This window comes from Pinus tabuliformis, chromosome J (assembly GCF_031772625.1).
Source record: "Pinus tabuliformis cultivar Carrire ecotype Pingquan chromosome J, CPIR1, whole genome shotgun sequence".
NCBI classification, from domain to species: Eukaryota; Viridiplantae; Streptophyta; class Pinopsida; order Pinales; family Pinaceae; genus Pinus; species Pinus tabuliformis.
The window spans coordinates 503989334-504133512 of NC_142295.1; the positions used below are offsets into that span (position 1 = coordinate 503989334).

The following is a 144179-nucleotide window of genomic DNA, read 5'->3' on the forward strand; positions in this document are numbered from 1 at the left end:
TTGGAAATGAATTAGAGAAGACCCAGGAATAGCTCAACCAAAATCTTAAGTTTATTAAATGATATAACCATTAGATGAGATACTAAGTGTTCAGAGATCTCCCCTTATCAAAATTGGTCTTGGCTACGGAGGAAAACCGAGCTCCAAGAGACTTGAAGACAAAGCACCAATCTGCTTTAGTGAAGCCCTAAAAAGACATAACAACAATGGAATCCAAGAAACTAGTAACTAACAACAATAAAGAAAATTGAATTATAGTAAGGCAATTAAGAACAATGATGGTCATTTCCAGTAGCAACCACGAGAAGAACACGATAGCGAGGCAAAAAGGGACATCAATGAAACTCAACGACAGCAAAGGAGTGTAAACTATAGGAACTCAAACAGACAAAAAGTTCAAATGAGAAATCAATTGAAGCCTTATTCCCATAAAAGAGAAAACTAACAAAGAATCAACATATCATGTCCTCAAAGGAAAATCGCCACGATGTACCAAACAAATTTTTGACATCTGGTTGTAAATTGTAGAGCCTATAATAGAAATAATCAAATCAAAAATGAAATGAATGAATCTTATCAATGAAAAAAATAGAAAACAGATTTGTAAACACACATAGGAATGATCCCAGAGACAACAAACGTTTTGGTCCTTTATTTGTTTATATTGAATATTATCATTGTCATAACTATGGACATAAAGCAATTGAGTGTAGAACTAGTGAATTCAGATTAGCTTCGCAAATCAAAAAAGCATAAGAAGAACCCAAGACGTGAAAGAAGAAAAAGGAAGAAAATAAAGAAGAATGTGGCATTGTCGTATATGCCCGAAACCAAGGTAGTCATGGGTATGTGGATAGTGGATGTTCCAAATATATGCCTGGTGATAGGAGTAAATTCTTGTCTTTAGAAGAACATGAGGCACAACCTATTGAGTGTGAGTCAAATGTGTGACCAAGGGTATGATGTTATCTTTCACTCTAAAGGATGTGAAATAAAAACATCAAACACGAGGAAAGTAGTGGAAAAGGCTATGAGAACACCAAGTAATGCATACATACTAAATAAAGAAAATGAAAAATGTTGTTTGGAGATGTTGGATGAGAGTTGGTTATGGCATTGAAGGTTGGGACACTTAAACCTTGACCATATTGTGAAGCTCGGCAAGTTTTAAGGGACTTTCCACATATTTCAAAGCCAAGCAACACAATCTACAAAGCATTCCAATTTGGTAAACAAGTTCGAGTACCCTTCAGGACCAAGGAAAACACATCAACCAGACCTCTATAGTTAGTTCATTCAAAATTGTGTGGACTCTCAAGATCTGAGACTTTGAATGGTGAACAATATTTTATGTTGATCATTGATGATTGTACCAGACTAACAAGGGTTGCATTTTTAAGGGAGCTTTTAAAGAATTTGGTACCTAGCTGAAAACCAAACTAATTGTAAATTAAAATGTCTAAGGTTTAAATGAATTTGATGACTTTTGTAAAAAACATAGAATAAGAAGGAAATTTTCAATTGCAAACACCCTGCAGCGAAATGATTTGGTGGAGAGGAAAAATAGTTCATTGTAGCAAAAGGCCACAGTTATGTTGAATGAAAGAAATCTTCCAAACACCTTTTGGGCTAAATTCATTCATACAATAGTCCATACTTTAAACAAAGCATATCTCAAGCCAAATAATGAAAAAACTCCCTACAAATTTTCATATGGAAAACCAACCTCGATAGAGCACTTCAAAGTCTTGGATAGTAATTGTCACGTCAAAATTAACAATGAAAATCTTAGTAATTTTGATGCTAAAGTTGATAAAGGGATATTCTTAAGATATTCAACTAGAATCAAAGGTTATAGATGTTATAATAAACGATTATGTCAATTTTTTGACAAAATTGACGTGAAAGTGGATGAGGATTTACCTCACAAAAGGAAGCATCCAATATATATCAGCCTACTTGATCAAACCAATAGTGAATATGAAGATGAACCAAATGAAAAATCAAGAAAAGAAGAAGAGGTAGTGTGCTCTCACCCCAAAAGCCCCTTAAGGTATGTACGAAAGCATTACCCTACATATCAAATTGTTGGTAATAGGGAAGTTGGAGTTCAAACAAAAAGGAAATCTAATAAATACCTCTAGTTAAGCACATATTTATATGTTGTCTATGGTTGAGCCCAAAGAAATTCTCAAACAAGCCAAAATAAACATTGGATAAATGTCATGAATGAGGAATTATATCACATTGAGAAAAAACAATCTTGGGAATTAGTTCCAAGGCCAATAAATAAAAATTTCATTGACACGAAATGGATTTTTAAGGACAAAATAAAGGAATATGTACAAGTTGTTAGAATGGGAACATATTAGTGTGTAAAGTTAATGCTCAGGTTGAAGGAATAGATTTTGAAGAAAATTTTGTTCATGTAGCAAGATTAGAGGCATAAGAATGTTTTTAACATTTGTTTATCACGAAAATTTCAGATGGATGTAAAATCAACGTTCTTGAATGGGGTACTTAAAAAAGAGGCTTATATAGAACAACTTGAAGGTTTTCGGTGGTCAGAAAACCCTGAGGATGTGTACAAGATGAAAAAGGCATTGTATGGACTAAAGCAAGCACTTAGGGAACGATATTCCAGATTAGACAAACACCTACAGCAACAAGGCTTCAAAAGAGGTGTAAGTGATAGTAACTTGTATATCAAATCTAGAAATGAAAGTATAATTATTATTGTTATGTGCATGACATAATTTTTGGTAGTGACGCAGATTTATTAAGCCAAAAGTTTGCAGTTCAAATGCAATTTGAATTTGAGATGTCTATGCTTGGAGAACTTTCATTTTTCTTTGGGTTACAAATTACAAAATCAGCGAAAGGCATGTTCATTTCTCAAGGCAAGTACCTCAAAGAAACGTTATAGTTTGCAATGGAAGAGTGTTCACTTGTTAGTAGTCCCATGGTCACTGGATGTAAACTAAGCAAAGATGATGAGTCACTAGAGGCAAATCAGACAATGGTCAAATCAATGATTGGCAGTGTCTTGCACCTAATAGCCTCAAGGCCAGACATAATGCAAGTTGTTAGTGTGGTTGCAAGGTATCAATCAGCCCACAAAGAAAGTCATCTATTAACAACCAAAAAAAAGTTAGATATCTAAAGGCCACAATCGACCTCTGCCTATGATATTGAAAGGGTCAAAACTTCTAATTAACTACATACATAGATGTTGATTGGGTTGGAAACGTAGATGATAGGAAAAGCACAAGTGGTGGTGCTTTCTACCTTGGAAATTGTTTGGTGGCTTGGTGGAGCAAAAAGTAAACTTTTATCTCACTTTTTAATGTTGAAGCCGGGTACATAGCAGTTGCCTCATGTTGCACTCAGGTCTTGTGCATGAAGTAAACCTTTCAAGACATGAAGGTAACTTATGATGAACCTATTTCATTATATGTGATAACGCAAGTGTCATAAGTATAACCAAGAATCATGTTCTTCATTCTAAAACCAAGCATATACCCATAAAGTACGATTTTCTTAGAAAATAGGTGGTTGATCAAACCGCGAAGTTGGAGTCTATATCAACAAAGGAAAAAAAAATTGATATATTCACCAAGTCTCTTGCCGGATAACGCTTTGACTACTTGAGGCAAAAGTTGGGAGTGATGTTTCACTCATCTCTTCACTAGTTTTTCTTCATAAGCAAAGAGGACAATTGTCCAAATATGTCAAGGATAGTTGTATGCCATGACATTAGAGAGAAGAAAAGAAACTAAGCTCAAGGGGACCTTTAAGATCAGCAGGAATGGTACATGTTTAGGGGAAACAAAGTGCACTACAAGAACGATGAAATGGAAAGTTTGAATGTGTCATAATTTTTTTGTCTTCCTTCCAATAGTATCAATTGGTTTACCTAACAACCACCATTATGTTTAGCAGTAATTAAAATCAACAACATGATATATTCAATCAAGGGGAGTAGCTAAAGCTTTTACCATTGAAGTCAAAGGGGAAGAATTATCAATTGGTTTACCTAACAACCACCATTATGTTTAGCAGTAATTAAAATCAACATGATGATGTATTCAATCAAGGGGAGTAGCTAAAGCTTTTACCATTGAAATCAAAGGGGAAGAATGATCAAAAATTGGCACCTCAAAGCAAAGAGGAGAATGTGAAAACATTGGCAATTCAAAGCAAGGGGGGAAGTGAGCAAATTTATCAGAATTAGTGGGAGCTTCAACAGCTTGGTAGGCGGGGTCAAACCCAAAGCCATTAATGACCAGCAATGTCTAGTGGTGTTGCCATCAATGCCAAAGGAGGAGATTGTTAAGTGTGTTGGAAGTTGTTGTCATTGATATCAATACACATTAATAGATGTCAAGTGATTACAATTCAAGGAGATCTTGTTGAGTCTATTACCATTGTGTTAAGCTTATGATGTTATTGTGTCTTACTAGTTTGTTGAGTCTCTTAGCAGTGTGCTAAGCTTATTATGTCATTGATGTTTTTTTTGTTTGTTGAGTAGTCTATCTTTGAAGGCATTTTGTCTATAGGTACCTTGTTCAAAAGAGCTTGTAAAGTGCTTGGTCATAGAGCTTTCCAGTGAGATATGGCAATTAGTCTAACTCCCCAAGAATGAAGAAAATTTTGAGTTTGAAGTGATGCAGTCGAGGCATGGTTTCGATTGGTCATAGTTCTGAATGGTCACTAGATATGCAACCATCCAAGGGGTCACGTTGGATGGATGTTGTTTGATAGGTTGAATGGGCAGATAACCAAATTGATCCGAGCTCTAAGTTCTTATCCAGGCATCTAGGGTGCGGAAGGCGCCACAAGTAACACACACTGAATGAAATCAGATACTAGATTTCCCAATGCCAAATCAAAGGTGGACCCCAGAGGATATGGCAACACATGTGGCACCAGATGGCAAAGAGACGTGGCAGGATGATGATGTTGCACCATCTAGTCATGACATGTGGTAAGAGGATTTGGCATTTTTGGGTGGCCAAATTGACCCTTTTTGTTGCAGTTACATGGCATGACGTGGTAGAGTGGCATCGTAGTGACCTAGCAAATGATGAGGTAGGGCCTTGAGATTCGCACTAGGAGTCTGTTTTGCAAAGGTTCGCAATGTTAATGAAAATCGGCATTTTTCTTGATCCAGTATCTAGAAGTTGGGCCTAGCAAGAGATTGGGAGATCTAGAAGACGTTGGACCTAGGACCCAGCGCAAGGGCCATCCAACCATCTGAGCTAACGGAGGTGCTCTCACCATAAAAAAGGAATGGTGAACGAATCCTTGAATTCTTGAATGTGTCCAAATTAATGGAAGACTAGATAATCGAATCAATGGGAAATACTCCATAATGGGAAAAAGCTAATCTAAGCAGTGCATGGCTAAGCACTCTTAGTGCACTGGCTAAGCACTCTTAGGGCATTAAGCCCTCGGTTCTGGCTCGCAAACACATGCGCAAAGGAGCTTAAACCCAGGGGCTACGAGATGGAAATTTGGTGGCATCAGGTGCCAAATTTCAACTAAAAAGATTGAATGTATTAAAGACTGGGGGGGGAGCAAAATCAAAGGAGTTGTGTCTATAAAAGGTAGGAAAATAACATGAGAGTGGAATTTTTCCCATGAAAATCAAAGAGTTGTAGTCGTTGTTGGCATGCATAAGCCCAAGCAACTTGAATAGAACAAAGAGAAAAAGAGGGAGTTGAGCAGCAAAGAGGACAAGCAAACCTGAGACAGAGTTGAAGATTAAGTGTTGGTTAAAAGCTAAATGTGAAGACTCGTTGAAATCTAGAGTCACTATGAGTTTGAGTATAGTGTTGAGAATTGAACTATTGAAAAGAAATACTATCAAAAGGCAAATCAATGAGAGAAAAGCATGTAATGGTGAGGAACTTTAATTGAATGAGAGATTCAGAGAGAACGAGGTTGTTGCAAAACAAAGAACAAATAAGTGAAGTAGATCTGAGATTTAACAATTGTGTCAATATGATATTTTGATAAAAGAGCCTCGGATTTGAGTCTAGAAATGAATGAAGAGAGCATTTGATAAGTTGATCAAGTAGGTGCTTGAAAATCAAGGGATTGGAGTCCCCTTCAAGTTGGTGCATGTAAAGTTCAAGAAGTCGGTGCCTCTAACAAGTGGGTGCTTGCAAAGAAAAGGGGGTTGGAGCCTCCAAAAGGTTGGTGCCTACATAATTTGATGTAATTTGAAGTTGGTGTTTGCATTTACATCATAATAAAAAAGAATTTGTGATTTTCTCCAAACTTGGTTTCCTCATAAACCTCGTGTTCAAACTTTATGTGATTGTTGCATTATTGCATTATTGAATGTGTTTAATTGGCTAAATAATTGTTAAAAGTTTTAAAACATTGATTCAACCCCTCAATATTTTCTTAGTTTGCAACAAGTATGTCAATCAATACACCCCAATAGTGCCCTTCCTAAACCCTAAGGCTTCAAAGGAGGCCCCACTGGACTAGGGTAAAAGACTAACCTCCCAAGGGGAATGTGAGAATGAGGATACAATCAATATCAATCAATCATCTAGTTTTCCCTGCCATCCATATTAATATGTCAGTAACATTAAATTGAAGCACATGATTGTTAGCATGGTTAGAGCTTCCTTCAAGAAGAATGTCAAATGAGTGAGAGCATCGAGCGAAGAAATAGGTACAAAATTGTGGCATAATGTTGTATGTTGACCATCATAGGGTTGTTGGTTGGTTGTCAAATAGGAAGAAATATTTTTCCTTTGTGTTACCCACTTTTGGTGGATAACAAGATAATAAGAAAACCATAATGGAGATGAACTCCAAATATTGATAAGAAAATTTCCATTAGTTAACGAAATGGAACAAGATTTCCTTTGATAGTTTCTTAAAAGAAAACATGAACTTTGAGATCAAACCGAAAATAGAAGGACCATTTTCATTTTGTATTGACTCTTATGATTGATCAAGTTTGTCGATATTATCATTTTTAATTACGTAATTAAATTTTGACATCATCGTATAGATTTTATTGATTTATTATTCATTACAAATATCTAACTTTCTTTTTAATATTTTTCAAACACTATTCTTCCCCTAATGATGTGAGTTCACTTGAAATATTATGTTTTAGAACTTTAACACAAGTTACTCCAAAAGATTCTATACAATGATCATTGTCAGAGAAGAAAAGAAAATGGAGGAAAACATAATGTAAGAATGAACAAAGCTCATGGGACTTTGGATTGACGATGAATGGGTACACTATTAAAGCACTCCTTGTGATAGGTCACCATGGGTCTAGCCTACCAAAATACAAAAATTTAAGATTGAACGAAATATATTTAAAATTTATCTTGGTCATATAAGACAATTAACAACTAGATACTCGACCCTGTAATATTGGTTTGTTTTTTAAGTCTCAAAAAACTGTGATCAAAATAAGTCCAAGGAGGGGAAAAAAATAATGTATAAGCAAAAAGAATTACATAGTTGATGGAACAAAGTTGATCCCAAAATCGATATCGTACACCATGGTTGATAAAAACCAATGAAAACAGTGCATTTGTGTGATCTTTTGTTCTACCTGAAAAGTGGAGGAAAAATGTATACAAGCAAAAATTGCAAAATTTATATATACTTTTCTATTAATTTTCTGGAAAAACTAAAAACAAAGGTTATCCCAAAATATATATCATACATCAAGGTTGATAAAATTAATAAATTATAAAAATATTGCATTTGTAGGATCTCATGTTCCACATCAAAAGTGAAAAGCCATGTCGGCGATGGTGAAGTATGAACTGAAAAGCCACTGGTTTTTGGAGAATTTAGTTCAATGGTTTTGGTTTTGATATCCATGATGTTAGAGTGGAGTCAATACATAATTTTTGCAAATTCCTTTCCAACGTCATTTATTTAAATATTTAAAGAATGGCTAGAAAGTTGATTTGTTAAGGAAAGAAATATTAGTGCAAATACTTACATTGAGGATATTCGAGGCCATTTACAGAATTAAATATCGACGAGGCTTACAGCATAGTGTTTTACTAATTTACAACTTACAGAAGCCACAACCTCGATTATAAACGCATCAACATAAGTGGTCAAATGACGTCGTTTACAGAATTGGATATTGACAAGGCTTACAGCATAGTGTTGTATTCATTTACAACTTACAGAAGCCGCGATCCTGATGACAAATGTTAAAAGGATTTTATTTTTTTAATTATATTTCCCTCCATGCATCTCAGTAAATTTCATATTGACAAGGCTTACAACGTAGTGCTTTACTCATTTACAAGTGAAGCCACAATCTTGACAAAAAATATATATATATATATACAAATGTCAACAGGATTTAAAAAAAAATTGATATTTCCCTCCATGTATCTGAGTAATTTATATCTTTCCAATCTTGATAACAAATGATAATTAGTGCGTTGACATAATTGGTAAAAGGATTTAATTTTATTTTTTTTAATTTCGCTCCATGCATCTGAGTAATCTATATTTTACATTGGAAATTAAAAAATTATGAATTTTCAAATTTAACTTTAATGAATGTAATGAATTTTTTGCGAAGCTGAAAACCACGTTTTGGAAATTAAATCATAAATGCTTTCTGGCTCTAGCTAATCATGATTTATTTATTATAATGCACAGAAATTCAATGCAGGCAACAATGAACAGTTTTTGGCAGTTTTGGCAGTTTTGTACAGTAGCACAGCACATCATAGCGTAGGGTAAAAATCATAAAAGCGAAGAAGCCAATAGGGAAGGTTATTAGGACATCATATCCAGAAAAATCTCAATTGATAAGGTAATTTTACTAGTGAATCCAACTTTTGATATGGAATATTAAAATCTAAAGGCTCAGATCAGGGCCCCTACATTTTGGGGAATGATGAATCCCCAAGAAACCAGCTTGTCGAATGACTCGTGGAATCAACTTTATCTTCTAGGCTACTGTCAATGGAGAAATTGAGAAATTCAATTTGGACTATCGTGGAAGATTTGTATCGTAAAATACGGGGAGGCTAGGAAATATTGATGGCCTCAATTAGTCTCAAAGCATTAGTTTTTCCTTGCACAACCGCAAGCTTTTTATTCAGAGCAAGAAAACACCAGTCTTGGTGAGGCCATGGAGAATCACAAAATTATTCAATGAAGGAATAGAAGCAGTAAAATTTCAATAAGAGAATTTTGAAAAAAATATGGGTTCTACATCTTCGCAAAAATAAACAATTTTTTGTAACATGCCGACCAGAGAAGAATTTCAACTTAGTATTAGTTGTAGAAAGGAGGCTTAGATGATACTTCTATATGTTTGTATCAAGAAAAAGCTATAGGAAATTTAAGTCATCTTATTCTTACTTATTACCATCCTAGGAATGGATGAACAATTTTATTCTAACTTTTACTAGGAATGCTTGCAACCCTAGATAAGGTTTTTGCCAAAAAAGGTTCCGAAGCTGCACACTGAATAAGAGTAACTTGATGGTCCAAATTTCATTTTTTAATTGATACAAATTTTGTTGGGCATTAGTTCAGGATGTTGAAAAAGTAATAACCACAAACGAGTTGAAAATTAGGGAACAAACTAGCGTAAAACCGTAAGCAAACCTAATGAGACTATTGCTTTGATCTCAGGAAAAAAATTACCAACTAGAGCTTGCCGTGTGAAAAGGGAGATTTTTCAGCAATAGAGTGCTGGTAAATATGTTGAAATGTCCTTCCATTAAACGAACAGAGTTACTGTCTAGGTGCCCAAATGACTCGGTAACCGCTAGGGTGAGCTAATGGGAACTAGATACTATAGGAACTTTAGAAATGACTTTGGGGAATGATGACCAAGGGTGTAATCAAAGATCATTAAGGATTAATGAAGCTAATTCTGTATGAATATACTCAGGTTATGCTACAAGCGATGAAGCTAAATTCAACAAATTCAGAAAACATAAATTCCTTGCGAGATAAGTTTAATTACAGATGTGTAATTTTGCCCTGTTGGAAAAAAAGAACACTTGAAAAGGTGTTATATTCAACTAATATCCCTATAAACACCATCATAGCTACATACTAAATTCAACAAATTCAGAAAACATAAATTCCTTGCGAGATCAGTTTAATTACAGATGTGTAATTTTGCCCTGTTGGAAAAAAAGAACACTTGAAAAGGTGTTATATTCAACTAATATCCCTATAAACACCATCATAGCTACATATTTCATGTCAGTCGTACAGTGTCCTTTACATTTAGATAGGACATTACCAAATTTCTTGCTACAATCCTTTCCACATTCTTTCATACTTTGAGCTGAGATGAATGGCAGTTTTATTTGACAGAAAACAATATATCGTCCATGTGCAAATGAAAATTTTCCAATCAATATTTGTTATATTTCTGCTTAATAAATGTAAAGCTACCCTTTTCATAAGTGGTGGTTTTAGGATTTGTCATTTGTGGTGTTGTAGCGTTTTCTATCTCTTGTCACACAAGTGCTTCAGAAGATATAAAAGTCTCCTAGAGACAACCCCCGGGTTGAAAGAAAAGGGTCAATGCCTAGGGCATCCGAGAGGAGTGCTTTTGAAGGGTCAGTGCGTAGGGCATCCGAGAGGAGTGCAATTGAAGATTATCTGAAGGCTTTCTGCTGCACTCCATATGTCACGTAGTTTGGAAAGGGATAATTCAGAGCTTGGTTCAATAGCCCTTCGCCAAGGTAAACTCAAGTGAACACATAGGTCGAAATACATACTGGTATATATGGCTAATCTCAAAGAGAAATGTGTTGGTTCTGGTGGCCGACACACAACAATACACAGCTGAACATTATTGTTGTAGTATAGATGAATAGGAGGAAGGAAAAGAGGGAAATCGATGCAAAGGGTTGGACATAGCACAGAATCCTAAGCAACAATCCCCAGCAAAAATATGGAAGAGTGAGGAGGTGAAAATGCAGAAAAGGTGGAGCGCAAATTAAGGTCTCAAGCTCTATGCCTCATGAATACATTTGTCACCAATTAGCATAAGTAAATCTGTGCTTGCATAGGTACTGCAGCCTACCAAATAACACTAGTAAATCTTTGTTTACACAGGTACTTCTAGTTCTCACTACTTAGCAAAATACATACAACCATGAGAGAGTGAAACTGGCAGCTTCATTACACAATTTCAGAAGAGGAAAGGCATACATGAAATGATATACAAATGGAAGAACATATTGTGCATTGCTCCGATTGAAATCAACAAAATTGCTTCATTAATCTTTGAAGATGGAGTCCAAATCACCAGTCCATTACATTTAACAATTGTATGTGCCCGAGCACCTTATGAACAAGAAAATTGAACCAAAGTGGAACCACTCTCTCTGCAAACAGAGCTCAGAGCTTGCAGAATTTGGGCCTCTAGAATGCAGAAATTGGGAACCACATTTAAGTGTTTCTTCCCTCTATTTATGAGAGGGGGAGCTTTGAACAACAGTTACAAAATATCACAGCCAAGCTCCAGCTGTCTAATCGACTAGCTGTCTCAGCGTGTGAAGGTTCTACTACCCAAAATGATTACAATCGAATTTGATTCCGTTCTTGAAAATGCAAAAATTACAGAATAATAGACATAAAGAAAATTGAATGATGGTTGAGGAAAATATCTCCCTACCATTCCTATGATGGCCTCTGATCAAGCCACGTCTTTGCCATGATGTTCCTCTTTAGTTGTTCAGTCGGTTCACCTGTCGCTTTCACCTTAACTGCTTGAATTCCCCACTCTCTGGAGTTGGGAGCGATCAACTGTCGGTTGCTTGCCACAATGTAGAAACAGAGATTGACCTAGCAGTCTTTCATTGCCTGACTGTGTGGAGCTCCATGCTGAGAAATTAATTCTCACGTGACCTGCACATTGCTTCTTGAATCCCATACCTCCATTTATCTCAACAAAGACGTGCCTCGAAGCACAAAGATAGCTTGTATCACTTCAAGGCAGACCCAACACTCTTTCATGTGGATCGTGGTCCTTGTTGCCTTGACCCAGTGATTTTTGACAGTCGCTATTACTCCTAAGACCAACTCCTCTATTCCTGCATTCAATCTTGCAATTGTCGACCCGTACGCCTTTAACTCTTTGTACCATGTTTATTGAAGAAACTCCATATCGCAATCTTCACAGTGGTGCAGTATTCTAATCTTTCAATTGCTGACCTCCGATATGACGAGCTCCTTCCACTTAGTTGTTCCTACATTTCTCTCCATAGGACCGAGGGTTGTGACCTGCTGCTTAGCCTTGAGTTGCTAGAGCGTTTTGATTCCTTCCAGGGGGGTATTTTTCCTTTGTTAAGTGCATAGCACCCTTGGTTCTTTGAGTCTTTGCGACCGTGGTGCCAGCCCAATATCGGAACCCCCTTATCGAAACTTTTTCAAGTATCAAGTGTTACAAAGTGCCGACATCCTCAACCTCTAATATGACGTCATCGCTCCACATGGCACCTCATGAGTGGTGACACGTGTCACCCAAATTTGTCCCCTTAGGCCCCCTCAAAACGCAAAAATTGTTTGCCATGTGTCCTTCTGTACTGCCACATCATGTTGACGTCAAACGCCACTGTATCTTATCAGGACCAATCATATGCTACTACGTCTCCTACTAGAGGAGAGAGAAAAGGGCCCGCTCACCTTTGGTTTTGCAATGAAATCCTTTGTTAATCCTTTATCAGCGTTCCCGGCAGTTTTTTAACACTATCGGCGCTTTACCCATATCGCAACTTTTTAAAAGGTTGTCGTGTTCAAAAGTTCTGATTCTCCGATCGTTGATATGCCTGACTAGGATGTTGCGATGCACCGATATCTCTAGACCTCCGATATGCAATCGCCGATATCTCTGGACCTCCGATATGCGATGCGTTGATATGTCTGATGCTTTGATTTTTTCCACATATCCGTTGGAAAGCTTGTTCAGAGCACTTTCCAATGGAGAGGGTCTAATTTACGCTTTGAGTCCTTCTACTACTTGGAAAATGGCTGCAAAATTCTTTGCTCATTTATTCTTTGAACAGTTGGAAACACATTTTGCAGTAAGTGACAACATTGGCTCCAATTGGGGACAGTGTCTTGCTAGCAAGGTGCTGAGAACTTGCAAACTAGTAGCCTTCACTATTGGGCATGGAGTCAAAAATATATCGAACTTATAAAACCAAAAAATCTCCATGGAACTTTATTTGTTGGGAGTCCTTTCGTCATAAAACTGAAATGCAAAACTACAAACTCTAAAAATTGGAAATTAAACACTCACATAGTGAGCTTACTTATATACAACTCCTGCTTAGACATAGGGCTCAATTCACCCAACTAAGGTCAACCTTCTAATGATACCAGCATCTAAGTACTAGACCTTCTACCATTGTTCTCTTGGAAGTCAACAACTAAAACAGGCATGCACCACTGCCCCCAAACTAATATTTGATGCTTAACTCGTTTAATCTCCTCCATGAACCTTCTAGTTGGGCTTGGAATTGATATATACTATTGCGGGTCAAAAAAAGATGTGTACAATAAGATTCAAACATTGGAGTCGCCAAGGTGAGAGATCTTCAACCCACACTTCCCTTGCTCACCCCACAGAGGGAATGTAAAAATTGTCGTACCCAAGGAAAAATATTATGATTCGTTCCGAGGCAACAGCACCAAAAAGATGTTGTAGCTTTTTCTATCTCCTGTCACACAAGTGCTTCAGAAGATATAGAAGCCTCCAAGAGACAACCCCCGGGTTGAAAGAAAAGGGTCAATGCCTAGGGCATCCGAGAGGAGTGCTTTTGAAGATTATCTAAAGGCTTTCTGCTACACTCCATATGTCACATAATTTGGAAAGGGATAATTAAGAGCTTTGGTTCAATAGCCCTTCGCCAAGGTAAACTCAAGTAAACACATAGATCAAAGTACACACTAGTACATATGGCTAATCTCAAAGAGAAATGTGTTGGTTCTGGTGGCTGACACACAACAATACACAGCTCAACATTGTTGTTGTAGTATAGATGAACAGGAGGAAGCAAAGGAGGGAAATCGATGTAGAGGGCTGGACATAGCATAGAATCCTAAGCAACAATCCCCAGCAAAAATATGGAAGAGTGAGGAGGTGAAAATGCAGAAAAAGTGGAGCGCAAATTAAGATCTCAAGCTCTATGCCTCATGAATACATTTGTCACCAATTTGCACAAGTAAATTTGTGCTTACATAGGTACTGCAGGTTGTCAAATAACACAAGTAAATCTGTGTTTACATAGGTACTTCTCACTACTTAGCAACATACATAAAACCATGAGAGAGTGAAACTGGCAGCTTCATTACATAATTTCAGAAGAGGAAATACATATATGAAATGCTAAGTCACAGGACACGTTCCTCAAGGTCTCGTGTCCCGTATTTCACGTGTCGGACACGAAAACCTCCCTAAAACGTGTCGAAAACGTTTTTCTTTGTGTCCTCCAATCGAGACACGTGTTTTGGATGTGTCGAAAACGTGCCCTAACGTTTTTTGTTCTTAGGACACATGTCCCATGAAAAGTGACATTTAAAACCCACAACATGGTTTATTTTTGGGTTTTTTTGTCATTGTTCGCCACTGAAGTTGAGTTTTCTCATCGCTAGAATCCAATTTGTTGTGCAATGTGAGTAATTCCATCAGATTCTAGTGCAATTCTCACAACTTCACATCGACCTGGACATGGAGATGTAGGAGACGAGTGTTCGCATGCTTTGCTGAGAGTTTGGAGCACTTAAATTTCTTGTAAGTTGTGTTATAGCCTACGAAACTTAACTTAATTATACACGAGTGACCACGTATAGATCGTGTGTTGAAATAAAAATCCCAGCTCCCCGTCATGTGCTCATTGCTCACTACACCTTCGAGGTCTAAAGGGAGGGAAAGCTCGATTAACGCTCTGGTCAACAATGAAGTTTGAACACATATAAATTTATAGTTCATAAACTACCTTATGTGAAGTTTGAACATGATCAAACTTGTTTGAAGTTAATAACAAAAATTATAACATGAACAATGGACTTTGAACTGTGAACATCATTGATGTAGTAAATTAATAAACTAACTAGTAAATTATAAATACAAAATAATAAATGGTGTATACTAAGTACTAAATAAATATCATCATGATTCATATCTGTATATATATATAAAACGTGTCCCTTGTGTCATGTTTCCAGGGTCGCTGCGTTTCGTGTCGAATACTCGTATTTACGTGTCCTCCGTGTCTCGTGTCCTTCTGTCATGTGACTTAGATGAAATGATATACAAAGGGGACAATATACTGTGCATTGCTTCGATTGGAATCAACAAAACTACTTCATTAATCTTTGAGGATGGAATTCAACTCACCAGTCCATTACATTTAACAATTGTATGTGCCCGAGCACCTTATGAACAAGCAAATTGAAACAACGTGGAACCACTCTCTCTGCAAACAAAGCTCAGAACTTGCAAAAACAGAATTCGGGCCTATAGAATGCAAAATTGGGAACCACGTTTAAGTGTTTCTTCCCTCTATTTATAAGGAGAGGGGGAGCTTTGAACAACAGTTATAGAATATCACAGTCGAGCTCCAGCATTCTTAATCGACTAGTTGTGTCGGCATGTAAAGGTTCTACTGCGCAAAATGATTACAATTGAATTTGATTCCGTTCTTGAAAATGCAAAAATTACAAAACAATAGACATAAAGAAAATTGAAAGATGGTTGAGGAAAATATCTCCCTACCATTCCTGTGATCGCCTCCGATCAAGCCATGTCTTTGCCATGATGTTCCTCTTTAGTTGTTCGGTCGGTTCACCTGTCTCTTTAGTCTTAGCTGCTTGAATTCCCCACTCTCTAGAGTTGGAAGCGATCAACTGTCAGTTGCTTGCCACAGTGCAGAAACATAGATTGACCTAGTAGTCTTATATTGCCTGACTGTGTGGAGCTCCATGCTGAGAAATTAATTCTCAGGTGACTTGTACACTGCTTCCCGAGTCCCATACCTCCATTTATCTCACTGAAGACATGCATCGGAGCACAAAGATAGCTTGTATCACTTCAAGGTAGACCCAACACTCTTTCTTGCAAATCGTGGTCCTTGCTGCCTTGACCCAGCGATCTTTAACAGTCGCCATTACTGCTGAGACCAACTCCTCTATTCTCGCTTCAATCTTGCAGTTGCCGACCCATATGCCTTTAACTCTTTGTATCGTGCTTATCGGAGAAATTCCATATCGCAATCTTCATAGTGGTGCAGTGTTCTAATCTTCCGATTGCCGACCTCCGATATGCCAACCTTTGATATGACATCATCGCTCCACATGGCACCTCATAAGTGGTGACACGTGTCACCCAGATTTGTCCCCTTAGGCCCCTTCAAAACACCAAAATTCCGTACCATGTGTCCTTTCGTACCGCCAAGTCATGCTGACATCAAAAGCCATTGTAGTTTATCAGGACCAATCATATGCCACCACGTGTCCTGCTAGACGAGATAGAAAAGGACTCGCCCACCTTTTGGTTTTCTAATGAAATCCTTTGTTAATCCCTTATTGGCGTTCCCGGCGGTTTTTTATCACTATTGGCACTTTACCCATGTTGCAACTTTTTAGAAGGTTCTCATGTTCAAACGTTTCAATTCTTTGATCGCCGCTATGGCTGACTATGATGTTGCCATGCACCGATATCTCTGGACCTTTGATATGCGATCGCTGATATCTCTGGACCTCCAATATGCGATGCGCTAATATGCCTGATGCTTTGATGTTGCAATCGTCAATATCTCTGCACCTCCAATATGCGACCTCTGATATAACAGACCTCCGATATTCTTTCCTAAGGCTTCAATCCTTGAATTCAGCAGACCATATCTTTTGATCCAAGAGTCCATTGTTGGACTTCCACATATCATTGGAAAGTTTGTTCATAGCACTTTCCAATGGAAAGGGTCCGATTTAGGCTTTGAGTCCTTCTGTTGCTTGGAAAATGATTGCAAACTCCTGTGTTCATTTACTCTTTGGACAGCTAGCTGGAAACACATTTTGCAGTAAGTGACAACATGTGGCACGCGTGAAACTTCCTGAGTTAATATCATAATACTTGAAAATTTGAGGAATCAAGAAGGAAGTTTTTCATTTTTATAAATGTTCAACTGCGCTGGCCAACTATTTGGACAAAGCCTTCAATGTTATCAAAATGGGTATGGTTGTGGATAATGCCATTTTTCAGCCAATGGGGCCTTCATTCACTAGTGCAGCTAATGGACAATTACACCATACACCACGGTTCTATTTTTGACATGAATTGCTCTGACTCAAATGCATATAAAAAGGGATGAGACCAGGTGCAAGTCCTGGGAGAATTTCACAGAATAGATACCCATCAAACCTGGCACCTAAAAATCAAAAATGTCTCTATTATGTGATGCAGCCCATAACATTGGCACATGGTTCTCAAAGCAACTAAATATAAATAAATAATGCCCTCTTTTAAAACAAACTTCATCTCTATATGGTAAGAATTTCATTATTCTATCGCTATGCCCTTGCAAGACTCGACTAGAATATATGTTATATCTTATATATAAGTTCACAAACAAGATAAGTGAGACAACGCAGAGTTTCTGCCCAAAAGTAACCCCCAACCACCACCCCAACAAGCAGTTACAACATTAATTATATACCATTATAGAATAAAATTTAACTCAATGAATCACCAGTATACCATTCCACGTTATTGAGAAATAACGATAGTACAAAGTAATAGGTTATGAGATTTCAATGAACAAGCCACAAGTACTTCACCAAAAATCATTCAGTAGAATAAGTACAATAGAGAGAACAAGGTCATTCAATTCTTGGTTTATTCGTTCGACTGCACTTTGAAGATGCAATAAATCAGATTTAAGCAAAGCACTTTTACCATGTAAAAAGCACATGCATGCCAAGGTTATCTTTCAAAACCTGTCACAAAACTTGCAGACAATGAAATTCCCTACATGAGACACTTGAAAACCTTCTTGCCAATCGACTTTGCAATAACCAATCCACTTCAATGACGAAGTACAGGATTTGGCATAAGCCAGGTGAATTTGAGTAACAATGGGGCTTCTTCTGCAAGGAATGCTAAGAAGTCAGCAACACAGAAGCAATCAGATTAATTATAGAATATTCGCATTGGGCATACTAAAGGTAACTTATTAGTTACGAGTGCCATGGCAAATTTTGCCTAACAATAACAACAAATCAAAAAATCAGCTTGGTACTTTTACGGCAAACCTTCAGCTATGGCCGCGGTTCTTTGACATAGAGTGCCTGCCCAACAGCTTGTGTACTGAAGCGAGTTGATCATCCTGCAGGAACAAGATTACACATTAGTATCTCTGAAGATACATATACCCATGGTTGTAGATGTGCAACAAACCCCATGTAAAACTATGGCCCCTATGCCTTAGAAGAGTAAACACCACATATGTAACCCATACCAACTAAACATTCATCAGATTTCTCAATTACAATTACCACTCTATAATCTTGGATACATTAACATTTAATATTTTGAATTAGCAATCCAAACTTGAAACTATTCTCCTAAAGTTTTTCGCTCAATTCAAGTTACAGCATCCAATGAAGCTAAAGGAACATTTTATAAAAGCCTGTACTTAAAGAAAATCTCAAATCTAAGGGAGTAGATGTGTCCACTTGAAATTGTGCTTCCATCATACAAAATTACCTCAAAGGAAAAGCAACAAGTAAATTTGATAATGTACAAGAAGCACTACGAAAATGTTCACAGACTTGGTCGTACAACTATCACACAATAATAAATACAGCAGAACATCAACATGAATTCATCAAGGATTGCAAACATCATATTCCATTTTTTACTGCTATTTTTTTTCTCAAAACGTGAAAATAATGCAGGGAAATGCAATTGAACTGACTTATTCATAAACTGATATCTACCTTGCAAGAAAATATCTCGTGTTTGAAATTCCTCTAGAAATATACAAGGATGCTTTGAATAGAGACTTGAATATGGAAGACAAGGAATACAATAACACTCATGATGAAATAAAGGATTCTTATTTCACTAATAATTGCATCCCAATGAATTTTGTTGAAGAATATGCCAAAAATCAATCTGAAATTAAGAAATAAATACTAATGAGAAATAAACCCTTACATAAGCCATAACAGAACCACAAGCGTGTTTACAATAATATCTATGGCCATGCATAAGATAATTGCCAACACACAGCTTGCTTAGAACAATATCTATGGCCATGCATAAGATAATTGCCAACACACAGCTTGCTTAGAATAATATCTATGGCCATGCATGGAATTAATGTGAATAGAATGAAACAACATTCTCTTTGTCAAATCCTATAGATAATTTGATTCCAGGCTGGCCTTTAATTTGTTCACAGAAGAAGATACTAACTTGCATTGCTAGTAAGTTTCTGTTCTTTAATTTCACATCCTGTGATTGTGCTATGACATTGGCCATAGTGTATAGAAATTTAAGAATATTTCCATGAATTGTATTAGTCGATAAATAGAAATTTGCTTGAAGACTACGTTGAATGAATCAGGAAATACAGGAACTGTTTCTGAAATGAGTACAGCTTCAGTAATGGCATTTTGAATATTTCAGGAAACAGGCAAAATGACAATCAAATAAAAAAAATAAAAAACATGTATATATAGAGGAAAAAAATTAGACAAATATAGGAAAATATAGAATATTATAGAAGTCAATATTCATGTATTTCATCATTAGCCGCGAGAGATAACCAGGTGGTGAAAGAAGGGTATGTCTTAGCCACCACAAGGGTTCAAATCTCAAAAAGTGACCTGCTAACCCTGCAAAGATGGCTGAAAGTCTGTAGAAACCACCATGGCCGTTATAAATTAAAAAACCGCAAATGGTATCCCACCCTTGGGTGATGGCTGTAGGTTTCCAGAATTAAGGATCTCAAATGGATTCTTTAAAAGCATTCTCAATCCATGTATTTCATCATTCAAGCACAATGGCGATTGAAATACAGAAAACAATGATTGCAAGAACCAAAATATCTTTATATATTAAATAAATGACAGTCATTAGCAGAATTATGTATACGATAGAATAGAACAAGGCCTCGCCCATAAGACAGAGTAAGACATAAAGTGCCAATATCAAGATGCACATCATAATACATCTAATGGCCAGTAGTCCCATAAGTTTAACTTTGAGATATCCCTTACACTTTTGCAGAATTTGACAAGGATAGTTCAAGCATGTGACTTTTGAAGACACATCAAGACTGTCAAAAGTTGCTTCCACATCATTGTCCCTGAGATTTACATCCGAATGCAAGGCCCTAAGAAGTACTTTTCTTTCTTCTAAGAGGTAAGTCAAAGACTTGAGTGAATGAAGAACAAATCTTCAACCTTCCCCAAACCCAGCCTGCTATACTTTACTGAATAGATAAAGCTATAGGTGTTCCAATTGTTTTCAGCTACAAATGAACTAGCCAATTGTGAAAGCACACTAGTGTCTAGGATTGTTAACTCTTCTAATCCAACACCATACATTGTCCACAAATGCACTTGGTCAATTGTGGACAAGTCTCCAATGGAAAGAATATCTGAGAGCTCATGCACTGCAGCCAAGGCCATTGGAAACAGGGATAGGGAACAGGAAGTGCAATTTTCAAAAAGCTTCCAGGAGCAAAACGTTTCAGGAAAGTTTTTAATATTTTTTGATACATATATATATTCAAAAAAAAGAATGCACAATGCCAAATCAGCAGCAAAAAACATGAAGGCATAGCTTTAACTAATGCGTTAATGATGGTCATGAAAGCATCAACCACTTAGTACATATATAACATCAACCACAAAATGAAACAGAGTATCATATGCATTACCAAAGAGTCGTAAGATGCAATCAACAGTTTGAAGGTAGGTTAAAAGTTCAAATCTCAAACTTAAATTGTCATATAAAGTTTAGTAATATGAAGCAATGTTTTAAAACTCCGACCCGGCCGAGGGTCAACTCCGACTCTGAGTCAGTATCTACTCGGCCGGTTTGATTTCAATGACTAGGTCGTTGTAAAAAATACATTAAATATTAATTTTTTTTATAAAATAAAACATAATTTTAAAGATTTTCATTCATGTTCCAAACACAAAGCTTTAGAATATAGATAGCAGACAACATATGATCAAAGTAGGCTCATGAATATATCCATTATATCAAAATGGCACCCAATGCACTGTCCAATACATACATGATGATGATATAGAGATCAAAACAAAAACACACAACCAAGGAGGCTAGAAATGGGCTCTACAACAAAAGTAAATTGTGAAACATCAATAGTCACCACTGACCAATACCACTTGCTACTGCTAGAGGAGCCAACATTATCTGGCTCAACCTCTGAATCAAAGTCGGACAAGGAAACCCATGGCTCCTCATCATCATCATCTCCAACTGCAACTGTAGAAGTGGTAGCACTAGCAGGCTGTGCAGCAGTTGCACGCTGAGATAGACGAGATATGCGCTTCCGTCGTGGCTAAGCAGAGGAAGCGCCTGCAACTAGAGGACTTGGGGCTGGGCCTAAGGCTGGTACAAGTGGATCTGCATTCAACTAAACATTTTCTTCAAGTGATGCCACCATCCGTAAATCCAAATCAAGTTCCTCATCAAAATCAAACTCTATCGGATGACTCTCCACTACCCAATCTGACGTTGGATCAATATCTTCCAACACGATAGGATCTGAATCAGGTCTTTTGTTCAGCAATTGGTTGTGTTTGAGTCAGAGGTTGTATTGGACATAGACTAGATCATTTAACCGTTTTTTATCCAAACGGTTTCTCTTCTTCGTGTGAATCCTCTCAAAGACAAACCAATTGCGCTCACACCCAGTAGCACTGCAAGTTTGACTCAAAATACGAATTGCAAACTTCTGCAATTGAGGACAATGGCTACCAAAAGCCTCCCACCATTGTGCTACAAAAAACATAGTAGCGTAATGAGTTAGCTCAACAAAATTACAAATTATATCCAACTTTCAAATTATAAACAATTTAACAACCTAAGTATCAAGAATTTGAAAATTGAAATTTTTGTTTACCTGGCTCATCTGCTTCCTTTGCAATCTTTGCTAGGTTCTTCCCAAAGGTACCTGTGGCTTTGTTGAAGGTTGAGATCTGTCAGTGTATCTCCAACTGATCACACTCCAATGGGATCATGCGATCAATGCAATCAATCAATCCATCTCTAACCTCCCCACTCAAAGCTCTTGCCGCCTGAGCTTTATAATGATATCGTGGGTTCAAAAAATACCCAGTTGCATGTATAAGACAATGGAGTTGATTGTTCCATCATTCATCAATGATTGCCCAAATGGGCCCATACTTGGCCACTTTATCCTTGTATGCCCTCTTTATTTGCTCCTTTGCTTGATCCATAGCCTCATAAATGAAGCCCATAGCCAATCTTTCCCCATCCACCAACCGCAACACCTTAACCAGTGGCTCAGCAACCTTCACAATCTCTGACGCCTTTCTCCAAAATATTTCTTCATTAACTTTTTTTTTCAATTCTTTGCCTTCTGTTTGACAGACCACTGGCTTTGATTCCATTCATCACTAGAAAATATATTTTGCAAGTTTCTATGTTGTGAAAGCATAGATTGCAATGTAAAAAAATGAGTAGCAAATCTAGTGATGGCAGGCTTAATAATATCCCTACCCCCTGTGTGTCTCCTCATAAGGCTCAAAATCCATGAATGGTTGTAGATAAATTTTGTTATGCTTTTGGCATGATCTACAATGTTTTTGACCCAATCTAATTTGCCAATATCCTCAAGCATGAGGTCTATGCAATGTGCAACACATGGGGTCCAAAAGATGGTTGTGTTTTTCCTCTAATAGTTTACCCGCAAGAACATAGTTAGAGGCATTATCTATGATGACTTGAACAACATTAGCCACCCCCACCTCCTCAACAACCTCATCAAAAAGTTGAAACAAAAATTGTCCATTTTTCACCCTATCAGATGCATCAACTGATTTTAGAAACATGGTTCCCTGTGGAAAGAAGATAAGAAAGTTTATGATGGTACGGTTCCCTTGATCAGTCCATCCCTCTGACATGATGGTACATCTTGTTCTTGCCCATGAGTCTTTGAAATCTTTCAAATACTCATTAATGGAGGAAATTTCTTTCTACAAATGATACCCCCTTATCTCATGCATAGTAGGGCCTTTGAAGCCTTTTCCAGCAGCAAATATGGCATCAAACATAGGCTCATAATATGGTGAACGGGAAGCATTGAAGGGGATATCAGCATCATACCACCATCTAGATATGTAATCACAAGCAGTCTCCCTCAATTCTTTCTTCCAATGGTCATCTAAAGTGGGCTGCAAAGTTCTACTAGCTTCAGGACCATGTGCATTTGATGGAGGAGGGTGTGACAATGAAATAACTTTTGATATTCATATCACCCTTCTTTTTCATTTTACCCTTACCCTTTTCTTGAATAGACTCCAAAGAGGGAGGAACATATCGGAAGGGGTTGGATGCATTAGTACAAGGGATAGAAGAAGAACCCTCAAAATCAAAATGGGGGTTGGTAGCCATCATTTTTGTATACTCCTCTTCCTCCCAATTTCAGCCTCTATTTCTTTTTGCCTAGCCTTTTTTTCTTTAAACTTCTCAAAGCTATTTAACAACTCCTTCCTAATCTCCCCAATTTGTGGCGATTCACATGGAGTAATTTGGCCTCTAATCCATGCCAAGTGTTGTTTTAGCCTATTAATGCCCTCAGGACCATCCTTAATTTTTCTATGGCAAAATTTGCAATGCATTTGACTATCAACCATTTCAACATATGCCCAAGCAGCATCTTTCACACTAGGTGCCATTTTTTGACTTGGAAATGAAAGGAAAAAAATCTGAAAATGAAAACAAAAAAAATAGCATTGCCTCAATGTTCATTTCTTTCACAAAAAACACTCTTTTCAATTTCCAGATTTGCACAAAAAAATAAATAAGCAAAAACAAATTTTTAGAAGCGAAAAAAAATACCTCTAGGCACAAACTACCTCCTCAAAGTTGCTCCAACAAACCAACTCCTCAATGTTGCTCCAATGGTTGCCCAAGAAGCTCCTCACTCCTACTCCAATGCTTGCCCAAGACTCATAGTTGCTGCTCCAAAAACAAACTCCACAACTCTTCACAAACTCCTCACAAATTCTCACTCAAATGCAATGAGATGGCTGTGAGAAAATGAGAGCGGTTGGGTAGGTTTTATGGGGTTTGGGAGAGGAAATGGACCCCAAAGAACCAAAAGGCACATTAAAATGGGCTTTGGGGGCCCCAAAAACCCAAGCTGAAAAAAAAAGATGCTTTACGGCCGCTCCCACCGAGCCGCTCAGGTTGTTACCGGGTCGGCCGACTCGGCCGGCTCGGTAACAACCCGGTCGGTCGAACCAAGTTGGTCGACTCGACCCAGTCATGCAATGATTCGGTCTAACTTAGCCGTTTTGGAGTCGATTCGGCCGATTTTTAAAATAGTGATATGAAGAAGAGGAGTACAAGTGAGTAGTATCTACTAGCCTTTCCTCTTGCTACAAGAAACTTATAGTTTATTTTCCCATGACTAAGAAAAAGAGGGGTAGGAGTAAGTGGAAGTGTTCTTGGAACACAACCAATAGCTACATGGCTCCCACGCAATGTTGCACGTATGAAACTAATGGCCAAGCTCGAGCATTTGGAAACCTACTAGTGGATGGGGTGGCATTTCTACTCCATGAATATGATCACTATCATGATCACCTACTAGTTCAGCTTCCAAGCACTTTAAAAATATGGCTCCATCCTCCAAATTAGCCACCTCTAGATTTTTGTCCCAAGTTACATATGTTCTATCATTCTTTAGCACCTCATACATTTAGGTTGTTTCTCCTCACATTGTGGATGAAGCCTTGGGTGCTCCAACATCTCTCTGCAAAAGAAGTGTTCACAACTTGTGAGTGCACCCTCACCATGAATTTATGCAAATATGTGATAGAGGAGCCATACATGTGCCACCATTCAATGGGATTCAACCTATCTTGATCTTTAGTTGCATGTAGGTTAGCAAAGACTCCATGTTCACTAATACATTGGCCCAATTAGCTTTGTACTCGAGCAAACTCCTTCTAATCAGGGACCAACTTGTCTAATGCAAGCATATACCATTTTGTACCTCTGGACCTGTGTGCCATTTTCTCCTAACCCCACATGCCAAGGTGTTGATTGGGCCAACCAAGATGGAGAATAATATTTGTATGGACAGACATATACTAGGGCATACAGCATTCAAGCATCCATCATAGTAAATATTCTAGTTTACAACACAGAAAAACATGTAAAACAAACAAGAGTGAGCTTTATAGCATACCTCTTCAACTATCCAATGGTGGTTGAATGTAACTATGGCAACATTCAATTTCCCTTCCAAGCTCCCACAAATGGCAATCTTCAGTCTCCATTCAAGATTCTCACAAATCTACTCCTCAACAGCTAGCAAGGAGTCCACTCAAAACCCTAGTATAGATGAGTGAAAGGAGTCAAATGAGAAATAGAGAGAGAAAATGGAGATAGTGAGTGTTTAATCCACCAAGGAACTCTAACCATGCCTACACCAAGATTTTGGAACCTTGACTTGGTTTCCAAAAGAAAAACTAAATCCAATTTCACCATCTTGCGTAGGAGTGCTTGGGGAGCATTTTTTTAGCTATCAAGAGCATCTTGTGAGTGCCTACAAGCACTTCCAATTTCACCTACTCACATGGGAGCACTCAAGGAGCATTTTCGTCTCTCGAGAACATCTTATGAGCATCATGGCAATGCTCCCTAAATGAGCATGGAACATTTTTTTTTCTTTTATAAGGAAGCATCCATTGGAATTGAAGGATTGTGTGGCATGGCACAAATCCCCACAACATAAATTGTTGCTTCAAACTTCATGAATTTGGCCCAACCAATTACAACCACTGCAATATTTGAAAGTAGTTTTTGATGACTATTTTTCATTCAGATACTTGCTCCATGTCTTTGTGCAGGGCCTCCTGCTTTTGTATTCAGATACTTCTCTCCATGTCCTTGTCTGGGGCATCCCTCTTGTTGCCAACTCAATGAACTCCTCATCATAGTATGTAATATAAAGGGCATGTGCCAAAGCATGCAAAGGCGTTTTGAATTTGTCTGATCTATGAATAAGAACAATCTTGACATCTACAATGAAACCTACACCTACAAAATTGCTATTTGAGTTCCCAATCATGAGAAATGTCTCGTAACCACAATGTAACTGCATCTGCTTTTGAATCAAAAGTGACAACAAGCTCAATGAAAGAATTTAAAAGCTTAAAATACTTATACCATTTATTATCAACAATATAATACAAGCGCTAGCCACCATTGCCTTCTGTTACACCATATATTGTATGGGGTGTCCGACAACTATTTGATGACACCTTGCAAGATAACACTAATGGACTTATCATCTATCAATTACATATCAACGACATTATCATGTTGTACATGTTATTTTGGTTCTACCCTCATGATTACCACAACATTGCCAACCAAGGGGAAAGCGGCAATCTTACAGGGTGACTTGGCACTATCATTTGCCATGCCCTTTTTACTCATGTCATCATATCATATTGATTGGTCATATTTCTACTATTTTTGGAGGTCACTGCAACAGCGTATCATTTACCTTCATTTTGTTACCAATGTTATCAGAACCAAACTAGAACCAATCGATTTGACTAGTTTGGAGGAAAAATCGGTCCATTCGGTTATGTTATCGCTCAAACTAGCAGGGGACCTAAAGGGGACCCGAAAGGGCAAATGCTAGACTTAGCCCATTGCCACCTCAACTAAGGCTCCCTACTATTTACGGACTTTCACCGATGGTAGTAGACCCAGTATATTATGGAGTCACCAATGAAGGATAAATCAATGAGTGGATGTGGAGTGACCCAAATGATCCCTTTCCAGAAGAGGTTGAAGGATAGAGCTCGCTTGCTTTCTAAGCAAGGTTCAATGTCTTCTAGGAGAGGAATGGAAGGATTTGAGGGTTAGGTTTAGGGAATATGATTTGTGAAAGGGTTTTCCTAATCCCTAAAATCATTTATTGAAATTCGTATCTCGGAAGGTTCTTGAAGAATTGTCTTTTCAAGGGAACGGGACCACACGAGACCAAATGGACCCAGCCTAGGTTAGGAGGTAAGAGTTCAACAACCAAAGATGTTCTTAACCTAGACAAGGTGGGGGAAAGGATCAAAGAAAGAATATTCACTCAAAGGTGTTGAATTGATCCTATGAGGCACTAGCCTTGGGGATACTAGGGCAAAGTTTGATCTCAAAGCCAGGCCTTGGCTTTTCTCACAACTCCACCGTCGGAATGGCTTCAAAATTTGAGACCTTGAGGAGACACCAGTGTAGGAGGGGCTAGGAGATCGAACTTTTTGGAGGGCTATCTTGTCAGGAAAATGATGCCCTAGCTGACCCAACTTGTATAGACCTAGGAAAAGGTGAAAAAGAGTTGATTTTAAGTGACCACCTCTTCGTAGATCAGTGTCTTAGACTTGGGAGAATGGAGTCTATGATAAATATGAATGAGGACCTTTGGTTATTGGTTAAGGAGGCCTCAAGACCACTTCGCTAGCCTTCTAGGTCAGAGAGAAGGAATCTCGTAGCTTTTATACTTTGATGTGCAAAAGGTGATGGCTTATCAAGTTAAATTCGTTGATAGAATTACACCTAGGAGATTTAATTCAAGTTACATGGCCCATACATTGAAAGATGTTATATAGAGACTAAATTCCACCATTAAGCAATAAATGCATGCAACAATTGGCCCTAAAAATAGCGAAAATCCCAATACAATGTATATGGCAAAATAAAACAAGAATAGCATTAAAAGCATCTACTTACATCTAATAGAGTATATCCAACCATCCACAATTTGACAATAGAGAAGCTCCAAGACAAGATAAACCAAATCCACACATCAAAATTCATCCATAAAGTTCCAATTCATCCTCCAAGAAAAAGTGTGAAATTCTCAAGAGAGAGAAGAGATACAATCCAAAGTGATGATGAGAAAATGAACTCATCTCACTTGTATTTATACACTAATGAGGAGTTCGAAATAGTTTCCATGGCCTACATAAGCCCAAAAATAAATTAATGTGATAATAATCTAACTTTTGGCGACAAGCCCACCAAACTAATTCGCAAATGAAAGAATAACACTCTCAAGGGGTCAAATAATAATTTGTGCATGTCATAGGACCCTCTAAGAGGCCTGATGACGTCCATGGATGCCATAATGAAGAGTAGGACCCTCACAAGTGATGGATAAGGGGTTGGCCCCTTATTCTCCAAACAATAAACCTATGGTACTCCCAATGGGTGTGGGGGCACAATAATAACCTCACAGGTCTCCAAATGAGTCGAAGATGCTTGTAGATCGTCTGCAAGGGCTCTAATGATGGTGTCGTCCTACAAGTCTTCGGCCAGCTGCCAAGTGCATGGTACATCTGTGGAGTCGGTTGGGCATATAGGTGAACCAGGTGCATCTTCCTCGTCAAATGGGAGTATCTTGAGCATCTCTGACCATCCTCAGAGATCCATGGATGTTGTTTATTGTTGTGGAGGCCCATGGCTCTCCAACACACACCCTACATGTCCCAATGTATCCCTCTAGAGGATTAGGACCCAATTATAGGGAAACCAAACCCAAGATGGAAACCACCTGCAATCTTGCATAAGATCTAATGTGTCCCCTTGCCTTCGAGTACAACAAGTCATTAGGGAAATCAAGTAAATGAACTTACCAACCATGGACCACAGGTGGGGACTTCATAATGGCCTGCCCTTCCATAATGGGCTTCGGAATGTGCCAATGTCTCCTAAACTCCAAATGAGGTTAACCTGGTATCCTATTAGGTGGTTTCTACTTCTAAATGGGATAATATGTTTAAGGTACATCTTTCAAAAGGTGGTGGCATGCGAGAGATAGGTGAATGAAGTAGGGGATGAGAAGGGACAGCCCTGGGCCACATGCTGGGGTATAAGGGTAGCTAATAAAAGGTAAGCCCGCACTTGAGTTTATAATGTATAGGAAGGCGCAATCGTGATACATGAGGTGCCCCGACCTTGATTTTTCCACCCTTCTTTATATGCCTTTTGTCTTTTTATGATTTTCTTTGATTAATTGCTCGGGGATCAAGAGGTAAGAGCATGATGCATTAGATATAGCAGTGAATGTCCCCTTTTAAGGTAGGGCAGTTCATTGCCCACTGGGGGTTGGGACAATCATGGGTTCCTATATGATGTAGGAGGCTCATAGATGGGAACCAAGGTGATGGCCATGATGATGGGGTAGAGCTCATGTATTGGCTTTTGCCCATGTGTTAAATTTGTTTGTCCCAGCCATCTTTTGCATTTTGTAGTACATTTTCCTATTGAATGTGGCCAAATATGCTTGTCTTTTTTTTTAGTTACATCAACATCTAGGGCATCATTCTAGGCCTGAACCAAGGTGTGGGCAAGGGGAAGGGGTGAGTTAACCCTGTGTGGACCTAGTGGAGGAATGTGGACCCAGGTGGGAGAAATGATGAATGGGGTAATAATGAGTGGAATGAGGGTAATATACGCTGATAAGGGAGTGGGACCACGCAACCAAAATCGGGGTTTTTCGTGACATACCATTCCTAAAGCCAAACAGTGAGTAAAAGAGATCCCATGGGACTAGAAATGCAAGGTTAATATCCAAAAGGGGTCTAGAGGACAAGGGCACAGACCTAACAAATTCTTTCCGCCAAATTCCCCCATTAATCCATGCCCAAAAGTGTCCATGATAAGCAAACTACAATACTCAATTACCAAATGGCAAGGCATACCTTTACGTTCGAGAGGCCCACCTTCAAACATACGATCATGGCAGATGGGCGAGGGACCACATGGTTGGCTCAAGTGGTGGAGAAATGGCACAATGAGCTAGCTAGTGGTTGTAAGGGGCTATTCGCTGCCGATTGAGGAGCATCTTGGAGGAAAAAAAAAAATCTCCTAGGGATATCACCCACAAAATGTGTTATGCAACCAGCTCACAGAATAGAAGAAGAGATAGATCAGCGACTTGAAAATAAGCCTCTTCGAGAGGGAAACCTCCTTTACATTACACAAATGAACAATTCTTGGATGATACAAATGACAAAACCTCTTTTCTATATATAAGAGTCTAAGGTGTCACAATATAATCAAAACCTACATAACAATAATATTGTAAGGGCACAACAATAACAATAATGGGGACTACATGGGCATAACAATAACAATAATGGGGACTACATGGGCACAACAATATCAATATGGGGAACTACAATAACAATATGGGGCACAACAATAACAATATGGGGACTACATGGGCACAACAATACAATAAGGGGGTTGCACTAATAACAATAAGGGGCTACATTAGTAGTATAGGGACCTAACATGCCCCTCCTTCAAAAAGTGTTAGCCCTCAACACTTGAGTAGTTTTGGATGCTTTTGTATAAAATTTTCATCCTCCCATGTGAAATATTCAACAGTTAAGTTCTTCCACTTGATGAGATACTTTGAAATTGATTGATTTCATAGTTGTTGGGTTCTTGTTTCCGTGACAGCTTCAAGTTCCACTATGATTTTTGCTTCCTCGTCAAGCTCCGGCAATATTGTTTGAACTAGGAGCTTGTCACCTATAACCTTCTTTAAGCATGAAACATGGAAAACTAGGAGCACTCGGGAAGATGCAAGAACCTCCAATTTGTATGCCATAGTACCAATCTTTTGCAACACCTTGTAAGGACCATAGTACTTTGGTGATAATTTATTATCTTTCTTAGCTTGCTTGAGGAACATTTGTTTGTATGGTTGTAGCCGTTAAAATACCCAGCGCCCTACATCAAAACTTATTTTGCTGCGATGTTGATCTACCTATTGTTTCATTCAATTCTGCGCCAAAGTGGGTTTATCCTTTAAAAGTTGGAGAACTTGTTGTTGATGCTCGATGTGATCTTTCACTACTTGAACCTTTTTCTTCTCGATATGTCCTTCTATCTTGAGAGTTTGAAGAGTGGTAATTCCTCCCAATGCATTACAAAATATGGTTGGATTCATTTCTCCTTTCTCTGGGGTTGGTTCCCGATGTATATCCTCTTCTTTTGACATTTCTTGATCCTTTTCTTCCTCCTCTTCACAATCTATGGAAAATAATTTCCTCAGCCCACTTATGACCTTTAGTGTATTTTTTATCACACAACTATAACAAATCCCTTTTGCTCTTTTTTCTTCCAATTGTTGTGGTGTCAACCTTGTAAGTTGTGGGAGGCTAGGAGCAACAACACTTCCATCTTTATAGTTATGAGTGGTCGACTTCTTTGTTGCCATAATTTTGCTTTCAATTTTTCTTGCCAACCTAAATGCCTTCTCCAATGAATCAGGTTCCCAAAGGTGAACCTCATGTTGGATTTTATCCTTTAAAGTCCCTATGAAGGCTTCAATCATATGCTTCTCTAGAATATCATTTACCCTTATATTCAATTTTTAGAAGTCCTCAATGTGCTCTACACCATTGAACCCTTTTGTTTGAGATTTATCAATCGACTAAAGAAGGTGTTGCTCTTTGTATCCTCATAATGTGTTATCATTTCCTCCATGAAAATTGACCAGCTCACAAGTGGTTTACGAGAACAAAGCCCTCTATACCATATAAACTGATTCGGTTCTAAATATAAATATGCAATACGTACCTTTTGTAGTGGTTGCACATCATGTAGATCAAAATATTGCTCCATCTGTAATATCCAAGTTATTGGATCCTTGCCATCAAACTTCCTCATTTCTAACTTTGTAAAATGGTGGGCCTTCAATCGAACATTAGATTCTATGAAATCATGATTAACATTTCTTTTGTTCTCATCATGAGTTTTCTCTATTACCTTTTCGTCATTAGGAAGTCTTTCTTGTAGCAACTTTGTCCAACCTTCCTTTAAACCTTCCCTATCTTTCTTCAAAGCTTCCGTGTTACCTTTCAATTTCACTTCTATACGATCGATATTAGCTTCCATTCTACAGATAAAACCATTTATCTTATAGCTTCGATCGCATTCTTCAAATCATCCATCCAATTTTTCTTACTAGGTGTTTCTATTTTCTTGATTTGACTCATTCTTTTTCTTGCTTTTAAGAGCTTGATCTTGAAACTATTGTAACTCTCTAATTTCAGATCTCCAAGTTTTGAAATTTTGTCCTCTGGTATCCCTTTGAGTCCTCTTTCCAACCCCACAAGTCTGATCGAGATTGGATTCTCCAAGAAAGAGTTATGTCCAATCTCCCACAATGACCTGATTATAGACTGGTTCAGTAGAGCAAACTTGTACGAAGTTCCATGTGTCACTGTTTCAATCTTCGGCCCTGAAAAACGACACGCAACAAACTACAGTCTATCCTCTTTCTGTCACTTTTACGAAATTTGAATATGATGCTCAGAGAGAGTTATGACAATTTTCCCAAGGTCACCTGTTTGAGATCGAATTTTGGACCCTGCAAAAACCCTAACTTCCTCTGATCATATCTCCGAAAATATAGTGAGACAAGAATTTGTACACGAGGTTTACCAAGATATTGGCTCAAATTGGTTTTGATTTCAGATTCTGAAGCTTCATAGAAAAAAAAGTTATAACGAAAATGTCACGATGACCTGTTTGAAGCGACGAAACCCTAGAATCCAAAGCTATGATACCAAATGTTATATAACCAGCTCACAAAATAGAAGAAATAGATCAACGACTTCAAAAAAAGCCTCTTCGAGGGGGAAACTTCATTTACATTACACAAATGAACAATTCTTGGATGATACAAATGACAAGACCTCCTTTCTATATATAGGAGTCTAAGGGGTCACAATATAATCATAGCCTACATAACAATGATATTGTAAGGGCACAACAATAACAATAGTGGGCTTCTATTGGGCACAATAACAACAATAAGGGGACTACATGGTCACAACAATACAATAAGGAGGTTGCACTAATAACAATAAGGGGCTACACTAGTAGTATATGGACCTCACAAAATGGTTGGTAACACGTTACTCGAGAGGAAAAGGCCAATTTGGTGTTGAACCAACCCAATTGAAAAAGGTCGATTTAGTACAACTTCATATCGAAGCCAACAAAATTCCATTTCCTTTTTTTAAAAGTCAATTTTAGTTGAGTGGCTTACCTACAACTCAACTCTAGGCACCCCTGAAAAGCTATTTAAATGGACACCCCTCCCCACTCCCCCAAACCCCACATTTTACTCACACTATTCATTTGAGCTTCTTGAAATCCTGAGATGTGTTTCTTCAATTGTTGTGGAGAAATAGGTGCAAGGTTGTTTTAAAGAAGTTTTTGGGCAGATTTTCAGCGATAGTTGAAGAGTTAAGTTGGAAAGCTTTCGAGATGAGTTTCTTAGGGAGATTTGGATATACTTCAACGGATTTTATTTTTCCAAAGCTAAGTTGGAAAGCTTTCAAGATGAGTTCCTTATGGAGATTTGGTTATACTTCAAGGGAAACCATTTTTTAATTGTTTGGGGAGGTGATGTTCAAGTGTTGTTAGTGTTATAGGCAATCACCAAGTTCGGCAGACATTATTCGGGATTTCTTATTTCCAAATATATTAAGCCATTTTTGTGTTGTTTTGGAAGGTGATTAAAGGATTCAATTCTATATGCTCAAGTGTTGTTATTGTTATAGCCAGTCACCAGGTTCGGCGGACATTATCCTCGACGTCCAAAACTCCTCAAAACCTGATCTGAATTTGGACAAATTTGTTGAGGTTTGATCCATAGTTTTAAAAATCAATCAGCATGAATTGGAAACCGGTCAAACCGCATTCGGCAACCAAGTCGAACCAGGAAAAAAACACGGTTTAAGAGTTGACTTTGCCAAAAAATCACAAAAATCGAACCAAACCGACCGGTTTATGATGAAACCGGTTGGTTTATGGTCAAACTGTCTGATTTATTGCCAGGCCAGCTACGGACCCCACAGAATGCGGTTTTGTGAGTTTTGAAGTTGTTTTGAGGGAAATTTGGGGTTGTTTTCCTCCAAAAACAACCCCTCAAGAAAAGCATGCCTACCCTCTCATTTGCATGACACATCTCAACCCTATCAATGTTGGATATTAATGGTAATGTTAAATTCTTAAAGTAAACCTGGCATTTCCTTTATTTCTTGTTTTCATCCTTTTACTTAAATTTTTAACATTACCATGGAATGACTCAGGATGTTTGAGAGTGGTTTCGACTTCATTGGATTTCGTATGGAGAAACTAGAATTTTAGATTTCATTCAAAATTCAACAAACTTAATGGTTTTCAGGATTTCATGGTTTGAGGGTTTGCAATGTTTCCAACTGATTCTATCATGCGTGAGGGTGTGAGATTGGCATTTGATCAAGAGCATGAAGCCCTTTAAGAACCTTGATGTTGGTGGCATTGATTGTTGAACTTTGTTGATGTTGGTGGTATTGACTGTTGAACTCCTCTACCATGGCCTTAACAAAAATGTACCCTTCACTCAAAGGAAAACAACTAGTTAGCCATGCTAATCTTTTTCTACCACATTATAAGGTTGAGGAGATTAACCCTTCACTCAAACCAAAATCGTTGGTTAGGCATGTTAAACTTTTTATATTTCTATCATGTTATAAGGTTGAGCAATCCAAGTCTGAAGATCTCTTGTTGCCATAAGACCTAGGTTGCCTAGTGAGACTTTTCAGTAGGCTTGCTAGATTTTTTGGTAACAAGGCACACGGCTAGTGCCCACTACTTAGGGTAATAAACACATGGGGCGTCAAAAGGAATGAGAAGCAGAGAGAGTAATTGTCTCTCTTTTTTCATTGCTTTATTTGCATAGACTTTAGCATAATTCAGCGTTTCAATCTTCAAACTTCAATAACATTAGAACTTATGTTTATGGCCTATTTTGTAAATATAACTTTTCATAATCTATTTTATACATGAAATCATTATCTACTTCCTACTATATGTTTAAAACTTGTAAGTTCGTAATTGTTAGATTTTTGATGCTCAAATGATTACTCAATAATACTTCATATTCTAATTTATACATAAAATCATTATCTACTTCCTACTATATGGTTTAAAACTTGTAATTTTGTAATTGCTAGATGGTTGATGCTCAAATGATTACTCAATAATATACTATGGATGACATTTCTTAATAAATAATAACGAAGTATTCATCTCCACGTAGCACAACCATGTAGCTGAAGGGATTAGGTCAACCAATTGTTGACGATGTTGTTGGGCATTTGGCTAGTTTTGTGTTGACAAGTGCCCAATCCCCAGGGGTAAAGCACAATATTATATGATGTGTTTACTAGAGTTTCCATCCACGAATGTGGGGAAGCTTCCCTTGGGTTTCCCTACAAAGTTTCCATTGAAAAAAATGGTAGCACAACCATGTAGCTGAAGGGATTAGGTCAACCAATTGTTGACAATGTTGTTGGGCATTTGGCTAGTTTTGTGTTGAGAAGTGCCCAATCCCCAGGGGTAAAGCACAATATTATATGATGTGTTTACTAGAGTTTCCATCCACGAATGTGGGGAAGCTTCCCTTGGGTTTCCCTATAAAGTTCCCATTGAAAAAAATGGTAGCACAAATATACATTTTTTCATATTTTCTACAATTAATTTAGCATTTTGCATGTTTTTTAGAATGTTCATGTATTATAATAAAAATGTAAAAATTATATTAAAAAATGTACCCACTCTTGACTTTTCTTGGGAAATGCCCCTCCCAATCCCACTTCGCTCCATGCTCTAGCAACCTTGATCCTATGGGAAATCCTTCTATGATAAAAGGCCAAGACCATTATGCTAAGACTTGCCCAAAATTCTGTTGCAAATAAGCTTAATACAAGGTGGATTATCCAAGATCATGAAACCTAATTAATTTGAAGATTGCTAGTTAAAAGGCATGTGTTCTTCAAAGTTAGAGTTCTCAAATGTTTGCATCTTGAATAATAGCATAGAAGTTAAGCACATACTTCCTTGCACAATATCTATAGATGGAAATTGCATGATATATCGCAAGGCATAAATAGTCATGTACTTTTTGTGAGTTGTAAGGTAGTCCAATCTTTCAAGGTTTGGATAGCAACGGAATTACATGCAATATAAGTTGCCCTTAATAGTGGGGATCGTTTTTGGGTACAAATGAATTATTATGTAGGCATGAATATGTAAGTAGAAACTACTAAGATTGACAGTTGTTACTTTCTTATCGAAAAGACATCACTGTGCCACTTTCAAAGTAGAAGCTACACCTCTTCATTTATATTTGGCTTACTAATTTAGTTTGTGCCTAAGATAAGAATTTTTCAAAAATATATTAACATTTGAAATTGGAGCCAGAGAAAGTACTCCCACCCTTATTTCGTACATAGCAATGGGAGATGCAAATGCCTCTACATTGGAAAGTATGTAGGAATGTATAATGTGTTTTCCATTGTGCATTAACTCAATCATAACATGCATTTTGTTTTAAACAAAATATTGAGGTTAAGTGTAACGTTCAACTCATGATCATGTCCTCTTTCTCACTCACTTTGAATGCATGTCTTACTTTATGTAAAGTAATGTTACATTTATCGTTATCGGCAATTCATCACCAGGAGTCCAAAATTTTAATTATCGGCAATATCGGGGAAATTATCGAGAAACTTAAAAAAAAAAAAAAAACTCATTTTTTTTCAATTTTTTAAACTTCTGAAGCAACATCAAATAAACACATTGTCACATAAATATGAAGGATAAAACTATTGTATAAAATGTATAAGATGTCAAGTGGTACAACAAACATCAACACTAAAATATGACATCTATCCCGACTCTCTTGAGTCAGGAGTCTTAATAAGATCAAAGAAAATTGCATCAAAACAAAAAGTTGTATCTCATGAGATGATCATCATGAGTCATCTAGATACTACAAGCCTACAAGGCTAATCATGATGCACGAAAATGTCAAGTTTCAATGATTCCCTCTACCCCTTTTACGGGCAAGGTGATTGGTGACATTCTTCCTCTAGAAGCAGTAGGTGGATGTGCTAAGTCTGACCCTAAAGTGGAAGGTGAAACTCTTGGGAAAATGTGGAAGACAAAGTGGGATGTCTTCCGCCTCTTCCCTTAATTAGCAGTCTCTGTGCAGGTGGTTGTGGTTGCAATGGTTGTATCTCTGGCACACTCTCAAATTCAATATCCTCCCCCTGCTCTATATTTGTCTCTCCTACAAGTGGAGCATCCTCCTCCTCCTCCTCCTCCTCCTCCCCCTCATCCTCGCTCCAATCACTCAAGTGCCTCCTCCATGATAGGCCTCTCGGTCTCCACCCTCCACAGACTCGTGGTGTCAAGTGCCTCCAATGAAATGGCATTTGTATTAGGTACTTTGTTTATCTGCCTGACCCATAACCTGAGATTGTAGTAGACATATACCATGTCATTGAGGCGATGGACATCTAACCTGCATGAGGAACATTTTGTGATTAATCATTAGAGGAATCATTTAATCAAGATTCAAGACGATGTCCCACATATGCCATAAATTAAATTAATGAACTTATATAAAAAATTAAATTTAAATTTGAAAATTTCTAAGTTTCTAACCTGTTGTGCTTCTTGGAGTGTATCTTTTCAAAGACACTCTAATTGCGCTCACACCCTAAAGAGCTGCAAGTTTGACTTAACACTCGAATGGAAAGTTTTTGCAACTCTGGGACTCTTCTACCATAGTTTGCCCACCAAACATCTACAACAAATAAATGGAAAGGATTCAAATTTCCAAGGAAAGACAATGACTTATATTTCAATTTTCCATTAAGTAACAAATGTCAAAATTCAAATAGAATCATAGATAGTCATAGAAACTTAGAAAGGAAACACATTGAAATTTGAAATTGAAATAAATTTTACTTGTAGCTTACTTGGCATCCTTGCAGTCTTGTCTTGGATAGCCATATCATACCCAAATGTCCTAGAACCCAACTTATATACCTCAAGTTGTTTGGAAATCTCATTGTGTTCAGTGGAAGTCAACACCATCCTCTGAATACATTGGTAAAATCCATCCATAACCTTTGCATCAAACCTGAATCCACATGCATAAGAGAATGTAGGGTTGAGGTAGAGCCCTGCTGCATGAATCAAACGATGGAGAGTGTTGTTCCATCGCTCATCAATCACACCCCATATCTCATCTCGTTTAGTGAATCCATCTTCCCCCTTGTCCTCATAGTATTGATGGATAGCTTCCTTGGCCCTATCCATGGCCTCATACAAGTAGCCCATTGCGGGCTTCTCACCATCAACCAAGCGAAGAACCTTTACTAAAGGTTCACTGATAGCACACAACTCCTCCACTCCCATCCAAAAACTTTGGTTGTGTCTCACAAGTTGGGTTATGACTTGCCCATCCACTTTTGTGTTATAGACACAAGCATTCCACTCATCTGAGAGAAACATCCTTTGCAACTCCAACATCGAATTGTGAAGAGATTGAAGAGAAATGAAGCTAGTTGCAAAATGTGTGATAGCAAGACGAACCAACTCCTTTCCCCCTGTGAATTGTCTCATGAGTGTTAGAACAAATGTATGATTGTAAATATATTTTGTAACACTCCTAGCCGACTCAACAATTTCCTTAATCCAAGGAATTTTTCCCATGTCCTCTAGCATCAAATCAATGCAATAGGCGGCAAAAGGAATCCACTATAAGGTTTGATACCTCTCCATGAGCAACTTGCTAGTAGCATTCTCTGTAATGACTTGGACAACATATTGCAAACCTATCTCCTGAATGAAGTTATCCAATAACTCACATAATAATTGTGCATCTTTAACATATGCAGATGCATCAATAGATTTGATAAACATTGTCCCCCTGGGACAATTAACCAAGAAATTCAGAATGGACTGCCCTTCCCATCTGTCCAACCATCTGACATAACAGTGCATCCTGTGATCTCCCATGATTCTTTCAACTCAGCCAATCTCCTTGTGCAATCAGCCTTTTCCCCTTGAAGGAGATGCCCTCTCAAGTCATTATAAGAAGGGCCCTTGTAGCCCGGACCAACAATGGCAGCAACTTCAAACATGGAATGGTAGAATGGGTTGTTCTTGGCAATGTTGAATGGTATGTCACTCCATAGAAAGCATTTCGCCACAATTTTGTTAGCCTCTTCCTTCTCCTTTGATTTCACCATTGACCGAATAGAAGGTTGCCCCCCAGGCACAGATCTTGGCACAAAGAAAGGTGAGGACGCTGAAGGGCCAGGCATTGTAGAAGGTGTGCCCAAGGATTGGCTTTCCCCCACTGCTGAGAAGCTTGTGGATCTATTTTCCATCTCAAGCCTTGCTTCTTCCTTTTGATCTCTCTTCTTATGCATTTGAAAAATGGATTGGTTTGCAATATGGATAAATTTTGGGGCATTGCTATGCAAATCTTCACTTCATTCCCTGGTATTCTAGCAAGGTGGTATTTCAAACAGTTAATTCCACCAAACATTTCCATACCACATAGCTTGCAATCCAACCTCATTCTATTATGACCCTCATAAGGTAGACCACACCCCCAGATTGGATCTAATGGCTTTGGGATTTTGATTCTTGGAATGTGTAGAGTTTGTAGACTCTAGAGTCTAGAGCACTAATTCAATGTGTAAACCTATGGGACAAAGAAATGAGCAGAACTTAAAATTACAAATTCTGAAATAGAATACAAATTCACAAAATTGAAAAAACATGAGAAATGCTCCAATTAAAATACCCTAGCTATATAAGTATTAAATACTCCAATCAAAGAGAGGAAACAAAGGTATATCTAATGCACATTGCATACCTTATACTAGATCTTGAAAAACGAAGAAAATGAAGGAGAAATTATTTTTACATACCTGGAAATGTGGAAATGGTATATTAGAGTAGATATCCACTCCACAAATACTCAACTAATGGCAAAAAAAATCTATGGAAATCCATTTGTACACTAGTTATAGTCAGGTCATCAGGTCGCTATGCCTCTCAAAGCTCAATCTTGGCAAGCAAAAAAACCAAAATGACTAAAATAAATCAGACCAGACTAGACCTCCATAAAAGTATGCTTTGTTTGTACTTGTAGTAATGAATCTCACTCAATACAAAGTCAAACAAGAATTTTCTATCAACTTCATCATAGTCTACATCACTTTTTTGCGAATTAATGTTTAACTCAGTGTTGCGAACATCACGATTATTTCGTTGCGCTGATTTTTTTGACACTTTTTATTTTCAAAAAATCACAAAATATTCACAATCCAATCGTTAAAAATAGTGATCACTGAAAACGACGACTTACAAATGCGATTTTGAGGGTTTTTTTGTCATTTTTTCCAGACAGAGGGCAAGAGTGAGAGTTAAGGAGGCGGAGAAGTCATCTTAAAGGGCAAGAGAGGAGAAAAGTGAAGGAATTTAGCATCCCAAGCAAGCAAAAATCAAGTTTGGACCAAGTTTCTTCAACAAAGCGTGGTTTTCAAGTATGGGCATCAAATTTGGCCCTTTTTTTGTTTTTTTCTTGTTTTCCCTTAGGTTTCTATCAACCATTTATTTTCAATGATTTTTTATTGGATTCAGATTGTGTTTTCTTTTCATTTTTGTTGCATATAGTGGAGAGGGTTTACTTTGGTCAAAAATGCAAAAACTTGATTGCTAGATTTATTAATTTAATTTCTTCTTGTGCCTTAGTTTTTTTCCATCATTTTTGCTTGGGTTTGAATGTGTATTTTTTCCATTATTGTTGCATTGAGTTGAGTTTTTTTGGGTCAAAAATTCAATATGTTGTATGTAAATTTTATTTTATTTTTTTTAACTTGCAATTCTTCTTGTGCCTTAGGTTCAACTTCAAACTTCAAACTTCATCTTACATTAAAACTCAAGAGTTGAACAAAGTTACAAACATGCCAAGGAAATTGGACCCTCTGTGGGAATTTGGTGAACTTGATGGAGGGTTTGACCAATCAAACTTGACTTGCAAGTTATGTGGCCATCATATGATAAGGGGGGTATACAGATTGACGTATCGCCTTACACAAATTCCTGGACATGAGATAGGACCTTGCACAAATACAAATCCAGAAATCATCCGAAGAGCCCTCAGATCATTGGAAGAAATAGAGCAAACCAAATTGTCTAAGGCAGCTCTGAAGATTCAACTAGTAGGGACTAGGAGTAGAGTGTCTGGATTGGGATGTGAACATGAGAGTGGCACTGCTTGTACTTCAACATCAGTATCTACAAAGAACCTTGTAGTTGCCTCATCATTTTTTGTTCCCAGAACCACACCTGGTTCACAACCATCTATCTCTTCAATTATTAGAAAAAGGGAGAAAGAGGAAGTCAACAAGTTGTTAGGCAAGTTTCTTCTTTGGAGTGATATTCCTTTCAGCGTTGTAAGAAAAAATCCATTTTTCCAACCCGCGGTTGATGCTATTGTTGTTGTTGGCCCAGGGTACAAAGTCCCTTCTTATGATGACTTTAGAGGGCGCATTCTTCAAAATGAAAAGGTTGACTGCACCAAGAGATTGGAGGAGTTTAGGGCATCATGGGCACACACAGGATGCACTGTGATGTCAGATGGTTGGACCAATAAAAAGGGCAGAAGCCTTATAAACTTCTTCGTTAATTGTCCCAAGGGGACAATGCTTATGAAATCTGTTGATGCATCTGCACATATCAAAGATGCATGGTTATTATGTGATTTGTTGGATGTGTTCATTCTGGAGGTGGGTCCAAAACATGTTGTCCAAGTCATAACGGACAATGTTGCAAATTATGTTGTTGCTGGCAAGATGCTTATGGAGAGGCATCCTACCTTATTTTGGACACCTTGTGTTGCACACTGCATTGATTTGAGGTTGGAGGACATAGGAAAAATTCCTTTTGTCAAGGATATTGTTGAGTCATCAAAAATCATTACAAAATTTGTATATAATCATGCATTTGTGCTTCATTTGATGAGAACATTCACCAACAACAAGGATTTGGTGCGCCCTGCCATTACACGGTTTGCCACCAATTTCATATCTCTTCAATCCCTCTTGAATTCTATGTGGGATGTGAAGAGAATGTTTCTTTCAGATCAGTGGTGTGCTTTGGCATTTAGCCGCAAACCAGAGAGAGAGGCCATATGCATATTAGTTTCATACCATGAAATCTTTTGGGCAGGAGTGCAAGAGGTGTGCAGCATCACTGAACCTTTGGTAAAGGTCCTTCGATTAATTGATGGAGACAAGCCTGCAATGGGCTACTTGTATGAGGCCATGGATAGGGCGAAAGAATCCATTCGGACCTACTATAATGATAAGGGGGATGAGGGGTTTCAGAAACAACTCCTCCTATGGGAAGTGATTGATGAGCAATGGAAATACACTCCATCATCCCATTCATGCTGCAAGGATCTACCTAAACCCCGCATTTGCTTACTCCTGTGGTTTCTTACTTGATGCTGAAGTCATGGATGGATTCTTCACTTATGTTTAGAGGATGGTGCCATCTCTAGCAAAACGTGCAGAAATCTCCAAAGAAATGGAGATATACAGGATGGCAGGTGGCACATTTAGCATTGACATGGTTGTGGTTGATAGGAAGACTAAAATGCCAGGTATGTTTTAGTTTGTTTCAAATTTCATTGTCTCTTCAAGTTCATAACTTCATACTTTGCTTCAACTTTCAAATTTCATTTTTTTGTTATGTTTATCTTATTTGTTGTAGATGCATCATGGAAAAGCTATCGTGGCAGAGTACCCAATCTCTGAAAGCTTGTCATTCAAGTGCTCTGCCAAACATGTAACTCCTCAGGATGTGAGTACAACTAGAGTGTATTTGAAAAAATACACACCAAGAAGCACAACAGGTTAAAACTTAAATATTCCAAATTTCCAATTAATTTTTTGAATTTATTAAATAATACTTTTTTATAATTATTATTTTATTATTTATAATTTATTAATTTATGACCCTTGTACAAGTTGGAGTCCCAGCGACTTAATGACATGGTCTATGTCTACTACAATCTTCGATTGTGGGTGAGGCAACTTGAGAGGACACCTGATTTAGAGGCCATCTCATTGGATGTGATTGACTCCACTGTTGCATGGAGGGTTGAGGCCGAGAGGCCTCTCATGGAGTCAATCGTTGATTGGTTAAAGCGGGAGGTAGTGGAGGGGGGTAGAGAAGGAGGAGGAGGAGGTGACACCACCTACTCAGGCTACCCCTGTCACCAGTAGAGGACGTGGTCTACCTCCTATAGACCCTAGTTCTTCAGCTTCTAGAGCACAGCAGAGTCCACTGCCAACTCCACCACCATCTACATCTAGAGGGAAATCTATTTCATTTTGTCACAAGAGGGGACGAGGAAACCAGTGGTATTAGTTATTTGGTTCATTTCATTGTATATGACATTATGACTCACGATATAAGATACATTATTATATTTTTTTGTTGATATTTTGACGTTGAGTTGGGACTCAAGACTTAGTATTCAGGACATGATTCATTGTTATGTGTGATGTAGCACTAGAAAAGATATTACACATCTTATATATTAGTTCTTTTATCATATTTATGTGTCAATGCATTTATTTTATGTTGAAGATGCTTTAGATATTAAAAAAAAATGAATATTTTTGTATTTGCCGATTTTTTCCCCATTTTTACCAATTTTTTCCCGATTTTTCCAATCTTTTTTCCAATTTCAGACCCTCACTGATTTAATCCCGATCGCGATGTTCGCAACACTGGTTTATCTAGTGACAATGTCCACACATGCCATTATTATACTAAACAAAATTTAGCAAACCACCAACTCTACCTAAATAATTGGTCAATCATCTCTATTATACCATAAGTTATGTTGATTGTTAAGTCTATCACTCCAAATGTTGCACTAATTGCTCCCTCCATCGAAAAAGAAATCTAAGACTCAAAGACCACTCTTATGTAAGTCCAACATGTATACAAAGCAAAGCAAACTTGTATGAGTGGTCCACTTTGAATCAAGGTCATGCTTTGTAAGAGTAGAGCTATGCCCAAGTTTGATATGCTTTAGTGCTTGAAGCAACACCCAAGTCTACCTCGCTCTACTAGATGTCTAACTTGTGCTACCCGCACTAATATATTCACTCTTCTTTACAATTTACAGTGAGTCAATTATGCCAATCAATCTAGTGAAACTCACATGTTTTGCTTAACAACAAAACCTTCCTTAGTAATCCTCTTTGTCCTAAGTCCATTCCTTTATGTTGTGAATACATCTTAGAAAATCCACCATCCTTGTATAACACATTTGTAGATTGAGGCTTTGCTTTGTGGAATAAAGTCAAATGAGAATTCAACCATCCATGCTACTTAGCAAAAATTCCAAGGCCTAAATTACTTTAGCCAAGTTGCTTAGTCTCCAAGGTTTATCTAGAGTTATTTTACAAAATTTGTGTCTGTCTCCAAAATGGACTCATTTGTATAGGCCAATTATTGCTTTTTGAAGAACATTTGTTGTTCAAACTTACAATACATTTTCGATAGTGAGGAAACCCTATCATGGCAGCGGTTTCTACAGGTGGCCACATATTCTCCATTACAGCAATGGGGGAGGCTCGAGATAAGATGGTCATTTCAGGGGACGCAATTGCTTCCAAAATTAGGTCTAACACTTGGAATGGGGAGGACACTCGAAAAATTTCGAAGTATTAAATTTTGGGTTCCTTGGGCTCAGTATGGGGTTCGGGACCCTCTAGGCCTATCTCCCTTTCAGACTTCCTTCTCAGTAGTCCTCTTCCGATTGGCCCCAGTAAGTCGATGGCCTTGGATTTTCCGAATGGTTTTGATATCACAAAGGCTTTCATTCCAACAAGTGACTTTCAATCTACAGTCACGATTCTTGACTTTAATACATTCCAATTTATAAACCCTCATGGTTTCAGCTTTAGTAATCAAGTTGGATCTCAAGGGCAGGCCCCTTCAGTAAGCCGGTGAACTCCCAGGGTTTTTCGGCGAAGACTTGCACAAGGGGGCAACTTAGTAAAAATTCAAATCGTGTCAAGGTTAGCTCCCTTAAGAAATTGTTGAAAAAAAAAGGTACCAAGGAGGTGTTTCCTAGTGCTTTTTGCCTTTCTCCTAGGAAAACAAATGAGACATGACTTTATGAGACCCACTTTTTAGTATGAGACTCTTCACTCACGCATCATGGATATTATTGTATAGATGGCATAACCACCTTATAGTTTACATATTTTTAACTTATCCCTAGGGTTTTTAAATAGATAAATGTGTTTCTATAGAATAAAAGCTAGAAAAATATTATTATTATAATCAGAGGGCTAGTTAGAGTGGCTCCCTGAAGAGATTGTTTTGTGGATGGATTTACTTCTTTGGGGATGCTCATTTGCTAAAGTTTTGAAGGTTGAAAAAAATCTTGAGTAAGTGGTCTCACATTGTCTTGTGGTTTTGTTTAGAGATTAATATAACTGTAATCTACTTCTCTAGTGGTAGTGGCACATTCTCATGGTTTCTTCTTTATCAAACCCTTATATTCAAAACTTTTGGAAGGTTGCTAGTGGAGTATCATTCCTTGAACCATCTTTAAGTGTTTTGGAAGATACTAGGTGGATTTTCTAGGGTTTTTAGTGGATGACCCTACATATCACCCTAGATTTACTTACATCTCTTCAAGGGACTGCTTAATTGACCTCATATGCCCAAAAAGTATAGTAAGCACTAGTCTTATCCCTTTTAGTCGATCACATTTTGTAAAATCAAAGTTTATTATGGTTTAGGGTAATTTAAGGTTTTGTTTAGTTTACCCTAGACCTCTAGTCATGCATATTTGACCTAAAGTCTAGGGTTTTCTTTCATATTCTTTGATCTAAAATCCTAGGGTTTTTTGCATCTTCGACCTACAATCATTTTATTTCATAAAATTTGCATTGTTGATTTATATTGTTGTATAACTAGGGCTAGACATTATGTTTTGGTTGGATGCTATATGACTTGTAAATTTCTTAGTATAAAAGTTAATCAAACCATAAGATTTATTCATTACTTCAGCCTATTTTCTACAAGTCCATAACTCATTTTGGGGGTTGAACTGTACTATTGTTGTAACTTCTTTTATTGTTGTAATTTCCTATCTTTATGCAAGTTTACAACCACCATTGGTAATTTCAGGTTTGCGTGGTCTGGGCATTGCTTTACATATGATTGTAACTTGATAAATCCCCTAAATTAGTCTTAGAACACTTAAATCAAATCTAGAATTTACTTGGAGTGACCACCTTATCTTTGACTTGCTTGATATATCTTTTTAGTGGCAAATTTGGTATACTTAGGATGGTATATCTTAGGAGTCCTATGTTCTACAAGGAAAGCCTCCCTTGTGTTGGATTTCCTTCACTAAAACAAGTGAAGTTATTGCCAAGGTGACAGTGTTAACACTTCTAATGTTCCACTAAGTCTTGACACCTTAGGAAGGCTTTGCATAAAGGTGCAAGATTTTGTGATAGCACTTCTCACACAATAACATCGACCTTGACACTTCAAATCTTTTTAGCGTTTTCCCTCTCACATACCCTGTTGACTTCCTATCACACATCAAACCAAGAATAAAAACTCAAGACATGTTCATAAACAAGATACAATGATCTAATGAACTCCCTTCTACCATGCTTGGTATCCATCCTAGGGTTTACATGCCAAAAACCCTAGGTATTCTTCTCTTGCATCACACTATCACTAAGACCTCTAAACAACATTACAATGGAAACACAAGAGTACATTTACATAACCTCCAAGCCTTCATTAAGCTAAGCATCACACCAAGCTCTAAGACTCCTCTAGCTCTATATGTTCTTGCTCTAGGGTTTACATCACACAAACCCTGGGTCTTCTACTCTTTTAGCACACAAGACAATCCCTAGTGCTAGCATTCATCTTCATGTGTCCTTTGGGGTTTACATCATAAAAACTAGGTCTTGGTCCCGGCGACCCACCATCCTGTGGGTAACCCCCAGGGAATTTTCCCTCCATTTGATCTAGTTTGCCAGCTAGTAGCCTCAATTTTATCCAAAGATAGTGAATCTCAATTGCCTCTCAACCACTCTTCGATCAATGATTTATGCCATCTTAATAGGTCACCTGATGAGAGTGGTTCTTCAAATATGAGGTATGCTAACCATTTTTGTATCAAGTGAGTTCTTTTAATGATGTAAGGCATTCTAGTATGGAGCACAAATTTAATTGGATGATTAACCATTTAATTGTATCCTTGTTCCCTTGCTTCACCTTGGTGGTTATTTCCCGCCCCAAGTCCAATGTGACCCTCCCTGAGGCCTCTTTTTTCCATTGTCTAGGACAAGCACGAATAGGAGGCCTTGATTGACGATGTATCTCCATGTATTGACCCCCAATTGCCACTTTTTTCCCTTCCCCTTGTCCCATTTCCCCTCTTCGAATTGATTGCTTATTGCTCACATTCGTTGGTTTCCCCTGTGTGCCACGTCTTTGAGTAAGGGCCTAGAACCTTGACCCTAGAGGTCGATGCAACTAAAAAAAAGTTAAAAGCTTTTGTAGCCATATTGGAAGGAAAATGTTAAAGGCAAAAGATCTGGGATAAGAGAAAGTGCATGGACAAAAGCCTAATCTGAGCCCTACCCCCTCATTAACCCTCACCTAGTTCTTGGCATATCATGATCTATCTGGATTAAAGAATTTTTTAATGTCCCAACCCCGACCAGCAATGAAATGCTACATCTTATGGAGTATTTGATGCGTCTATTGAACCTTGTAAACCAACCCATCCATGCAAAGAAGAAGAATGTTATTGAAAGAAAAAGGCAAACTCAACGGGTGGTAAAAATAAGTCAAGGAAAGGGGTAACTTAAGTCCCTCTTCACATCATATTACTCAAGGACACTGGTTGCATAGATGGTACACCACAATGACATCTTCCATGAAGATAAACACAATCCATTATCACCTTTCACTAACACCTTATGATTGATGGGTTAGCCTAGCAATTGGTCTTCACCTTGAGCTTGGAAGCCCCTACTAGGGCCCATTGATAACCCTCCCATACCTCAGTGGGGTAACTTGCTTACAAGTCTTAAGTCAAAAAGACATTTGAAGATGAGGCTTGTGTGATGTACTTTGATGCATTGTTCCATTAAATATGGCCCACTCTAATACACTTATGGTTTGAGGTACCTTTTATGATGATCACACTTGATTCCATGAGCTATATTAGGTGCTTGCACCAGGTTTCAATGGCCATCCCCTAAGGGATCTCAGTGTACTTCTTCAACACTTTAGAAAGAATGTCCAACCCATGTTTTGACTCCACCAAAGCACTTCCACGTAAGTCACTGCACACTTTTTTTAGGGACGTTCATGTGATGATTTAATAGTAGTGATGATGTCTTCCTCATCCTCCAGTACTTTGGACGTTGAGCATTGGAGTTGGGACGTTGCCTCCTTAGTTGATGTACCCCGATATCTTGCAGGACAAACCCAGGTTAGCTTTGTACCCTTCTTGATGGATGTTGCGATGTGATGTTGGACCCCTTTGGAGTGGCTTGTGCACCTTCTGGATTTAGGAGGTTGTTTCTTTTCCCTATTACGTCAGCATACTTGAGCTTGGAGATGTGACATGTGTCCCATTAGCATGACCTCTTGGAGATGATGGACCACTTTATGTTGTTAATGGTTTCTTAATGATGATGGAGCACCTTCCTTTGACTATGGAGATAGCTTGTTGATGTTGATCACCGTTGGACGTCTCCCTTTGCACCTTTTCATGAGAGAGAGGCTTATTTGGGGCATAACATCACACTTGTTTGTCTTATTACTCTCACATGTGGGTTAATTTAAGGCTTTTGTTATGTTTTTGACTTGAGATGGCTATTTTATTGGTCGACCTATGACCTGAGCATCTTGTTCTGTGGATTATGTTTATTGTGGGGTTCCTTTTAGCCTTTTTGGAGTGAATCGACCCAAGCTAGGCTTCTAAAAATAGGTAAGTTGAATTCATTTTTGGATCATCTTAGCACATTGAATTATATCATTTATTGACTTCTCTCTTTACTAGTGTGTAATGGAGGCCTAGTTGAGCGATTAGGCCTAGTTTTTTTTCCTTGGGGGATTGAGCTCTTCTCAAGTATTTTCATTGTAAATCATGGATTATGCATGTGAAGTGAGATGGTTTATTTATTTTTTTGGCTAATGTTCATGGGAGTTGTTGCTATTATTGTTAAGTAGGTTAATTTGGCAATTTTGTGCATGTCCCTTGTTGAGACTGTCCTCATTTTCTAAAGTTTAGAGGAGAAAAGGTTAACTCTTCTCCCTTGAATTTCATGGGAATTGAGAACCCTAATTTAAACCCTAGGGCAAGTAGGTTAATTTTCCCTAGAATTTTAGAATTAGGTTTTCCCCTTTTAGATGCCCTACGTTTAGGTTTCTATCCTAGACGGCAATGGCGTAGGTGGAGAAGGCACCAATCTTCATCCATCTTGTGGCCTCAATATTTTTTTCTTTTAATTTTACAAAACCTTAGTTTAAATAAAAACTCCTTTTATCATATTCCCCTGATATTGGGGATAAATTTTGCTACAATGTGTTTAATTAGTCTAATGTTCCTCATTCATGAATCTCCTAACCATTGGAATTGGTTTAAAGTGCATTTGAAAGGCATTAAATTAGACTTTCTTGAAATTTTTCTGCAACTATTTAGGGCTGACGTCATTGTTTCAATTTCAATTATTACCTAACCACACTGTGAAAAATTGTTGATTTTTACTTCCTAAGTTGCTAATTTTCTAACCATTCATTACGTATAATTTTCAGGCATATTGAATGGTTAGTGTTGTTGTAATAAAATATTGCTTGTTTTCATAAACTGCAGATTTTTTTCCCTAGTTACAGAAGCCTTGTGTTTTGCATGCTTAGGGTGTGTTTCAAAACCATACTTGATATCTCAATGTCGAAGAAACCTTAGGATTGACCTATAGACACTGTGAACCCCTTTGCTTGCATGGAACTCCATCTTCACCTAGCCTTATCCTTTACAAGCATAGGAATTGGTGGGTTAGTTTGTAGGATCCTTGGGGGGCACTTAGATTTAGTCTCTCCAGGGTTATTTGATCGCTTAATCATATCAAGAATCTTGTTGAGCACACCCTTATACTGAGAGGGGTTGAAGGGGGGCCGTGGTGAGGTGAATCAGTATAAGACAATTTTTACTTATTCAAACATTCATGAATCATAAGAAAACAATCACATATGAGATCAATCAGTTGCAAAACGTGGAACCCTTTCAGGAGAAAACAAAAAACTTCTTTTTATAACTCTTTATGGGCACCAACCTACTCGAGACACCAATCCCCACTGCTAGAAATATTCATAGGCACCAACCCACTAGAGACACTAATCCCCACTGTTGCACAACTTCATAGGAACCAACCTATTGGAGGCACCAATCCCCATTGTTTCAGATATTCATAAGGACCAACCTACTTCATTGAATTCGCTTATTATTTCTGCCTTCACTAGGCCTACTCACTACTTCTTCTTTTGCCTTCACTAGGTTTGCTTTATGCTTCTCCTTCCAGGTATGCCTCTGCCAAAACTTGTTTTTATCTGGCCTCTCCCCTAGAACGAACTTGTACAATATGCCACATCCAATTTTGGAAATCTCATTCTCAAATTTTGACTGAAGGCACTTATGTATGTCTCCTCGAATCTCTGAAAATTTCATAATCTAAAGTCCCAGAAAAGAAGTTACAATAAAAATTCTAAGATAACATGTTTGAAACTAATTTCAAGACCAATCAAAAACCCTAACTTCCACGAGGCATATCTCTGAAAGTACAAAAAACCAAAGTCTGAAATTTTTACCACAAGTACCTAGACATCTCACATATCTCTCTCAAGATTTCACAATTTGAAACATCTCAAAAAATAAGTTATAGCGAAATTATCAACTAACCTATTTGAAGTTGAGTTCAGACTATTCAAAAACAAAAACTTCCACAGGGCATATCTTCAAAATTATAGTGAAACAAAGTCTGAAATTTTTGCCACAGGTACATATAGATCTTGTGTCTCTCTCCTTAAGATTTCACAGTATGAAAAATCTCAAAATTATAGCGTAAATGTCAAAGCAACTTGTTTGAAGCAAATTTCAGGGGCACTCATGAACCCTAACTTCCTCAAAGCATATCTCTAAAAGTATAGGGAACCAATGACTAAATTTTTTACTAGATGAACTAATGCCTGAAATTTTTACCACATGTACATAAATATCTCACCTCTATCCAATCAATTTCACGGTCTGACACATCCTAGAAAAAAGTTATAGCGAAAATGCCAATGTGACTCATTCACTCCACAAATCACATTTTTGCTCCACCTTTAAAACCCCTAAAGCATTCCCCAGCTTCTCTTATGCACCTCAGATCTCTTCTTGCTTGGATGATCTTCAAATGTACTCAACTATCCTTTAGTTATATTGTTTCTACATTCACTTATGGGGCTGACTTGTGAAATTAGTTGGGCCCCCCTAACAAATATTTCATATATCCTCACTGTTATGGGAGTTAGACGGACATTGGAAAGGTCTTGAAATAAGATTTTCAACCATATATCCAGTGCTCCCATTTTATCTAGGTCTTTAGAGTAAAAAAGCCTTCAAAAATAGGGTATCCAAACTAGGCATCAAAAATACTAGGTATCCAAACAATATTTCCAACATTTTTCATCTTCCAATCTTTATCTTAGACATTTGTATTCTCCCCCATGTCTTTGACATCAATGACAACAATATTTCCAACAAAACCTCCCTTGTGGTAGCTCCTTGTCAACACTAAAATAGAAGAGGGACTATTGCTAAGGTGATAGTGGTGACACTCTTATCTTATAGTGTGTCTTGCTTGTTGAGGCTCTGCACAAAGGTGTAAGGTTTTGCATTGACAATTACAAAAATAGAATAATGAGTACATCAATAGAGAGTAATCACAAAGGCTCTCTCATCCCTTTATATAGCATGACAGAGGCCAACATAAAACAAGGACTAGGCCCACACAAGTAACCCTAGACCTAAGTCAACAAGGCAAACCCACATGCTACACTATAATACAAGGATGACAAGTGCCACGACAGAGTTTTACCCCACCTTTAAAACCCCTAAAGTATTCCCCAGCTTCTCTTATGCACCTTAGATCTCTTCTTGGTTGGATGATCTTCAAATGTACTCATCTATCCTTTAGTTATATTGTTTCTACATTCACTTATGGGGCTGACTTGTGAAATTAGTTGGACCCACCTGACAAATATTTCATATATCCTCATTGTTATGGGAGTTAGACGGACATTGGAAAGGTCTTGAAATAAGATTTTCAACCATATATCCAGTGCTCCCATTTTATCTAGGTCTTTAGAGTAAAAAAGCCTTCAAAAATAGGGTATCCAAACTAGGCATCAAAAATACTAGGTATCCAAACAATATTTCCAACATTTTTCATCTTCCAATCTTTATCTTAGACATTTGTATTCTCCCCCATGTCTTTGACATCAATGACAACAATATTTCCAACAAAACCTCCCTTGTGGTAGCTCGTTGTCAGCACTAAAATAGAAGAGGGACTATTGCTAAGGTGATAGTGGTGACACTCTTATCTTATAGTGCGTCTTACTTGCTTGTTGAGGCTTTGCATAAAGGTGTAAGGTTTTGCATTGACAATTACAAAAATAGAATATTAAGTACATCAATAGAGAGTAATCACAAAGGCTCTCTCATCCCTTTATATAGCATGAGGGAGGCCAACATAAAACAAGGACTAGGCCCACACAAGTAACCCTAGACCTAAGTCAACAAGGCAAACCTACATGCTACACTCTATAATACAAGGATGACAAGTGCCACGCCAGAGTTTTACCCCACCCCAAGATGGTGCGCCCTCAAAACATAAGGCCCTTTTGGACCCAATGCAACTCTTCCAAGATAGTGTGCTACCCAACAAGTCGTTAACCCAGTGCTCCAATTTACATGGTGGATTAATCCCCTAGCGGTTTCATGCAAGGTGCTCCTCTGCTCCTCCACTTGTGTGCATATATCATCTTTTGCCCAAAGCTCCTCAACATGTGTGCCAAGGATAAGTGTCATGCTCGAGTTTTACCCAACCCCAAAGTGGTGCACCATCCAAACATAATAACTCCTTGGGACCAATGCACCTCCTCCAAGATGGCTAATTATCCATCAAGTTTTTAACCCAATGCCCCCTTTTAGATGGTGTTTTGTTCCCCAAGTGTCCTCGTGCAAGGTGCTCCTCCATTCACTCTATGCCACATGTCTTTGTGCCCAAAGCTCCTCAATTTGCATGCCAATGATGAAAAGTCACATGCTAGGGCTTTACGTAACCCCAAGGTGGTGTGCCCTCCAAATATAATGCTCCTTTGGGACTAGTGCACCTCCCCCAAGATGGTGTTCCATTTTACATGGTAGTTTGTTCCCAAAGTGTCGTCATGCATGTGCTCCTCCACTCGATGTGCACCACATTTCCTCTTGTGCCCAAAGCTCCACAACACGTGCACCAAAGTAGTAACTTGATCCAATACTCTTCTCAACATATGTGTCTAGGTCCACAACCAACTTCCATGAAATATGCTTCTCAACCCAAGCATTCTCAAGTCAAGTATATAAACTCCAAGGTATATTTCGCATGGTCCCTTGCTAGTGAGTCTAGGTTCCCTCCTCCAAGTCCCTAGCACTCGTTCTTCTCTTATGTAGCTCTTATTACACCTCTTATTCTATGAGGCTCCATATTGTGATTTTCATCACGGTAATGGAGATTTGATGTTGATTCCTTGGAAGATTTGGATCAACTTTGGGGGCTTCATCTTCATGGAACCCTTTCTCTTTGTGGCATTATATCATTTGATGGAGATCATTAGTTAGGGAAGTGTCACTTCTCCTTAGTTGGATGGTGATTGTGCTTGCTATTTAGTGGTCTTCTCACATGTCCTTGCCTTGTTGATCACCCCTTAGTTAATTTTTTTTACAAATATGGAGCAAACTATCTCATTGTGGTGGTTTAGTATATATGTTTATCTTGGATGATAGTTATAGCCCTGGGTTTAGATGATGGTGTTAGGAGGTAGGTGTTTCATGGTGTTGTTGATATTTCCTAGTGACTTGGTGTATTGGTGTATAATCTTGGTGTCACTAAGAGGGGTGTTCTACAAGATCCTTATATGTTGGATGTGTGATGGTAATCACAATTGATGTTTGGATGGGTTTACCCTTTTTGTTATGTCCCTCTCTTATGGGATTGCGATGGCAATTTGATTAATGTTGCCTTTGTGGCATTCTCCTAGGTGATTTAACTCTATAATGTCATATCACCTAGGACCAATGTGTTTCATGATGTCAATACCCTTGTTGATATGTTATTTCCTGGGTTCAAGTTAGAGAGTATTACATTATGATTTAATGGTGATGTAAGCTCTTCTTAATGTTAAATGGTGTTTTTGACTTGATAATCCTTTGGTAGTGGTGCACTTTAAGTTGGACTTCATGTTTTGTTATTATTATGGAGGGGTTTTTCTAGTGAGAACATATTTTATTTCCACAGTACAACACTTAAAGTGCATCCCTCATTGGCACACATGTTCACGGATATTTAATTGGTTGGTGGCTTCTCTAGGCAAAGGATTATGGTTATATTTCAACATTAACCTTTGTACAAACTCGTTGAAGCCTAGGCTCCCTATTTTTTTATATGCCTCCTTTTCACACTTGGACTGGCAACTTGTACTTCTGCAAATTATTTTTGGACACACATGTGGGAGGTTTCTTCCTTCCTATTTTTGGAGAGTGCATTTGTGCAGACATTTCTTGCTATTATTATTTCATGGAGTTTTAGCATGGTCAAAACCCTAATTCACCCTTATCTCCTTAGTTTTGCTTTCTAGAGATGTTTCAGTTGTTTTTTTGGGATTTCAACTATATCTTTTCTTATGGAGTGCTCCATCCACTTTGCATTTTGCACATTCACCAATGGAGTTAGTTACCTTAGAATTCACACATGTGGAGTGGTTGCATGCATGCACATTCATGCCACATGGAAGGTGCATTCTATGTCGACCCTTGGCATTTAACATGGTTGGATATAGGGGAGCTCGCTTTTATTAAAGATAAATGAAGGCAATGCAAGCTATGGATTTATCTTGGGAGGTATAATCTATCTTATGTTGAATTAGTTACATCTTCCATGTTCCATTACTAAGCACACCCTCATATACATTTGAAGGTGCATTCCTACAAAAAATATTTTGCTTTGGTGGACAGCAAGGTAAAATTATAGTAGCTTCTTGACTTGGGCTACAGAAACACATAAGAAAGACACCTCCTACTGTTATCCTTTAACGCCACTTGCCCAATGGACCTAACACAAACATTGATCCTCCCATAATCCTTTTATAATCTATCTTTCATAACATTGGTTTGCAAAAGTCAACTCTTCATTTCACCTTGAACTCTTATTGCCTAGGCTTTGGCAACCTCCCCTTAGAGAATCCCCCCTTGAGTTGGAGAAGAACCAACTTAAAGTCTGAAGAGGGTTGGTGAGGTGATAGAGACCACCCTATTAGTTACTCTGAGGTTACATTTAGAAATTGGGACTTTGTCATGGTAACAAGTAACAAGTACCTCCCTTAACCAATTAGCCAACTCCCCCATTATTTACACCCAATGGGATAGTCATCATGCTACAATAGATAACAGCCTCCTATATAAGCGTACGATGCTAGCACTCAATTCAAGATCAAGCATCCTAGCTAGGTGAAAACACTTTTGGAGTAAACTAAAAAGATCACACAAAATACTAAAAAGAGAATGACTTACAAACTTCACTACCATCTACAACTAAACAAAATACCTCTACAAATTCACAATCACCCTCATCAATCGAAAGTGTTGATATTTTGGAATGTGCATGATGCATAGCCATGGAAGTATCATATCACCCCAAGGAACACAAAAAATGCTCAACTTGTACAAAACTTGTCCTTCAACATAATAGCGTGAAACGCTTCATCTAGGGGGTTTGTCACAAAGTTGACTAAGATTGCATATATGTGCATAAAGTCTATGCAATTCACATATGCTTCTTAGAAAAGATTGAATCCAGCCTAATAAATAGAACATTCTCAATTCAATTGCTTGTAGCCTTGATAGGAAATCTACAAACCTTATTTATGATTCGTTTTTTATACTTAACAAATTGTTGAACAACTCCAAAAAAGTAATCCACTTGTTGTGGTGCACACTCTCAATCTTGCTTTGTGTTTGAGAGTGTGCACCACAACACTTCGCAACTTGAATTGGCATGTAAATTGCTCAATCATACCTTAAATAAGTTTAAATTGCAAATGAAAAAGTCTTAGTGATATGCAGTGGGTCTTTGGTGCTCCATCAACCTTGTGCCCATTTTGTACCCAAAGGTGCCCACCTCATTCTCAAAGGCTTGTTGAACTAGAGCAATTACAACTCTACACTTGATCATTTTGAACACTTCCTCAACACAACACCACCACCAAAACTAAAAAGATCACACAAAATACTAAAAAGAGAATGACTTACAAACTTCACTACCATCTACAACTAAACAAAATACCTCTACAAATTCACAATCACCCTCATCAATCGAAAGTGTTGATATTTTGGAATGTGCATGATGCATAGCCATGGAAGTATCATATCACCCCAAGGAACACAAAAAATGCTCAACTTGTACAAAACTTGTCCTTCAACATAATAGCGTGAAACGCTTCATCTAGGGGGTTTGTCACAAAGTTGACTAAGATTGCATATATGTGCATAAAGTCTATGCAATTCACATATGCTTCTTAGAAAAGATTGAATCCAGCCTAATAAATAGAACATTCTCAATTCAATTGCTTGTAGCCTTGATAGGAAATCTACAAACCTTATTTATGATTCGTTTTTTATACTTAACAAATTGTTGAACAACTCCAAAAAAGTAATCCACTTGTTGTGGTGCACACTCTCAATCTTGCTTTGTGTTTGAGAAACTAGAAAGGCTTGTATTGACTCTAACAAACACTCCCGTTCTCAAGAAAATAATATCGCCAACACTTCGCAACTTGAATTGGCATGTAAATTGCTCAATCATACCTTAAATAAGTTTAAATTGCAAATGAAAAAGTCTTAGTGATATGCAGTGGGTCTTTGGTGCTCCATCAACCTTGTGCCCATTTTGTACCCAAAGGTGCCCACCTCATTCTCAAAGGCTTGTTGAACTAGAGCAATTACAACTCTACACTTGATCATTTTGAACACTTCCTCAACACAACACCACCACCAAAACTAACTCGATAATGATTTAATACAAGAAGGGTGTTCATATGGGAAAACCACACAATAAATTTCCTGGGATAATTTTCCATTTCCCATGAAACTTCATAGGTTATGGATTTTCTTTAACAATAATACATTGACAATGGTTGAAATCATCATTGGAACAATGCTTTGCTCATTCTAGTTCACACAAAATCCAAGATAAGGAGGTTGTAACTTGAATGTGTGTTTTTTCAAATTCACTACTATATTCTCTTGGTGTAACACTAAGAACAAGGTTGTTGGAAGCAAAAGCACAAGGCACCAATTTTAAAAAGACACCAAGAGAATATATGTGTGTGTATCTTTCTCTTCACAGAAAGGATGTAGTTGTAAGTGCTCTAAGTCCTCTTTACAAAAGAAGTATTTACACCTTGTTAAAGCACCCTCGTGACCAATTTATGCAAGATGTGTGATAGAGATGCCATATATGTTCCACCATCTGATAGGACTCAACCTATCATGATCTTTAGTTGCATGCATATTAGCAAAGATTTCATGTTCACTAATATACTTGCTCATTTGTACTTCAACACACTCAACATCATCAAGGGCCAACTTGTCTAATGCATGTATATATCCATTATGTACCTCTAGATATGTGTGGTCTTCTCCTAAACTCCCCCCCCCCCCAACAAATGCTAGTTCGTCCAACCAATATGAAGAATAGTATTTGGGTGTAAGAATATATGCTAAGGCATGCAGTGAAACATTCAAATTATTCAACATTTTAACCACATGTCTATTGATATGATTATACAAGATCCATTCTCTCAACATGACAAAGTCTTTCATCTAACCTAACACATTGTTTGTTTGCTCATACACCTCCCTAATCACTAGTTGATCCATATATGCAACCAAATCCATATTATAAATTGGAACTAGTGAACTACAGAAAATATTTAAACCATGCCCAAAACTAAACATCAAGAATGATGTTCTCCACCACCTAAAATTCCTCTTGATTAGATACAAAAGAAGCAAGGTCTTTCAAACCCTAACATGAATCACTTAAGGCAAATCTAGTCTTCACAATCTTAGATCATAGCTCCAACTTAGAGTGATTGTAGAAAATGTATTCGCATGACCATGATTTGTGATCAATTTTATCATACACTTCCCTTTCTTGTACAATGCACCAATCCATTTGTACACATGCTCCTTCAACTTGATAAATCTCGCATCAAAAGATCCAATGTGTGACAAAACAAATCAAAATTAACAACATTATCAGTGATGACTTGACTGAATTGTACAACCCAATTTCTTGAATGTTTTTAATTAAGGTCTCTACTATATTTGAAAAGTCATTGGCTGAAAGGAAGAGCAGACCACTAGTAGACACACCAGAAACATTTATTGATGGCCTGCGTTTAACATTTATCCAACCATTAGATATAATGGATATGCCATATTCAATACAACCATTTGTAAATTGGTGCACAGAACAATGGATTCCGGCTCTTTACTTGTCTGCTCCCATGGTTCTAGTTTGTCATGCCTAGGGCTCTTGTATTCTTTAGGGGCTTTGTTTCTGAAATATATCGCATATCATGCCAATAGGTGAGCAAAGAACACTGAATGGTATGTCACATGCACAAAGAACCCTAAACATTTTTGCATCCACATCATCCATGTAACCTCCATCCAAGAAATCTGGTATTATTTTACATCTTGGATCAACCACCAAACATTTTTTATGAAGTCTCATATTCAACCTTGCCTTATTTTTTGTTTTAATTTTATGCTTCCTCCTCTTCCTTTTGTTCTCTTTTTCCTATATTTTGTTGGCACTTTCGCGCAACTTTTCATTTCTATCATCTTCTTCATATATGTATTTTTCAATACACACACACATTATGTCTTGTTTTACGACTACTTAATCAAGTAGAACACTCGAATCAATGTGTCTGCATGTGCAGTTGAGATGGTTTAATATTACACACACAATGAACCAGAATCCATGAATCTAACTCAAATAAATACAAATGAATCCATAACACTATACACAATTGCCAGCATAATTTCAGCAAAATATCAACTTTGAATTCTCATTAAATAAATGTGTACAACAATGACTCAAATTGCATGAGCCTCAATTCAAACTAACAAACTATCAAACCATCAACCAAATATGTACAAACTGAAATCAATGAACCTATTACAAATCAAAATTAGGGCATAAATAACAGAGCCCAATGGGATAATAAGTGATTCGCAACCCAGCTATAGACTTCTATCAATAAATTAGTGTAGCATAAAGAACACGACACGAGGGAATACAAAGTAGTTCACATCCCATCTATTTATATCTATATTGACACATTGGTGTACAAGCATCCAGAAGATGAAGAGACAAAGGGAGGAGATGGCAATCGGAAATGATTGTTGAGCTTCCTAACCAGTTATTGAGTTTTCCATGCAAGTTACTCTAGTGCACCTCAACATCATATGCATCCAATTGGCAATTATACTCAAGATTCATGTGCGTTTCAGTGTGCCCCTATGCTTAGGAATCATTCACTTCCACCTATGGAAATTCAGCACAACTGTTGCACTTAGCACATACATCATACACCCCAGTAAGCTTCTTGTCACGTTTCTCGTAACTATGTAGTAATTCAGATTGATTTCTCCTGTTATCAGGGAACGTATACTCTTTCCTGTTCACTAAACTACAGGAAATGCTTAAATAAATCTGTCCTGATAGATGTCAAGACTCAAAACCCAATCAAAATGAGATCAACACTTGCTAAGCCAAAATAAATTAGGCTAAAGCTATGATGACGAACCTATTTGAAACACACTCATCAAACTAGAAATAATACTTACAGTTGCCATCATTATACTAAACAATTTAGTAAAACCCTAACACGACTCCAATTGCTGGTCAATCAACCTCTATAATCCTATAAGTTATGTTAATTCTTGTAACCCAATGTACTTCATTCATAGATCCAAAATTGGCCCAACAATCACTTGTCTATTGAACAATTTTACCTGTCAACTATGATTTGGTTATATAATATTTATGCTTCATATACATTTCAATAGTGACCTCCCTAACCTACAAGATTGCTACCAATAGCATAGCAATAGCTTTGGTCTACTCCAATTGTTGGTCAACCACCCTATATTAGCCTATAAGTTACATTTTTTCTTATGAACCAATATAATTCATTTAGAAATCAAATAATTTGTGCCTATTCAATAGGCTACTATTATTTCACAAACTGGCCCAAAAATGACAAATTTATTGCACATATTTACAAGTCAACTATGCGTCTCAACAGTGATCTCCCAACCCTACAAGATTACTATCTAATGCAAAGAAAGAATGCTACTTCATATTCCATTCTTGCACGCTGCAAACTATCTTAACTCTGGATCTATCAAGCATCAAGAAGGATAAAATCCCTTAAGGTGTAAACCTTTCCTCAGGCTTTACACTCATAAAAATTATTTATGGATGTATCTCCAACAGTGTTATGTATAAGTGTACTTTACTTGCCAGAATGATATATTTAGCTAAAAGATTAAACAAATGGTTATGTTCAAAACAACTGGACAATAATTGATTGGAAATGTGTTGAAACAGGATAAAAACAAGAATCATTTTGTTTAATTGGGAAACAATAAACTAATACAGCAAATACATATGTTGCAGAAAGATTATCAACAAGCATCAATATGATTATCATGAACCTGCTAAGTATATACTTAGAACCATTGCACTTGTCAAGTTGTAATAAAACTTAAGTATCAACAACAATCAAGATGATTATCATGAACCTGCCAAGCATATACTCAGCACCATTGCAGTTGCAATAAAGCTTAACAACTACCAATGACCATCAACATGATTATCATGAACCTGCCAAGTATATACTCAGCACTTTTGCACTTGCAACAAGGTTTAACACCTATCAACAAACATCGACATGATTACATGAACCAGCCAAGAATATCCTCAGCACCATTGCACTTGCAATCAAGATTAAGTTTTAACACTGCCTTAAATAACCAGCAATCATGCAGTTTCATCTACATGGACATGTATTTGATTTTTTATAACTTCTATCTCATGCTAAGTTTCGCTCTGTTCAACCACTGAACAACCCTGTGTCTGCAAGGCATGGTAGTTAGACGCGACAACTTTCAAAGTTTAGAGCATACTCTACAAAACATATACAAGAAAAACACCCCAGTACAAACACAGATCCTGAAGGCCTGTCTAAACTCTACAATAGAAATAGCGAACAAAAATGATTGGGTTAGATGAAATAAATTCTTTCCAAAATAGAAATAGTGAACAGAAATGATTGGATTAGATGCAATAAAAAATTTCCACGATGAAAATAACCACACACGAAATAAGGATTTTAGAAAAATGACCATTTTTTTGTAAACATTTCATCAATAGTTTCTTTACAAATAGATCAAAACTAGACATGGCTTTTCACAATGTAATCAATCGTGACAGAAACTAAACCTCTTGAACATTCCTGCTAGCATTTAAAATTTACTATGTAGCCAATGCAAAACTAAAATACAGCGAACCCTGTAAGGTATTTGGTAACCTGACCCATACTTGAAGAATTTTTTGAGGTTAGCCAAATTTCAAACCTCAATTCAAATTCAGCAAACCCTGTGACATTGGTGCACAGGCTCCTTCAGTTTCATTTATCATATGCCCATATACACGTGAACTGGAATCAGATAAGGGTAGAACAATACCAGAGACTATCGTGGGAATTTGTCGTCTATTTTTTGGGTTACTATAAAGCGCTGGGAAGGATGAAACCCCGCATGAACTGACCTCAAGGGAATTTGAGATAAACGATGCCATCCCACCCAATGGTCATCCCATTGAAATAAACAGAAAAAATGCTTCCTCAAGTCCCATCAAGACATCAGCCTCAAAATGAAATAAAGTCTTTCCAAAATAGAAATAGTGAACAGAAATGATTGGATTAGATGCAATAAAAAATTTCCACGATGAAAATAACCACACACGAAATAAGGATTTTAGAAAAATGCCCAAACTTTTGTCAGTGAAACAGGAATCGCCGTTTAATCGGCAAAATAGCGAGTTTCAATCTGCTCGGCGGCTAAACGATCCGATCCAAAACGTTCCGAGTCAACTCGCGTTGACCGATTTTGGATCGTGGTCAACGCGAGTTTGACTCGCGATTCCTGAAAAAATCGCCAGTTCTGCGTTTTTTTGGCGAGTCCCGCCAGTTTTATTTTTTTTCGGGTTTCGGATTATGGCGGGTAAATCTTTTTTCGGGTCTCGGATTAGTATCGGGGCCGAGGTATTTCGGGTTTCACAGTTTCGCTATCGACGCGAGGTATTTCGGGTTTCACAGTTTCGCTATCGAGTCATCGACGCAGAGATTCAGTGTTCGACGCCGCCGGAGATTACGTGAGTTTCACTATCGAGTATCGACGCAGAGATTCGACGGATTGCTGAACCTGCGTGCCGCCTTCAGCCTTGAAGACGAGGTAAGTTGGTAACCTGCGTGAGCCCGAGCCGCTGCATTCCTGTACCAACATATATAGTTACCAAACTGTGTTGCAGCGTTGCTGCATTCCGTCATTGAGATTGATCACAGTAGTTGAGGCATCGTTGTCTGAGTTCATTTAGTCTGCCATTGCGTCTGAGAATTTCTTGTCATTTCCAGCTTAAGTCAACTAAGTTATCATTGTCACGTCAGGCATACGATGTTCATAACTTCATAATGATAGACTGCCTAAATCCAGTAGCTAATCTCATGCATTAATAATCTGTTGCTAAAGAGTTAGTGATGCTTCCAAATTCAACGACCTTAGATTTTCAGCCTTGCTAGTTTGTTTCTGCAGAATGCCTGTAACTTCTGGATTTGGTCTCATGTCAGTGTGCAGTTGCACTAATCATGGTTGAAATAATACTAATCCAGCAATTATGCACTAACATGGCTTCAGTTTTAATAAAGGCTGAGACATAGTTCCTGCTGTATTCTTACTGCAGAGCTGCCATACAGGTCTAGCTGAGGCCAAACTTTCATGGAACACACATATACAGTGGAAGGAGATATTCCTACAGATTGGAGTACAGTACTAGCCCTATCATCTTGTGTTATGATTTGTTGAAGGAGATATTCCAATTTCCAACTTTACAGACTAGCTAGGCTATATTATTATGCCCTTGCAGAGTGTATATGGAAAACGTTTTCGAATCAGAACTTAGAAGTGAATTAATATGTAAGTTTTTGGCACATGTTTTAATATTTTAAGTTTTTGGATGATTTTTAAATTTGATTTTTTTTGTCTTTCACAGGAGCCACAAATTAAATAGAAGCCGGACTCCAAATCTTAACAGAAGCCACAAATTAAACACAAGTTCAAAGCAACAACAATGCCGAGAGAGCGGGACTTTGCTTGGGCTTATTGTGACAAGATTCCCGGAAAATCCACGCTCCTTTGTAAATTTTGCAAAAAGGAATGCAGTGGAGGCATTTATAGATTCAAGTTCCACCTTGCAAAAATACCTGGCCATGATATAGGTATTTGCGGCACCGTTGACGAGAATGTCCAATACCAAGCAGCCTTGGCCCTTGAAATGTTAGAGCAGCATAATGCCAAGAAAGCAAAGCAAACTGCTGAAATAGGAAATGTTGGAGTTGATACTTTTTCTGTCACTAGCCCCATGTCACCTCAATCTGTTGAATCCTCAATGCCGTTCCCAAGTTTTCCACACATGCCTCCAAGGCCAAGTCAAACTCAAAGCCATGCCAGTCCTTCAACTCCTTCCTTGAACACTGGAGGTGGAAACATAAACGCCTTTTTTGCTCCCCGCACAAAACCCGGTTCCCAACCTACCTTGGATGGCACTGGTTGGAAAAAAAATATCCATAGTCAGGCAAGGAAGGCCATTGCTAACTTTTGGTACTATTCTGACATACCTTTCCACTGTGCCAGAAGTCCTTATTGGCAAGCTATGATTGATGCAATTGTTGCTGCAGGTCCAGGGTTCAAAGCCCCTACATCAGAGAGCCTTAGAACATATATGTTGTTAGAAACAGGGTGCACCATCATGGGTAGAAACAGGGTGCACCATCATGAGCGATGGATGGACAGATCAGAGGAATAGAACTTTAATAAATTTCCTTGTATCTTGTCCCGCAGGCACAATGTTTCTCAAGTCAGTGGATGCTTCAGATAAGGTTAAGACTGCCCAACTTATCTGTGAAATGATGGAGGAAGTCGTTCAAGAAGTGGGAGAAGAAAATGTTGTACAAATTGTCACCGATAATGCAGCGAATTATATGGCTGCTGGTAGACTTTTTGAGATGAGGCACCCCACTATTTTTTGGACCTCTTGTGCTGCCCATTGCATAGATTTAATGCTTGAGGACATTGGTAAGCTTCATTGGATACATGAGGTTGTGGAGAAGGCAAAATCCATAACCAAATACCTATACAACCACACTATTGTCCTAAACACTATGAGAATATACACTGAAGGTAAAGAAATTGTTCGACCTGCAGTGACTAGATTTGCAACAAATTTCATATCTTTGCAATCTGTGGTTGAGCAAAAGATAAATCTGAAGAGGATGTTCTTGGGACCTGAGTGGATGGGATCTAAACATTCCAAGACCCCTGAAGGCATCGAAATTGCTGCACTTGTGTTTAATGATGGCTTCTGGAAAGATGCTGAAGAGATTATTGCTGTGACGGAGTCCCTTGTTAGAGTTCTCAGGTACTTTTAGTCTTTTAACTTTTTCATTTTTTAAATTTCATTTCAAGCTTCTTTTTATTTACAATGTTTCATATTTCTTTAAATTTGAATGCTTGAACTTTCAGGATGGTTGATGGTGACAAACCCGCTATGGGTTACATTTATGAGGCGATGGATCTCGCAAAAGAGGCCATCAAAAGAAGATATGGGGATGATGAGACAAAGTATATGCCTCTTTGGGACATTATAGATGCACGTTGGGATAGGCAATTGCATTCCCCCTTACATGCTGCTGGGTACTTCTTAAACCCACAATATTTTTATGATAAGAGCAAATTTAATGAGGATGGGGAGGTTGGCAGAGGACTTATGACATGCTTGGAAAGGTGCTTCCCTGATCCAGAACAACAAAGTCGTGTCTTTTCCCAACTACAAGATTATAGGACACCATCTAAATTGTTTGCCTATACCAGTGCTATAAGACAAAGGTCAAAGATGTTGCCAGGTACCCAGCTTGAAGGCTTCATCAATTCATTAAATTTGTTTAAAGTTTAAACTTTATTTTGTATGTTAAATGTTTTATTAAATTTTCTTTTCTTTTTAAGTTTTTACTATTTACTAATTTGGTACTTCTAGTCTTCTACTCACAAACCCTTACCACTTGCTAGGTCTTTGGTGGCAAAACTTTGGTAGTGATACGCCAGATTTGAAGAGATTTGCCATTCGAATCTTAAACCAAGCATGCAGTGCTTCAGGTTGTGAACGCAACTGGAGCATGTTTGAGAAAATACATTCTAAGAAGCGCAACCGATTGACACAAAAGCGCTTGAATGACCTTGTATTTGTCCATTACAATCTACGACTTCGCAACAAACAAATACAAGGTGAGATTCGAGAGCTTGAATTTGAAGGTTTCATAATCTAGTTCGTACTTTAAAAGTTTAAAGTTCAAACTTCAAAGTGAAATTTTAATTCACATTTCAATGTCTCATGATAATGACAGGTATTGATCATTCACCAATCGACCTTGAAGAGTTAGATTTGCAAGCTACAAATGCGGCAGAATGGGTTCAATTAGATGAGCCTCCTCTTTTCAGCCTTCATGACTTGGAGAACTTTGAGAGTCAAGCAAGCGAAGGAGCGGGAGGAATCGCTTCTAGTTCTCACTCTTAAGAGTCTTAGACTCTTAGTCGCTGATTTTTTTCTGATTAGTATGCAGTTTTTAACTTTTTTGTAAACTTTTAGAAGCATATGCTTCTAAGGACTCAAGACTCAGTGCTTTGGATCATGTGTGGACTCATAACATATATGAGATACTTATTTATTCATGATATTTTGGACATCTATTGATATTATGCATTGTTTGGACATACCTTTCCCCAATATTAATGAAAAATGGTTTTTTTAATTCAATATATGTGTATATTTTTATTTAATGAATTTGCCGATTTTTTTCCGATCCGATTAAAACTTTCGCTCTTTTGCCTCGCCGATTTATTGCCGATTCCGTGTCTGGTAACATTGCTTTTGTAAACATTTCATCAATAGTTTCCTTACAAATAGATCAAAACTAGACATGGCTTTCCACAATGTAATCAATCGTGACAGAAACTAGACCTCTTGAACGTTCCTGCTAGCATTTAAAATTTACTATGTAACCAACCCAAAACTAAAATACAGCGAACCCTGTAAGGTATTAGGTAACCTGACTCAAACTTGAAGAATTTTTTGAGGTTAGCCAAATTTCAAACCTCAATTCAAATTCAGCAAACCCTGTGACATTGGTGCACAGGCTCCTTCAGTTTCATCTATCATAAGCCCATATACACGCAAACTGGAATCAGATAAGGGTAGAACAATACCAATGACTATCGTGGGAAGGATGAAACCCCGCATGAACTGACCTCAAGGGAATTTGAGATAAACGATGCCATCCCACCCAATGGTCATCCCATTGAAATAAACAGAAAAAATGCTTCCTCAAGTCCCATCAAGACATCAGCCTCAAAATGAAAAAAACGCCTTACAGCATAAAAAGGTGCATTATTGAGGAAAAATCAGATTCTAAATCAACGGTTGGTAGCCTGAAACTTTCCACCAATATTGACTCCAATCTGGCTAGCACAACAGTGGATGATCAAGTTGTTGGTGACTTGACAAGTTAGGCAATAAGTTACCAGGATTCGGATACGGATTCATATCCGGATCTGGATTCGCAAGATTTTTGAAAATCCAGGATCCGGATAAGGCAAGGATATGTCAAGTACAAAAAATATAATAATATTTTTTAAATTTAAAAAAAACAAAAATGATAATATTAAGTACAAAAATGAGTGTCTCATCCATGATTGGTCACTATGTTGCAAAGACAGAACTGGCAGCAAATTGATTGGTCATGGGTTGGCAGCAAATTGATTGGTCACGGGTAGTGAGCCCATAACGCATGTGGCATTCCCTAAGTCGAACCACAGGCTGCAGGCATAGATAAATGGCCACCCCACAAAAATTCAAAAAAATAAACGAATTAAAAACCTGTGAATCGTCCTCGGACCTCTGCGCTGTCTAAGGGAACCCATAAAGAAATGTCACTATCCGCAATGTTATCCAACGGACCAAATCTGTGGGGTCATTGCCTGGTTAATTGCCCTCGGACCTTTGCGCTGTCTGAAGAAATCTCAGCCTGTCGCTATCTGCGTTGTCTGAAGAAATCTCACTGTCTCAGCCTTTTCTATGGCCGACAAACTCATAAAAAAGAACAATGAGGGACCGCACATGCAATCAAGACAAAAAAAACCTAAAACTAAAGTCAAAAAACTCAAAACTGCGTTAAATAAAATCTAAAATCCGGAATTATATACAGGATCTGTTTCTAAATTGAACGATCTGTTTCCAAGGCGAGGGATTCGTTTCCATTGATCATGGATTCGCCACACTGGCCATTCTTTGATCCGGATTTAAACAGGAACACAACAAATTACGGATATAACCATACATATAGAGATGCAATAGAAATAATACTTCATTTCATTACTGTAAAATACTGAAATATGCTTACAAACAGAAATGGAAATAAACTAGCTAGGGCGATGGTAGCTTAACTCTGAGAAGAGATGTGGCGGCTACATGCCTCTGAACTATGTTACAATGAGGCTCGAAGGCCTATTTATTGTTAAAAAACAATGGAAAACCCTAAACATCCAAAAACCTAACCCTAGAAGATGAAAAGCCAAACTGTGGGCCCGGTTTGGGTAAATTGGTACATCAACTCCCCGGGGTCATAACTTTCGCATACGATCTCCGTTAGAAAGATCTATCCGAGAACTACAACTTTGGGAAGAGCAACATCGGTCCATGGCCCCATGTTGCTCCCAGTTTCCCCAAAAACGTCGTTTAGGGCCTCAAAACGACTCCGGAGTTGAGGACCCGAAAAACTGCTAAAAATTGTAAACTGTGCTGCAATTAAGGAAACTGAAAAGATGAAAGAAACAATGGTGGGGGTCCAAGTGGACTTGGCAGGTGGCCACCAATATCCACCTAAATAATTCCTCCCCCCTTAAGAAGCAATGGTCCCCATTACATTGAGTTCCTCCATGAGATGAGGAAACTTCTGCTAAACTTGGTCCCTGGTGAGCCACTTGCCCTGGTGAAGGAGTTGGCATGCTTTGACAACTCCATACAGTTGGATATTCTGCTAGCGAGTGTGCTTGATTTGTGTGTCCATGATCCGATCATTTGCAGTTTGTTCCATGCAATCTGGATTTAACTCTGTGGGTGTGAGTTGTTCTGCAATGTCGGATGTGTCTAGTAATGGTGGAAAGTATGGCCGAAGGTGGTCCACATTGAACACTGGGTGCAGGCCAAGGAATCAAGGAATGCTGAGCTCAAATGCATTGTTTCCCATAGCCTTGGTAATGGTGTAAGGACCATATCGAAGTGGTCTGAGTTTCCGATAGGCTCCGGTAAGGCGTTCCTTTTGCAAATGCAACCAGACTTTGTCGCCCACCTAAAACCTGTGTGGCACCCAATGTTGATCATGTCGTTGTTTGTACTTGGCATTTGATTTCTCCAGAATGTCGTGGACCTGCTGGCGAATATGTTGGATGTGCTCAATGAAGTTGTTTGCCTTATTTGTTTCGGACTAGACATGAGCCGAATCTGCGTGAATAACTGCAAATGGCATGGCCACATCAATGGGACATAGTGGTTGGAATCCCAAGCCCACCTAAAAAGGGTTGTGGCCAGTCGAGCTGTGGAGAGCCCGGTTGTAGTTGTGCTGAACATAGGGGAGGCTCTCATCCCATGTGCATGGATGCTTTGAGTTGTACATGCGCAGAATGTGTATGATCATCCTGTTGACAACCTCTATCTGGCCATCAGTTTGAGGATGGAAGGCTGTGGACTTAGTGAGTTTGGTGTCCAGCATCAACCAGAGACTGGACCAAAATGTACTGAGAAACCTGTTGTCCCGATTTGAGATGATAGACTGTGGGATCCAAAAGTGTACCCACACTCATTCAAAGAAGAGCTTGGTAGTGGCTTCCACTATGATATTCTTCTTGTAGGTCACCATAATGGCCATCTTCGAGAACTTGTCGACGACCACAAAATCACAGTCGTTTCCATGCTTAGTAGAAGGAAGGCCCGACATGTAATTCATGGAGATGGATTCCCATGATCTACTAAGGGTAGGCAGCAGGGTATAGAGGCCCTGCTTCTTGATGGTCAGTTTGGCAATGGCGCAAGCAGTGCATGATCTGATGCACTTCCCGACATCCTGTCGAAGATTTGGCCAATAGAAATACTTTTGTAGAACTGCCACCATTTTCTCGACCCCGAAATGCCCAGCAGCGCGACTGTAGTGTGCTTCCCAAATCAACTTGGCACGCTCGCTTGAAGGAGAACACAAAGGTGACCCAAGTGGCATAACAAGGCATCCTAGAGGTGAAAATCTGGAACATGCTAACCCTCCAAGAGTGTCTAGTATGTGTGGCCAAATTCTGGGTCGCTTTTGTAGAGAAGTGGCCAATCAAAAGTCTCGTACCCACAAGAGTTGAGCACGGTGGTTAACGCCATGATCGATGGTCGGCTGAGGCAATCTACAACATTATTGGTGTTGCCCTTCTTATACTTGATATCCAAATGGCATTGTTGCAGGTATGTGGACCACTTCTTATGGCAACCATTCTGCAATTTCCCTTGGGTCTGTATGAACTGTAGGGGTCGATGGTTTGTGTGGATGACTATTTCCTTCCCCAAAATGTAATGTTTCCATTGTTGGCAGGCCTGCACAATGGAATACATCTCTTTGTCATAAGTGGGATACTTCCGGACTGTTTCTGAAAGTGTCTCATTGTGATATGCCATTGGATGCTCGTGTTGAGTAAGTACTGCCCCAATAGCATAGTCAGAGGCATCTGTCTCGACCTCAAATGGTTGTTGCAAGTTTGGTAATGCGAGCACTGATGCCAAGCAGATGCGATCTTTCAACTCTGTGAATGCCTTCTGTTGAGATTCAGACCAAAAGAATTTTGCTTTCGCTCCTCCCTTGGTGACTTGACTCAAGGGCCAAGTGATATGAGAAAATCCCAACACGAACCTGCAGTAGAAGTTGGCAAGACCTAGAAAGTTGTGGAGCTCTGTCAGAGTGGTTGGAGATGGCCAATCCCGAATGACTTGGATCTTGGATGGATCCACATGCACCCCCCGTTCATCAATAATGTATCCCAAACACTAAACCTAGGCCATGTCAAAAGTGCATTTCTCCAAATTGGCACATAACTTGTGTTGCCGCAGTGTTTGGAGAACCTGTCGAATGTGGTGCAGGTGCTCTTCTCAACTCTGGTTGAAGATTAGCATGTCATCCATCCATTGCACATTGCCTCCTCGCTTCCTCTTGGTGCTTGTCCCATCCTCTCTTGTGACATATTTCCACAAGGGATATTTTTCAATGTTGTCTTTAGGTCCTCCTCTTCCCTCAACATTACTTGCAGCAAACTCTAATGATATTGGGGGAGGAGGGGCATCTCCAATGGAGACATTCTTGCCCTTCCTTTGCCCCCTAACTACTGCCTTTGATTGAGCCATGAATACTGTAAAAAAAAAACAAACAAAACATGCACAAATTTGTAAACAAAAAATCATATACAAACTATTGTAATAGAATAAGAAATGCAAAAAAATGGAGCTGAAATGCACTTACCTAGTGCTTGAATCTCTTTGTCGAACGCTCTACTCCCTTAGCTCCTTGCTCCAAACCCTAATCTCCTTGCCCACAACTCAAACAATGCAAAGTGAAATGACAAACAACATGAAGCAATAAAGGAAATGCGTCTTTTTTAACCCGCGGGAGTCTGTTTTTTGGGATACAAATCCTAGAATCGGGATTCATAGAGTATGTACGGGATTCGTACAGGATTCGTACGAATCCTATTCGGACTCGTCAAATCCTGTTCTGGGATTCGTATTCCCAACGATTCGCGGGATTCGAATTCCCCGGGTTGTTTCAACGAATCCGGTTACTTAGGTGGCCACCAATATCCACCTAGATCATTCTTGGACGTATTTAAGCGGATCCGTGGATCCTGGACAAGGCCTGAGATGAGCTTTATCTCTAATCTTTTGGCAGCATGAAAATCTCAATTTTTGGTGTCCAATTGACAATGGGGCATGGTGCATAGAGAAGACATCCCTGCAGGGAGTTGAGGACCATATCAGTTGCTCATCAATTTCACTATTCATAGGCTGGCTACAGAGATCTTCTGCAACATTCTTGGTCCATACACGTTAGTTATAGTTTGGGACAAGCAATTGTGTTCAAAATTTAGGAGAACCATTAAGGGTTATACTATTTTCTACTGGATTGTATTTTATATTAGATTTTGAATAGGGGCTTTAAGTTATAATATGCTAATAAAGCGACAATATAATTATTAATAAACTGACATTAAAGATAATTAGTCACATGTCAATTTATACATGCGTAAGTAGTTTCATAGCATGTCTCTCTCATGAGACATCTCTATGTATTAACTCAAACATTTTTTTAACTTTGAAATAGATCAAATACATCTCTCTCTCTCTGCAGGTATTTTGTGCATGTGAGATGTGTGACCTTTCATATAGTATGCAGTAAAACAATAACTATTTAAAGTCATGTCAGCAATGAGCATGCAAATCTGAATCACCACATACATTACTAAGATTAAATTGAAAATGCCATTGGATGACAAAGCATACCTTATATAAAGATGCTGCAGACTCAGATTCCATGGTTACTGCAGGAATATGACCTTGTGCACCATAAGCTTCCAAAGCATCTAGAGTAAGCTGCCATCCACAAAGAGCCATGGCAATACTACCACTACTACAACCAGCAGCTGCAACATTACCATTGACCCAAGGGCAAAAATTGTGATGCTGCTGAATAGGATCAAATTCTGCAGCTTCATGCTCTCGTGCTATCCCATTGTTAAATTGCCTTTCTGTTAATGCAGAAAAATTCAACCATGCTATTATCAATTTCACCACATTTAAGAGAGCATAAATCCATTGTTATGTCAGAAAATTATTAATACTACATCTGTACAATAACATTTTCAAATGATAAAGCTTAAACAATAGCATAAATGCTGGCATAACAAATGTAATAAATATGTTGCATATGAATTGGGTGAATAAAGCATCTTTTGCTGCAGATTTCAAGATAAGTAACACGTCCATTGATCTCAACAGTACTCACCCAACAATAATGAGATCTAAGGTAGTACAGTCGTGGACTTATCTGTTCAACCACATTTTATTCTATCCTTATTCAACAAGGTTCAATCCTTACAGTTCTTTAATATTTCATCCAAATACAAAAAATATACCTAGACGATATCAAAGCAAAGTGCAGGCATAAATAGTTTTTTGCAATATAAAAATCATCTTTTACAGAGATGGTGAATTCTAGTTGACAAATTAGCTCTGATCTAATACCAAAGCAAATATGACATAATTTGAGGAAGCGCATGGGATCAGTAAAAGAGCCACAATGCACCTCTGAAGTATCCCATCTACTTTGTAGAATAAAATTGACCATTTTGTGAAATTCAGAAATGGCCCATGTGCAGACCATTTCAGTTATCTACTATTGACAGATCACATCTTAGGCCCACCTAGAACCACCCAATGCGTAAAATATGAGACAAATACGCTCAATAAGGTGTTAGTCATGTTCCTACTAGAATGAACATCAGATATACTGCAAACAATATAGATATATATATATTACCTGCTCCATTGACAACTCCGGGAGGATACCCAGGAATTGTATAACCTTCATCAGCAGAGAACTTCGCTCGATTTGTCACCTCTTCTTTAGACACCTCATAGTCAGAACCTGCTATTACAGCATTGTGTGTAATTGTTGGTTGGTTTCCCTCTTCATGGTGAACTGTGCGACTGCTTTTTTGGTCACTTTCCCATGACTCCCCTTCTGTTGATCCCCCAATTTTAGAACCAGTAAACACCCTTCCCACTGAATGAGACATCGTGAAATCATGACTATCCCCATGAACATCTTCCCTTTCTGTTTCATCGGGAACAAATTCACCTGTTAATCCACGATCAGGAACAAAATCACCTGTTTGTCCCTGGTTTTCTGTTACTTCAGCCACCAGTTCAGCTTCACCTACAGTGCTCTCAGTTCTATGGACAGAAGCCTCAACCCCGTGTATTTCAGCTTCATGGCTTGCACCCATCCCAACACTTCCACCACTTATTCCTAAACTAAATCCACCTCGTGCTTCAAAAGTAGCATTTTCAGCATTTAATGTCCCATCACCTTCATCATTAGTGCTCAAGCTTGTTTCTTCTGCAGCGCGTCCAGCATCAGGCTGCAGACATGTACTCTGTTGTGCTTGAATGCTGAAATTCAGTTCTGACATCTCATTTACCTCAGCATTCTTATCAATACTGGGAGAAGGCCCATGTACATCATCATAATTATCTGCTGGAAAATTCTCTACACTTTCCATAGAATTCTCTTGTAGACTATGATAACGTGTATCCATTGCAATAACAGAAGAGACATGAGCTGAATCTCTTGTAGAATGAGCACCAATTGGTTGCTGATTTCCGAATACTTCCATGGCACTTTTTTTAGAAGGATTGAAACCATCTACTTCAATGTCTATTTCAAATGCCTCTGAATGGCTGGGACCTGCGTATGAAACATCTCTGCCATAGGATGCTCGATCTGCAGCCAAGCTCTCTGTTGTCCGTGTGCGCTTTGACGGTCCACCAGAATACTGGCTTCCATCATTGACTTCATCGGCATCGCGATCAACCACAGTTCCTTCCACACTATCAGCATGCTGGACCCTGCCTGCCGGCCTGTCCACTGTACTCCCTCCTTCATCCATACTGCGTTTGTGAGTCCGAGGACCTCGTGACTCATATGATGCCGCATGATCTCCAACTTCACTGCCAGTAGGTTGCCCTAACATTGGATCCCTGTCTTCTACAGGATCTTCCAAGGGTACAGCAATTGCCGGAGTGTTGAAATGCGTTGGAGGTGGCCCTCCAGCTATTGTCAGATTCAAGTACATACCTACATTCGAGTGTGATTTTCCATCAACTGTAGTTGCAGCTTCCTCTGCTTCATCTCGACCTTCAAAATTTTCCCTGTCCCTTGAATCAATAGCATACCATCCAATTCCACTCGCTGCACTTACCCCACGTGTAAGTACTAACTTTTTGCTAGTCTCTGGCAGATCATTCCCACTAGAAAGAACACGAGATGGACGAGGGGCTGTAACAAAATCCCAGAGCCTAACAGTCGCTCCACACAAGCTACAATCTAAAACTGCTGATGAAAGATTGTGTCGAGATTCAGATGTGGAAATCTTTTTCTTTGTGATTTCCCTCTTTTCAGGCTGTACTGACCTTGAAAACAGCAGCATGCTTGGGCCTGGCTCACATGTTGGATGAAACTGACCCTGACCTGGACCAACAGAACATGCATTTCTTGCTGACTGAGCTGAATGCTCTTCACAGTCTACCACATTTGGTAGCAATCGAGGTTCCCACCCACATAAACTTATCAGCCTCTGTGCCTGATGAGTCATCAATATTTCATTTTAATTATTATTTATTTCAGTAAGAAAAACAAGAAGACAACTACAAGTGAAACAGGAACAATCAAAACAATCTGCAATAGAAATAGAGCAAACCTGGTAATAAATGCTTGCAACCTCTTCTCGAGAAAATTCTGCTACAGGCATATTATCCGCTCTACCACTAGACTCGCTAACAATAACTGGTTGGTGTTGGGCCAGTATACGATCTATTTGTGAGCCCCGGCAAAGCTTCATCCTGTCAATGGCAGAACCAGATATCACAGGAAGGGCCGACAACTGTAGAAGTGCTTCACACCGATCATTATAACCTCCAATTAGTGCAGATGCAGGGGTGGGAGGAAATTGTGCCAGGCTTTCAGAACAGTTATTTCCTTTCCAGGGACATGTAACTCTATGGCCCGTATCCAGCTGCTCAGCAAAAGCTTCACTGGCACTTTGCGCTTCATCACAAAATAAGCGGAATTGCCATCAGTTCAGTCTCTATAGCATCCAATTCATCTTTTAGCACAGAGATAGACTATGGAAGTCAACCAGTTATGCAATCTAAAAAAATCCATCCTTGCAAACACTAAATTCAATAATTTTATGAATGCTCCTCTGAAAACACATTCCCAGATTCACATTGCATCACCACTATACAATGCTATAAATTTTAAACCAAGTGGTTTTACTTTTTAACAAACATCTGAAAGCATGTGCGGCAGTAAATACTAACAGAAGATAAAACATAAATTCCAACTAGACAGTCCATCCAAATGATATTACCCACTATGCATAAGACAGCCCCCTCCAGCAAAACAATTTCTAGAAGGCGGATTGAGTATTGAAATTAGCGCCGAGCTATGTGGAAGTGTGTAGAGCAGAACAGAGCCATTTTTTATATAATATATATTTTATATATTATAATGAATTCATATTAAAAAATGCACAATTCCAAATTAGTTGCAGATAAGAAAATAGACATATTTGTGCTACTTGTTGATAAGATAAGATAATTCTATTAATGTCCAACAAATGATGGTGGGCTCCAGTATTGCAGCAATGACGCTGCAACTCCTGGAACTCCCTTCTTTACTTTTATCAACCAGGTAGTTCGTAACAAACTTGGAAGCGACGGTGCTATATGCACAAATACTAGCTCTTATTGCAGGCTGTCACTTGATCAGCTGGCACAAGTTCGCTAGGAGCTTAAGCCAACTTCTATGAGTTCTTAGAAGAAGCTTTTAACTGTGATGGACAAAAGCTAACTCAAAAGATGCTAGTCTACTTGCAAAAAGAAGCGGAAAGCTGAAAGTAAATGCAAACCCTAGTTTCACTGACTAACCCTATTGGTGCAAGAAAAAAGATGAAGGTTGTTGAAATGGATGCCATTGACTCTTGGAAAGGTAAAATGCATGTGTCTAAGCTACTTCTGAAGGAAAATATGGAAAAGTCATCTTTTTGTATTTGTGAGTAATTTTGCAGAATTATTATGCATGTGCTTTAACTATTTTTGACTGTGCAAGGGTTTATTGGCAAAAGGAAATTGAGTGGGCGCTTGCAGGAGGTTGGGAAGGTGAGAAGAGGGCCTAAGGGGTCCCTAGCACCCTTCTAGAGAATTCCACAGCAATCAGATTTCGAAAAACTGCTCGCGTGAACTTCTACAGGAAGTTTGCAGGAGTTCTACAGGAAGAGCCGAAAGTGGATTTTAGAGGGTTGATGGTGGAAAAACGGTGGGAAAGTGGAAATGAAGGATGGACAAGGATCTTAAGGGGTCTAGGACCTGGTAAATGAAGCTAAGGAGTGTTGAAGATGGTTGGCTTTGTTCAAGGATGGAGAGCGCAATGTTTCACAAAAATGTAGAAATTAGGGCAAATTGGAAAATTAGGGGCTGGAATGAATCTTGGATTAGGGGCTGGAATAGGTTGTATGATGGAGGAAGGGTAGGTAGGAATGTATCATAGGTGTTCTGCACACTATTTTCCAAGACTGATCGAAAAAAGACTAGAAAAACCATGATTTCTGGTTTTTAGGTCGGATTAGGTCAAAATAGAATCTGATCTCGAGAAACTGCCCACGTGATATTCTACAGGAAGTTTGCAGGGGTTCTACAGGAAGAGCCGAGAGAGGATTTTTTAGGGTTGATGGAGGAAAACCGGTGGGAAAGTGGAAATGGAGGTTGAATGAGGCTGTGAAGAGGTCTAGGACATGGTAAATGAGGCTAGGGAGCGATGAAGAAGGTTGGATTTGTTCAAAGATGGAGGGACCAATGTTGCACAAAAATGAAGAAATTAGTTCAAATTGGCAGAGTGTGGTGAATGAAGGGAAGGAATCCGGAATCTGGGGTTGGAGCAGGTGGTGTGAGGAAGGAAGGATAGGCAGGGATGGATTACAGGTGATCTGCACACTATTTATCCAAACTAATCAAAGAAAGACTAAAAACATCAGAGATCGATCTACTTTGACCTATTCTGACCTAAAAACCAGAAATCATGGTGGACAAAAGTTTATTGGCAGAAAATCATGTAAGACAACTATGAAAACCGAGCAAGAACAGATCTAAGCATGTCATCACAACTGGTATCAACTTCCCTAACTAAAAATCTAACACTTGCGATTGCATGGAAAGGCAAAACAGTGTTTTGCAGCAAGTATGCCTTGGTCTCAGCGCATGGTCCCAAGCAGGGAGAGATGAGATCAAGGATTGCTTGGTGGTCTTTTTGCAGGTCTTTTCCTTCACCAAACTATCAAAACAACCTATAGCATGAAAAGCTATTTCAATCATCAAAAACAACCTAAATAACAAAGCAATATGTTAATCTAGGTAGCAGAAATTATTCTAGGAATGCAGCAAAAACATATAAAAGTACACAAAAGGAGGTACTGGCACTTGGGTTGGGCCCAACCCCAAGAGCTACAGCCTCCTAAAAAAAGCTCAGAGCTGATGCAAAGTGAAACTGATCTCCATTACTCAAAAAATAACCATGTCACAAAAAAGTTTACAGCAAAAGCTCGAAAATGAGCTGAAAGGCAGAGCAGCACTAAAGTGCGAAAATACAACTGCTAAGTACCAAAATATCAATACATTGTGGGAGTGCAACGACTGTTGCTACTAAAAACAAAGACAGATCTAATCTAAGATGTAAATTCTCTAGACTAGGAAGAAAATAAGTGCTATTGGAACAGCTGGATGTATTCAAGAAGAAGAAAGCTTGCTACATTATTATGAAGTTATAAATGCCATCCATGATAGATTAATGATTCGCCATTCAAACAACAACCATCTATTAGTCACAACATAAATTATTAAACCATATAATAGGAAATATACCCATGATTGCTGGACCGACATAGGCATCTGCCAACTGTCAATGTGATCAAAGAATTAAACAAGTAATTAAACCACCTGCATAAGTTCTAAAACAATGATTTAACTAAAGTACATACTACAAAGACCAGAAGGTCCAAAACACAAAAAAAATTAAATGACCCTTTTCTTCATTTTCACAAAAGCACAAGGGGGAGCATTGTGGGGGTGCGAGGGGAGAGTCACAGGAGCACAAGGAGAGTGTGGCGAGAGAGTGGGGAGATGGTGGGAGTGTGGGAATGAGTGCAGTTCTAGGGTCCAATAGAGTCCAAGGGAGTGTCGCCCACCTGTTCTGCAAGAGCTACTTCTTCATGGATCGTGCCAGAGGATTTTAAACTTACATATACATACTACATAGTAATCAAAAATGTTATATAGAATCCATGGATCGTGCTAGAATATTTTAAACTTGCATATACATACTACATAGTAATCAAAAATGTTATATAGAATCTATTTGAAATGGACTCTTTCGTGGCCTGAAGCATTTAGAAAACCTAAAAAGAAGCCAAGCCTTTCGTTCATTGGAAATTGCAAAGTGGACACTTTTGATTTGATCTATTATTTAAGCACTCCGAGTGGCTAGTGGCCTTCAATCATTGCTAATAATGGACAGCCTTTCAGAAAAGGCCCGTGGTTTTTCTAGCTTATATGATTTAAAAATGGGATCGATAAATTACCAGATGTTCCTCCTTTCACTACATAAATTGATTACACATGTTGCAACTCAAAGATATTTTGAAAACAAGGAAAACCCATATCAATTCATTATTCCTAGAATCACAAGTAACATCTTTCAAGTTCAGTGTCAATCCTCCACAATCAATTGAAGGATTGGAATTAGAACAACAGGAAGTCATTAGTTGGATACATATTTGTTATACATAGGGTTTGTTAGAATCCTACAGTGGATATTAGACTCAACATTTGGAGTCTATGTTCTGGGTTGTCTACCTAGATCTATAGACTCCAGGGCATTTGGAAGGTTCCCCTTGATCCTAAAATAGCTCAATGATACAGGGTAGACATGCACTGGGTCAGCATCTTTGAAGGAAACATTTTCTACCTACATAGACCTTCTATACAAGGGCTGACCCACTTATCATAGATGTCATTCTTGTAAATATCAAAAAATGCACTAAGGCATATTAATCTCCATTTTCAAAAAGTAAACGAGTAGAACCCATTTTCTGCCAATATGCCTCTATCTATATGGAGCTAGACCAGGGTTAAATGACTACCAAATAAAATTCTAAAAGACTTTCCAAGCAATCCAGACACAAACATTGGATAACAATAATATATGTTCCAAGATCTTGCAACAAGCAACAAATATGGCAATGTGGACTCAAATTGTACAAAGGAAGATTCTCAAGCCCCAATACAGGCAATAATACAACCCTGTGATTTCATAGTAGTAGAATATGAGATGCTCCTCACTCTCAATCTCTTGAATGTCACATAGCTGCCAAATCCTATCTCATCATTAGATGTGGTGATCCATCTCAACCCGAAGCCTATGAAAGCCCACCCAAAATTGACCCAAGGGGATTCTGAATGCATGTACCCAGTGTTTGTGTGCATATGCAACTGTAATAACAAGGCCATCTCTCAGCTACAGAAAATGCTCTAAACAAAATGGCATCTTAGGGCCAAGACCATTGAAGGGTGCACTCCAAGTGACCTGGATTTACTCCATGTAGATGCCCTCTCTAATGATCTAATTCAAATCCTACTTAGATAATAAGAGGTAACCTAGAGCATCTAACAAATTCTTGAATTGGGGAGCCAATCCAGCAAGATGGCCACTGACTAGAGTAATTGGGATGCCTCTAAAAACCAACAATGAACTCGTCATGAGACCTTGCTAAGGCAAAGGCCACATAAGAAGTTAGAACATAGTACAAGATAAGAATACTAATCCATAATGAAGGTTGAGTCCCAAAAAATTCAAACTCTGTGGAGGAAGAGACCAGTCTAAAAGCATCCACAGGGCAAAAGAGATTTGTCATGAACTCTGACAGGAGCAATGGATTGGGTGACTATCAATTTTCACTAGATGATCCATTGAAGACTCTGGACTGCCTCTATCCTAGAACAATCAATGTGAGGCAAACTTGGCCCTCAAAACTCAGAACCATAGAGGACAATGGGTTCAATGATCATGTCTAAGAGGTGCACCTTGGACAAGATATCGTGAGAATGACTATGAAATCATTCTCTCCGATAAGACAGGAGCAATAACAGCGAACGCTTGTTAAGTTAGGGCTAAGAAAGTGTCTTCATTGTTGGCCACTTAGACCTGTAATATGGCCATTAAATGAAAATCTTCTTGCAATTCCTTTATCATTCTCAAAATGTGAAAAAAACAAGAAAATGACAATTGGGAAATTGATGCTCTTGAGCTTGCATCACAAAACAAGGGTTGTAGAGACCAAAAGAAGAATGACAAGGACGCTTTGTCAGCCTTAAACCTAATCATGTTACAGCGTAATATTTCTTGACGTTTTTCATTATCAAGATGCCTTTATGGCATATTAAATCTGGACTGTTAATTTTGTTAAGGTAGCCACGCCATCTTGTTTGTGCTTTCATCCTTGGGGTCTGTTACCACATGTTTGGCATTGGGCGCACACAGGCATTTATTCATATGAGTGATTTGTTCACTAAGTCAAAGACTGGGTCACTCCTCCTAGACCTTAAATGATGAACATTGTAAATGCATTACAGCCAAGAAGAGGATGCAAAAACCCTGGGGTCCACAAGATTTGCAATGTAATGTTTTTATCTAAGAGTGGAGTGCAATTTTTATTCCTTTTTTTTTTGTGGGGAAGGGGTGGGGGTGGGGGGTGAGGAGTGGCGGGGAGCGGGCACCAGCAATTGTTTCAATGAAATGACTAAGGGTTGGGTGGCACTCTCCTCCTAAGCCCCACCGAATTCATTCACCTAAGCACACTTTATTATTAGAAAGAAGAGGTGGGTCATACTCACGGGTTCCACAAGGAATGGATCAAATGAAATTATATCTGTCAACCAAGGAAAAGGTGCTCATCTCATTGGGGCCCATCAAAAGGAGTTTAATGTAATGTTTTCAGCCTTAGAGTGCACATTTTCTAGTGGGCCTAACTTTACAAAAAGGTGGGCCTCATTTTCCATGCCTATAGATGTTAGATATTCACTGCTGGGGAGCTGAATTTGGGCTTATTTATTCAACTTGCATTGCCATTATGTGGTTGAAGAAGCTAATACCAGAACTATGGATTAATTCCTCTAAATTTCTGAATATGAAGCTTGTGGATGGTCTCAAATGCACCTTAAAGGCTGAGTTAGCCCCTTTTCTTGTGCTCGTCAGTTTTGGAAACCTTTCATCAGTAGCTGTACACCAAATTCACCCTGATAACACAGTTTTTAAAGCTTATGGGTGTTTGATCAACTGGAATGATTTCTCTTTGTTTTTTTCTCTCAGCACATGGTTATAGACAGTAAAACTATTTCTTGATTGTGTTCAAGTTGTATGACAATTTCTTATGAGTGTATGTTATGACTATAAGCTTATGAGTGTTTGTTCAACTGGTATACTTTCAGCCACCTTTTTGCTCTCAAACTGAATTTTCTGATTAGCAGAACCTAGACTCATATATACTCTAAAATATGTTTCTCCCTTTGAGTCATCTCACCATTCTTCACAGCCATATTCACAGGTCATTGGCTGTAGTTATTACCTATGTTCTGTGGGTGCCAATTGATGCCAAATCAGTGTAACACAGATAACTATTTAGGTAATCTCAAGTGCATTTCATGATGAAACTCATCGATTTATTCTCCGTGATGCATTGGTCATGGCACTGGGTTATAACTGTTGGAGTGCTAGTTTGCCTATGAACTGTTTGACAAAATACATGAGTAAACTTCCTAGAACCAGCATGACTTTTTTAAATTTGTTTCCCTACATATTTGGTATAGATGGATGATTGAAAGCTGGAAAGTTTTGTTGGTACAAGACTTAAAAATCTAAATCTGGTCTATAGATCTTGCAAATCTGTAGTTTCTGTGAAGATGCATGAAAACTGTTTGACAAAATATAACTGAATGATTTTTTTCACAAATTTCCAGTAGCCTTTGATGTTCTGTTTAATTGCCTTAATTACAAGTTCAGAGTGTTATAGCACACCTTGTGTGAGGTTTGTCTCCAGAGCCAAACCATTTGAAGAAATATCAATGCAAATCTCCTTTATAAAAGCTCAGGAACACTTACTTGTACTCATTGTATAGCAATTATGGATTTAAGACTGTAGGCTGGATGGTGTTATATTGTGTCTAAAACCCAAGATATATGAAGGACATATACATTCAATAGCTCCTTTAAAATCTAGACTGATGCTGGGACAACCTAGGAATGTGTACCGAACAGACCCTTCATTGACTTCAGGTGTCCATTATAACTTGATCATTTGTTGCTTTTCAGACCATCAATTTTAATAATGACTACAAATCTGTACCTATATTAAACGCTGTAAATATGTTCATAAGTGCAACAATTCTAGATCTTATTGTCTCTGTTTAGCATCTCTTCTTGCTGACATTTTTCTTTGAAATAAAAGATATATCTGTTTTCCAGAACCGATAATCCTCTCCATTTGTCTTGTTTACAAGCTGTAAATATGTTCATAAGTGCAACAATTCTAGATCTTATTGTATCTGGCATCTCTCTCTCTCTCTCTCTCTCTCTCTATATATATATATATATATATATATATCTGTGTGTGTGTGTGTTTTCTTGAGATAGCTGGATGATTGGCAACAAATTCACTGATTTGACTAAAAGTACTGTTGTTATGAATTGAGCACATTCCATCCATTGTCTAAGATAAGAGTATTGTTCTATAACACACTTAGGTACACAGAAATCAAGTGTAGGGAAGCCCTCTTAGCAGTGACTAGGTTCACCCTGAAGGGTGGGAAGCTGGAGCTTAGGTGACAGTAGCTCTCCCTCCAAGTTGCCCTCGATTTGTCCTGTGTGTTGACCTTGCATATCCAAGCATTAACAAATCAAGTGCCAACACGGTCTATTATTTTCATATAAATTCCTATTTGTAAGCAGTTTTTTGCAAAAAAAAGTATCCCCAGTTGCAGTTGCAAAGGCTACTTTTCTTAGAAGTCTCATTGAAGTTTACCCACTGGTATAACTACTTCTCCAATAGTGTCATGTTTCTGATTTTAATGAGATATCCCTTTTATCAAAGAACAAAGAAATTAAAAAAGATTATCCAAGGTTTCTTGTTTTTTCATTTTTTATTTTTTTTTTAAGTTTTTGGTCAAAAGCATCAAAATGCACACCAAATTTGTTTCTACAAATGCAAGAAACGCTTCCCATGGATTGTGAAACGTAGGTTTTCCATTTCCAGATCTAGAAACATCATTTCCAAAATCAGAAAGGTCACTCTCACAGAACTTTGTATGAGGTGTTTCTGACATGTTTCATATGGGTTTCCATATCAGATTTTTGAACAGCATTTCAAGGGGTCTAGGCAGGGCCGTTACAGGATCATAGGATTTATCTAATGCATTATTTATAGTAGAATTGTAACTTTAAAGTTTGCATTTAGAAACTCAAGTTATCCAACCACACACATCCTAAACCTGGATTGCCTACACATATGAACTCAGTTTAATTCACCACATTAACGATGTTGTTATCCAAACCCTTACTATAGCTATCCACAAAAACAAAAGCCAATCCACTATCATCATGGTGACATATTAACCTGAGAGAACCTGCTGTACAATCCTTTCATAATCTAACTTGTATAAGAAGAAACAAGGAACCCAGCCTTTTGTGCTATTAAGCAGCGAATTTGAGAAGGCCATTTAACACTGCATTGCTACAAAATAAGGAATAAACGTGCATAGGATTACCTTCATCGCATGTCCAATAAGAGTGAATTACAAAACTGATATTGGCACCACATGCCTCACATGCAATTGTGTCAACATCCACATTAATCCAACCTCGACGGGCACATGCCAATGAGCTGGCAACCTGCAAATGGAAGCCAATACATAATGCAAATTGAGTATTATCATGAAATGCAATAGAAGTTACTAAAAATTAATAGAAAGTAGGTATAACCATTGCCTTGGCAATAGATAAGAGCTTTTCAAATCAAGTGGCTACACTAAATTAGCACATTGGCATTGTCAAAATGTTTATTTTAAGGAAACAAACCTTAGGTTTCCCAGACCAATTTGCAGGCTTGAATGTGGCAAGTCGTTTCAGTAAATCTGCTCGTTCCCAAGGCCTGCATGAAATTTGTGATGATCCAAGAGCTGACTCTCCTGCACTTGTGCTTACAGAAGTCCATGGTAACCAAGAACCAGCCCCTGATAAACTACCTCCCTTTGGACCCTGCCCCAATCCAGAGCAGTCTGCACTACCAATATTCACTGGTACAGCAGGAGAAGATGCCCCTGCGGAACTGTAACAATGCAACAGAAGAGCAGACAAAAGAATCAATTTAATTAAATGAGAACAAATTCCTGAACTTTCCAGTCTGCACAAATGGAATAAGACAAACATTTCCTCAAGTAAGCACAGATAAGCCAAATAAATTGACATGGCAGAAATATAAAATTTAAACATCTTGGCCACGGCCCACAGCAAAACATCAGCAAGAAACCTAAGTCACACAGTTTGGGTTCAGGTTCAGGTTATGCAATTATTAGTTTCGGTTTGAGTTTGAATTTTTTGATGAGGTTCAGATAAGGTTTGCCACTAGGTTTGTCTATAAAAATTTTCTACATATATACATATATTAACTTTAATATGAAATATTCAAATATATCATAAAAAAAAGTAAGAAATCAACATCAATAAACATAAAGAATTCTATAATGTACTTGACCTGTGACATGAGGTTATGCACTTGAGCTATAGACTTGGTCAATAGGCATGAGCTTTCATAAGGTTCGCTGAACCTCAAAAAATGTTTTAGGCTCACCGAATTGTGAACCTCAAGATTGAAGTTGAGTGACCTTGTGACACAGCAAGAAACAATACAAAGAGTGGCCAGAAGGCACAGGAGCATTGCCAACAATGCATGTCATAATAGGAACCCTGAATGTATTTCAGCATGAATATATAAACAAATATGCAACATTGCATATCCTATGCAAGAGAAAAACAGAATATTGAAAACTGTTACTCTTGTCTGACAGAATTGAATGTAGAGTTAAATGCTTGTTCTGAATTCATGAAGCACCATTCAAAAATATGTACAGAACCAACAAAGCAATTAAATACAGCATTACATATTAAAAGACAATTCAATCCCTTGTAGAAATTTTTATTTTCCCACCCCGGTTTTCAGTTTCACCTTATTTCTCCCATGTAGTTAAATGCCCTTTCCCATAACCATACATTTAACAAGTTGAAAAAATAAATATTGCTGAAAACACAAATTCTGGAAATTTTACAGAATGCTGGAAATTGCAGAATAAAAATCAGCAATAATAAACAGTCATTAAAACACATTTAAACACTGAAATTTTTTGTCAACTTGACCCTGAAAAAGCCCCCTACAACTCTTGGGGAAAACCAGTTTGAGAGCTCTTATTCATTTTTGGAAAATGCCTTTTTACAGTAAGAGAAATATTCAGCAAAAATCAGCAAGCAAACTTTTACAACTTATCTCACCCTTGCTGAAACTCAGCGTTGCTGAAACTCCGCCTTGCTGAAACTCCGTTGTTGAAACTCCGCTCTGCTGAAACTCCGCTCTGCTGAAAATCCGCAGCTCACTGTCCAGAAATCTCCCTTGCTCTCTTGCTCTCCTTCTCTCAATTTGCTCATGAAAGAATTAATGACCTTTTCCTCATTTTCCTCCTTTAATCTAACCCCAAGTGACTTTTGGGTGATCCAAGTGACTTTTGGGTGATCCCTAAATCCAATGGCTGAAATAGATTGAAATCTAAGGCTGAGATTAAATGCTCATTTAAATCTCACTTTTTATTTTTTAATTCACCCCACTTTAATAAAGACCCACTTAGTCATTTATTTCCAAAGTCACTTTTCCTTTCTAATTTTTCATTGACTTTATAAAAGTCACTTTAAAAATTAGACTTAGTAACTTTATCACTTAAAGTCACTTTTAAATTAGATTTAACTTTATAAAATTATAAAGTCACTTTAGGAGAAAAATTAAATTCTTTTGGACACTTTTCCCTAGGCCAAAGATCAAAGCCTAAGGGAACCACCTGTCCTCCGGTACCAAATTTCAACACTCCCTCTTACCGAGGAAGGTGTTCCTCACCACACCCATCTTGTCTCTGAAGTAGACATGCTTGCCCCGTGGTAAGGCTTTGGTAAGAATATCTGCAACCTGCTCATTAGTGGAAATATACTCAAGCTTCACAGCTCCCTTCTGAACATAGTCTCTGATGAAATGATATTTGATCCCGATATGCTTTGACCTGTCATGAAATACTGGATTCTCCGTGAGTTTAATGCAACTCTGATTATCACAGTAAATCACTGAAGGTCTCAACGGCTGACCAAATAAGCCAAACAACATCTTGCGAAGCCAGATAGCCTCACAACTAGCTAGACTGGCTGCCATATACTCTGCTTCCACTGAACTCAGTGCCACTGACTGCTGCTTCTGGCTAAACCATGACACTGCTGCTGAACCCAACCCAAAATAGCACCCTGAAGTGCTCTTCCTATCAGCAGCACAACCTGCCCAAGCAGAATCAGTGTATCCTGCCAATCTCACTCCATCTCCCTGCCTGTAGTCCAGACCATAATCCACTGTCCCCTGCAAGTATCGCAAAATGTGTTTTGCAGCCCCCCAGTGAACCTTCTTAGGCTCACACATAAATTGACTCATCGTGTTGACTGCAAAACAGATATCTGGTCTAGTGTTGACCAAATACATCAAGGAACCAATCAGCTGCCTGTACAATGTGGGATCCACCAACTCGGAATCCGAAGCATGAAGCTTCTTCCAGTTGGTGATCATCGGTGTCAACATGGGTCTACAATCCTCCATGTGGAATCTGCTAAGGATGTCCACAATATACTTCCCCTGCCCCAGGAAGAAATGCCCCTCCTCCTGCCACACCTCCAAGCCCAAAAAGTAATGCATCAAGCCGATGTCCTTCATCTCAAACTCTGTCGCAAGATCTCTCTTGCAGTACTCTATGAGTCTCTCTGCACCTGTAATGACCAAGTCATCCACATACAGCACCAGAATGAGAGGCTCCTCACCAATCACAATAAAGTAAAGGTTCGGATCTGCCTCACTCTTTGTGAAACCCATCCCCTGCAAATATGTATCTATCCTGCAGTACCAAGCTCCGGGAGCTTGCTTCAGGCCATAAAGGGCCTTCTTTAGTCTGCACACATGGGACTCCTTCCCATGCACCTCAAAGCCTTGTGGTTGCTCAATGTACACCTCCTCCTGTATGAAGCCATTGAGAAATTCAGTCTTCACATCCATCTGGTGGATCTTCCAACCCATCTCTTCTGCTATCGATATAATGGAGCGGATCGAAGTATATCGAGCCACGGGAGCGAAGGTCTCCTCATAATCAACTCCCTCTACCTGGGAGAACCCTCCAGCCACAAACCTTGCTTTGAATTTCTCAATGCTGGCATCTGCAGCATGCTTTACCTTGTAAAGCCATCTGGAAGTAACCACGGATTTGCCCTCAGGCCTCGGCACCACCTCCCAAACATCATTGAATGACTCGGCCGAGTCATGGCTAACTCGGCCAAACAAGCCGTTTCCTCCACTGAGTCAGTCCTGAGGGCATAGATAAACCAGGTAAGTGCATCTCTACTGTAGATGATCTGATGCTTGCAACCATGCATTCTCCTAGAGATCTGTCCTCTCAATTGGACTGCATACGTCTTACCTAACTCAACTTAGACTGAAGTCAAAATTAGAAAGCTGCTAGAATAAAACTGAACTAATACATGTAAACTTCTGAGGATACCATGCAAACAGTTGAGGACAATTTGTGGAAATAGAACAGCAACCAATCCTACGTATATAATGCATTATAGTGCTCAGTCAACAAGAGAGGAAGTGCATCGTTGGCAGTGCACAGCTCGAATTACTGTAACTGAAGTATCGACATCTGTTCATAAGTGTGTGCTGGACTGCCACATATGTGTCTGGGCTGTAGAAGACTATCTGAGGTACAATTTAACAAGTTGCAATTCCTATGCCAACTGTGTTAGGAGAGTATTAATGTAGAGTGAATCCCATCAATGGATATGTTGTCATAGCATGATAGCTGCAGATATCACATAGATAGGAATCGGACATCACATAGATAGGAATCAGAGATCACATGGAAAGAAATCACAGGTGAACGAGGGCCAATGAGGCAGGACACTGAATTTTTCCAGTAATGTTTAATACTCAAGGGAGGGAAGATGCTAACACATTGACCTGAATGAATTGCTTCCAGATTGAGGTAACTATAATAAAATTAGATAGATGTCAAACCGGCCCAAATTTTCTATTTTTATGAAGTACGTTTGGTGGTTGGATGTGTAAATGGGAAACTATGACAAAAAGTAAAATTTAACTTGTCAATTGTTCACAAGAAAAGGAAGAAAGCATGTTAAAATCATTCTCCACTGTTATTTTCTACTATAGTTTACCCATTATAATAATCCTTAGGCATGCCCTGCATCATGTAAATAAAGTGAAGGTATAATTGGGAAAATCCTTTGAAAAATAATACTCATTTTAACTTTGAAGTCCTTTTATAAATGGTTTTCTTCAACTGACTTGATTGTATAGAGTAATATATGTTTGTGCTTGTGTGCATGTGTGTGTACAAACACATATTGGGTCGTAGGTGCTGAGGAGATATGTATGCGTGTATACATATTATTGTAATTGATGGGTGGTGGGAAAATATGAATGTGTGTGTGTACATGCAACCCAACCTATTGGGGTGAGGATATAAGTGTGTGTGTGGGGCCCCCTGTCTGACTCTGATGATGATGATCCAGAGATTGATCGACATGATCTTGGCTCCTCTGGCAGTAGCCACTAGTCGGTAGTACTAGTACTGGAGTCTGGTCACCGTCACAGTTTACTTTTGTTGTAGAGGCCATTTCTAGCCTCCTTGGTTATGTGTTTTTTGTTTTGAGTCTTTGATCATGTATGACAGTTGACTATGTATTGCCATTGGGTACCATTTTGATATAATGGATTGGTTCATGAGCCTACTTTGATCATATGTTGTCTTCCATCTATATTATAAAGCTGTGTGTTTGGAAACATGAATGAAAATCTTTAAAATTATGTTTTTTTATAAAAAAAATAAATATTTAATGTATTTTTTACAACGACCGACTCACTGAAATCGAGCCGGCCGAGTCATTACCGTTTTGGAGTCGGAGTCGGAGTCGATCCTCGGCCGAGTCGAAGTCGGAGTCGGAGTTTTAAAACTATGCTCTAACCTAGCTCAATATCTCTCTAACTCTCTCTAACCTATCCCAAAATCTCTGACCAATAGAACAACATGGCCATAACAATGGATTGGGTGTCAATATCCTTGCATCAGATGATGATGCATCTAAGAAAGAGGTCATAGGTTCTCTTATAGCCCGATAAATGTGAAGCAAAATCAATATCCAAATCCATGGCTAGCAGACGACCATGGCCCTAACAATTATGTCCAATAGGTACATCTTGGATAAGATATCCCGAAAATGGTTATGGAAACATCTCAGAGAAGGGCCAGCAAGTGCTAACCCTTATTTAGGTCAAGATGAAAAGCATGTCACAAACATGCTCCTCTAAATTGAACCCCCAGTGAGTTGTATTGATCTCGATCTTATCCCCAATAATACATTTTGGTTTACTGAAGATTACAAATTTGGCATTACCCACATTAACCATTAATTATTGAGGTCACACAAAATGGAAAAAGCTTTAATTTATCTTTGTAGGCCCCCAAGAGAAGAGATCGAGAGGATCAAACCATCAAGAAAAGTGAGTAGAGGCATCAATACAATGGAAAAGGCAACCATCACCACTCAAAATGTGCCCCAAGAGAAACAACAGACTTTCAAAGAACAATGATAAGCCTACCCAATGATGGTCCATAGAGTGAAAATGTGGTCAATAACATGGTAGTCTAAGTGGAAACCTACATGTTCTATACCCTTGAGATGCCTCCTCTAAGAACCATAAATGAAGCACTATAGCATAGAGCTTGAAGGTGTCCAATCATGATAGTTATATAGTTATTTGATTCCAAGTTGGTCCCTAATGTAAGGATCGAATGTGTGATATGTTAAGAGATATCCTAGGGAAACCAAAACAAAACAGACATCATGATTTAACAAACAGGCAATGTGAAAGTTGCGAGTGAAAACCATGTTTGAGGAACTCAACATGGAACCTTTTCTTGTCAACTAGTCTACTATTCCTCATAACCCCAGAAGGGCATCTAATGTTGTCAAAGGAGAAAAGACTACAAGAGGACGGTGGGACGCACTGCTCATGCGGTGTGCTTGTTTGTGGTCACTAGTGGTGCGTTGATATAAGTGCTCCCTAGCTTGTGTTTGATATTTAGTTTGTTAGGTCATTGGTGTCTCCAATGCTCGAGCTCACCTAAGTTGAAGGCTTGCTAAGGTCACATTTGCATTACATCTTTGTTGGTTCAAGTTTACAAAGATGTAATGCTTAGTTCTCAAGGACAACTGCAGTTGTGAGCTTATCCTTATTGTACTCACATTTCATTAGTCAAGTGAATTAGGTGAGCACTAAGAGATGCTCAACTAGTTGAGTTTGGTCATTAAGTTTGGGTGAAAAAATTTGCAATGAATATAAATATACTAATGCATTTCATAAATAATTAAAATAATAATAATAAGTAATCACCAAAGGCCATAGCCTTTTACCCTTGTCTTCAGTGAATGATAATTATATTTATCCTATATGGATTTATTTCCCCTTCCCTAATTAGACTGTATGGTGTTTATAGCTATCAAATAAGTTACTTTGTAACAAATATATAGTCTTCTTTTGAGAAAATCCTTCAATTGGGCAAGTTCAAACTCATCTACCCATGGCAAGAAACCATCTTGGCTTGTGGCCAAAGTGTTTTTTCAAGTTTTAAAGAAAAGATAAGAAAAAAAAAAGCAATTGCCAGATTCAAGGATCCAAGGAGGGAGGTCATGGAATTAAGCAATCAAATACTATTGAACACTTAAACCCCATTACAAAAGCTAAACACACAACAACTAATCCAACATGCTATTAGAAGTCTACAAGAACTACCACAATAAAGGAATACTTTAATAACGTGTTCTATTTGAAAGTTGAATAGTTTAATTTTCTTTCTTATTAGTTGTAGATGTTTTGTGGCTAAATTACAATGCAAAAGCACCAAATTTATAGAATTTTTCCATTCTAGTACTCAACCAAAGTTATAGCACTTCAAGATGCAAACACAATTAGAGTGTTTTTGAAAAAAATACACTCAAAGAAGCACAAGAAGTTAGAACTTCAACTAAGCAATTATGATAATTTTAATTTATGACCCTCTGACATGTTTATGACCCTCAAAACACATTAAATTTATTATGACCATCTTATAGGTTGGATTTCCCACATCTTAATGATTTGGCATATGCCCACTACAATCTTTGACCATGGGTGAGACAACTAGTAAAGATACCTGATACAGACACCATTTCCTTGGACAATGTTAACATGTACAAGTGGAGGGTGAAGTACAAGGTGCCTATTAGGGAGGAGGTGCATACGTGGTTAGAAGAGGAGCAATAGCAACAAGCATAGTTGGCAGGGGAGGAGAAACAAGAATAGGGGGCAAAGAATGACTTTGACATCAAAGAGGGTGATGTGGCAACACAGCACCACTTTCTACATAGATTGATAAAGTCACACAAACCAGCCGACATCAAACAAATGATATAGGACCTTCCAGTGGAAATAGACAAACCATGAACTTTTCCCAGAACAGGGAGAGAGAGATTTGATGTTAGATAGCTAGCTGCTAGATTTGCAATTGTAGATGACTCATGATGATGAGATACATTTATATATTTAATGTTATTTATTTTTGGTTGTCCACTTTTGAGTCCTTGATTGGAAAGCTATCAAGGTTCATGATTGAGTGTCGACTTTAATGTATCATTTTTTATTTGGCATCCCCTATATCATATGTATAAATGGTTTTTCCAAATTCATGTGTTGAGATGTTTAATTAGATTGTTGGTTTATATCTTTAGAAAATTGAAAAAAATGAATGTATTTTGTATTTTGAATGTTTTCAACAGATTGCTGAATTTTGCTGAATTTTTCACCGATGTTGCCGAGAAGTTGTATTCCAAAACCTTGACAATTTTTGCGAATACCATTTTTTCATCAATGATCCTAACAGTTCCTTGCCAGATGACTAGTGGTTAATAGATAATACTTAGTTATCAGCAAAGCTTTGCAGTAAGGATCGCATGACAATCTGGAAGAAACCTTTAATGATTATCAGAGAACAGGAGATCTTTATCATCAAAACTTTCATTATCTCAATATGCTGTTATCATATAGCCAGACTTTCTAAACAGTTTGTTAAAGTTTGTGAACAACCTGCACTGTATTGGTTTGAGCTACAAAAATCACCATCTGATCTGTTGACTAGCAAATTCACACAGATTTTGCTAAAAACTTGTGGGGAGCACCTTAACATGCCACAATTTGTGCTATGGGCAGTGAAGGAATCAAGGGTTTTGTAAATCTGGCTAAGAAAGAGTATCATTCTCAGAGGCAGAAGCTGGTCTTCATGTTGCCACAATGTATCTGAACTTTGAAGGTTTTGTCTCTCTCTGTTTATTGCTAGAGTAAGGGGCTGACTCTATATAGATCATTCAGAATCATCCATTTTCTCCTGATCAAATATCAATTGAATGGTGGCAAAAGTGGCAGATAATTATAGGAGGACTTCTTAATCACCTTGCCGCTCATATTGATACATTTGAGCAAATTGAAAATGAAAATTAACGGAACTGATGGTCTTCTTTCTCAGCAGATATAACTCAGCATACAGAAATAATGGATATGAGAAGAGTTGCTCTTGCCTTTATAAAAAGGCTTGCACAGGTGAAGAATGTCATTGGGCAGATGATCATCATTTGAAGTTTGACTCTATGAGAACCTTTAATGTAGTGTTTTTTTAATTTGGCATATTGGATGAGGCGAGGCCTGTTGAGAAAGTCGTGTAGTTTATTAAATCAACATTAAGTATCACACTATTTTATTTTGACGGGTGATTTGGCCCTTCTACACTAGTATATATCCATCTTAACCCCAGATTTATCCAGCACTGTGAAGGATCAAAGCCATCAAGGTGTGAATCTTTTTGAGAGTACAAAATTTTGAGACTTCCACCCATAAAAATTGAATTCAAATCCCTTTCTGCAATTGATAGATGCAGGGTTAAGATGGATACGTGCTGGTTTTCTTTTATGTCTGTTTTTTTATTACATTTCTCAGATTCTCTTTGACACAAGTCTGTAGAATGCTCTTCTCAGCACAAACATGCAACCCAAAGGGAAAGGATAGCACTTGATGGACTATTTAGAGAAAACTGGTGAAGAAAGGGGTAATGGCATCAGCATTGGTCGCTGGGAGAAATAGTGGAAAAGCCTGACCAAAGAGGGCAAATGACAATCACATCTAAGAAGAGGTGGTGCCCACTCCTAAACAGAAAAGATTACATCTTGTGTTAATGCCAATGGCATCTAAGCAGAGATGGGTTCCATTCCTAAACAGAGAAGATTACATCTTGTCTTCTATCCGGGCTGCATATGAAAGAGATCTGGAGGCCATTGATTCAAAATGAGAAGTAAAATACATACACTGTCTACCAGGCCAGACAATAAAAATGACCCAACAGATATTTGCCTCAAATGTCATTTAAAAATGTTTTGCATTTGAAAGACCTACTGTCTTCAGCCCATACAGTCTAAATTCTCATTGTGAGGCAGCTCTACTACAGGAGACTACAATCTTTGTGTGTCGAGACAAGTATCAAGTATATATCCTGATAAAGCTGTTAAATACCTCATGCATAGCTTGATGTTCCTTCATGAATGCAAGCATCATTCTGTATCCCTTGGATGAAAAGGGGTGCCTTATGGATCAATGAAGAAAATTGTCAAAAGATTTGGTGTCAAGCTAGCTCGACTTAAAATTTAATACACTCATTCCTGAGACCTAAGTGATCCCTGATAGACACTGTCCTCTTCTGTTCGTCAATGGCAAAATAAATTCATAAATTAAAATTGGGCATATCATCAGTAAAACTGCAAATAGTATTTAATTTATTTTTGGAATCAACCAGTGTAACACAGGGTAGTACATTCCAGAAGAGAACTCCCTACTGAGGATGCCATGGGATGCCCAAACATACCTAGTATTTAGGGTACTTCAGGGTACACCAAAACTATCCAAAATTCACATACCCTCCATGGGGGTACCTGCTGAGGCACCCTGTGCCCTCAAGGGACACGCATAATTACCCACAAATGACACCCACCTTTTAGGATAATCTACTAAAATTCCTAGAGGGTATTTAATTTATTTTTGGAATCAACCAGTGTAACACAGGGTAGTACATTCCAGAAGAGAACTCCCTACTGAGGATGCCATGGGATGCCCAAACATACCTAGTATTTAGGGTACTTCAGGGTACACCAAAACTATCCAAAATTCACATACCCTCCATGGGGGTACCTGCTGAGGCACCCTGTGCCCTCAAGGGACACGCATAATTACCCACAAATGACACCCACCTTTTAGGATAATCTACTAAAATTCCTCAAAAAAACAAATAACTAGTTTCCCACCCTTTTCTACTCAGTCCCACCAACTCTCCTGCACTATATAAACCTAAAACAAACAAAAAGATTAACGATTATTACCTAAAGCCCACATACTCTGTTGTTGCCTGAAACTTGTTCTTTTGGGGAGGTTCTCTAGATATATTGGGTGCATATCCCACGTACCAGAAATTTGGCACAGCATATGAATTAACAATCTAATGCTAAAATTGAGGAACAGAGTACTACTGTCCAAGTATTTTATAGTTCATTCACTGGAAGGATCTGCCCTCAGAAGATGCTAGGTGCGCAGGACATGAAGTGCTACTGCGACATCCAACACTCCAAATGCTTTGGGCAAAATTAATTCAAGGAAGAAAAACAATTAAAATGTCTAACAGTTGGCATTCATAAAATTCCGAGGGCAGTTTTCCGTATCCTATTGCAGAGTAATAAAAGATTATGTGATGGTTTGGTTCTTGCTACAGAATCATAACTGATGTTAGCTGAATGTTTAGATCTGAAGTTTACTGTGTTAAATGATGTTATAATTTTAACTATTGCTGATTATACTGTTGTACTTGCATTTGCCCACATTATTATTGCTTTCATTAGCATGTTGCACTAAATCTGGTGTTATAGACATTATCTCATTGGAGTAATTTGGGCAAGGCCCAAGATCAACCCACTGGCTATCACTATAGCACCAAGAGTATATCAAACAGTCAGCAAGCCCAATATACCAATAACTTATGACTTAGCAAGAGCCGAGACATCCCGAACCACACCAAGGAGCTCTATCCCAAGGGTCGCCTGCTCTTCAAGCCTTATCACAACGGTCCAACACGTCCCTCACAGGAATTGAAACCATACGAAGGGGATAACAAACCACTGTCCCAACCACTCAGTTACTTGTATTTAGTGCAGTCTCTGCAGCCCACAACAGTTTGCAGCTCATAACAACAGTGTCCAAGCCCCAAATAACAATATAATTCCAACATAATTCACATCAGATTTCAAATACGATACCAGAAATCCAATTAGGTTCATATTAGCACTCCTATGCTGCAAAGTTAAGCGAAGTAATAGGTGTAATCAATCATAGAAGAACCAAAACAATGATTTCTGATTTCAAGCTCAGGAGACTGATACTGCTATGTATAATTTATTATCGTGGCATAGTCTTACATTTAAGTATTAGAATGCACAGCACATCCAAGTTGAGGGGTAAGGGAATGCATCTCAATAACAGCTAGAAAGGTGAGCCAAATTTCAAGAAAATGTAGCAAAGGGGTAGGAGAAATGGAGGCAGCATGGGATATACTGGATGTGGGAATGCAAAACATAATTTACACACACATCATGTCTAGACTCTAAACCAATAGAAATGGTGAATACAGCTACTAACACTGTAATGTTAGATATAATGAAATAAATATGCACATTGCAAGCACCAAATTAAATAATTTTTAAAATTGGTGAGTCAATTATCTTCTCATTCAAAGGAAAAATAAGCATACAACAGTACATCATCACCATAATCTAAATGAAAATGTTAAAAAGGAAAAAGGGTGTAATGGTGTATCATTAACCTAGCACAGATAGAACATCTTGAACTTCTAGATCCATGCAATCTAGAAGATTTACCACTCATCACTACAACAAGCAGCCCCTTTATTCAGTTGCAGACTTTTTTTGTAAGTGACTTTTAGTTTTAGGGTTTTCTTTGAGGTGTAGATCTGTTAGTAAGTTACATTAGGTTAATAAAGGAGATTTGAGTTTGATAAAAAGAAAAATTTAATAGAATTTAAAGTTTGAACACACACACATGGCCGAGGGGCAGTAGGAGATTGTCAGAAGGTGTCCGTGTCTCCCTGTAGGAAGCAAGAATGGTCAAGAAAAGACAAAGCATCCATCCAGGTACAAGGGATGGCCATGTTTTGGACATCCACTTTTAGTAGATATGTCCTGGGAACTTTTCAAGGCATCCTCAGAATATAAGGGATGGAATCCAATCCCTGATGGAAGCAGTGGATCTATCGTAGACCCCTGACATTGTGTACAGCTGGTTAGAAAAAAATGCATAGTTAAGTATTATAATAAAAGTAAATAATAAGAACATGGCATTTTGTCAAGTTCTTTCTCATCATAGACATTTATCAATCTCAGAATGAAAAGTAGAATTAAAGTTCCTCACAAAAGAGTGGATACATGCTTAATTTGATCATTTAAAACCGATATGGATGGGGATTACATGACAAGCATAGACAAGTTGTCAGCGTATCTTCATCAGAGTCACTTGTTTTGTACTTGTATACCACAACTAGAGACAAAAACAAGTTGGAACTTGGAACAGTACCATTGTACAATACGCTTGATTTCCTCAAAAGGTAGAGTGAGAGTGTTTCATTACCCCACAAAAGGTGCAAATCCTCCAGCAACATGTTCACCCCTTGTGCCCCATCTTGTTCATGCAAGCGGGGTATCCCACCTGCATAAGCAAGCTGTTCCATGTGAATGGAACCGTATACAACTCCTAGGAAATTCTGGGAGAATAGATACCCTCAGTCACAGGGTCTCAGCAACATATTAACCCATTGTGTACCATCTTGCCCTCACCTGCATAAGCAGGCTCTTCCAACTTCCATGTGGATGGAACTGGATACAACTCCTAGGAAAATCTAGCAGAATAGATACTACCAGTCACCGGATCTCAGCTGAAGTGCTTTCGAGCATGCAAAACGTTGGATATCCCTGTTATAAGCCAACTTCCCGTTCATTGTAATATGCCCATACTGACAAACGGCAGACTTTTGGAAGTAGTAAATCATAAGTAACGTTAAAAAAATGGTAATGTCTTATCCAGGAGTTACAGTGAAAATGTTTTCAAGCTGCTGAAGTGGAGGATGCAACACTAGGGGCCAAGTTCAGGATGCGCAGGACCAAAATTTCTAGCAGTTCAAAAAAGTCGAAGTAGAAAAATCCTATAAATTTTTGATAAGTCAACGAATGACAATTATATTGTCCCAGAACTTCCCTCAACAAGCTGTAATCTTATTTGCTGGCCATAAATTAACCCTAATTATTCTGCACCAGTAAGCAGTGGATGCACTTTCCAGGTGACAGTAAAACCAGTAATACAAGCCAAGTATATGAAGAGTATTCCAACCATAGCTACTTTTTACAGAAATTTCTCCCAACAATTCATTTTTTTCAAATTGATAAAAACTCAAAAATAAGAATGGCAAATATCTGTGCAAGACACTTAGGGTTGAAGGGCATTGTCGCAGAGAAATTGAAGTAAAACAAGAAAAAAAGAAAGACATGAATGGGTATGAGAAAAAATTGAAAGAAGAGACATACCTGGCTGCGGGCGTTGGTGGGGGCGAAGTGGACTTCGTGAGCATTACCCGATCCATCGGCTCTATGTAGCAATTGCGAGCTCTGTTCCACTCACCTTCACTGCAACAAATCTTCTTTGCCCTCTGGTCTGAGAAAACAGGGAAAAACCATCAAACCTCGGCCTTCTGGTATGAAGGTTGTGTCTCCTACAAGCCTACGAACCTCCCGTGACAAACCTCCCGTGACAAAGAGATGAAATGCAATGAAATGAAACCCGAAAGAAACTCACATTAGCTCGGACTCTGAATTTTTCTTCCGGGTGCAAAGAACTCTCCCAGATTTGATTTTGACTAACACTCACTCACCCAAGTAAAGATGGGGTCATCCCAACATCTATTGCTATGCGGAAATCAAATCAAGAGTTTCTTTGTGCAACTGACTAGTGGCTTTTAATAAGTTTCACCGATGCTAGAAAGGTGGGATTGTTTCGTACTTCGAGGTTACATGGTCAGCCTTTTGGACTCTAAACCACACCCAAAGGTGAAATAAGGGGCTTTTCAATATCAAAATTATGTTTTTAAAATTTATAAATAATTTCGATATTCAATAAAATTATATATATATATATTTTAAATAATTTTCGTTATATTAAAATGGTGAAATTTAATAATTAATAATGTTCGGAGTAAAATTATTTTTATAAATTAAGAATTTAAAAAAATTATAATATGGAATTTACTTATGGGGAAATTAAATTATTTCAATGGGAAAAGTTTAAAAAATATTGTTTTAATTGATTATCATTAATATGGTTCGCTGTTTGACTTGTTTTATATTAGCAATTTTTCATTTTTATTTTTTTGTTAAACATGTTAGTTTATACCAAAAGATTTATTAGGAATGTTATCCGTAAATGTGGGAGACATCACATAGGTTTTCATGTATTAAGAATTTTATCAGTAAATGTGGAAGACATCATATTGATTTTGTTGATTTTGTTGATTTTCTTTTTAAAACATATTTAAAAAAAGATGTTTGAAATTATCTATCAACAAGTTTTTATTAGAGATTACTTCATAATAAATGAGAAATGGTTTTATATTAACTTGACATAGGTAGATAGGTTAAGAAACTTTTCTGAATAACTTTCAAGATGGTAATTATACCATATAATATATACACATTGTTAAACCGAAAGAAAAAATAAAATAAATAAAAAATAATAAATAAAAAAATAGAATAAAAAAAAATAATAAATAAATAAATAAAAATAAAAAAAAAAAATAAAAATAAAAATAAAATAAAATATATATAAATAAATAAATAAATAAATAAATAAAAATAAATAAATAATAAAAAAATAATAATAATAATAATAAAATCATTATAAAAAAGATTATTATTTTGAACAATGAGAATTGTGATCATCATTATTGCTATGAAATATTTTAAAGGCTACAAAAGCATTATCATTTAAGGATAATAATCAAAATGAAGTATGGTTAAAAACCTCATTGAAATATAGATACACAATAATCAAGGGATCTTCTCTTTAATGGTAACTTTGATTAAGTCATCTCTCAATTAATTTATCTAAATCAATTTTCAATTAAGTTTTCATGTTGGGATCTTATCTTGGGATGTAATAAGGAGGGCGATTATGGCCCCAAGGGGTATAGTGGGGGGCAAAGGGGCAATAGTAGAATAATAATGGTGGAGGTCATTCAATATAAGGTGGAGTAGGTCCACTATGGTTTTTATCATTAAATAAGCTTCACTATGGTAGTTAGAATTGAATATATGGAATTGAGCCTTTTAACAAAATATCCAAAGTATATAATAAAATATACTAAAATAAGATAGAGAATCTTCTTTACTTGTTTTATATCAAAATGGCCTTAAGGTATATAATAAAATATATTAAATAAGATAGAGAACCATATTTACTTGTTTTATATTAAAATAGCCTTACAATGATCGTTTTATGGAAGGAATCCTTCTATGTTCACTTGCCTCTTACGATAGAACAATGTATTAACAAGCTAAGCTTCAAATACAATAAACTCAACTCCATAAGGAGGACTCCATTCTAATGTATAATTAGTGAGATAATCATAATCATAACAACCTCCTAACTACCCAATGGACCTTCTTTAACGAGGCCTGATTATATTTACTTGATACTAACTCCGATAGTGTGTCTTATTTAACAATAACAAGCATAGTGGACCTAGTCCACCTTATATTGAATGGCTTCCATTATTATTTCTTTACTATGGGCCCTTTGCCCTATAATACACCTTCAACGACTATCCCAACATTCCATTACAAACCAATATTATATTTGGTATCATGGATGGTATTGTCATAATCATGTTTTAGCGTCGTGGAAAGCACATAAACTCCATTTCTCGTAATCTTTTGTATATATGTTGTGGAATCATTTGAAGATAATGGCTAGGAAACAAACCCTCTCCTTCCAGGCCAATGTACAAAATAGTGAATGTAGGAAATGAGCACCTTAGAAACACTAGCAAGAATCAGACAGGAAGAAGAAGAAAGATTTAAATTATTGATAACATATCAAACTTAGAATTGACATTGAATGAAGATATATCAAACAAAAACATAATCAAATTTGTCATTAAAGATATGTGTCAAATGATTTGTACATATATTTTATTTAGAACTATTTAATTTTTTATTTAAATATTTAATAATTTCAATAATATAAAAATTATCTTTTATTATTTCTAATTAAAAATTATTTATAAATTTCAAAAATTAAAAATATTTTTTAAAAATTAAAAATCAAAAGTGATTTAACAAAAAAACCGCCTCTCACCTCCCTAGAAACTGCATCAGTCCTAGCAAACATTAACCATGCATGGTTCTATATCATTCGAAACAATGAAGTATAAACATTACATTATAATTTTATTGAAATATAGTAAATATATTACCCTTACACTCCAAGTAAGTAAATAAGAAACATGATGGGTTACATTTTCAAAATAAGTTACCATGGCTTGAGTTTGATTACCTTCAAGGTTCAAGGTTCCGAGTATAAGTAAAGTTTCATGGAAGAGCTTTTTAAATTCCCTTATAACCATTAGAGGGGAGAGAGCTCCTCTTTAGAGTGTAGGTTTCTTTTCCCTATATGAAAATTTAGGTTCCAAGTATCAACTTTAAAGTTGATGGGGATAACTTCATAAATTCCTAAGATCCTGTTATGAAACCAGCTCACAAAAAGATAGAAAAGAGAGATCCACGCCTTATAATTCAGCCTCTTCGAGGGGGCAACCTCCTTTACATTACATAAATGAACAATTCTTGGATGATACAAATGACAAAACCTCCTTTCTATATATAGGAGTCTAAGGAGTCACAATATAATCCAGCCGACCTAACAATAATAATATAAAGCCACAAAAATAACAATAGAGGGATTCTATGGGGCACAGAAATAACAATATGGGGGTAATAGGGGCACAACAATATAAATAGGGGGTATAACTACAATAGTAATGGGGTAATCACTAGTATTATAGGGACCCAACATGCCCCTCTCCTTCAAAAAAGTGTTGTCCTCAACGCTTGAGCAGTTCTGGATACTTCTGCATAAAATTTTCATCCTCCCATGTGGAATCTTCAGCGGATAAGTTCTTCCACTTGATAAGATACTCTGAAATTGATCGATTTCGTAGCTGTCGAGTTCTTGTTTCTGTGATTGCTTCCGGTTCCAATATAATTTTTCCTTCCTCGTCAAGTTCTGGCAATATTGTTTGAATTGGGAGCTTGTCACCTATAACCTTCTTTAAACATGAAACATGGAAAACTGGGTGCAATCGAGAAGCTGCAGGAAGCTCCAATTTGTATGCCATAGTACCAATCTTTTCCAACACCTTGTACGGACCATAATACTTTGGTGATAATTTATTATCCTTCTTAGCTTGCTTTAGGGACATTTGCTTATATGGTTGTAGCCGTAGGAATACCCAATCACCTACATCAAAACTTCTTTCACTGCGATGTTGATCTGCCTGTTGTTTCATTCTATTTTGTGCCAACACGAGGTTATCCTTTAAGAGTTGGAGGACTTGTTGTTGATGTTCGATGTGATGTTCCACTGCCTGAACCTTAGAATTTTCTCTTAAATATGATGTGATGGATGGTGGTTGATACCCATAAAGTGCCATAAATGGGGTCATTTTTGTTGCTGTATGGAAGGAAGTGTTATACCACCATTCAGCCAGAGGCAACCATTTGACCCATTGTGTCTGTTTATCAGATACAAAGCAACGAAGATATCCTTCCAAACATTTGTTTACTATCTCAGTTTGCCCATCAGATTGAGGATGATAAGATGAGCTATGAGCTAACTGAGTACCAAGACAAGAAAATAATTCTGTCCAAAAATTTCCAGTGAAAATGGGATCTCTGTCACTTACAATAATCTTTGGGTTTCCATGTAGCTTTTGAACTGTTTCCATAAATGCAGTAGAAACTGTACTGGCTTTAAATGGATGTGATAATGCACAAAAGTGTGCATACTTGGTAAGTCTGTCAACTACCACCATGATGACACTCTTTCCCTCAGACTTGGGTAAACCTGTGATAAAATCCATTGAAACCTCCTCCCAACGTTGGCTTGGAATGGATAAAGGTTGTAATAGACCTGGTGTCTTAATTGTTTCAACTTTATTTTGCTGGCAAACCAAACATTCCGCCACAAACTTTTGAATATCTGATTTAAGGCCATCCCAAAAAAATTCCTTCTTAACCCTGTGGTAAGTTTTTAAAAATCCTGAGTGCCCTCCTAAGGGAGAAGTGTGCAATTCCATAAGAATCTTTTGTTTTAGCTGGGAATTCTTACAGAGGTATAAGCGATCTTTGTACCATAACGAATCATTTTGCCAGCTAAATGTATCAGAAGTACTGGAATCTTGTTGTAGCTTTTGAATAAGTGCCCACACTTCTTCATCATTCTTCCATTCCTCCCTTGCTTCGTTTATCCAATCTGGTTGGATAATAGAAATGGCACACAACAATGCTTCCACATCCTCATCCTTTCTTGAGAGTGCATCTGCCACCACATTTTGCTTCCCTTTTTTGTAGATGATTTCAAAGTCATAACCCAACATCTTTGTGACCCACTTTTGTTGCTCTTCAGAGGATAATCTTTGTTCTAAAAAGTATTTAAGGCTATCATGATCCGTTTTTACCTTGAAGTGTCTTCCCATTAGGTAGGGTCGCCATTTCTTAAGTGCATGGAGTATTGCCAACATTTCCTTCTCATAAATAGCTTTGTTTAAAAACTTTCCCTTGATTGGACGACTTTCAAAAGCAATGGGTCTTTCATCTTGCATTAGAACAGCACCAATTCCATTTCCTGAAGCATCACATTCCACAATAAAGGTTTTTGTGAAGTCGGTGTAGCTAAGACCGGTGCTTGGCACATTGCCTCTTTAAGATGTTCAAAGGCCTTTGTTGCTTCGAAGTCCATGAAAATGAATCTTTCTTCAATAATGTTGTTAGAGGTGCTGCTATTCTCCCATAATTCTTAACAAACTTGCGATAATACCCTGTCAACCCAAGAAATCCTCGCAGATGCTTTATGGATGTGGGGATTTTCCATTCCTTAATGGCTTTAATTTTGCTAGGGTCTACCTTAACTCCTTCATGAGATACAATATGACCCAAATATTCCACCTCCTGGACTCCAAAGAAACATTTGGATCTTTTTGCATATAATTGTTTCTCCTCCAATAGTTGTAGCACCCTGTCAACATGTTCAACATGATCCTTCCAAGACTTGCTGTAGATTAGTATATCATCAAAAAATACTAACACAAATTTTCTAAGGAATGGTTTGAAAATTGAATTCATCAAACCTTGAAATGTTGAAGGTGCATTGGTAAGGCCAAAAGGCATGACCAAAAATTCATAATGACCCTCATGAGTTCTAAATGTTGTTTTCGGAATGTCTTCAATCTTCATTCTGATTTGATGATATCCTGAACGAAGATCCAACTTGGTGAAGTAAATTGATCCATGCAATTCATCCAGTAATTCATCAATAACAGGAATGGGGAACTTATCTTTAATAGTGAGCTTGTTGAGCTCCCTATAATCTGGACACATGCGCCATGATCCATCCTTCTTGTGCACCAATACTACTGGAGCTGAGAAAGAACTTTGACTCGGTTGAATTATACCAGCCTCTAGCATTTCTGCAACCATACGTTCAATTTCACTTTTTTGGACATATGGATATCTGTACGGCCTGATGTTTGGAGGAACACTTCCTGGAATCAGATGAATAGCATGATCATGATCACGCATAGGTGGGAGACCTTTGGGAGTCTCAAATACCTTGGAATGATTGTCCAGGACTTTTTGGAGATCTGGAGAAATAGATGATTCCAATGTGGAAACATCTAGCGAACATAATTGTGCAATTACACCTCTTTGCTCCTTTTTTAGAAGCTTTGTCATGCCATTAGAGCTGATTATCTTTCCTGGTTTCCCTGCAATACCCCTTAATTCAACTTCCTTTCCTTCCACAGAAAATTTCATGAAAAGTTCTTGAAAATTAAAAGCTATTGTACCCAAGGATTGTAGCCATTGGACTCCTAGTACAACATCAGCACCTCCCATTGGAATGGAAAGCATTGGGCTAGTCAATACATATTCTCCCATGGATAGCTTGATATTATGGCACTTTCCAGAACAATTTATTGTTCCTCCATTTGCAATCATCACTTGACACTCTGGTGCTGGATATAGGAAGCAATTCAATTCTTTTGCTACCCTACAATGAATAAAATTGTGGGTGCTTCCTGAATCAATCAACACTATTACCTTTTTCTTCTTGATTTGTCCTTCTATCTTGATGGTTTGAGGAGTGGTAATTCCTGCCAATGCATTACAAGATATGGTCGGATTTATTTGTTCTTCATCTAGGCTTTGTTCCTGGAATATATCCTCTTCTTTTGACCTTTCTTGCTCCTTTTCTTCTTCCTCTTCACAATCTATGTAGAATAATTTCTTCTCAGCACACTTATGACCTTTTGTGTATTTGCTATCACAATTGTAACAAAGCCCTTTTGCTCTTTTTTCTTCCAATTGTTGTGGTGTCAACCTTGTAGGTTGTGGAAGACTATGGGCAACAACACTTCCGTCTTTATAGTTGTGAACGGTATGCTTCCTAGTTGCCATAATTTTGCTTTCCATTTTTCTTGCTAACCTGAATGCCTTCTCTAATGAATCAGGTTCCCAAAGGCGCACATCATGTTGGATATTATCCTTTAAAGACCCTATGAACACATCAATCCTATGCTCCTCTGGAATATCTTTTACCCTTATGTTCAATTTTTGGAACTCCTCAATGTGCTCCATTATTGAACCCTTTTGTTTGAGACTTATCAATTGGCTAAAAAAAGTGTTGCTTTTTGTATCCTCATAATGTGCTATCAATTCTTCCGTAAAAATTGCCCAAGTGATAAATTGTTTACGAGAACAAAGCCATTGATACCATACAAACTGATTTGGTTCCAAATATAAAGTTGCCATACGTACCTTTTGTGTGTTTTGCACATTATTGAGATCGAAGAATTGCTCCATCTGTAATATCCATGTGGCGGGATCCTTGCCATCAAACTTCCTCATATCGATTTTTGGAACATGGTGAGTCTTCGATCCAACATTAGAGTCTATGGAATCATGATTAACATTTCTTTTATTCTCATCATGAGTTTCCTTTACTACCTTTTCACCATTAGTGACCCTTTCTTGTAGCAACTTCTTCAATTCATCCATCTTATCATCCATGCCATCAATTTTAGCGTCAATCTTAGCTTCCATGCCATCCATCTTAGCTTCCATTCCCTTTATCTTAGATTCCACGCCATTTACCTTAGATTCCATGCCACTTATCTTAGCTTCTGTTAGCTTTTGTGAGTGTGACATTTGTTGCACTTGTTCTTGTAATTTTGATATATCATGTAGCATTTCTTCCTCTTCTTCATGAGTCATGCTAGAGCTTTCAGGTTCCTTACTAGGTGTTTGCATTTTCTTTCCTCGGGGCATCAGTTACCGATAATAAAGTTTTACTATGCCCTTTGAATTCCGTTAAACCAAGCTTACACAAAAATTAAAAAAAAAAACTACACACCTTTTTTCACTTTATAGAAGCCTGATATTGAATCTGATGTATCTCTGTAATTTCGGGTCATCCAATTCTGAAATTGCTACCTGTAGTAGCCTTCTGCGTCCTCTTTCCAATGCCACAAGTGTGAGCCAAATTGGATTCTCCAAGGAAGAGTTATGTGAAATCTCCCACAGTGACTTGCTTTTAGACTGGTTCAGTAGAGCGAACTTGTACGACGTGCCACGAGTCACTGTTTCAAATTTTGAATCTGAAACACACGTACAAGAAACTACAGTCCGTCCTCTTTCTGTACCTTTTTACGAAATTTCAATCCGATCCTCAGAGAGAGAGTTATGACGATTTTCCCCAGGTCACCTGTTTTGAATGTAATTCAGGAGTCTGCAAAAAGGCCAACTTCCTCAGATCATATCTCCGAAAATATCGCGCAAAACGCTCTGAAATTCGGACCCAAGGTTCAACGCCAATTCTTCTCAAATGGGTTTTTTTTGCGACTTCTGAAACGTCACAGAAAAAAATTTATAGCGAAAATGCCACGATGACCTGTTTGGAGCAGCGAAACCCTAGAATCCAAAACTCTGATACCAAATGTTATGAAACCAGCTCACAAAAAGATAGAAAAGAGAGATCCACGCCTTATAATTCAGCCTCTTCGAGGGGGCAACCTCCTTTACATTACATAAATGAACAATTCTTGGATGATACAAATGACAAAACCTCCTTTCTATATATAGGAGTCTAAGGAGTCACAATATAATCCAGCCGACCTAACAATAATAATATAAAGCCACAAAAATAACAATAGAGGGATTCTATGGGGCACAGAAATAACAATATGGGGGTAATAGGGGCACAACAATATAAATAGGGGGTATAACTACAATAGTAATGGGGTAATCACTAGTATTATAGGGACCCAACAGATCCATTGTAAGGAGAGTTCTTTAGAGGGTGGTTTTTTCTCCTATAAAAAAAAAACAAAATTTTAATTAATTTTATTGCAAATTAAATATATATATATAAAAATAAGTTTTTTTAGATTTTTCTTCTATTTATACTTTGACCAATTTCGTAAAATATGAACACAATTCTTTTAAAGCGTACTTGTTCTAAAAAAAATTGTAATATGGTAAAATATTAACAATTTTTTTTTTAAATATTTGTTTTTCAGAAAAATTGCACAAAGGGTTTTTTTGAGAAGATTTACTGTTAAAAATAATTAGGTCACATGCAAAAGGTCTACACGATTTCACTTAAAAAAAATGGTTAAGGATCTATTTAGAAAGAGTTTACAAAGTGCAACTTTTTTAGAAATTTGTTCCATAGTCAACTTCTCAAAAGAGCAAATAGTTGATAAATATTGATAAAAATACATCTTACGAATCCATATGTATAATTCCAATGCAACCAACTTCATAGATGAATGTGTAAGATTTATGGAACCAATAAAAAATGAAGTTGTCAATTTCCAAAATAGCATATGTAAATCCTAATGAAAAAAATGAAGTTTTCAATTTCCAAAATAGCAAATGCATAAATCCCAATGCAACTAACTTCAAAAATAAACGTTCCAAAACAAATAAAATGGTCAAATCCCAAAATATCAAGTAAATTTTCCATAAAACAAATCCAAGTAGAATTAGTGTTAATTATTAATTTTTGCTAAGATATGACTCTAGCAATTTATTTGCTTGTTGAACACTATTAGTTTAGCATTGACAATTGCAACTTATAATATTTAACTTTGAAAAATAAATATATATTTTTCAATATTATTAGGAAAAAAAACACTTTGGTGTTATCTAAACATGCCAAATATTATTTTTGTTGTTGTTTAAAATGGGTATTTGACTACATATATAGATTCAACACCTTGAAAAACCCCTTGGGCCCTCGAATTATGGAGAGTTTACAACTCAAACTTGTGATTCCAAGAAATTCATACCTCATTCTAGGCAAATTAGACAAGAAAAATATGTCGAAAAACCCTCCAAAACGTAGAACACATAGACTATGCCATTAATTTTCAAACATTTGATTGGGCCATAACTTGAAGCTCTTATTGCAGTCTTCGCATAAGAAAGAAAGAAAGAAAGAAAGAAATTATTTTAACATCCACGAGGCTAAAGATAGCCTATGGGACAGATTGTTTCTTCATCTGCTTGATGTATTCAACCCTTTTTCTGTGAAGCTTCACAATAAATGCTCCCAGCTTCTCGACAAACTCCTCGCTAAATAGATTATCCGAAGAGCTAGTTGTCAGCATATATGCATAACTTTCCCTGTTGTCTTTGAAGGCCTCACATTATAAAATGAAATGTTTTTATGCTTCCACTTTTCCCGAATAACAAAAAATGCATACTCTTTCCTCCCACACTTCTTTTGGCCTTTTCCAACGTCTTGTTCAACAATGGAATTGATGAGAATTAGTCCTTAACTGAGCAATAAGAATTTTGGTTGTCCAAGAGATATTGGCTTCTATGTATGCTTTTGGTTGATGACTATGAATGGGATTAAACACTTCAATATAGTATTTTTTCTTTCTTCCTAGCTCCTTATCCCAAGTACACTTGTGGAACTTATCCATAACAAAAACTTTTATCTCTTTATTGTTTATGGGACACGCTTTCAAGCAAATACCCCATTTACTAAACCATTTGTTATTTTGTTGCATCCAAGTTTTTTGTTTGCTTGTTTGGTTTTTTTTTTTCTCTCTCTCTCTGTTACACGATCTGTCATTAAAGACAACCTTAGGCCATCTACCCTCTTCCATTTGCTCAATTCTTTTTAAATACCTTATGACTCACACCATAGCAATTGCTTCAATGGGAGCAACTCCTGTTTCACTTAACAAGATAACATAAAGAATTGCACTTTTAATCTTGAATTTGTTTGTAATCAAATGCTTCTGAATTTTCTCAATTTCTCTCCACTGCATGTCGGATGTACTGCTGGCCCATAGCTCACAACCATAGAGAATCATCAGAATCACTAGAAGCCCAAAAAGAGTTTGAGTGGTTTTCCAGCCCCATAACTCTGCCTCTCTACACCTATTTTGAAAAGCATAAAATGCTTTCCAACTCCCCAAAGTCTTTCTACAACCATCCTAGCTTAGATTTTTGTTGAAGTCAATTCTGAGGTATTTGTAATCGCAACTTCTTTCAGTATGTTGCCTTCAAAGTAGAACTTATGTTGGTTATGTTTTCTTTTCGTAGAGAAAACCACTAATTTCATTTTGCTAATATTGACTTGCATCCCCACACTTATACAAAAATGCTCAAGGGATAGTAAGTGCTCTTACAAACCAAGAGCTGATTTAGCAGTCAGAATAAGATGATCTGCATACAAAAGAAGCCTTATAGCAAACTTGCCCAAATAGATACCATCACCCCCTTGCGAATTTAACCACTCCTCAAGCTTGTCGATATATAAACCAAAAAGGGTAGGAGACAGTGGGCAACCTTGCTTGACCTCGATATCGCTTCTAAAACTTTCAGAAATCTTTGTTGAAGATAATGCCAGTAGATAACTGCCTCACATATTTTACACCATAATTTATGAATATGCTTGCAATATTCATGCATTATTTTTAGATATTTTTGTAGTGATATTTTATTCTAAATTTTGAAGGAAGAATAACATATTTTCCATTAGTTACTTCCCACCATAATTGCAAGTCTTTGTATAAAAAATGGATATGAATAAGATGTAAATAAATATATTTACCAAGAGTTACTTTTCACCATTTTTTATGTTTTCCTCAGTGCTTATGTAGGAGGAAAACTATAAATTCCTAGACTTACTATTGGTTACTACCCACTAAAATTTGTGTAAGTCCATGTGCCTAAGCAAGCAATTAATTTATCCACTTCACATCTCAATTTATTAATTCCTCCTAAAGCAAAACTATAGGATTTAATTTGTCTGCTAACCACTAATAATTTAGCGAACATTGATTGATGTAGGTTGTAGGTTGTCATTTTTTATGCGATTTTTTCTCTAACATAATTTTTAACTTGAATAACAGGACCAAAAATTTAGACTCAATGAACTTGTATAATAATATTGTTAGGTCTCTATACTATTAGTGTAACCCCTTATTGTTATTAGTGCAACCCCCTTATTATATTGGTGTGCCCATATAGTCCCCATGTTGTTATTATTGCACCCCATAGAAGCCCACTATTGTTATTTTTGTGCCCCTACAATATTATTGTTATGTAGGCTATGATTGTATTAGGATCACTTAGACTCTTATATATAGAAAGGAGGTCATGTCATTTGTATCATCCAAGAATTGTTCATTTGTGTAATGTAAAGGAGGTTGCCCCCTTGAAGAGGTTGAATTCTAAGGCATTGATATTTATTTTCTATCTTTTTGTGAGCTGGTTTCATAACATTTGGTATCAGAGCTTTGGATTCTAGGGTTTCGCTACTCCAAACAGGTCATCATGGAATTTTTGATATAACTTTGTTTCTACGACGTTTCAAAAGCTAAAAAAAACCCATTTGAGATGAAATCTCACTGAACCTTGTGTCCAAATTTCAGGTCTTGTTACATTATATTTTCATAGATATGATCTGAGGAAGTTAGGGTTTTTGCAAGCTCCAGAATTCTATCTCAAATAGGTCATCGTGTAATTTTCGCTATAGTTTGTTTTCTACGAAGGTTTAGATTCTGAAATTAAAACCCATTTGAGAAGAAATCTTGGTGAAGCTTAGGCCCAAATTTCTGATCCTGTTTCGCTATATTTTCGGAGATATAGTCTAAGACATTTAGGGTTTTTGCAATATCTCGAATTACATCCCAAACAGGTGACCTTGGGAAAATTGTCATAACTTTCCTTTTGAGCATCAGATTGAAGTTTCGTAAGAGGTTATAAAAAGAGGACGGCCTGTAGATTTTTGTGTATCAATTTTAGGTCCGAATGTCGAAACGGTGACACATGGAACTTAGTACAAGTTCTCTCTTCAAAAAAGGTATATAATCAGGTCATCTTGGGAGATTATGCATAAATATTTCTTGGAGAATCCAATTTTGATCAGACTGGTGGCATTGGAAAGAGGACGCAGAGAGCTACCGCAGGTCATAAACTCAAAACTGAGAGATTTGAAGTACAGAGTTACAATCATTTCAAGATCGAGCTCCTAAAACCAAGAAGAAATTATTTTACATAGATTGTGAAGAGGAGGAACAAAATGATCAAGAAACATCAAAAGAAGAGGATATACACCAGGGACCAACCACAGAGAAAGAAGAAATGAACCTTACCATATCTTGTAAAGCATTGGCAAGAATTACCACTCCTCAAACTCTCAAGATAGAAGGACATATCAAGAAGAAAAAGGTTCAAGAAATGAAAGATCGCATCAAGAAACAAGAAATGAATCCGACCATATCTTGTAATGCATTGGCCGGAATTACCACTCCTCAAACTATCAAGATAGAAGGACATATCAAGAAGAAAAAGGTAATAGTGTTGATTGATTCGGGCAATACTCATAATTTTATGCATTGTAAGATAGCTAAGGAATTGAATTGCTTCCTATATCCAGCACGAGAGTGTCAAGTGATGGTTGCAAGTGGAGGAACCATAAATTGCTCTGGAAAGTGTCATAATATCAAGCTATACATGGGAAAATATGTATTGAATAGACCAATTCTTTCCATTCCAATGGGTAGTGTTGATGTTGTACTAGGAGTCCAATGGCTACAATCCTTGGGTACAATGGTTTTTAATTTTCAAGAACTTTTCATGAAATTTTTTTCAGAAGGAAATGAAGTTAAATTAAGGGGTATCACAAGGGAACTAGGAAAGATAATCAGCTCTAACGGAATGACAAAGCTTATAAAGAAAGTAAAACAAGACGTAATTGCACAATTATGTTCTCTAGAGGTTCCCACATCGAAATCATCTATTTCTCCAGATCTCCAAAAATTCTTGGACAATCATTCCAAGGCATTTGAGACTCCCAAAGGCCTCCCACCTATTCATGATCATGATCATTCTATTCATTTGATTCCAGGAAGTGTTCCTCCAAACATCAGGCCTTACAGATATCGTTATGCCCAAAATAGTGAAATTGAACATATGGTTGCAGAAATTCTAGAGGCTGATATAATTCAACCTAGGCAAAGTTCTTTCTCTGCTCTAGTAGTATTGATGCACAAGAAGGATGGGTCATGGTGCGTGTGTTCGGATTGTAGAGAGCTCAACAAACTCACTATTAAGGATTAATTTCCTATTCCTGTCATTGATGAATTATTGGATGAATTGCATGGGTTAATTTACCTCACCAAGTTGGATCTTCGTTCGGGATATCATCAAATAAGAATGAAGACTAAAGACATTTTGGAAACAACATTATTGAAGAAAGATGCATTTTCATGGACTCCAGAAGCAACGAAGGCCTTTAAACATCTTAAAGAGGCAATGTGTCAACCACCTGTCTTAGCTACGTCAGACTTCACAAAAACTTTTGTTATGGAATATGATGCATCATGAAATAGAATTGGTGATGTTTTAACGCAAGAAAAAAGACCCATTGCTTTCGAAAGTCGTCCAATCAAAGGAAAGTATTTACACAAGGCTATTTATGAGAAGGAAATGTTGGCAAGACTACATGCACTTAAGAAATGACGACCTTACATAATGAGAATATCTCAGTTCAAACAATATTACTAGAACTTAACGAGGAAGGAAAAATCATATTGAAACTTGGAGCAGTCATAGAAACAAGAACCTAACAACTACGAAATTGATCAATTTCAAAGTATCTCATAAAGTGGAAGAACTTACCTGCTGAAGATTCCACATGGGAGGACAATAATTTTATAAAAAAGTATCCAGAACTACTCAAGCATTGAGGACAACACTTTTTGAAGGAGAGGGGCATGTTAGGTCCCTATACTACTAGTGTAACCCCTTATTGCTACTAGTGCAACCCCCTTATTATATTGTTGTGCCCATATAGTCCCCATGTTGTTATTATTGTACCCCATAGAAGCCCACTATTGTTATTTTTATGTCCCTACAATATTATTGTTATGTAGGCTCTGATTGTATTGGGACCGCTTAGACTCCTATATATAGAAAGGAGGTCATGTCATTTGTATCATCCAAGAATTGTTCATTTGTGTAATGTAAAGGAGGTTGCCCCCTTGAAGAGGCTGAATTCTAAGGCGTCGATCTTTCTTTTCTATCTTTTTGTGAGCTGGTTTCATAACAAATATTTATAGTGATAATAATAATAAATAGTGATACAATTTCAAACAATAATGTGATTTTTTGTTGTTTAAAATACATTTTTTAATGCATAAATGGACAACTTAAACTTAAGTTTTTAAAGATATCTGTTAGATTTTAGTTAAAACTAACCAGAATAAATATCGTGAAAAAGGTTATTTCCTCTATAAGTTATACTACACAATATTTATATAAATGTTTGATCCTATCTAAATATGTTCATTTACATTTCAATTATTTATATTTTGAAAATAAATATTAAAAAAATTAAATAAGTAATAGACACAACTTTTATCTAATAAATTAATATAAATTATTTTAATTTGGAGTTGTTTTAAGTGCAATTTTTTTGGAGCGACCTTGAAAAACCCTTGGGACACTTCTATTGTGCAAAGTTCACATATCAAACTTGTGATTTCAATGAATCCTTGGATTTTAAACAAATTAAATCAGAAAATAAACCCAAAAACTTTTCAAAAAATTACAGTTAAAGACAACTCATTATAATTTTAATTATAATAAATATAAAATTAAATTTAAAATAGCTGGAAAACATTTCCATTTGTAATTTCATGAATGTTCAACAACATTAATAATAATGAGAGGATTCTTGAGCATTCAACTGACCTCAAACATGGAAGGTCTTGCTCCTCTACTTTGCCACAGTGAGTTTAGGGAGGCCTTGAAAATTTAAAAGAGACTTATCAATTTCAATAGAGAAGATGGTTGGAGTATTAGTAGGTGTTGGATCCTTACATTGTATTCTTAAGTTTTTATAATATTTATTTATTTTAATCAAAATTTATGGTATTCCTTTATTTTGTATTTATTTACTATTCATTCTTTTACCATATTATTTTATTTTTTGGATTTAAATAATAAAATTGAATTAATTAATTATTTTTTATTTATATTTATTTATTTAATTTTTCATTTTCTTATTACTATTTTTAGTTTTATTGTTTAGAATAGTTAAATTTGACCCTTTATTTCTTATTTATTTACTATTCATTTTTTTACCATATTATTTTATTTTTTAGATTTAAAGAATAAAATTGAGTTAATTCATTGTATATATATATATATATATATATATATATATATATATATCATTTTCTTATTATTATTTTTAGTTTTATGGTTTAGAATAGTTAGATTTGACCTTATTATTTTTATTTTATTTTATTTTTTCCATTTTCTTATTACTATTTTCCAGTGTTATTGTTTAGAATAATTAAGTTTGATCTATTACTTTATTTTAATTATAAAAAAATGTTAATGATAATTCTTTAATCAAAACTAATTGTTATATTTTAAGAGCTAGAAAACATCTCTCTTCATCTATTTAATCTAATTTTAATTAAAAAAATTGTTTGTTAATTAATGATAATTCTTTAGTCAAAACTAACTGTTATATTCTAAGAGCTAGAAAACATATCTCTTCATCTATTTAATTTAATGTCGTAATCTAGTTCTTCATCTTATAGTGAATATAAACCACACTAGATAATTCGAAACAAAACTTATAGTTTTTTATGTGATTTTTACCAAAAAAATCTCTCAACAAAACACTTAAATTCAATAATTTTTAAAAATAAATTTAATTAATATTACTTTTATTTCCTACAATATTAAAATAATAAATTATTTTTATATCATATTTTTTATATTTTAATTTAAAACTATTATAACATTCTCAACTATATTCCACTTTTTTTTCATTAAATAATATTTTTTTATTAAAAAACTCCGGGAAAAAAAGCGTTGAAAGAAATGCAAACTAAGATGGATTAACCACGTGGATGCCCGAAAATAAGCGTGTATTATGGGAGATAGTTTAATTCAATTGCATGTGGGTGTAAATAGGTGAATTAGATATAAATTGAGTGGGACCTTTCATATTCCCTTTAAACAACATAAATATTATGGGACATGAAAGAACACTTGCCCTAGTTAGATCTCTATATACATCCCTTTCTCACTCTCGGTCTCATTCCTTGAGATGCAAAAGGTGGCTACATTTGACATTTACAAAAGTTGTCCCTTATATGTTGGAGATGTTGGTCTATTTATATCATTCTTTCTCATGGATTTGTAGGATGTCTAGCTAATAATTGTATTTATTATTGATGGTTGTTTTGTTTTCATATTGTTATTTTCTTTCTATTATATAAAAAAATCTTTATGTTATTTTTATATTAAGTGGGTTGAAGTTTATGTTAAAAGATTTTAACTTGAGTGGTTTAGTGAATAATTTATTTTTCCAATTATGTGGGTTCAAGTCTATATAGACATGTTGTAATTGGTCTATTTGTTACATTTATGAAATAGTTGTATTTGGTGTAAGTAGTGGATCTTTCAAAATTGTTGATTCTCCATAAATCCTCATTCTGATTTAAAAAAAAAAGTATGTTGAAGTCTATCTTAAAAATTATAATAATATTTATTAAACATAGATGTCATTTTTATGTTACGTATTCACCGTGACTTTATATAACTTTTAATATTAGAGTTGTAGTGAATTATAATTCATCGTATTCATGTGTTTTATATAATTTTTTCTATGGATCTATACAAATAAAATCATAAATCTGTATATCCAAGATGCCAGGGAATATTAGAGGTTCTATAATAAATACAACATTAAGAACCATCTTAACATGTTGATCTCAAGGCATAACTTTTAGTGTGGTTCTCTATTCACTTACCTTTAGATAATAGGGTAGAACTATTTTTATATTTTGTGATCTTTGGAGGACACCATCAATGAAGCCAATGAATAAAGCAAGCATATGACCTAACCTATACATGTGTTTAGATAATGGGCTAGCTTATACTTGCTAGGAGGAGATGAGTTAACCTAAACTTGCCTAGGTTGTTATAGACTTCATCTAGAAAATGCAACCGCTCACACATTTACCCTTATCATCCATCCACGTTATTGAAATGAGGAATTTGCATTTAACAAAACAAAAGGAAACCTAAAACAAAACAAGAGGGAGAGGATGGTTTTTCATTTATCATCATGAACCCTTCCAAATGATAATATAATTAATGTATTGAATATGTGAGAACAAAAACAGTTATAGTGACGGCACGTTCAAGGATCAGAGAAAACCCACTAATCTAGATAAATGGTGGAATACATCTCCATCAATAACAACTTTAAGTTGTTTATAATATTCATAAAAATAATGTGATACATAAGATAATGGAAAATTTCTATTTATAATAATAAGATGTATAAACCCTAACTAGTAGTGTATGCCATGTGTATAGTTTTTTTATAGAAAGGAAACCTTCATACACGTATGACCTTATAACAAACATATTACCTATTTTTTGATTAAGCACACAACGCTATTATCCCCATACCATGTCCAATTCCTAGAGAACCATATAATGCAAAATAATGTAATGACACCCATGTGACACATGTAGCACACTTATTTCCTTCGTAGGGTTTGCATTGACATATTGACCCTTCACCTGCACCATGTCAATGACTTTTGACCATTATTAACACATTACAACCAAACGTACATTAACGCATCCAACCCCTTACACACAATTTTCCTCCACCCCTAAGGTCTTCCATATGACAAGAGACTCCTCAAACACCTTAAACCTTTACTCTTATGAACCTTACACACATTGCCCCATAACCATAATAACCTTCTCACATGCTTAACATCACCCTCTCTATAACACTCCTTCCCACCCCCTTGGATTAATCCAAGTTGAATGGGAGGTGTTACTTTTAGCTGACCCAACCTCCATGGTCTCATTATGGCAATGGGGTTACAAAATTCACTCACCTAAAGTGTGCAGAACTCACTTCAGATAACACCATCTCATCTAGCTCGTTAAAATATTTCTGGCAATATAATTTTTTCTCCAATATGACTTCAGGATTGAAATTTATGTCATTTGAAAATTTTCCCCTTAACCCTTGTCATATTAGCAAGTACTACCACAAGGCGACCCAAGTGCCTACATGGCTATGCCACATCACTTGTGATCCAATGTGGCATTCAATACGTCACCACAGCATAGCACTTTCATGCCAATGTGCCATGCCTCCTAAGCATGCTCCATTCCAAACCTCTGCGACACGACATAAATATTTTTGTTAGGTAACATGAATGGTCTTTGTCTCGTGCCTTCCATCTACTTCACTAGTTTTGTTAATAGAGCCACTGCACCCACATTCAAGAAGTGACCATTATCTCACCTTCGCAGTGCAATGAGAAAGTTTGGTGGCAAGTGACAGGCATATTCCCATCCCACGCCTTATGTTAATCACACCCTTGCACCAACCTTACCCAGAACACTTGCAAAACACCTCCGAGGAGCTCAGATTCGCAGTGACGTGACCCCTAGCCATGTAGAACCCATGTAAATGCCATGTAGCATCCCCAAGCCTCATGGCGCCACAAAACCATTGTCACGTGTCAAGGGGATCTTGTTGAATCAACATCCAAAAGCACCCTTTCCAATTGTCACTTGTCACACTGCTAGTGTGCCATGTCAACAACTCTACCACATCACATGTCCATGTCTTCTGAAATCTGACCTGGCATCCATGTAGCCTCACTCGACGTATGTGGCATCTACAACCTCAACCCAACCAATGGTTCCCACAAAACCCCAATTCTTCATGCATTATGAAGATTTCCTTTATTATATGGTTTTAAGTGATATCCATGCTTACAAGTTTTTCATTATGGAAACCTCCTCGAACCCTGGATAACCACATCTCCTCAAGTGTATCTAGCCATGGCTAACCATCCTGGATTTCCTAGACTTGCGCCAAGCCCTTTTTCCCGGATGCCCGGATACTCTCACGAGTTAACATATTCATCCATCACACTTTACTTTGGAGTGTTGGGCCCCATCTTGAATCCTTTGCATGGGTTATGAAATTCGGCCCTAGCCCACATCCAGGGCCATATGCATCTGTGTTTTCCCCCACCCCTAAATGTCCTGGATTCTCAGAGACATCTGCCTCTAGCTTGGTAATCCAACCTTGTGTTGATTCACCACCAAACAAGCCCCACTCTAAATACCCATACCAAATTTATCTTATAGCCACATCCAACTTCATGCCTTTGAAGACCCAAATAGGCCCCACCCTGGATATAACCCTTTTTACTTGCTTTTCCTATGAGTCATTCGGGTCATTTTCAAAGCGGATGTTTTTCGCAAAATGAATAAGTACAAACATCCCAGATGCCCAAATTTCCAGAGACATCTTCCAAGTTTACAATGTATTTGTCCCAGATACAAAAATTGATATCAAAGATTTATCCAGCCTTAGATACAAGTATTTTTCCTGTAACATTTCAGACTTAGAACTCTAAGAGGTTTACAACTACTTAGCCCCAACTTCCTTGAAGCCTAGTGTTACTCATAACACTAACATTCAACAGAATGAAACCCTCATTCCATGTTAACATTTCAAACATTCTTTCATAACCATAATACAGTAAGAAAAGCTATCAACATGCCTACTAACAAGCATAGAAACAAGCCAAAACCATGGTTAATACCACTTTGTAAATCCAACACAACAACATCATATCTTGCCACATAATGGATCCTAGACAATACTATCATATCCACTTGATAAATCATACATTTCTACGCCATAAACCATTTATTAGGAAGGATAAGAAGCAACATCTAAGCCAAATGACCCATGATACACATAGCATATCAACAATGGAATTCACACATACAACGAAATCTAGTTAAATATGTCAAACGATTAGACATAAGCATGTAAATGACTTTGCAGTTTAGTATCATATCAACAACACAAGCTTTACAAGCCTTTCAAACATGAAAACACTCATATCAATATTTCATTGTAAACAACTAAGAATATCACCTTCCTACATTCACAATGTTGATACATTCATTAACATAACACATAACACATCATTCATCATTCATTGTGTGACATATATATACAAGTAAATATACTTATCTTATTAACTTGAATGACTGGTAATTGAGGGAGGGACTTGAACTCTCCACCCAACCGTAGGCCAACAACACTGCAATATTTCTTGCAGTTAACCACCCCTGAGTCGAATTCAGAGTCTGAGGAGTTAAGTTCTCAAGGGAATTCACACTAATAATTAATTAAACAAATATTGAAGAGGAGGAGTCCATTGTTCAAGTGGTTTATTAACTGCTTCCAAGTTGAGAACACCACAATGATTCACCCAAACTCCCAGAAATCAATCACAGGAAATCAACCAAGATTTAAGAAGGGTTCTCTTATTCCATGAACCTAATCTCACTCTAAAGGGTGTTTTCTCAATCCCAAAGTAAACATCGAGTGGATCAATATTTCCCTGAGCCTTCTTGATCAAATTAACACCAATGCACAGATTGTGTCTCACCGGAAACACAAGGAATGGTGTCCCAATCTCACCACCAAAGTATTTTCTATGGTGTCTTGCACTGAGCTCCACTTTTCCTTCTCATGCGATGGCCCAGCTTCCCCACTCATGTCGTTTGAGGAAACTAAAAAATAATCGTGGGCACTCCTTGCCCAATTGCTCCTTACCAAAATCATTATGCGTCCCTTGTTCATTATGTCAACAATTCTCCTCCACCACCACTTCCCTACTCTTGCTTCTTCATGCCCTTTCTCTTTTGTGTTGACTTCCTCAACATGTCTCACGAGAACAGGGACAATATGGACTCATCCTTCGCTGCAGGCTGCCCATATGCAACTTCAATGTCTACACTAGTAGACCATTTAATTTGCAGGAAGCTAGGTGGGGAATAAATGAAGTGGCCAAGGTTTACACTCAACAGAAGGAACTCCTCCCTAGCCTTTGAATCCATGTCCAATATGACATTAAAAATAAGAGTAGAATAAGGGTTGTCATAGTGTTTCCATACCAATATGACCTTGGACACACTATGCCTCAATGCACACCAACCCATCCAACCTATAACACATTGGAACCCCTAACTCCCAATGCCCATAACTTCATTATCAACCCTAGAAACACATTAACCTCTGTAATTTCCCTCTCATGCACTTAGTCTCCCCCGAATACTTTGCCCTCACCTATAATGTGTTCATATACACTATGCCCCTTTGCACACTAGCCCATCCCATCCCTTACACGTTACACCAACTTATTCATGTGACTTCATAAGCGATAATAGACCCCTAAAACACCTTAACACCTAACTACAAAAATATATAGCACGCATTGCCCCATAACCACAACGAACCCACCATACACTTAAACACTCCCAACATCCCTGACCTAAACCAATTATAGAAACGCACTACATAGTGTTTCCCTTTAGGCAACCCCCATAGGACGAGATTTTCTTATTAGCTTGAGCTCGCTATTCTCTACTCATTAATTTCATTCCTATGCTCATCAGTCATTCACAGTGGTGTATCATTTCCCCATGCCCTCTATCTCAAATGTTCTAGATCATATTTTATGCTAATTTAATTAGTGGTTGGTATGGTTTCATTGTTTAACCTCCTCATTTGAAAATGATGCTAAGGTTTCATCTTGTTGTATAGATGTCGACATTAGATGGATTCTTTATCACTTTTAACTTAGTAAGGATGTTACCATGTTACTACTTCTAACCATCGAGACATAATTACTTTTGGATAAGTGTGCCATTAAGCTAGACCACTAGGTACTATTGGGAAATTAAGTTGGGTAGCATGAACATATCCCTTCCATACTTAACACTTTTCACTTTCCATCCATCCACAAGAAACAAAATTCCCTTAACATATCGTTAACTTACCAAAGATCATTCAAAAGTGGACCATAAAGAAAGTGAAGAAGAAAATGCAAGCGTAAAAAAGTCAATTAAAGCCAAGTAAAAGGATAAAGAGGTGAACAACAAAATAAGCTACTTTATTGTGGCCCCCTCCATTAAAAGTATAAAGAGCAAAACAATTATCCAAAGAAATAATACTTAGGAAAATAAAATAATAATAATAATAATTAATGGGAAGGTAAGTGTGTGTAAGTTGGAGTAGTAAAAGCTCCCTCTCACAAGGCTTTGCAAATAAAGAAGACCCTTAGCCACAATTTAATCAGCTAGGTGGACCAGAATTATACCCTCAACACCATCTATATGACTTTAGTAGTTAATATGGATATGTTATCCTTATGTCCCCTTCATGGAAAATAGTAATGTCATTCACCTACTTGAGCTTAGAGGACTCGAGAGATACTTTGTGTTTAGGCCCAAAGACATGTAACAGAGGTAAAGTGGTCTCCTTGATTAGTTCCTTAGGTAAATTGGTAACATTGGCTAAGTTACTTGTGCTTAATTTATTTTATCTATGTCGATGTCTAGCCACTAGTTGAAGTTGGACATTTTGTTGAAGGTGTGGAACTAGGCATTGTCTATTTTATCAACCAACCTGAGCAACTACATGGTGCTCCATCATCTTCAATGGTCTACATGGGCATTATCTCGAGTATTATTTATAATGTATAAAGTTCTTCTAGAACATATGTGAGAAATTTTACTCACCCATGTGCACATAAGAAAAGAGGAGAAGAAAATTTGATGTCAAAGTGACTTGCTGGTCAAATGAACACAACTAGCTTCATTAATTAGAATTCGAGAAGTTTCGTAAACGTTTTCACCGCTTTATTATTTAAATTGATCTTCTAGAAAATGGATAGAATATTTTATTATTTTTTTACTAGAAGCCACATGTGATTTATAGAAAGGGAATACAATATATTTTTTTGACCAGAAATCACATATATTCTTCCATGGTTTTCTAAGAGCACATGAATTTGTAATTGATGGGTTAGAGGCCTCCTTGTTGCACTGAGAGACACTATACATCCCTGTATGGCAGTGGTATTGTACAATGTTATGTAAGGTGTTATGTAATGTAATGTTATGTTGACTAAGTCAACATTAAAATTAAACATAAAAAATAATAATCATATATGAGTTTGAGTTAGTCATTTGATGGGTTTACCAATGATTGTTTACAAGTCCATGTTATTGCAAAACCCATGGAATGTATTATGATGAAGCTTATTTAAAGGCTTGAGGAAATCCATTATGGAATGCAGGGGTATAGGATTAGATCCATCTTAACTCCAAATTTGACCCCTCTCGGCGATTGGTAGATCTGGATTTAAGATGGATCTAAGCTAGTTCTATAAAAGGAGGGCACTCTACCTCATTTCACAAGACTTGGGAGATAATACAATTTTATTTTGTGAGAGATTCGACGTGGCTCTTCTCTTTGTCCTTATTTAGTGTTATTTATTCGAGACATTGTGTAAAAATATTTCATTCAAGTGGTTTGATCTGCAAATATCTTTCTTTGGTAAATTTATGTTGGTTAATACAATTTTTGGAACACTTAGAATAATATATCACATTTCTTCTCAATTTTCATTTTTCATTTATGCAAACTCTTTTTACATTTTTTGGTTGCTAATATGGTTAACTACTCTGCGTGACCTAGCCTGGAAACGCCCTGCCTGCAGCCGCCTCTCAGTGGCCCCTGCTGCTGAGGCCTTGGAACAAATGGACCCTCTAGAGGATGGAGAACCTCCACCAGATTGCCACCAGGAACCTGCAGACATCGCAAATGCCTTCGCCTCTCTCATAACTATAATGGGACCTCTCAAAAACAGGCCATTTGTAACCAAGTTCGTCAAAAGATTGGAAGACATTCCTAAAATCTCCCTCCCTCCTGCTCTCCCACATAGAGAAGTGTTGTCTCTTGCTGAGCACGGACTAGTTGGGCAGTTTACTGGACTATGGCCTTCACCCAAGATGGTTCAGAAATGGGTTGAAAGAAACTGGACCTCGTCGATCAATGGGAAAATATCAATAAGGTTCTGTGGAAGAGGGTATTATACCTTCCATTTCGAAACCAAGGAAGATCGAGATCTAATATTCAAGAACAGCCCATACTTCATGGACACGAGAGGACTGTATTTAAATCGATGGACTCCAGATTTCGACCCTGAAATGGATGTTCCCAATGCTGTTCCAGTATGGGTTAGGCTGCCACACCTCCCTCTACACTGCTGGGGAGATGAATCAGTAAAGGCCATTTGGAACGTAGTTGGGAAATACATAGACAGATGCGAACCAAAGGAGAACATGCATGCTTGCGCCAGAATATGCGTAGAAGTGGATTTAGGGAAAGGGCTCCCGGAGGCGATAAAGATCAAAGTGGATCAATGGACGCACATCCAACAGCTAGATTATGAACAAATCCCATTCAAATGCAAGGTATGTCATGAATATGGTCACTTTGCTAATAGATGCTAAAAAAAAAATGAAAATGAAAATGTAGAAGATTCAGAAAACAAATGGGAACAAGCTAAACGAAAGAAATCATCCAATAAACAACCCCCTCCTACTTCAACGCAACCCCTTGTCACCTCAGATCCTTCTCCTCCATCACCTAATGCAGACATCCCCTCTTCTCTCATTAACCTAAACTCCTTTGGGCCCTTGGAAGAGCCTTCAACTCCTCCCTCTCCTTGATCCCCTCTTCATCCACATAGCTCCCCCATTATTACCCCTCCACTTACAAGCACTCGCTCTCCCTTGCCCCCATCAGTTGATAGAATATTAACCAGAAACCAGTCCAAGGAATCCCTTCAAACCTTTGAACATAAAAAAAAAGCAGGAAGGAAATCCAATAAGGAGCTGAGGGATGAAGCAACAGCTAAGGAGATGGCTTTAGGTATGCAACAACCAATGGATTCTTTTTTCGGGAAAAGTTCTGGAAACAATGAAAAAAGCCAACAAAGAGGGAAAGGTCCCATGCATCACCAAACAAACAAGTAATGATTGTGGTCTCCTGGAATTGTTGCGGATTGGGAACAAATTTCAAAGTAAATGCAACAAGGGACATATTAGCAAAAGAAACCCTAGACATATTCATGATTTAGGAGACCAGAATAAACAGCTAAGAAATTGGAAAAATGATTAATTTTTTTTTTTTTATGAAGGAGCAGCAATACAGGCTACAGGAGCCTCAGGAGGAATCTGTACGCTCTGGAAAAAAGGAGAATGGGAAATGATACAACAAAAAAGGAACAACATTGGATCCAAACAGATTTAAAGCAAACAAGCACAAAGGAGCAGTATAGCTTCATCAATATATACGCTCCAAATCATTACAGGGAAAAAGAGCAATGCTGGAGTACTTTAAAAGAAACTCTAATTGAAATCCAAAATGGGAAAATGATCCTTGGAGGGGATCTAAACTTGGTTCGAAATATAGAAGAGAAGTTTGGAGGGTTATATCATGCCGATCCATCCAGGGAAGCTTTGGAAACAATAATGGAACAACATAAATTAATTGATATCCCTCCAAGCAATGAGAAATATACATGGAGAAATAAGAGAGTTGGCAAAAGTAACATAAAGGAAAGGCTGGATAGAATATTGGTCCAAGAAAACATCGCATCAGGCTACAACTTGGTAAGATCCAAAATTCTTCACACAACGGCATCCGACCACAAGCCAGTGGCAATTATATTGGGCAAAATGGAAAATCAAGGACCTCTTCCATTTAAATACAGCCCAATATGGGACAGCAATGAAGACTTCAGGAACCAAATCACAGAAGCTTGGGCACCAAGAATTACAGGATCACCTCATTATGTTTGGGAAACAAAGCTAAAAAATTTGAGAATTAAGCTCAAGGCATGGGCAAGAGAGAATGAAATACAAAAAAAAAAACAGAGCTGCAAATAAAAATGGACAACATGCAAAAGGAAAAGGAAAACAAAGAGGAGGAAAAACAAGATTATTTAAAAGAAAAGGAGATATTTTGGGAAATATATAGGGAAAATAGAAAAGAGGAAGAAGAGGCGAGATTGAAATCTAGAAGCCTTTGGCTCAACGCAGGGGACAAAAACACAACCTTCTTCCACAACACAATGAAAATAAGAAGAGCAAGAAATCAGATAGATAAAATCCAAGTTGATGGGAAAGAGATCAAAGGAGCAGAGGAGCTGAAAAAAGCAGCTCATAACCATTTCAAAAACCTCCTCACAGCCAGTGAAGACACAATAGATTATGAGAGCTTCCTTCAGCACACACAAAAAAAAAAGAGAAGAGCATAATTCAGAAATAAACAAAGAGATCTCAGAAGAGGAAGTAGTTGCAGCCATATGGAGCCTCCACCCAGACAAGGCCCCTAGGCTAGATGGTTTCACAATAGCATTTTACAAGTAGCATTGGAATATTATAAAAAAGGATTTCTTAAGAATGGTAAAAAATGTATTAAAATAAAAATAAAAATTGGAAGCAATACAAAATCATCCTTTCTGGCTCTAGTCCTAAAAAAACGCAATCCTTCCACCTTTAATAGATTCTGTCCTATCTCACTCTGTAACTCCTACAAGATTATTACCAAAATAATAGTCAACAAAATCAAGAAAGTGCTCCCGGAAATAATATCTAAAAATCAGGGAGGCTTTGTGCCTAGCAGGCAAATTATTGACAATGTAATTATTGTACAAGAAGCCATCCATACAAGCATGCAAAGGAAAGAGAAAGGAATCATTATAAAATTAGATATGGCAAATGCCTTTGATAGGGTCAGCCTTCCATATCTAATGGCAGCACTCCAAAAATTCGGATTCTCTCAAGATATAATAGAGGTCATCCAGGCCTGCATTTCGGCCCCATGGATTGCACCTCTTATAAATGGAAGACCAAGTGAATTCTTCCAGAGCACGAGAGGTCTAAGACAAGGGTGCCCGCTCTCCCCTTTTCTCTATATCATAATGGCTGAAACTTTAAGCAGAGCCCTAGAAAAACAAAGGAGAGAAAGAAACATCACAGGTCTCCAAATAGCAAGAGGAGTCAAAAGCATTAACCACTCCCTTTTTGCGGATGATACCCTCTTGTTGGGAGGTGCTTCAACTATAATTGCAAGAAGATTAAAAAAAGTCCTAGAAGACTTTCTTCAGGTCTCCGGGGGGCTTTTAAACAATTCAAAGTGTAGAATATATGGTTGGAACACTCCCTCCAAAATCATGCAAAGGATCTCGCAAATTCTAGAAATCCCCACTCAAGAAAAATGGACTCATTTCTTCTATCTTAGGCTCCCTATCTCCAAAGAGAATATGAAGGCAGAATTATGGAGCATGTTATCACTCAGGTTGTTCCCTTTGACTCCTAAGGGAATACGGCCGAGGTAACCACAAACCAATCTTTGGACTGCAGGTCCTAGCCTACCTGCAGTCAGAGAGGGCTCTCTCTTTAGGATTTAGCTTTGTTTAAGGGATGATTTTAGGCTAGATATGATGCACATGGGTTTTGTTTGAGTTTTGGTGGGATGGTTAATCTATTCAAGCAGATTTGGCATGCAAAGTGTAAGAAGTTCAAACCATTGGGCATGGAGTCAATGAATGTGAACTGAAGGGTGTGTTTTCCTTGGCAGAAGAGGGGAATATGGAGCAGGATAGCTACACATGGCACAATTATTAATGCTGGAACAAGGATGAAATGGAGGTCAGGGGATGAGAGGCAATTAAGGATCTCTCATCTAGCCAAAGAGGGAAAGTGGATGAAGGCTAAATAGGAGCAATGAAGAGTTTCCTAGACAGCATTCATATGTGAAGGAAATAGCTTAAACATGATCAATTAAGTATGCATATTCATCACTAATTCGGACGAAAACATAGAAAAGTTATAAGAATTGAGCACAGAGGGCATGAAAACCATTTCTGAACTATTCCTTCTTCCTGCAACTTAGATTATGATATATAGATGATACAAATACATATAAGCTGACAACAGAGGGAGGAAAGACTTATTGGACCATGAGTAAGCACGAGAATTCCATATCAAGCTCTTCAGCCATTGAAAGCACAACCAGCCATTTCAGATGCAAATATTCCAGCAATCTTTGATTACAGAAGTTCTTAAGCTTATAGCGCAAGTCTGGAATGATAAATACAACCAACCAACCCTTTACACTATCCAGAGGGTGGTATAAATAGAGAAAATATCTACAAAATATCTACAACAGCAGATCTGATAGCAGATCTGGAGAAATGAATGCTTCTAACCTAACATTTATTGCAAATAAATGAAAGAATGCCTATCTACCAGCTGCGCAGGGACTGCAACCATAAGAATGAATAAATTATTGGTCTTTTGAGCAATGCGTTGGCACTTCTGTAATAACTGTGCCTTGGGACTTGCTGCGCTGCTCATATGTGTCTTTGTACACTGTCTCTACAAAATCTAGGCTTTAAACACTTGAATTGCCCCTCTAGGCGGTTCTGCTGCTGTAGAGTGGCTTTAATGCTCATAACTGTGATCTGGTGGGCTTTGATGGCTCTGAGCTGCTTTATTGACTTTGATGGGGGCCTCTTTAATGTTCTGCTGCTTCGGGCTGCTGATATTTTGATCTGATACTCTTTGCCGCTTCCTCTGATACACTTTGACACTGAATCAGGCCACTTTCTCTCTCTGATACTCTTTAACTGTCTAATCGCCCCTTTATCTGCCAATTTAATGCAAGAATAACTGCTGCAAATGCTTCTGTGGCCTTTGGGATGCTATCGGTGCTTGGCCGATAAAAAATGATGCTTAAATCTTCAAAAAATGCTGCGAAACGGAGGAGAAATGCATGCTAATAGATTGCTGAGGCAAAACCATGCGTTTGGATGTATTATGGGCATGAAGCGATTTCAAAATAGCCAAGGAAAGCATCGTTCCTTTGCAGTTGTGGCGGGCGGGAGCGCTGTATAAACAAAACTTTAACAAATGCCCCTTTCCTTATAACGCGTGAATGCTTAAAAAACATGAATTTTCATTGAAAATTGGCACTGCCGCAACACTGTGCATTCTATTAAATCATGGCCGTTGGATCGCGAGAAGGCAGATCCAACGACTGGCGCTAAATCGGCGATCGGCGGATCGGCGGATCCCAAACCATAATGCCTCCGATGAGCGATGAACCCCGCGGACCCGAAATGCATTATAGGCTCCCTTATGATTTATATCGGGTCCGGCCCATCGACGAACTCTTATCGGTGGATTTGAATGAAAATGGGTCATCGGACCCGAAATCCCTTTCAACTGCTCTTTATAATTTATCGGATCCGGATATGGGGCGCACAGTACCAATCTTTGTGGACCCGAAATGCTTATAGGCTCTTTCTTTATGGAGATCGGGTCCGGCCCATCGGCGAGCCCAACTCGGCGGATTTTAATAAAAATGATAAGCGGATCCGAAACCCATTCAAACTGCATTTATATACCATTTCGGCTCCGGCCCGTCGGGAGCCTTCTTTTCGCTGCACTAGGGGCCCTTACGGACCCGAAATGCTTTCAAAACTGTGCTTCAATTTATTTCGGCTCTGGCCATTCGGAGCGGTACAACCATCGGAACCCCGACGCGATAAAGGCCACGGACCCGAACTGTTTATAGGCCGCTTCTTTATTTAAATCGGATCCGGCCCGTCGGCGATTCATATCGGAGGTTTTATAAAAATGGGCTTGCGGACCCGATACACCATTGAGCTCTGCTTTATTGTTATGTCGGGTCCGTCATTTCAAAGCCTTTCGCAATGCAAACAACGCATATGTATGGGATCGCCCGACCTCCGACAGCGATATCGCGTCGGAGGGAGGGCACCTGCCTTCGGAGAGCTGCCATATATGTTAATAATATGCCACTGCCCCCTCCCGATAGCGATATCGCATCGGAGGGGGACCAAAAAGAGCCTTTTCTCTTCGGAGCATGCATTTTATTACAATGCAAAGAAAAATGAATTCGGAGGGGTGGCCTTTATGCTTATGAATGGTTTGTGAGCCATCGGAAGGGGTCCGATGGCCCAAAAGGAAGGATTTTCTCATTTTTTGAAGGTTTTTAATGATTTTTGCATGGTTTTTTGGGAATTTTCATGCCTTGGAAGGATTCCAAAGGCATTAAGGAGGCATGTGATGTGTTTGAGAGGGGCAATGAGGGTTCTTGCTAAGTTTCAGATAAACTTAGCAATTCCCAAGGATGTATATGGTTATCTTTCAACCAGGGGGAGAGGATAAGTATATAGGGGAGTAATATACATAGTTTTAGTAGGGGAAGGGGAAATAAATAGGGAGCTACATAGTAAAGTTAATAGTTAATATGACAATGATGAGAAAAAGCGCTAAGAATGATGTCTTAGGCTATCAATGGGGGAAAATGACTGATAGAAGAAGTGTGTACATTCCTTGAGTGAAGCAGATCTTCACTAAGGCAAATGATATGGAGAATGATGAAACTAAGAGGTATCAAGCAGATCTTGACCTCTTTTAGGGGAAGTTAGTGAGAGATTTGGGAAAAGAGGAAGAAGGGGAAGTTAGACATGCCTCGCTTGAAATCCTCCAACTGAAAAAACTGCCTCAAACTAAAAATGAATTGCTTACCAAAAATTGGAACACAACAGTGGCATTTAGACTAGCACGCTTTCATGGACAGTTCTTTGGCCATTTGTAGCAAATATGGAGCATTGCAACATGCATAGAATGACATATTTGGCATGTAAAAATGTTGATCATGAAAGATGATTAACTTGCTGCAGCAGGAGGCTAACAGTGGCTCCACTTGGGGATGGCTTTTCCTTGTGAAAAGCCAAGAACAGCAGGTCAGACTGCCTTGTATTCAATTGTTGTTGTGTTCTGCAAAATTCCCTTGGCTAGTTGCCTTATTGATCCTACCTACCTACCTACCCTAACCAGCACTTACTTTGTTGTTAGGTGAAGTGAAATAACCAATGCAGCCATTTAAGCAAAATAGACATCAGTGAGCTTTGCTGCTTGTGCTTGCCGGTGAGAAAAACTGAGATCTTGCAATCTGATGTGGCTTTGTTAATCTTTGAGAAGATCAGGAAGCTACTGACCTCCTTTGCTGTGTTTAAACATTGTACAAAACTCTCCTGCAACATATATATACAATTGCTAGGCTGAAATAAAGAATTGTACAAAGGTTCAAGATCGCTACCATGCCTTGGAGTCGGGAGATCATCAACACCTCGATACTGAGCCTTGCAGCCTGCTAATGGAGAAAAGCGCTGATCTCTTTCATCATTCTGCCTGCCAGCAGGTAGGTCATTCAAAACTTGCAGAGCAGATAGGTCATTCAAAACTTGCAGAGGTGCTTGTAATTTATTACAATCTGGCTCGAATAGGACTTGACTGATCTGCGCAGGCTGCTCCTCTTCTTCTTCTTCGAATAAATCAGATGGCTGAAAACAAAGAGGCAGGGGATCCACTTGGATCATTTGATCATATGCTGCTGCTTCTAAGTCTTCCTCAATCTGATATTCGATGGCTCTTTGGGGCTGCAAAACTAGAGGCAATACCTTTGGAACAATATTTTGATTAACCTCCAGGCGGTCAATAGCAACACAAGGTGACACTTGATCATACACAACATGATAATTATCCCTGATAAATTGAAAAGACTCAAAACAAAATGGTAAAGTTCCTTCGCTGAAATCAAAATTTTCTGCGCTTTCCTCCTTTACTTCATAACTGAACTGGGCAAGCTGATCATTACATTCAAGCTGCTGAGCCTGAACTTCGCTTCCTGCCAAAATAGGATCTGATTCCTCTGCAAAGCTGATTTGGTCGTTAGGCTCATAATCATCATCATACAGATCATATTTGGGCAGATAGTTGAAAGAAGAGAAGCTATTATATTCACACAGTATATCAGGAGACTGCTCCTTCACATATGGTTCTATGAATATGTCATCTAATTTGTGGTAGGTTTGTTCGTGAATGTCACTACTTTCCTCATGCACAACAGATGTGTTCTTGTGCTCTAAGCATTCAACTTTCATTGTGATCAACTGCATCATTTCCTCTGACTTTTGTAACACGCTATGAAGTCTTTCTTCTTGCTCTGCCTTGAGCTGTTTTTCCCTCATCTTCAGATTTGCCTCCACGTCCACGGCTACGTCCTGCATCTGTTTCAAAGTGGACGGGCATCTTTCTCTCAAACGAAATTCCATCTCTGGGTCAAAAGGTCTAGGATAGTGCAATAGAGCTAAATCAGGGGGAGGTATTATATTCAAAGGCATAGAAAGATAAACTTGATTGAATCGATCATAAAATTGTTGAACAGATTCATTTGGACGCCTTTCTAACTGATTATATTCTTCGATGAGTGAGAGGAAATTGATTTTAATCATCCATCTATCAAGGAAGAGCTTGGAACACTGCTGAAGATTAGAGATGTTGGCCTCAGGCAATGCTTTAAACCAAGTCCTAACTTCGCCTTGCAAAGAAAGGGAAAATAGTCTAAGACTGACATCTTCATCTTCTACTTCAAATATATTAAGATAATCTTCAAAAGCCTGGATATGTTTCTGGGCAGTAATACCATTTCCTAACTTCACCTTGCAAAGAAAGGGCAAATAGTCTAAGACTGACATCTTCATCTTCTACTTCAAATATATTAAGATAATCTTCAAAAGCCTGGATATGTTTCTGGGCAGTAATACCATTTTCTCCATCAAATATAGGGAGATACTCAGGATGATTTGCAGGCAAAGGATTCAGCACAGGAGGCAAAATGAGAGGCTTATATCTATCAGGAACTTTACGAGACACAGGAGTATATACAGAAACTGTAAGGCTGGGCTCTATTTTTGGTTCCTCCTTGGCTGTATGATGATCTTCAACAGCATTTGAAAACTGTTGCTCTAATGTGAAAGGAGGCTTTTCAACAACATTTTCCAAAGGAAAATCATAAAAGTCTGATATAGAATCATCTTTAAAATACAATATACACAGCAAAACTTTATGGAGAAAAAACATCACCTCTTGGATAGTAATCCAGGTCAAAAGCCTGAGCTGCTCATATATCTCTTTTGGGTTCATTTCTCCAGTGGAGTCTTTATTCTGAGTGGAGTCGCCAGGTGGATGAATTAACCTTGAAGTGCATGATCTCTGTCCACCGTCACAGATCAGAGCTAAACATGAGAAGCTCTGAAGAAAAGGGACACTTTCTCCAGAAAACAAGGCAAACTGATCAAAATTGGGGGTATACAGTAATAAACAAATGATTTCAGGTCCCCAGTGGAGTCGCCATTATGTTATCACTCAGGTTGTTCCGTTTGACTCCTAAGGGAATACGGCCGAGGTAACCACAAACCAATCTTTGGACTGCAGGTCCTAGCCTACCTGCAGTCAGAGAGGGCTCTCTCTTTAGGATTTAGCTTTGTTTAAGGGATGATTTTAGGCTAGATATGATGCACATGGGTTTTGTTTGAGTTTTGGTGGGATGGTTAATCTATTCAAGCAGAGTTGGCATGCAAAGTGTAAGAAGTTCAAACCATTGGGCATGGAGTCAATGAATGTGAACTGAAGGGTGTGTTTTCCTTGGCAGAAGAGGGGAATATGGAGTAGGATAGCTACACATGGCACAATGATTAATGCTGGAACAAGGATGAAATGGAGGTCAGGGGATGAGAGGCAATTAAGGATCTCTCATCCAACCAAAGAGGGAAAGTGGATGAAGGCTAAATAAGAGCAATGAAGAGTTTCCTAGACAACATTCATATGTGAAGGAAATAGCTTAAACATGATCAATTAAGTATGAATATTCATCACTAATTCGGAGGAAAACATAGAAAAGTTACAAGAATTGAGCACAGAGGGCATGAAAACCATTTCTGAACTATTCCTTCTTCCTGCAACTTAGATTATGATATATAGATGATACAAATACATATAAGCTGACAACAGAGGGAGGAAAGACTTATTGGACCATGAGCAAGCACGAGAATTCCATATCAAGCTCTTCAGCCATTGAAAGCACAACCAGCCATTTCAGATGCAAATATTCCAGCAATCTTTGATTACAGAAGTTCTTAAGCTTATAGTGCAAGTCTGGAATGAGAAATACAACCAACCAACCCTTTACACTATCTAGAGGGTGGTATAAATAGAGAAAATATCTACAATAGCAGATCTGGAGAAATGAATGCTTCTAACCTAACATTTATTGCAAATAAATGAAAGAATGCCTATCTACTAGCTGCGCAGGGACTGCAGCCATAAGAATGAATAAATTATTGGTCTTTTGAGCAATGCGCTGGCACTTCTTTAATAACTGTGCCTTGGGACTTGTTGCGCTGCTCATATGTGTCTTTGTACACTGTCTCTGCAAAATCTGGGCTTTAAACACTTGAATTGCCCCTCTAGGCGGTTCTGCTGCTGTAGAGTGGCTTTAATGCTCATAACTGTGATCTGGTGGGCTTTGATGGCTCTGAGCTACTTTATTGACTTTGATGGGGGCCTCTTTAATGTTCTGCTGCTTTGGGCTGCTGATATTTTGATCTGATACTCTTTGCTGCTTCCTCTGATACACTTTGACACTGAATCAGGCCACTTTCTCTCTTTGATACTCTTTAACTGTCTAATCGCCCATTTATCTGCCAATTTAATGCAAGAATAACTACTGCAAATGCTTCCGTGGCCTTTGGTATGCTATTGGCGCTTGGTCGATCAAAAATGATGCTTAAATCTTCAAAAAATGCTGCGAAACGGAGGAGAAATGCATGCTAATAGATTGCTGAGGCAAAACCATGCGTTTGGATGTATTATGGGCATGAAGCGATTTCAAAATAGCCAAGGAAAGCGTCGTTCCTTTGCAGTTGTGGCGGGCGGGAGCACTGTATAAACAAAACTTTAACAAATGCCCCTTTCCTTATAACGCGCGAATGCTTAAAAAACATGAATTTTCATTGAAAATTGGCACTGCCGCAACACTGTGCATTCTATTAAATCATGGCCGTTGGATCGCGAGAAGGCAGATCCAACGACTGGCGCTAAATCGGCGATCGACGGATCAGCGGATCCCAAACCATAATGCCTCCGATGAGCGATGAACCCCGTGGACCCGAAATGCATTATAGGCTCCCTTATGATTTATATCGGGTCCGGCCCATCGGCGAACTCTTATCGGTGGATTTGAATGAAAATGGGTCATCGGACCCGAAATCCCTTTCAACTGCTCTTTATAATTTATCGGATCCGGATATGGGGCGCACAGTACCAATCTTTGCGGACCCGAAATGCTTATAGGCTCTTTCTTTATGGAGATCGGGTCCGGCCCATCGGCGAGCCCAACTCGGCGGATTTTAATAAAAATGATAAGCGGACCCGAAACCCATTCAAACTGCATTTATATACCATTTCGGCTCCGGCCCGTTGGGAGCCTTCTTTTCGCTGCACTAGGGGCCCTTACGGACCCGAAATGCTTTCAAAACTGTGCTTCAATTTATTTCGGCTCCGGCCATTCGAAGCGGTACAACCATCGGAACCCCGACGCGATAAAGGCCACGGACCCGAACTGTTTATAGGCCGCTTATTTATTTAAATCGGGTCCGGCCCGTCGGCGATTCATATCGGAGGTTTTATAAAAAATGGGCTTGCGGACCCGATACACCATTGAGCTATGCTTTATTGTTATGTCGGGTCTGTCATTTCAGAGCCTTTCGTAATGCAAACAACGCATATGTATGGGATCGCCGGACCTCCGACAGCGATATCGCGTCGCAGGGAGGGCACTTGCCTTCGGAGAGCTGCCATATATGTTAATAATATGCCACTGCCCCCTACCGATAGCGATATCGCATCGGAGGGGGACCAAAAGGAGCCTTTTCTCTTCGGAGCATGCATTTTATTACAATGTAAAGAAAAATGAATTCGGAGGGGTGGACTTTATGCTTATGAATGGTTTGTGAGCCATCGGAAGGGGTCCGATGGCCCAAAAGGAAGGATTTTCTTATTTTTTGAAGGTTTTTAATGATTTTTGCATGGTTTTTTGGGAATTTTCTTGCCTTGGAAGGATTCCAAAGGCATTAAGGAGGCATGTGATGTGTTTGAGAGGGGCAATGAGGGTTCTTGCTAAGTTTCAGATAAACTTAGCAATTCCCAAGGATGTATATGGTTATCTTTCAACCAGGGGGAGGGGATAAGTATATAGGGGAGTAATATACATAGTTTTAGTAGGGGAAGGGGAAATAAATAGGGAGCTACATAGTAAAGTTAATAGTTAATATGACAATGATGAGAAAAAGCGTTAAGAATGATGTCTTAGGCTATCAATGGGGGAAAATGACTGATAGAAGAAGTGTGTACATTCCTTGAGTGAAGCAGATCTTCACCAAGGCAAATGATATGGAGAATGATGAAACTAAGAGGTATCAAGCAGATCTTGACCTCTTTTAGGGGAAGTTAGTGAGAGATTTGGGAAAAGAGGAAGAAGGGGAAGTTAGACATGCCTCGCTTGAAATCCTCCAACTGAAAAAACTGCCTCAAACTACAAATGAATTGCTTACCAAAAATTGGAACACAACAGTGGCATTTAGACTAGCACGCTTTCATGGACAGTTCTTTGGCCATCTGTAGCAAATATGGAGCATTGCAGCATGCATAGAATGACATATTTGGCATGTAAAAATGTCGATCATGAAAGATGATTAACCTGTTGCAGCAGGAGGCTAATAAAGCAAACAGATTGAAAAAATGAAAGATAGAATCCAAAAATGGGGTATGATGTGGCTTAATATGGCAGGCAGGGTGACTTTGATTAAGGCATTACTCTCGGTGCTCCCAATCTATCAGTACACAATAATTCTGGCACCTGCAAGTGCACACAAACAAATGGAATTAATAATAAGAAGCTTCTTATGGCAAGGAGGGAAACAAGAGAACAAAAAATTCAGTTTGGTCAAGTGGGAGCAAGTCACATTACCATATGAACAAGGAGGCTTATCAATAAGACTCCTTGGCTTAATGAATGCTGCATTAGGAATGAAAATAATATGGAGAATGATAACAGGAAAGGAGAGTTGGTGGAAAAAAACTCTTGCTACAAAATACATGGACAAATCTAGAACAAAATTATTGAATGAAAATGTTCCCATAAGGCCATGCACTCAAGTATGGAAGCTTGTGAAAAAGACAATTCCACTACTCATAAATCATATCTCCAAAACCCCAGGCAACGGGAAAACGATATCGATATGGGAGGACAAAATTATGGGAAAAGAGCCTTTAAAGTTTCAATTGGAACTTGAAGGCATTCAAAATTGGATGACAGAAAGAGGCCTAAACACACTTCACTCAATCTCTACTTGGGATCAACGAGAATGGCAAGAATGGAAAAATATAATAATCCCTTCAAATCTGAAAGGTCAATGGGATAGATTAAGGCAACACCTCAAAGGAGAAACACCCATAAGCATTGAGGAAGAAGATGCATTTGTTTGGGATCCAAGCGAAGGAGGATACACAGTCAAAACAAGTTACAAAGCTCTTCAAGATCATCAAAACCATCAGGATTGGGGCCTTTGGAAAACAATATGGAAGACTAAAAGTCTACCTAAAATCAAAATATTTATTTGGACCCTCCTAAAAGGCAAAATCCTAACCTCTAAAAATCTATAAAAAAAAAGGCTTCAGTGGTCCATTCGGGTGCTCTATGTGCCTGAAGGAAGAAGAGACCATCCAACACCTATTCCAGGACTGCAAGATAGCAAAAGAATGCTGGAAACAACTCTCAAGTCCTCTGGAAATCAACTTAAATTTTGCAAATCCCTTTCTGGAATTTTTTCAAGCTTGGGAGAAGGCATACCCCTATTCAACAAAGAACAAGGCGACAATTAAGAGGTTCTGGAAATGCCTTCTAGCAGTCTTATGTTGGCAAATATGGCTGACAAGAAACAAAAGTATCTTCAAAGACCAGACCCCAAGAATAGGGAAAATTTTATCCAAAACTTGGGGCTTAACATCTGAAATCTTAAACACAAAAGGGACTACAACAATGGACTATAACATCCTTCAGCAAGAGGAGAAAGACTGGATCAGAAAGCTATAACAAAAAACAATGGGAAAAAAGGACATAAGAAAACTCCTTTAGCTCAGAGTTGGAAAATTAGGCTAAATGAAGAAGAATTTGCAAATTGGAAAAAAAAACAAAAAAGATACAACCTCTTCTTTGATGGGGCATCAAAAAACAATCTTGGGAAAGCAGGGGCAGGAGGAATTATAATCGATCCTGATGGGAAAGAGATAGTCTCATATGAATGGGGTCTGGGAGAAACATCAAACAACAAAGCAGAAGCATATAGTTTGTTAATGGGATCAAGGATAATTAAAAAGAGAGTTATTCGAGACCCAATCATAATAGGAGATTCAACTATTATTATAGAGGCAATGGCTAGGAATAAAAGCCCCAACAATTTAGCCATAAACAGAATATATAAGAGGATAAGAACTAATCTGGAAGGTTCAGGAGTGGTGACTTTCAAACATGTTCTGAGAGAACACAATCAAATGGCTGACAAATTTGCAAACAAAGCAGTTGAAAGAACAGAAGGAACCACACGGGAAAATGAAGAGATATACCATAATTCAGTTCCATAGACCAAATCAATTGTCATGAGGCAATATTTTCTCATTAAAAAAAGTGAAAACTTCCAAAACATCCTCAAAAGGACAACAAAAAATCAACAAGAAGATATCTTTGCAGGAAACATCAAATGGAATTCACAGGATATCAAACAAAACATTCGGGGGAAATCAAATTCCTTATCCAGTTCGAAGACCAAGGATGGTTGTGATCCTACTCCCATGAATTCCACAGTTAAATGTCTCATCCTAGACAGGTACCGAAGCAGCTCTTCTCCAGTAAAGTCTAAGCCTTTTAGTGCTACTCTTTGTTGTGTTAGTATTAATCGAATGTTAATAACTCTGTCTCAGTTATCGTGCAGTGCATTCGATATCCCTCCTGCGAAATCTCCCCTCTTGAGCCATCACTCGAACTCCTCTCCCAGCATCCTCTTTCTAAATAATCCCCAACAGGAGACTTGCTTTAGCTCTTAGTCAAAGAAGCACACGAAAAGCTCGTCATACCCGCTCCTCCATCATCCTCTCTCACACCATTACGATCTCTATACTCCATTTCTCGCAGTTATCAGTAGACACATTGCAGGCTCACCATCCAAGCGGTTTCATAGCTCCTTTTGTCCCACACATAGTGCAGCCCTGAACTCCCTACCCATTAAAGCACTGCCAGTTAGCCTCTACTATGTTTTTTACTATTCTTCACAGGAAGGGCAACATACCTCAAATACAGTAGCCACTCTAATTCCGGAACTCAATAGAACAGCGCAAAGCAAAGGCAGCAGAAGGAACACTCTAAGTAACAGAAGTCACAGGAATAGCAACAACAAAAGGAACAACAACTATCTCAAAAACTCAGAGAAGGAAGTGAATAAGATGGAATTCAATCCAATCGAGAAAGCTACAAGGAACGACGGATGTGCAACATGTAAGGCAAATAAATTTATGATCAACAGATTCCAAGATGCTCTGCAAGACATCAAGTTGGAAATGAAAATGGAGTTTAGTTATCAAAAGAGAAGCATGGAAAGCCAGAAAGCGGAGATATTGGCACTCAAGAACAAATGTGTGCACTTGGAGGAAGCAGTGGCATATATCAAATCCACCACCATGAGCCAAGAGGGAGAAAACTCAGTCCATCAAGGCAAGAAGCAACATTCCTCCCAGGAACAGTCAGTTCATAAACCATGAAAAACAACAAGTAACACAATGTTTTGTAAATTTATATTACTTGCAGGCCAGTATGTAAGGCAGTATGCCAGGATAGATATAGGAATATATAGAATTTTGGATTTCAAACATAGAAGTAGGGATTGCATTCCCAATACACTTTTACTGCTTGAATCTTATCTTCACCGAATGTAATAGGAGCATGCTCCATCTCATCCTTTTTTGGTAATATAATCACTATCTGACCTTGTCAAAAAAAAAAATAGATTTATGAATCGTAAATTTTGTTTGGATTTTAAATCCTTATTTATTTTGCAAATAGATTGGATCTTAAATTTAATTCATTTTGATAATTTTTTCATAGGTTTAGACTTAGAATATATATATATATATATATATATATATATATATATATGAGTAAACTTATATTTAGACTTTATAACTGTGAAAATTCCTACACTGAAGGAACCCCTACTGCAACAAATCTGAATCTACTTCACCTACTTGATTTTTTAAATTACATTCATCAAGTTATTCTTCTGAATACTGAAGTAAATTACTTTTGCAGCCTACACTAATTAAATATTTGATCTCATGAAATAGAAAACAGAGTAAAGAACAAGATACATAGGACACACTTATTTTTTGACACAATAGTCCTCGGAAAAACCCAACGTGGGAAAACCGGTGCAATAGTTCTAAGGGTTTATTATTATGCAGGAGAAATATCTAAATACAAATCTAGGATGCTCATATAGCAATCCTTTACAGAGAAAATACTAGCGGAAAATCTGAGTGAGTTTTACCTCACTTCACCTGACAGAATTTTGGCTGATCCAGCACAAGACTGGCTAACCTCGACTATTTCTACATTGGCCTTGTGTAGGCCCTGTGTTAGTCCTGCGTCACCTTCTCTGCCCTCTGCGTCAACTCTTTAGCTGTTCCAGTAGTTCTCGACAATTGCGGTTGTTCTGACAGTTCTGGATTCTGCGTGACATACAACTTTTTTGTGTCAGCTCTCCCGGCTACTGCGTTGCCTCTGCATCAGCTGTCCCAGCTTTTCCAGTAGTTTCGGTTGTTCCGACAGTTCTAGATTTTGCGTGACAGGCAACTTTTTTGTGTCAGCTCTCCTGGCTACTGTATTGCCTCTCTCTGCAAACTCTCTCCGCCTCTCTGTCAGTGTTCTCCGGAAAGTCCTTCTCCCAGATTCTCACTGCCCCTTTGTTGCAAGATCTCCCTAATCGATTTTCCTCCTGAGAACTTCTCACCTCAGAAAATCGATTTCCTCAATCTCTTCGTGTGTTTTTCCAAATGAACCCCAAGACTCCATTTTATACTTTTCTTGTTGAGTCTTCAATGACCGAGATTAAGTCTCTAATCAATAGCTAAGATTAAAACATGATTCGATCCGCCTTCTAGATCATTCTCACCTATATTTTGATTAATACCCATTAATATTTTAATTTCCTTAAGTTTAGACTTAGGAACCCCATCAAAAAATAAAAATTATTTTAATAAAATACAATCCAGGTGGAATTTCACCAAACAGTTCCTAGGTTCTTTAGAACTCATGTGCCTTAGCCTCTCCAACAATTTTCAAGGCTAGATCACTTCCGATGCTACCAAAAACTAACACTCCCTCTTAGTGAGGAAAGTGCTCTAGCAACAATGTCCACCTGCATGTTGCTCTGTTTCTGAAGCACTTCCTTTCTGCATTGTTGCTGCCACCAACACTGTGTTGTTGTTGTTACTGTACTGCTATCTATGACACTACCACTACCACTGTTGCATCTGTACTACAACTCCCTCTCAAACGTTGCATCTGCTTTGCTGCTACCACTGCCAATGCTAACACTACATCTGTACTGCAACTCAATTGTTGAGAGAAGCAACTGAAAAACATCCAAAATTACCTGAACTTAACCGTGTTCAGCATAATACCATGAATGTTGGAATTTGACTGCTGCTAATTTTGACCCTCTGAAACTTCTACATTGCCGTTGACTCTTGCACTGTGCCAATTGCATTGCTGCCAACCTTACTCTGCACTAATCAGTCTCTGGCCCTTAGCTACTGCCTCTGTCCTCCAAACATTCCATTGCATCATCTAACACTAAGTCCATCTTGCTACTGCTGAATCTTGGGCTCCCGTAGCAAGGGATTGATCCAAGAGGTGAAATCCTTAAGGATCCTGCCCACATTTAGTCCTCCCGACTATAGCTCAATATCGCCCCATCTCCCTCGTGGAGATGTGTGGGCACTCATGGCAAACTCATCCTCATCAATCTTTGTTGAAGCAGCCTTAGGATCATGTTTCTCATCATTATCCTTTTTCTTCAAAGGACACTAGGATGCATAGTGACCCATCTCGCCACAATTGAAACATTTCACCTTTGAAATGTCCTTCTTTCACTTCGAATTTTGTTGTCCCTTCTATGCTAGAGCTACATTCTCCTCCTCCTCCTTCGTCTTTGTGCCACTCCCACTGCTGCCACTAAGATTGACCTTCACTAGGTCCCTCCCTAACTCCTCTTGTTGAAGAGCCGCCCACATCTCCTCCCATGAAGGTAGTTTTTCTCTACCCAATATGCTTTGGACGGAAACTTGTCATTCATCCAAGACTCCATTCAGGGTTATCCTCGCCATCGCGGCTGGCTGAGGAGTTGACCCCACTACAGCAAGTTGGTCTCTAGTGTCCTGAAGACGCTGAAGATAGAGGTTCACCCTTCTCCTTTCTGAATCAAAGTTCACTGTAACTTTTGCCTCAAATACATCTTCTGTTGTTCAGAAGAGCCTTCATGCAGAGAAGACAATGCTTCCCACATCTCTCGGGTTGTATCCTTACCCTGTAAGTGTGAGACCACATGATCTTGAACTCCATCGAGAATAAGCCTCTTTGCCTTCCCTTGCTTGGCTTTGTATTTCTTCTTTTGATCGTTATCAGCAGGAACAACTACAACAGTATTGACATAGGTCTAGAGATCATGTTCTTCCAGAACAGCTAAGATTTTGGTCTTCCATATGACATAGTTAGAAGCTCCTTCCAACCTGTCATGATCTCTGAGCCCATGCGATGCCATCTCACCCAAACTGTTGAATTGACTCCTCTAGTCACTGCTCAGTTGCTCAACAAGTGAGAAATTGGAACTTTTTGGCAGAAAGTTCTTTGAGGAGAAAATTCCCTTCTACATGTCTTCGTTCTTTTCCAGTGGATTTCTGCCCCGTCAGAAACTACGCCCTTCAAGCACTGCGTTGAGGCTCTGCATCACTCCCTCTGCCTCTGCAAACTCACGAACTCGAAATCGTACCTCTCTATCGTCTCACTCAGACAGATATTTCCTCGGATCTGTTTCTCGGCAAGGACTGCACAATCCCTTCAAGGGGATTCGAATTGCTGCTAAGTGCATTTTCGGCCTCACTGCTCAGCACTAGATCTGCTCTTCCTATTTCAAAATCAATGCTCAAATACCATGTGAAAATTCCTACATTAAAGGAACCCCTACTACAGTGAATTTGAATCTACTTCACCTACTTGTATTTTTAAATTACATTCATCAAGTTATTCTTCTAAATACTGAAGTAAATTAGTTCTGCAACCTACATTAATTGAATATTTGATCTCATGAAACAAAAAAAGAGCAAAGAATAAGATACATAGGACACACTTATTTTTGGACGCAATAGTCCCCGGAAAAACCCAATGCGGGAAAACCGGTGCAATAGTTCTAAGGGTTTATTAATATGTGGGAGAAATATCTGAATAAAAATCTAGGATGCTCATCTGGCAATCCTTCGCAGAGAAAATACTGGCAGAAAATCTGAGTGAGTTTTTATTTCACTTCACCCGATAGAATTCCGATTGATTCAGCACAAGACTAGCTAACCCCGACTATTTCTGCGCTGGCCTTGCGTAGGCCCTGCATCAGCCTTGTGTCACCTTCTCTGCCCTCTGTGTCAGCTCTCTCGGCTGTTCTGGCAGTTCCCGACAGTTCCGACAGTTCCCAGTAGTTTCAGCGATTTCGGATTCTGCGTGAAAGGCAGATTTTCCTTGTCAGCTCTCCCGGCTACTGCGCTGCCTCTGCGTCATCTCTCCGAGAAGTTTCGG

The 144179-nt window shown here is 37.9% G+C and overlaps 2 protein-coding genes across 5 annotated transcripts; one reads left to right on the forward strand and one right to left on the reverse strand.

The window, feature by feature from the left end:
* Positions 1-17729: 17729 nt before the first annotated feature.
* Positions 17730-99463, reverse strand: ILP1 (IAP-like protein 1). 4 transcript variants are annotated; one of them, XM_089378019.1, is made up of 8 exons: positions 99071-99463; positions 85067-85316; positions 84757-84880; positions 75588-75934; positions 73646-75470; positions 72610-72854; positions 18310-18383; positions 17730-18144 (listed from the first exon to the last, which is right to left on the reverse strand). In XM_089378019.1, exons 1-7 carry the CDS (start codon positions 99124-99126, stop codon positions 18312-18314), a joined length of 2919 nt encoding a protein of 972 aa, XP_089234145.1. In that variant the 5' UTR covers positions 99127-99463; the 3' UTR covers positions 17730-18144; positions 18310-18311. The 4 variants fall into 4 exon arrangements, with proteins under 4 accessions (XP_089234145.1, XP_089234148.1, XP_089234146.1 ...); XM_089378022.1 differs by having other exon boundaries at positions 17730-18156; XM_089378020.1 differs by having other exon boundaries at positions 18297-18383.
* On the forward strand, positions 62918-66546 carry LOC149227982 (uncharacterized). Its single transcript, XM_089376860.1, has 4 exons — positions 62918-63075; positions 65499-65878; positions 66042-66257; positions 66377-66546. The coding sequence occupies exons 1-4, from the start codon at positions 62918-62920 to the stop codon at positions 66544-66546; spliced, it is 924 nt and encodes a 307-aa protein (XP_089232986.1).
* Positions 99464-144179: the final 44716 nt, after the last annotated feature.

Excerpts from the sequence above, each read along its gene's own strand:
- LOC149227982 (XM_089376860.1), top strand. The coding sequence starts at position 62,918 with ATGGCGGGTAAATCTTTTTTCGGGTCTCGGATTAGTATCGGGGCCGAG. Across the intron at positions 63,076-65,498 it reads TCGACGCCGCCGGAGATTAC|GATGGTTGATGGTGACAAAC; the intron begins GTGAGTTTCACT and ends TTGAACTTTCAG. Across the intron at positions 65,879-66,041 it reads AAGGTCAAAGATGTTGCCAG|GTCTTTGGTGGCAAAACTTT; the intron begins GTACCCAGCTTG and ends ACCACTTGCTAG.
- ILP1 (XM_089378019.1), bottom strand. The coding sequence starts at position 99,126 with ATGGATCGGGTAATGCTCACGAAGTCCACTTCGCCCCCACCAACGCCC. Across the intron at positions 84,881-85,066 it reads ATTGGTCTGGGAAACCTAAG|GTTGCCAGCTCATTGGCATG; the intron begins GTTTGTTTCCTT and ends TTCCATTTGCAG. Across the intron at positions 75,471-75,587 it reads TTGCAAGCATTTATTACCAG|GCACAGAGGCTGATAAGTTT; the intron begins GTTTGCTCTATT and ends ATGACTCATCAG.